The following is a 144,179-nucleotide window of genomic DNA, read 5'->3' on the forward strand; positions in this document are numbered from 1 at the left end:
TGTTTAAAGAGGTGGCTGTGTTAGATTGCTGTGTGTTGTGGGCACCAAAACTTGTTAGTTTAGTATTTAGTCCACCGTTCCCTTACTGTTTGCAAACAGATGAAGATAAAAAGCAGACTCAGTGGATTGAAAACAATTTAGGTTTGAAGTGGGAAGAAAAAGGAATACCTTATCGTTTTCTACCTTTAATGATGAATGCACATTTGTCAAGAGCGGATCTTGTTCTTTTAAAGGGTTGTGAAAAAAAAGAATGGTTGCGTGATTTTCTACCATCATCATGTGAAGTTATCGACATGCATGAATTGGGGTGCCCATCATTTAAAACTCTTCCGAAAGAGCATAGTAGAGAAACAACTAAACAGTCTTTACAACATGTATGCATGCTCTTTGATTGGTTGTGTCGCAGTGCATGCCGGGAAGTGAACAACATATGTAAAGTGCAGTGTCGAAATAACCTTTGTGTAAAAGAAACATTTGTAGAGTAAAGACATCATGTCATTTCTAACAGATACTAAGTGTAACGCAGTTGAAAAGGCGATCGTAAAGTTTTATGCATGCAAAAAGAAACTAAACACTTTTACTGAAGAAGAGTTAAATGCATTACCAAAGGCATTTTTGGTCAATGTAGCTGCGAATGCTGTAAAGAAGATTTGGGATAAGGCGCCTCGTGAGTGGACTCAAGATCCTGTTTTGTCAGAGCTTCAAACGTGTAGTTTACATCATGAACACGTGAGTTTAGCTAGAAGACCTTCTGTGAGACAGTGCTGTACATGTCAACTAATTAAACTGTATCACGGACCTAAAACTAACGAGTTGTCTTCGCTTATAAACACTTATCATGGCTGTGGAGAGAGTAAACAAGGAAAAGGTGAAGAAACGTGCTGGGAGAAAGATGAGGAAGCATGTTGGGCGTGGACTCATCAATAGAGTGATTGATCTTCTTTTCTTCGTGCTTCATCTCCCCTGCGGCCCTAGAACACATTCGCCTGATACGTAGTTACATGCTGCCTGCGTGTCGTGTAGCTGTTAAAATCTGCTTCGTAAAGTTATGCTGTGTGTGTATGTGTTATTACCTAGTGCTTTAGCTGCTCAGAAGAATATAGCAGCACTTGTCGTTGTTGGTGTAATAAAACGAAAACTGAGTGTCAAAGACCGTGACATAAACAAAGGATAAAAATGTATGTATATAGTCTAAAATAAATATGAATTGTCAAAACATATTACAGGTGTTGTTTAATCCTACAGCATGTCCTAGTGAATTAGAAGAAAGGAAACGTAGAGGATTAAAAGAAAACACACATAAGATTTAAAGTACATCCTCTTTATTAATCCATGAATTAAAGCTGTTATTAAAACCAAGCCATTTAACATACAGTTTATTACCACGACGTCGAATAACACGTTCAACTAAATAGTGATCAGGATATTTTGTTTTCTGCAGTTCTTCGATGTAGAATCCTCCTTCAATAGGCTGTCCTCTGAGATCGCGAAGTAAATACGTAACTGGATTAGTAAGCTTAACACTTCTGATTTGAAAAATTTCAGTGCTCCAGTTAGGTGTGTATCCTTTTGCAAAGATAGACTTGTGTTTGCTGATGCGAACGAAATCACCTTCTTTAAAGCGATGACGACGTGGATCAGCTGTTTTGATTACAAGATGAATAGCATCTAGACGAGGTGTATTCTTTGTAACAAGACGTGGCTTTGTTCCGATAGTGCGATGAGGTGTATCGTTGTAGGTAGATAAAAGTCTAGGTAGCAGATCAATCCAACGATATGAACCTTGCGCTGTAAATTCTCGCCACATCATTGTTTTGAGTGTACGATTAAAGCGTTCTACAACACTTGCCTTGAGATTACTGAACGTAGAGTAGTGTTGAATGCCAAGTAACTTGAGGTAAGAAGAAAAATCCTTGTTGTAAAACTCTTTACCTTGATCAGTTTGAAGAAGCCTTGGGCAGCGTTTCGATTCTTCAACAATATGTTTAAATGCTTCTTTAACTTGAGCTGCTGTTTTAGAACGCACGGGTTGTGCAAAAGCAAACTTTGAGTACACATCGATAACAGTAAGTAGATACTTATAGCCCTTATTACTAGAAGCATATGGAATCATTTCTACTAAGTCTGCTTGCCAGAGATCATCTTTTCCTCGTGTAATAACGCGTCTGCGACAGTAGGTGCGACGTGCTGGTTTATGTAACTCATGTGCGATGTTTACCTTTACAGGTGAGATCTTCTCTTGACGAGCCATTACAAAATAATACCGGCATAACGTAGTTCTCTTTCTATTTCTAGAATTTCTGATCCGTGACCAGTGTGACCAGCCTCTTGCGATGCTCTTAAAAGTTGTAATCGTTCAACGAGTAAGTTTGGGTCATTCCAGTATCTTACATCCACATACGGCAACAAAGGCTTGTAGATAACGTCTAGACTACGTGCAGTCGGAAACAGCTTAGAAATAAACTCACGATACTTGTAACTCTTATTCGCATTTACAGCTTCTGTTCTCTTGTAATTACGTCGTGTTGCATCGGTAGCAAAAAGTATTGCTTTATACTTTTTAAGATCATCTTGTAAAATTATATCCTTGTCAGGTATTCGTGAGAAAAGAAGTTCTAAGAGTCCTTTCGTAGGTTTATAGGTAACACCTTTTACAATGAGTTTGTTGCTATTAATCTTAACATTTGAATTTCCTATCCGGAAACAGTCATCTTCGTAGCGAATACCATAGGTAGTGTCAGTTTGTCCTGTAAAAAGTTTTTCTATATAAGGTGCAAAGAGAGATCCATAGGTATCTTGAATAAAAGTTCTAAACTGATTGCGATACTCTGGTGTAATCATAACCTCAGACAAAGATGGTAGATTTTGCGTCGATGTAGTAGGTGTTTCTGCAATAACATCTGTAGTTAAAAACTCAACACGCTTAGATGGTGATGCATCATTAAGTTCTTCTTCTTCTTCTTCCTTATCTTCCTCTTCTTGATCTACATCCTGCTTCTTCTCTTCCGTATCTTCTTCATGCTTTTCTTCTTCATGCTTCTCTTTATGATATTATGTTTGCATAGAAGCAAAACTTGAAGTAGGCTGTGGTAATGAAGTAGAATTAAAAATTTCTTTGAGTGGTGTACTTAGCTGTGTTTTTAAAAATAAATCCGTGTCTGCTTGAATACGTTTAAGCTCTTTAAATTTCCGTCGAATATTGTTTCGAGCTTGGATGATATGTTTTGTGATCTCCTTGCTAGATGTTAACATGATGGTGGTTTTTAATCAAGTAGTTACTGTAATTCTGTGTTAATGCATATAAAATGATCGAAACCCATGCGATATCGTCCATGCTGTACATCACTTTCTTTATCAATAACTAAAAAGCTGTAACGGTGTAATGACCAACATTTAGCACACATACGTTTAAAGTCATCGAATGTCATATCAGTGTTAACATGATCGTTATACACATGTCGCATGTTGCGCTCATCTTGCCGAAAAAGCACAATAACATTTGCGTTGTCGCGTATCAACTGCTTGGGCACACGAGAATAGGTTTGGCACAAATAGATGCAATCAACATATTTATGTCGACCCATACTAAAGAATGCACGAATAACGTTTTGCTGTTCTGTTGCGACATCATCAAAGATCATTAGAGAATTAGGAAGCACATCGTCTGGTGATGGTGCTTGCTCATGTGAATCAAAATTTAAAATATCTTATTCCATCTTTAACTAGATCGTGCATTACAGTTTGTAGAATAGTATATAGCGGCTGATAGAGTGACTTTGCGAAAACGTAAATATTCTCGAAGCGTACACCATTTACAGAAGTAATAAGTGTGAGTAAAAGATTTGTTTTACCGCATCCCGACGGACCTGATATAATACATCGAACAGTAAAAGGAAACAACGTTCCATGACGTTTTCTTGTAGTTGTACTAGAACTAGGTAAGAGATGTGGTACAATGTCGGTAACAGGTAGCGTGTCTTGCTGCTTTATAATCTTCATGATAACTGAATCATAAAGTACGTAATAGTAATATATATATATATTAAACGAAACAAGAGGCAACGGTTAGTTTATGATTTGCTCTTGACTAGTAAAGTCGTGTCCAGCATGGTGAAACAACGATATCCAAACGACATGAAGAAGAAGAAGAAAGTAAAAACTGTTGGATGGAAAGATGTTATAAAGGCTGCGCAAAAAGCTTTTCGAGGGGAATACAATCCTCGTGTAGCTATTACTAAGGCGTTACGCGCAGCAAGAGCGAGAATTTCTCCAAAGTGCAGAGCAATATTTAGTAAACGTGCGCGAATTATTCCTGTACCAAAACGAGGAGGATTTCTTCCTGCGCTGTTTGCTGGATTAGCAGCTTTAGGGTCATTGCTAGGTGGTGCTAGTGCTGTAGCGAGAACTGTCAAAGCTGTAGAAGAAGCGAAACAACAGTTGAAAGAGAGTGAACGTCATAACAAAACGATGGAGGCAATTGCGTTACGAGGCAAAGGTGTGAACATGAAGCTAGCGCCATACAAGAAAGGGCTTGGTATCTACATTTCTCCAAAAAACGTCTACTGAATGCACTGCCATATCGAGCTCTAACGCATGATGAAGTTTTTACGTTTGCTAAACAACTAGGAATTCATTATTTTCGAGGAGTGTATATGCGCGATCAACTACCAGCACGTCCACGTGAACGTGAAAGTGCCGTAATTAACTTGGACGACAGTCGTGGACCTGGAACTCATTACGTTGCTTATGTAAAACGTAAATCTAAAGTATGGTATTTTGATAGCTATGGAGATTTACCTCCTCCTTTTGAGCTCATACGTTATTTCGGAAGCAGTGCAGACATTGTTTACTATAAAAACCGTGTGCAAAACTTTAATACACGCATGTGCGGACGATTATGTCTTATGTTCTTATATCAAACCCAGACGGTAGAGAAAGTGTATTAGTATCTACGTGATGACGAACAGTGAAAGAACGTTTGCTGTACTTGGAGAAGGACCTGAAACAACCATCTATTTTAATCCGCCAATCGAACTTAGTTATCAGCCGCATAGTCTTGGACTAGTATCGTTTGAAAGCTACAATAAAATCTATAATGTGCGTGATGGTTTAAACAAGTTCTATTACGATGAGTATGTGCTAACACTACCCTCAGGTAGTTATACAGTAGATGATATTCACGACTATATTGAAAGTACGTTAATTGATCAGTTTGGGGAAGATAGTTTTAGTAATCATAATTACAAGTTCTCAATCACTATAAGCAACATTACGCATAAATGTGTTATTGAATCATCATTTAAGATTGACTTCAAATCACAACCTGATTCGATTGGCCCACTGCTTGGATTTTCATCGAGGGAGCTCCTACCGAACGTACGTTACGAGTCTGATCAACCTATAAAACTCTTCGATGATTATAATGTGAACATTACTTGTAATATTATTACAGACTTGAATAGTAATCTACAACCTTCGCACGTCCTGCACGACTTTATTGTTACAGAGGAACGTGGATATACTATTTGTGAGAAACCAGCAGTAGTTCTTTATCATCCTGTGTCTGTAAAACACATTAGCAACATTATTCTTAGACTTGTAAATAAACATAATCAGCTTATTCATTTAGATCAGCACGCGTACGTAGCTTACAAACTACATCTTAAACCAGTATGAAAACCATCTATAAAACACGGTGTACATTCCGAAGACATACTACATGTGTGCAGAGACTCATCGAGTTAACAGATACCCATAAGCAGATACTCCAAGATTTAGGATATACACTACTACAACAGAATGGAAGAAATGCTAGACATTACGAATACAGTAGAAAGTCGTGAAGGTATAGTACGAAGTGAGCTTCATTCCTATCAACCTTTTACGTTTGGATTAAATAACAATGATGAAATTCATTTTATTATTAATCAACAAGATGTTTACACCTTACCACACGAAAGCTACCTCTATATTGAAGGACGATTAGAAAAGTCTGATGGAAGTGGACCAAGCACTTCACAACTAAACAACCATGCTCTAGCTTTTCTCTTTTCTGAAGCGCGATATGAAGTAAATAATGTTGAAATAGATCGAACGAAGAATGTTGGTATTACAAGTGCAATGAAACTCTACCCTTCTTTCTGTGATGAAGAAAGTAATCTTTTGCGGATGGCTGGATGGTGTCCAAAAGCTAGTAACAACTGGATGATTAATGAGGATGGAACTTTTACGGGTATGTTATCACTGAAACATATTTTTGGATTCGCAGAAGACTTTACACGTATTATAATCAACGTAAAACAAGAGCTTATTCTAATCCGTGATCGAAGTGATTACAATTCTCTTAAAGCAGTAGAAACACCTGTAGAATCGAAAATAACACTGCATCGTATACTGTGGCGGATCCCACATGTAACCTTATCTGATCGTGAAAAACTTCGATTGCTCAAGATTGTAGAAAATGATACACCATTACCTATACGTTTTAGAAGTTGGGAGCTGCATGAATATCCTGTGTTACTACCTACAAACAAGCATAGCTGGGCTGTTAAAACATCACGTTTTACTGAGAAGCCCTTGTACATTATTTTTGGATTTCAAACTAATCGTAAATTCAATCACGAAAAAGATAGCTCACTGTTTGATCACTGCAAATTAAGACACGTTAGACTATATCTCAATGGAATTACGTATCCCTACGAAAACATCGACATTAACTTTGAGAAAAATAAGTTTGGGATGCTCTATGACATGTTTTGTAAATTTCAATCATCGTATTATCAGAAAGAAGATCGTCCGCTATTTACACCTCAAGAATTTAAAAATAAAGCACCGATTGTAGTTATAGACTGCTCTTATCACGAAGAATCTATAAAAGAATCTCCAGTTGATATTCGTTTAGAATTTGAAACATCTGAAAACATTCCTGCTAACACAGCAGCCTATTGTCTTATTATTCATATGAGTGATGTTACTTACCATCCGCTAACGAATATTGTTACGAGACTATAAATAAGAATAGATCTTTATCATTTTCATTAGTGTGTGCTTCGACATCGTACGCTATGGAACAAAACTGTAAATGTGCATGCTGTTTGCATGCTCATACGCAACATCTTATTTATGTTTCACGAGTGAGTGAGGCTATTAAAATGTTCTATAAACGTAGATCGTCGATGCCGAAACATCTTATTCAATACTTACCACCAGGATTTTTATATACGTACGCTGCCTCTTACGTACATAATTTTTGGGACATCCTTCCTCTACACAGTAAGATGTCAATCGAAGTAGCTTTATGCAGAACTTGTGAACGACATTACAAGCATCGAGGAGAAAATGGTGATGATGATTGGGATGGACCAAATCCGAGGATTGAACACTGTACACAGTGTATGAATGAACTTTCTCTAGTACCTCATGATGATGATGATGATGATGATTCCGAAAAGGAATAACAGCAAGGTAAGAAGTATATGATCTTCTCTGTAAAGCATAACATACTTAGTATAATATATTTCTAAATGCTTTGTTTAATTTGAATGTTGCAGGAGGCATTTCAGAAGCATACGTTGTTAAGAAGCACACCAACCTTGTCAGCAGTAAAAACGAACACTGTTGTAGTACATTTGTAAAAAAATATTTGATCGCATTCAAAAAATGTTGTACTTATTGCATTGCTTTACACCGAATTACTCTTAAGAAAAACGATCAGGTCTAAACATGCACAATGACGTCATCACAACAGCACGTGCTTACTCTAGCTTTCCCGATGCATGTTTAAACTTGTTCGAATTTACCGCTACCACATTCCTTTACACCGACTTACTCTTAAGAAAACGGACAAGTCTAAACATGCATGATGACGTCATCACTGCAGCACGTGCTTACTCTAGCTTGCCCGATGCGTGATTAAACTTGTTCGAATTAGCCGCCACCACATAGAGTGCAGCAGCGAGGTAAACGATGTAAGATGGCGGTAGCTAAAGATGGCAGCACTGTTCTCTCTGTTGATTAAAGATGGCTGCTTGTCAAAAAGATTTTTTCAAATTATCCGCACCACATAGAGTGCAGCACTGTTCTCTCTGGATTAAAGATGGCGGATGACAGCTTTGTTTCAAAGGTAAGTAGCTAAAGAGGGCAGCACTAAGGTTAGCAATGCAAGATGGTGGATGACAGCTGTGACGTAAAATATTACCCGCAAGATAGCACCACGATGCTCTTTTCATTAAAGATGGCAGCTAGAATATTTCAAATTAACCGCCTCAAAGGTAAGTAGCTAAAGAGGGCAGCACTGTTCTCTCTGGATTAAAGATGGCAGCTTGTCGAAAAGAATTTTTCAAATTAACCGCTTCAAAGGTAAGTAGCTAAAGAGGGCAGCACTGTTCTCTCTGGATTAAAGATGGCTGCTTGTCGAAAAGAATTTTTTCAAATTATCCGCCACCACAAAGAGGGCAGCACGGTGCTCTCTTGATTAAAGATGATGGATGACAGCTGAAGAGCGAGTAGAATTTGTTTCCACGTAGAATTTGCCGCCACCACATAGAGTGCAGCACTGTTCTCTCTAGATTAAAGATGGTGGATGACAGAAAAGCGCATAGGTTTGTAAAGCACGTGGAATTTGCCGCCACCGCATAGAGTGTAGCACTGTTCTCTCTAGATTAAAGATGGTGGATGACAGAAAAGCGCGTAGGTTTGTAAAGCACGTTGAATTTGCCGCCACCACATAGAGTGCAGCACTGTTCTCTCTAGATTAAAGATGGCGGATGACAGCTGTCAGAAAAGCACATGGGTTTGTAAAGCACGTGGAATTTACCACCACCACATAGAGTGCAGCACTGTTCTCTCTGGATTAAAGATGGCGGATGACAGCTGACGAAATTGCCCGCATGATAGCAGCACAGTGCTCTATTGATTAAAGATGGCGGATGACAGCTGTCAAAAAAGCACGTGGCTTTGTTTCCCAACAAGAGCATGTAGAAATTGCCGCCACCACATTTCAAAGGTATCTAGCTAAAGAGTACAGCACTGTGCTCTGTTGATTAAAGATGGCGGATGACGGCTGTCAAAAAAGCGCGTGAGTTTGTTTCCAAACAAGAGCATGTAGAATTTTTCAATTTGCCGCCACCAAATAGAGGGCAGCACGGTGCTCTCTTGATTAAAGATGACTGCTGTCATGTGGAATTGCCTGCCACCACATTTCAAAGGTAACTAGATAAAGAGTGTAGCACGGCGCTCAAAGATGGCTGCTGTCAAAAAAGCATTTTTTCAAATTATCCGCCACCACATTTCAAAGGTAAGTAGCTAAAGAGGGCAGCACTGTGCTCTATGGATTAAAGATGGCGGATGACAGCTGTCAAAAAGCACGTGGATTTGTTTATCTCGAGCTAGTGAGGTTAAGTTGGTAGCACTAAGGTTTAGGCCCGCCAAGATGGCAGCACTGCCGATGACAGGTGACGAAAGAGGGCAGCACAGCGCTCTGTAGTTTAAAGATGGCGGATGACAGCTGTCAAAAAGCACGTGGCTGTCAAAAAGCACGTGGCTTTGTTTATCTCGAGCTAGTTAGGTTAAGTTGGTACCACCGAGGTTTATTCCCGTCAAGATGGCAGTACTGAGGTTAGCGATGCGTAGTTGTCTGTCAAAAAGCACGTGGCTTTGTTTACAAATCTGTCAAAAAGCACGTGGCTGTCAAAAAACACGTGGCTTAGTTTACCTCATGCTAGTTAGGTTAAGTTGGCACTACTGGGGTTTAGGCCCGTCAAGATGGTAGTACTGAGGTTTGCGATGCGTTGTTGTCGATGACAGCTGTCAAAAAGCACGTGGCTTTGTTTACAAATCTGTCAAAAAGCACGTGGTTGTCAAAAAGCACGTGGCTTTGTTTACCTCGCGCTAGTTAGGTTAAGTTGGCACTACTAGGGTTTAGGCCCGTCAAGATGGTAGTACTGAGGTTTGCGATGCGTTGTTGTCTGTCAAAAAGCACGTGGTTGTCAAAAACACGTGGGTTTGTTTACCTCATGCTAGTTAGGTTAAGTTGGCACTAGTGAGGTTTAGGCACGTCAAGATGGCAGCAGTGAGGTTAGCGTTGCGTTGTTGTCGATGACAGCTGTCAAAAAGCACGTGGCTTTGTTTACAAATTCAAATCTCGCGCCAAAATTCAAATTTCCCGCCAAAATTCAAATTTCCCGCGGGCGGCGGCGGCGGAGGAGGCGGCGGGAGGAGGAGGAGGCGCCCGAACTCTCCCATTATACTACTCACTAAGACGAAGTAAGTAATTCACGAAACCTTTGCGATAAATTAAAACAAATATATGAGCAGCATTAATGTTCACAAAGACCACTTCATTTAATTTAAATTTATTGTGTGACGTACCGATACATAGATTTCCTAAATTGCAGAAAGATATCATAATTTCAGCACTTTGCGGTTCAGGGGTTTCGGAAATTTCCTTGGCCTGATTGTCCGGAATCGGCACTATAAACTTTGTATTATATTACCTAGTCTTTCATGTCGGCCGACAGACACAATACTCACAATAAATTGCACAAGAACAACACAGCACCATAATTATTCCGCACGTCACAATCTTAAAATCTGCCAAGAACAGAGCAGAAACCTGACATCTAACGACGAAGCCGTGATTTTTTCCGATTGTCTGCGATAAATTGGTAGCTCTATATCTTGGCCTTGAATATCTCGCAGGCAACGTTTCGTGTCGAAGAATTTCCTATTACATTTGAAACACTCGATGGTTTATATCACAAGTCATACTATCGACCATAATAATGCGTACACTTGGAATATCTTAAGTTCGCTTTCACAGTTATGATTTGTAGTTCCATCGCACTCGAATTTGCGTAGTCTCTCGAGCAGAGTTTAAGTAATTTGAGCAGAATCTTGGCGTGGGTCTTTTACACGTGTTATTCAAAATCCTAGAAACTGTCATAGCCCCATGTATATACGCTTACTTATTAAACTCCCTCCACCTAATACCACAATCCTAAGCAGGTTTCAGACCGCAGTATATTCCACACATGATCATGTGTTTCATATCTTGACATCTCTAACAAGAAAACGTGCAACCTTGATTAGCCTAGATGTATTAAAACCATATGATAAGTTCTGGATATCGGGAGTTATTTTCAAGCTTCGCCATTTGCCTCTTCCTATTACAATAATCCGTTTCCTTGCCAATTTCCTTCATTCATATTCCAGTCAAATTACGATTCAAAACACTCTATCATATCCCTTTCCTCCCACAGCGGGAGTAGCCCAAGGGAGTACTTTACCCCCATGTTGTATGTCATTTACTGTACAGATATTCCTCAACTATCCCCTCCCCTTAGACTATATCAATATGCCAATGATACAGCAATATTTGCCCTCAGAACTACTCTCAATCGATACGGTCTCACCTTCAATCCTATCTAGACGAGCTTGAAGAATGGCTTAAATATGTCATATAAAAATTAATGTAAGTAAAATACAATTTATTATATTCAAAACCCGTAAACGTAGATACCGAGCTACTAATCAATTTTACTTCACACTAAACAATCAGCCTCTCACGGAAACCTCTACGCTTACTTATCTTGGTATCACGTTTTAAAACAACCTAAAATGGAATGTACACTTGAACATAATTTACCAAAAGGCACGTCGCAGGTTTCACCTTCTGTGATAGTTGGTCAAACTTGGCGTTTAAAAGTACGCACATTATCAATACCTATAAAGCTTTTGGTCGACCTATAATAACCAAGGCGTCCCTTTCTTGGATTGTAGCCTATCCCCACCAATACCTCAAAAGTAGTAGAGCAATACCAGTTCCAAAACAATGGGTGATTCGTCAGCATTTTCCCACGAGGTCATTGACCCCTAGTAGTATGGGTAAAGGAGTTCTGATCCGAGGTCATTGACCCCTAGTTGAGTAGTATGACTATGGCGGTTCGCGTATTTTGCGTACAAGAGCAAGCCTAACCTCACAGTCGCCATTTTGGAGGGGTAACCTTACACACGCCATTTTTTGGAGGGGCTAGTTCTACGGTCAGATGCCCTTCCCTCCTCATATGTTCTAGTTTTACTGCTAGATGCCCTTCCCTCCCCGGTTCCAGTTTTACGGTTAGTCTCCCACTCATTAACATTACAATGGGTACTTGATTAATTCTGGAACACAAGCCTCAATAATTTCTGAGAGATTAATTGAAAGATTGAACGGGGAGGACGACATCTTATTGATACCGGTCGCACAAATTAAAGTTAAGGGGATAATACCGCACAGGCATATCAAATTTCAAGCTTTCATTGCATTTGACATTTAAGGTGTCCAGTTTGAACACATATTCTTAGTCATCTCGCCGATGAAATTCAACGTCATCCTAGGATCAGATTTCCTAGTCAAGTACGGAGGAATTATTGATTATCCTGCCAACGTTATACGATTTTTAACGTCAACTCTGTAGAGTTACAGCTGGTAGACTGTAATAGTTTGAAGTGGCAAGGTCTGGGTACCCCATTTATAGAAGCCGAAGGCAAATCGTGGGATCTTTCAATATGTCATGTATTCAGAATAGACACTGGGCTGTGATTAGTTTCAATCCGTGTACTACGCATTTCATCTGTGCATACATTGAACTATGAGTTAATGATAGACTGTGGAACGCTTATTTGAACTGTACATTCGCTATAGACAATGAGCAGTGCGTTAATGACTGACTATGGATATTTATTTGGGCCTTGCATTTATGGTAGACACTGAACTGTGTTAAGAGATGAAACAAGTAATTGAACCGTACACTCGTGGTAGGCATTGAACTGTGTTAAGAAGTGAATTACGAATTCGAACTTTACATTCATGGTAGACATTAGATTTGTTTAAGGTGTACATTTACCATGAAATTAAACTATTTATTCATGACTATCAATGAACTGTGCATTTAAACTGCGAGTTTTCAATAGACAGTTTTTTGTGTGATCTAACCACGGACTGTGGAAGAGTAAAACCCATTTCATTTAATTTCAAATCAATGAACCAAATTGGTTGACAAATGATACATTTTCTTTTTCCAATGATTGATTTAAAATTGCACGTAAACCTAAACAAATATTTCGTATGTGATAATTTCAAACCGCTTCAAGTACCACATTTTCTTTAGTCAATTTTATTGACATTTGGTTACGTTACACTACGAGTGATTCTTGTGTTCCTCATTCAAATCTGTTATTCAAGAAACTCTTTCCGTGTCCCAGGTGCTAATGTGTATAGTCATAAGTCATTCTCCGTGCAACCAAATCTCAATGTTCACATTACTACGTTATCTCGATCTTCTGGACGTCGTATGGATATTCCAGAACTTCCAGAATTTCCATCGCGGGAGAAATTGTGGTTCCATGGTGCCGAGAGGAGACTGATGGCAGTATTAGGAGAGCAACCAAATTTCGAGTACATCACCAGCCTGGATGAGAAATGAACCATTTCCTGCATATTTGCTGTATGAAGGTGATATGATTTTGAACTTTGTTAATAAATTCAGAATTTAAAAGAAGGACTTAAGAAACATTTCAAGACACCCCTCTTCCTCTAGGCACTTCAGTCAGAAACGGTAAACGCCCTGCGTGTAACTCATGCTCGTCAAAGTACTGTATTTACTGTTACAATATGTTGATCAGACTCGTAACGTACGTTCGGTGTGAGTTCTCTTGGTGAAAATCCAAGCAATGGTCCAACCAAACGGGGTTGTGATTAGAAGTTAGTCTTGAATGATGACTCAATAACACATTTATGTGTGATGTTGCTCACAGTAATTGAGAACTCTCTTCACTAAACTCTTCAATTAACGTACTTTCAATATAGTCATGAATATCTTCTACTGAATAACTGCCTGATGGTAGCATTAGCACATACTCATCGTAATACAACTTGTTTGCGCCATCACACACATTATAGAATTTATTGTAACCTTCAAACGATACAAGTCCAAGACTATGTGGCTGATGACCGAGTTCGATCGGTGGATTAAAGACGGTTGTTTCAGGTCCTTCTCCGCGTTCAGCAAACTTTCTTACACTGTTAGTCATCACGTGCACACTAATGTTCTTTGTCTACTGTCTGGCTTTGATATAAGAACATAAGACATAATCGCACGCACATGCGCGTATTGAAATTTTGCACACGATTTTTATTGTAAACAATGGCTGCACTGCTTCCGAAATTCACATTTATGTTTTAGGTAAGCAACGTAATGATTTCCAGGTCCGCGACTGTGGTCTAAGTTAATTACAGAACATTCACGTTCACGTGGGCATGCTGGCAGTTGATCACGCACATACACACCTCGAAAATAATGAATTCGTAATTGTTTAGCAAACGCAAAGCCTCTTCGTGGGTTAGAGATCGATGATGCAGTGCATTCACTAGATGTTTTTGGTGATATGAAGATGCCAAGCCCTTTTTGGTATGGCGATAGCTTCATGTGTACGCCTTTACCTCGTAATGCAATTGCCTCCATTGTCTTGTTGTGACGTTCACTCCCTTTCAACTGTTGATTCGCTTCTTCTACAGCCTTAACAGTTCATGCTACATCACAAGAACACCCAGCAAAGACCCTAAAGCTGCTAGTCCAGCAAACAGCGTAGAAAGGTATCCTCCTCCTTTTGGTACAGGAATCATTCCTACACGTTTATAAAACATTGCTCTGCACTTTGGAGAAATTCTCGCTCTTGTTGTGAGTAGTGCCTCACTAATAGCTACACGCGGATTGTATTCCCCTCGAGTAGATTTTCGTGCAGCCTTTACATCTACTTTCCATCCAACTGTTTTAGTTTTCTACTTCATAACCTTGTTTCACCGTTCTGTGCACGACGTTACTCGTCAAGAGCGCATTAAGAACTGACAGTTACTTGCTGTTTCCTTTGATATATGTATTACCATTGCCTGCTCTATTATTCAGTTACCATGAAGGTTATAAAGCAGCAAGACACACTACCTGTTAGTGACATAGTGCCACATCTCTTACCTAGTTCTGATACAACTGTAAAAAGACGACATGGGACGTTGTTTCCTATTACTGTTTGATGTATTATATCTGGCCCATCGAGATGTGGGAAGACAAATCGTTTACCCACACACATTACCTCTTTAAATGGCATAAGCTTCGAGAATATTTACGTTTTTACAAAGTCATCTATCAACCGCTATATACTCTTAACAAATTATAATGCACGATCTGGTCAAGATGGATTTAAATATTTTCAATGTAATGCACATGAGCAGGTACCATCACCGGATGATGTGCTTCCCGATTATCTTATGGTCTTTGACGATGTCGCAACAGAACAGCAAAACGTTATTCGTGCATACTTTAGTATGGAGCGACATAAATATGTAGACTGCATCTATTTATGTGAAACCTATTCTCGTGTGCCTAAGCAGTTGATACGCGACAACGCAAATATTATTGTGCTTTTTCGGCAAGATGAGCGGAACACGCGACATGTGTATGTTCTTCATGTTAACACTGATATGACATTGACTTTAAACGTATGTGTGGTACATACTGGTCATCATATCGTTACGGCTTTTTACTTATTGACAAAGAATGTGATGTTCAGTATGGACGATATCGCATGTGTTTTGATCATTTTTATATGCATCAACACAGTGTTACAGACAACACATGGTCAAAAACCACCATCATCTCAACGTCCTCCAAAGAGATTACGAAACGTATAATCATCCTCGAAACAATAGTGAACGAAAATTTAAAGAGCTTAAACGTATTCATGCAGACACTGATTTCTTTTTGAATACGAAAGTAGGTACAGCACTGAAAGAAATTTTTACTTCTACTTCAGTGCCCCAGTCTACTATGAGTTTTGTTTCCATTCAATAACTTATGATAAAGAGAAGCATGAACAAGAAAAGCATGAGGAAGGGAGAAGTAGAATAGGGATGAATAAGACGATGAGAAGAGAACTTAACCATCTAAGAGTGTTAAGTTTTTCACTACAGATGTTATTGCTAAAACACCTGCTACATCAACACAATATTTACCTTCTTTATCCGAGGTAATGATCACTCCAGAGTATCGTAATCAGTTTAAGACTTGTATTCGATATACCTATGGATCTCTCTTATCTACTTATGTAGAAAACTCTTTACAGGACAAACAGACACAACCTACGGTATTCGCTATGAAGACGACTGTTCCTGGATAGGTAATGCAAATGTTAAGGTTAATGGCAACAGACTTATCGTAAAAGGTGTTACCTATAAACCTACTAAAAGTCTCTTAGAACTTCTCTAATCACATATACCTGACAATGATATAATTTTACAAGGTGATCTTAAGAATATTAAACAACATATTTTGCTACTGACGCAACACGACATAATTACAATATGACAGAAGCTGTAAATGTAAATAAGAGTCACGAGTTGAGAGTTTGCTTCTAAGCTGTTTATGTCACATCAACCAACTGCACGTGGTCTTAATGTTATCTACAAGCCCTTATTGCTACATGTTGACGAAAGATACTGGAATGACCCTAACTTAATCGTTGAACGATTACAACTTCTACGAGCCACGCAAAACGCTGGTCACACAGGTCACGAATCAGAAATTCTAGATACAGAGACATGACTAAGACATGTGGGTATGTTTCAGTAATGGCTCGTCAAGATAAAACCTCACCTGTAAAGATAAGCATCGCACACGAGTTACATAAACCAACAAGTCTCACCTACTGTCGCAGACGCTTTATTACACGCGGAGAGGATGGAATCTGGCTAGCAGACTTAGCGGAAATGATTCCATATGCCTCTAGAAATATGGGGTATAAGTATCTACTTACGGTCATCGATGTGTACTCTAAGTTTCCTTTTGAACAACATGTGTGTTCTAAGAGAGCAGCTCAAGTCAAAGACGCATTTAAACATATCGTTGAGCAATCAAAACGCTGCCCAAGGCATATTCAAACCGATCAAGGTGAAAAGTCTTACAACGGATTTTTCTTCTTACCTCATGTTACTTGGCATTCATCACTACTCTACGTACAGCAATCTCAAGGCAAGTGTTGTAGAACCTTTTAATCATACACTCTAAGCAACGATGCGGCGAGAATTTACAGCTCAAGGTTCTAAGCGTTGAATTGAACTGCTACCTAGACTCATGTCTACCTAGAACCATACACCTCATGGCACTATCGGCACAAAGCCACCTCTTGTTACTAAGAATACACCACGCTTAGATTCTATTCATCTTGTAATCAAAACTGCTGATCCGCGCCGCCATCGCATTAAAAAAGGTGATTTCGTTCGCATCAGCAAATACAAGTCTATCTTTGCAAAAGGATACGTCCCTCACAGGAGCAAATACATCTAATCAGGAGTGTTAAGCTTATTAATACAGTTACATATTTACTTCGCGATCTCAGAAGAGAGCCTATTGAAGGAGGATTCCACATCGAAGAACTGCAGAAAACACATTATCCTGATCAATATTTAATCTCACGAGTATTCTTCTTTGTGGAAATAAACTTTATGTCAAATGGCTTGGTTCTAATACCAACTTCAATTCATGGATTAATAAAGAGGATGCACATTAAAACATGTGTTGTTCTATTCTCCTACTACTACTTCTTCCTTCTTCCGTGGCATAAGATAAGATTAAACTTGCAAGTCAACATTAATACTACTAGATAATTTTGGACATGCTGTAGAGTAGGAACAGTCTTAAAAATCAAACAACACCTGCAATATGTTTTACACATGGTATTTATTTTTTAATATATACATTTTTCTTTCTTTAAGTAAATCTGTTCTGTCCTCTCTTATATAAATTATTTCTACTGTTTTCGCTGTTTAATGCAACCACCCAGTGAATGTTTACCTTTTATTGCACCAGCAACGACAAGTGCTGCTATCTTCTCAGCAACTGTAGCATAAGGTGACGACACACGCTGCATTACTTTGTAATACATATTTTCATCAGCTACAGGTCTTAGTTCAGGATTATTTTGATGATAAGCAATATCATACTCTTTGCTGGCAGCATCTAACATATTAATTCCAGGATCACCACCTGCCAAGTGGACGTCAAGTCGAGTTCCAGGGCCACAGTACTGGTAATTAGGAAGGTGAAGCTCAAAAGGAAGAAGATCAATCACCTTGTGGATGAGTTCATGCCTAGCATGCTTGCTCACCTTTCCCCCAGCACGTTTCTTTACCTTTTTTGTGTGACAGCTTGCTTACTCTTTTCGCAGCCATGTTAAGTGTTTATAAGCGAAGACATCTCGTTAGTTTTAGGTCCGTGTTACAGTTTAATGAGTTGACATGTACGGCACTGTCTCACTGAAGGTCTCCTAGCTAACGTTACTTGTTCATGATGTAAACTACACGTTTGAAACTCTGACAAAACAGGATCTTGAGTCAACTCACGAGGCACCTTATCCCAGATCTTCTTTACGGCATTTGTAGCTACATTGACTAAAAAAATCCTTTGGTAATGCATTTAACTCTTCTTCAGTAAAAGTGTTTAGTTTCTTTTCGCAAGCGTAAAACTTTACGATTGCTTTCTCAACTGCGTTACACTCAGTATCAGATAGAAATGACACGGTGCCTTTACTCTACAAATGTTTCTACCACAATGGCGTAATTTCGACAGCGCAATTTACATATGTTGTTCACCTCCCGGCATGCACTGCAACACAACCAATCAAAGAGAATGCACACATGCTGTAAGGAATTTTTAATTGTTTCTCCATTATGCTCCTTGTGAAGAATTTTAAATGAGGGACATTCTAATTCATACATGTCGATAATTTCACATGCTGATGGTAGATACTCACGCAACCATTCCTTCTTTTCACAACCCTCTAAAAAACAAGATCTGCCCTTGATAATTGTGCGATCATGATCATAGCTAGAAGACGATAAGGTATTCCTTTTCCTTCCCACTGCAGACTAAAACTTTTTCTATCCACTTTGTCTGATTTTTGTCTTCATCTGTTTGCAAACAGTCATTGAATGTTGGGCTAAATACTAAAGTAAGGAGTTTTGGCGCCCGGAACACAGTGCAATCCAACACAGCCACCACTTTGAACACAAATTTGACCGTAAAACTGTGCCAAATGAGAAGGAGGTAAGGGCATCTGAGCATAAAACTGGGTCAAATCAGGAGGAGTACTATGGTGAGGAGGTAGGGGCATTTGACTGTAAAACTGGGCCAAATGAGGAGGAGGGAAGGGCATCTGACGGTAAAACTGGGTCAAATCAGGAGGAGTACGATGTTGAGGAGGGTAGGGTACCTAGCCATGAAACTAGGCCAAATGAGCAAGAAGTAAATGCATCTGACCGTAAAACTGGGCTGCTCCTCCAAACTGGCGTCTGTGAGGATAGCCCCTCCTAAATTGCGACTGGGGGTTAGGCCCCTCCAAAATAGCGTGTGTGAGGATAGGCTTGCGCTCGTATGCAAAATCGGAGAAAAACTAGGCCAGATGAGATGGGAAGGGCGTCTGACCATAAAACTGGGCCTTTCAGGTTAGGCCCCTCCAAGTACGTAAAATGCGCGAAGAGGGATGGGCATCTGACCGTAAAACTGGCCCCCTCCAAAAGCGGCGTTTGTAAGTTTGGGCCCCTCCAAACTGGCAACTGTGAAGTTAGGCTTGCTCTCGTATGCAAAATCCGCGAAGAGGGAAGGGCATCCGACTGTAAAACTGGGCCCAATGAGGGAAGGGCCTCTAGCCGTAAAACTAGGTCGTGAAGTGCATCTAGCCGTAATACTGGCGCCCCTCTAAAAATGGCGTCCGTGAGGTCAGGCCCCTCCAGGGTGGTGACTGTGAGGTTAGACCCCTGCGAAATGGCGTCTGTGAGGTTAGGTCCCTCGAAAATGGCGACTGTGAGGTTAGGCTTGCTCTCGTAGGCAAAATCCGCGAACTTCCGTAGCCATACTACTCAACTCGGGGTCAATATCCTTAGGTCAGAACCCCCTAGCCATACTACTAGGGGTCAATGACCTCGTGGGAAAATGCTGGCGAAGAACCCATTATTTTTATAACCGGTGTTGCTATACTACCCTCGAACTCCTTGGACTATACAGACATGCTACACGACTAGCGTACCGACTGCGACCAGAAACAAGAATCGAGATAATAAATGACCTCTACACTTTACCCATCTTCATTCTCTTCGACTTCACTATCTTGAAAGATTCCATAATCTTCCCCAGCCACTGGAAGCAATCATCCAACTCCCATGACCAAACACCTATTTCCTCCACCAACCTCTGTCCACCCACATTTATTGTTTTACTAGCTGATGTACCCGTGCATCGCTACGGAATTCTAGATTGTATACAGAATTCTAGGTTACGTAGTGTACACGCTGTGAGTAAGATTGTAATAAATTGCATAGCTCCACCTGTCTCTTTACATCCTCAGAAAGTCTACCTTCGTGGTTTTCCCAACTGAAATCCACATAAGTCATTGCAATGACGGCAGTAGGAATGTCGCGATTAAAAGCAATGCTATCATATGAAATACTCGGTCAAATGAAAAACCACACATTTTCTCACTTTTAACGAACAGTAGTACGCTGTCGATCTAACAGTCCCAACATCCAGAGCTGGAATGGCCACGCCTCAGACAGTCGCGAGCCGTGAGCACTCTTTTATTTTCGGGGGCCCAACGGGGGGGGGGGGCGAAGAATAGGGAGTCCCAGGGCAAAAACTATGCCCTTTTGCTCTCTATTTCCTAGGAGTACCCGATGAGTTGGATAATCTCAATTCACTACACTGGCGGGGAAAATCTATCTGACTTGGAGGTAATTTCCTCAAAGCCAGAGGAGAATTCCCTTCTTGGGTGCTAATTTGGAATAAAATGAATGTAGAATTTAATAAAAATGAAGAGGAAGAAGCTTTTCTTAAGAAATATCTCATTTCAGGTTTGAATATTGAGTTTCTTAGTGAATTGTGGAGCTATAATTTGGAATCAGCCTAAACTGCAATTCTAGACCAGGTCATAAGTTAGCCTTTGCTATTACTCCATTAATTGTGCACACTGATCAATCCAATCAGCGTGTCAGAGTAGGGGTGGAATAGCTGGAATACTATGATAAACCAGCGTGTTACGTACCAGCAGTATCAGAAAATATATGAACCAGAGGAATGGTATGCTAGAGACGGACGTTATCTAACTCCCCTGCCGTTTCCCGCCAGTATTCAGGCAGGCTGTAATACTCGGTACGCAGCAGTAATCCCCCTGTGGGTGGGGACTAAAAGGGTCTCCAAAGGCTCTAAACTTTGGAGCGTGGGTTGGCGACGACGGGGCCCTTAGCTGAGTCCTGGCATTGCTTCCACTTACTTGTGCCAGGCTCCTCACTTTCATCTATCCTATCCGACCTCCCTTGGTCAACTCGTGTTCTTTTCTGACCCCGAAGGTATTACATATGGAGGCCTAGGAAGTCTTCCATTGTCTTGCCCTTCGCGGCCCTTGTCTTCCTTTGGCCGAAACTTCATTTTTCGAAGTGTCGGACCACTTCTTTTATTTCTCTCTGATTAGTGTTATATAGAGGATGGTTGGCCAGTTGTACTTCCTCTTAAAACAATACTCACCACCACAATCACCACCACCACGCAGCAGTAATCCCATCCATCGGAGATGAGTGGCAGCATAAGACACAAAGAACATCACAACAAACAATGGTTAACGTAATGTTATTGTTGAAAAGTATTGTTGATCTAACAGTCCAGAGCTCTCGATGTTGTAGGCGTTCGCATTTAGCTTTCTTCCGACTCTCAAATATCACTCTTATCGTAGTCAGTACGGTAAAACTGTATAAAACATAAATGATCGGAAATTGTATTCTGTATAAATTGTGTTAGGTAGTACTTTTCAATAGGACAAATAACATAGGTATTTAGAAATAAATTTTAGGCGCCTTCCCTTAAACTAGAATTTCATCCAGGGTGAATACAATTACTTATAGCTTACACTGTAGTTTCTTATTCCCCGACTCTGTATACGATTTTCATTAAATTCTGCCTACCCATTTTCTCGTGGCTTGGAGTTGATATAGACTTAGCAACAAAAGTACGAATTCATGAATATCTCTGTTATCACTGCCGGTACCGTGAAAATGTATCATACGTAAATGATCAGAAACTTAATTCTACATAACTTTCGTTATGCAGTATTTATCGATAGGGCCAAGAATATCATAAATATTTGAGAATTAAATGTTAGACCTTCCCCTAAACTACCATTACCCTAAGCGAGAATAAAATGATTAATAGCTTAGATTGTAGTGGTTCATTCCCCGACTTTACATACCGATTTTCATTAAATTCACTTCAGCCGTTTTCTCGTGATGCGTGTACATACATACAGACAGACAGACAGACAAAAATTACGGAACAGTAAAAAGTGCATTTCCTTGTTACTGTGGACACGACCGATATAGAAATACCATTCTTTTAAAATTCTGAGCAATGTACAGACAATACTCTTATTTATTTATATATACAGTATAGATTAAAGATTAATAACCAATATGACAAGTAACTGCAGATAGCACATGCCTGGGCACGATTCTCAACTTAGTTTGCTGGCTGTTCGCGACGATACAGCTTACGGCGATACCACCGCCATCTCGTATTGCAGTTCCTAACTATGTACCACACGCTGTCGACATGGCTATACTTATGGACATTATTTTTGAAATTGTTTTACCTTCTTTTATGATGTCAACCGTTACAGAAGCATGAGTAATATAATAGTCTATTTTGTTAGATATAATACAGAAGGAGAATATCATTATTATTATTATTATTATTATTATTATTATTATTATTATTATTATTATTATTATTATTATTATTATTATTATTATTATTATTATTATTATTAGAACTTTAGCGTGTGTGTGTGTACTTTGTATGTGAAACAGTGCATTCTCCAAGACAATTTAAATTAGTAACATAAGAACTTTCATCCTCACAATGCAAAACGGGAGGAAAAATTATTTATCTATGTATTTCTATGTATTTCTATATTTCTTTACAAGTATGAAAATGTGTGACATATCATACAACATCCACAAAAATATAACAAATATAAATAAAACCAGGTATGAATTGCCTTAGAGTTCCTCGTAGAGCTGACGGCCCACTCCTGTAAAGGGAGAATGAAATAACAGTAAATTGATTGATTGATTGATTGATTGATTGATTGATTGATTGATTGATTGATTGATTGATTGATTGATTGATTGATTGATTGATTGATTGATTGATTGATTGATTGATTGATTGATTGATTGATTGATTGATTGATTGATTGATTGATTGATTGATTGATTGATTGATTGATTGATTGATTGATTGATTGATTGATTGATTGATTGATTGATTGATTGATTGATTGATTGATTGATTGATTTCTCGGCGTGTCCCGCGACAGGTTCCAACTGGGCGAACCATCAGTTGTTACTACTCACTACACTGGCTACTACTAGTAACCTGCTAGTAAAATGTTTTCATTCCCTTCCTGAGGGGGCAGGGGGCCTCTTAGACGGTGACGCCGTCTCTCAGGCCGGGAGATTTTTTACGATGAAGGAGATGCTCGGGGAAGGTGAGGGGGTTGGTGGCCGTGGCCTATACTGGGAACTATCCCGGCATTCGCCTTAGTGCAGGAGAATGGAAAAGCACGGAGAAATATTCTCAGGACAGCCGACAGTTGGGGCCACCTTTGAGGTCCAGCCCTGTACCGTCTCCCGAATACAGTGGCGTAGAGCCACGGTAGAGCAGTGGCCACCGTTCCACTGCCCGGTTGGCCGGTCAGAGCTGTCGGACCACGGACCAACCGCCACCCACTTTGCTTCTGGCCGAAGCGAGGCCTTTTATACCTGTCCAAGCCACATGTCATCTTCATGACCCGATTCCTTTAAAGTAAAATAACTTTTTATTCCTTTGAGGGATTTTCTTAAACTTCACGCCAGGAGACTTTTGAGATGTGGCGATCACAGTAAAGTAGTTTTAATTTTGCTACGATAAATATTACAAAATTGTTCATTTTTTCTTCTATGGACGGTTCTAGAATGTATGACGCAATTTAGCTTTGGCCATGATCCAACTTGTAGCGGCTGATACTCTCGGGGTAGAATAAGCAGCCCCTGTCAGACATAGAAACAGGCGCTGAGGCGATCCATAGTGAGATGTTCATTTGTTGCGTGTCTGACTTACATTTACCTCGAGAAATACTTGATGTACGCGTATTCCCGGTACAATATGTACATATATTGGTGGAGTACCGTAGTTATGGACGTGTAATGTACACGTGCGTTATCTGATTTCGTCCTGTACTAATGCCCGTAACAGCTTCCCTATTATCAGTCAACTTGTGACCTTGACGTGCCTGATCAAACCAGACGTCAGCAGAGGACACCAAGCCAAATCAAGGTAGATGCGGCAATGGGGATGACGGATATCGTCAAGCATTGACTGAGGTAACTAACAACAAAGTATGGATTACATAGAATTTGAGGGTCTTCACACAGCTCCACTTAGTGTCTAAGTAGGTTCTTTGACTGGGCTGAGTGGCTCAGACGGTTGAGACGCAGGCTTTCTGACCCCAAATTCGCAGGTTCAATCCTGAGTGATTCCGGTAGAATTTGAAGTTGCTCAAATACGCCGTCCTCGTGATGGTAGATTTACTGGCACGTAAAAGAACTCCTGCGGGACTAAATTGCGGCAGTTAGGCGTCTCCGAAAACCGTAAAAGTAGTTAGTGGGAGCTAAAGCCAACAACATTATTATTATTTTATTGTAAACTTGAGGTCAGTATGTATAAATATTGTTTTAATATTACTGTCTGTACATTAAGCCCAACTAATCATCATATACGAACAAAATAACTAAATATCACAACTTGTCTACCTTCAGTCCATACAGTTTGAAAGGCTTGTTATCATTCCCTCAGGAATACGGATGAAGGTGCGGGGCGAGGCTCATGTCCATATCCGTGAGAGCGGCGGGACGAGAGTTGAGAAGGGGAAGTTTCGTGACAAACACGACATCTTCGACGGCAGTGAAGTTTATCTGGACACGGAGCTCTACTTGTTTGGCCAGCCAAGTAAGTATTCTTACCTTCATAACCATGTACCTCTGTGGTGGGAGATTGTATAATATATACTCGGTATCGCCTGTCTTTCGTAAGAAGTGACTGAAAGTGGGATGGGAACATGGGTTGCTGACCAAGGTGTCTATAGCTGAGTCTGAGTATTGCTTCCACGTTCTTGTGCCAGGCTCCTTACTTCCATCCATCATTCCTGTCTGACCTCGCTTGGTCAACTCTTGTTCTCTTCCGACCCTACGGTAATAGGTTTGCGGGACGTAGGGAGCCTTTCATTTTTAAGTCCTACTTTACCCTTGTCTTTCTCTTGTCGATATCTTCATTTGTTGGACCTGTTACATTTTAACGTTGAAAACATTTCTCAACAGACAACGTAGAGGTCCTCATACTACGACAAACATGCAATGAAATAATCTCCTCAGTTGTGCCGAAAGCTGAAGGGATACAGAACCCGGAAAGGGTCCAAATTCTGAGCATTTGATAGCTCTATCAATCTAAAAAAGAAACACTTCAGAGCTTAGTATGTACCAAGCATCCTACCGGTTACCGAATTTCTGTCTCCCTTTTGGTTTACCTCTCCACCCACAACTCTGAATCACATTGACCGTGGGGAGTCATGCTTCTGTACCGCTGTTAGAGCCAGAGTATCTGATTGTCGAAACTCGAGCGGCAGTCAGATACTAGATAAGTTAAACCTTTGCCCGTTATCTGCTCGGAGAAAAGTAGCCGACCTTAGATCCCTATGTAACGCTATTAATTTTTTATTTTGTTCTCCTGAACCTGCAAAATTCTTCTCCCTACATGTCCCTACTCGCAAAACCAGGATAAATCCATCCCCTTCATATTCCGTATTCCTGCCTCCCTCTTGTTGGCAGAACTTTATTTATCCGCATTCCAACCCTCCTTAGCTCGTTATCTTCTGGCAGAAACTTGGATCCGTTTTCTTCGTATGCCCTCTTTAATCGATTGTTCCTTAACTCAACGTAGCTCATTTCCTTCATTTTCCTTTTTTCTCTCCTCACTGCTCTCCCCTCTATTGTATTATTATTCATTTCGAATCACCCATCTTTGTGCTCTTTTCTTCTCCCAATAGTTCTTTATTCTAACTGATCTCCTCCTCCTTTCCTCCTCTGATATCTGAATTGGTTTTCTGGTGTTGTTCTTAACTTGGAACCTCTTAGTTTTGTCTTTGGTCACGGTTTTGGATGTACCATTCTTTAACATGAGTTCAGTAATCTTAAGATCTCTCAAATCCTTTTCAACTTCCTTATATTGTATATATAGTTTTTATTTATAAGTTACTGTACTATACAGTTATTTACGAGTCATATATATTGTACCAGGAAAAATTGTTTTCAAAGAACATGAGATCTTTCTAAGGGGTGCTTAGTCCTTAGGAGTGGGTACAGAGAGGAAGGATCGCAAGGCGAAATAATAAATATCATAACTTTCTTCCATTTATTCAATCTATGAAAAGTTACCTTATTATATCGCTGAATTGTAGTGATCAAGGATGTTTATTGGAAAAAATGTTCTAATTCCTACAACAAAATATCGAAAAAATATGTTGATCGTATAAAAATCCAAACGAGAATGTTCTTTTCAACCAGTTATGTCCATCATGATTTCCTTGATGTAAAACAATAAAGCATGTTGAAAGTAAGTTAATATTCCACTTTAACAAAATCGTAAAGTCATTTCTATTATTATTATTATTTGTGATTTCAGAGTATGTTTACAACGTCAGTTAAACAAAGTAAATTTTATAATTCCTTATCGTGAAATTCTCAAACTATTTATACTCATATATAAAACACTTGAAACTAAATTCGATCTTCGTTTTGTCAGAAACAACTGTCATTCGAAGCACAGTTTATCATGACTAACTTTCACAGTTAAGAAATAAATAAATAGCTCTCTCTCGTAATATATCGTAATGATCCTTTTCACCGTCACATTTCCTTAAGTATTCGTGTACTAATCCTATAATTCACAATGTCACTGAATTACGAAGTATGAGTAATGTATTACGGCGTACTTACAGTTCATTAAACAGTCTATTCACACGAATTGGTTTCAGATGGTACAGTCTGTTATGAAAATTAGTAAATAGTCTTTATGCACAAGTTAAAGGGGTTTTAGACCTTCATATTATTCATAATAGTTAATGTGTTGCAAACCTACACTCACAATATTCTAAGTTGAAACAGTTCATGGTCATTAAAATTTAAAGTAGTCGTACTAGCTTCAAGTTTGTTAAAGTCATTCACACGGAATCGAGATATTTTATAAGTTTCCATATTGGCGAAATATTACAAGACATTAATTTCCGAAGTTCAAATGACCCTGACGAATTGTAAGTCCAACAATTCATAGGTTACTCCCTGGTGTTCATATGAACTAAGTGTCAACTTGCTGTCGAAAATTATAGAATTATTATGACGTTCCTGTAGAATAAACACTGAGTTAGATTTCACTTGTCGCGAGCAGCAGACTGACGAGCCGGTTGTGAGCGAAGAATCGGAACTGGTTTGCTTCGGCTGGGTGCTCGGCTTTTATTCCGTAAGGCCAAGGTTACTCGCCACGTCACGAGAAGGAATGTGGTTTTTTCTCGATTGTTATCTCTTGAACGCCTTGATGGAATTTGTTGAGATTTACATACGTCTGCCTTCAGAACACTAGCTACACTACGAGGTATGTCTCATTTATGTATCTTCATCGGTTAAGAAGTTAGTACATTTTTATTCTAGTACATTCGAGAGAAAGGCATAAAAAACGTGGCACTGACGTCACACGCTGGTTCATCGCTTGTGACGTGTCCTGCTTGCTACGAGAAACTTCGTATCGAGTTCACATAAGATGTCGGGCACATGAACACATGTTACTACCGTTCTTTCCCAAATATTCCGGCAACATTAAAATAATGTATTTGGCTAAAACAGTTCCTGGTACACTATATTTATCTTACTGTGCCTAGCTATAAGTTCCTCTCTTCTCTTCGTTTCCTTTTCAATCTTTAATTTTCCTCGTTCTCTTCATTTGCCTTCATGTTCTATTGTTAATTGGTGTGTTCTACAGTTGTTTCCTAGTTTTTAATTTTCTCCCACTAATTCTGTCATTAGATGATTTTTCTACATTACTCGTTCATTTACTTTTTTAATTAGCATTTCGCTACTCCATCTATATATATAAAATAAGAGTTTTGTCTGTGCATTGCTCAGAATTGGAAAAGAATGGTATTTCTGTATCGGTCATGCCACAGGAAAAAGGAAATGCACTTTTCTCCCGTAATTTCTGTCTCTCTGTCTGTCTGTCTGTCTGTCTGTCTGTCTGTCTGTCTGTCTGTCTGTCTGTCTGTCTGTCTGTCTGTCTGTCTGTCTGTATGTATGTATGTATGTATGTATGTATGTATGTATGTATGTATGTATGTATGTATGTATGTATGTATGTATGTGTGTATTGTGACCTTTCAGGTATTCTGATTTAGGGTTCAAAATCGTTGATGATATGCCTCAGCTGGTGTCATGCGGAGATGCAAGGAACTCCACTCAAGGGACGTGCAAGTTCGTAGAGTCTGGTCTAGACTATACTAAGGTACTAAACTTAACCTACTAATGAGAAATAGAAAAATAATTCGTTTCTTGCAAGGATGTTCCGTTTTAATAAAATCATACATACATACATACATACATACATACATACATACATACATTATCATTATAGACTGTTATGCCTTTCAGCGTTCAGTCTGCAAGCCTCTGTGAATTTACTAAACGTCGCCACAATCCTCGATTTGCAACTAGTGTTCTGGCCTCATTTAGTTCTATACCTCTTATCTTTAAATCGTTAGAAACCGAATCTAACCATCGTCGTCTTGGTCTACCTCTAGTTCTCTTACACTTCATAACAGAGTCTCCTAGGTAACCTATCCTCCTCCATTCGCCTCACATGACCCCACCACTGAAGCCGGTTTATGCGTACAGCATCATCCATCGAGTTCATTCCTAAATTAGCCTTTATCTCCTCATTCCGAGTACCCTCCTGACATTGTTCCCACCTGTTTGTACCAGCAATCATTCTCGCTACTTTCATGTCTGTTACTTCTAACTTATGAATAAGTTATCCTGAGTCCACCCAGCTTTCGCTCCCGTAAAGAAAAGTTGGTCGGAAAACAGACCGATGTAAAGATAGTTTAGTCTGGGAGCTGACTTCCTTCTTACAGAATACTGCTGATCGCAACTGCGAGCTCACTGCATTAGCTTTACGACACCTTGATTCAATCTCACTTACTATATTACCATCCTGGGAGAACACACAACCATACATACATACATACATACATTATCATTATAGACTGTTATGCCTTTCAGCGTTCAGTCTGCAAGCCTCTGAGAATTTACTAAACGTCGCCACAATCCTCGATTTGCAACTAGTGTTGTGGCCTCATTTAGTTCTATACCTCTTATCTTTAAATCGTTAGAAACAGAGTCTAACCATCGTCGTCTTGGTCTCCCTCTACTTCTCTTACCCTCCATAACAGAGTCCATTATTCTCCTAGGTAACCTATCCTCCTCCATTCGCCTCACATGACCCCACCACCGAAGCCGGTTTATGCGTACAGCTGAATCCATCGAGTTCAATCCTAAATTAGCCTTTATCTCCTCATTCCGAGTTCCCTCCTGCCATTGTTCCCACCTGTTTGTACCAGCAATCATTCTTGCTACTTTCATGTCTGTTACTTCTAACTTATGAATAAGATATCCTGAGTCCACCCAGCTTTCGCTCCCATAAAGCAAAGTTGGTCCGAAAACAGACCGATGTAAAGATAGTTTTGTCTGGGAGCTGACTTCCTTCTTACAGAATACTGCTGATCGCAACTGCGAGCTCACTGCATTAGCTTTACTACAACTTGATTCAATCTCACTTACTATATTACCATCCTGGGAAAACACAAAACCTAAATACTTGAAATTATCGACCTGTTCTAGCTTTGTATCACCAATCTGACATTCAATTCTGTTGGATTTCTTACCTACTGACATCAATTTAGTCTTCGAGAGGCTAATTTTCATACCAAACTCATTGCACCTATTTTCAAGTTCCAAGATGTTAGACTGCAGGCTTTCGGCACAGTCTGCCATTAAGACCAAGTCGTCAGCATAGGCCAGGCTGCTTACTACATTTCCACCTAACTGAATCCCTCCCTGCCATTTTATATCTTTCAGCATATGATCCATGTAAACTACAAACAGCAAAGGTGAAAGATTACAGCCTTGTCTAACTCCTGTAAGTACCCTGAACCAAGAACTCATTCTACCATCAATTCTCACTGAAGCCCAATTGTCAACATAAATGCCTTTGATTGATTTTAATAATCTACCTTTAATTCCATAGTCCCCCAGTATAGCGAACATCTTTTCCCTAGGTACCCTGTCATATGCTTTCTCTAGATCTACGAAACATAAACACAACTGCCTATTCCTCTCGTAGCATTTTTCAATTACCTGCCGCATACTGAAAATCTGACCCTGACAGCCTCTCTGTGGTCTGAAACCACACTGGTTTTCATCCAACTTCCTCTCAACGACTGATCGCACCCTCCCTTCCAAGATGCCTGTGAATACTTTGCCTGGTATACTAATCAATGAGATACCTCGATAGTTGTTGCAATCCTTCCTGTTCCCTTGCTTATAGATAGGTGCAATTACTGCTTTTGTCCAATCTGAAGGTACCTTACCAACACTCCACGCTAATTCGACTACTCTATGAAGCCATTTCATCCCTGCCTTCCCACTATACTTCACCATTTCAGGTCTAATTTCATCTATTCCTGCTGCCTTATGACAATGGAGTTTATTTACTATCCTTTCCACTTCCTCAAGCATAATTTCACCAACATCATTTTCCTCCTCCCCATGAGCTTGACTGTTTGCAACACCACCGTGATGATTTCCTTTTACATTGAGAAGATGTGCAAAATATTCCCTCCACCTCTCCAGTGATTCTCTGGGATCTGTTATAAGTTCACCTGAATTACTCAAAACACTGTTCATTTCCTTTTTCCTCCCTTCCTAAGATTCTTTATTACTGTCCAGAAAGGTTTCCCTGCTGCTTGACCTAGCCTTTCCAGGTTATTGCCAGAATCTTCCCACGACTTCTTTTTGGATTCAACAACTATTTGTTTCGCTCTGTTTCCTTCATCTACGTACAAATCCCTGTCTGCCTCAGCCCTTGTTTGGAGCGATTTCTGATAAGCCTTCTTTTTACGTTTACAGGCTGCTCTCACTTCTTCATTCCACCAAGATGTTCGCCTTTTCCCATCTTTACACACAGTTGTTCCTAGGCATCCCCTTGCTGTTTCTACTACAGCATCCCTGTATGCCACCCATTCACTTTCTATATCCTGAACCTGCTTACTGTCCACTGTTCGAAACTTCTCACTAATTATATCCATGTACTTCTGTCTAATTTCCTCATCCTGGAGATTTTCTACCCTTATTCGTTTGCAGACAGATTTCACTTTCTCTACCCTAGGCCTAGAGATACTTAGTTCACTACAGATCAGATAATGGTCTGTATCATCGAAAAATCCCCGCAAAACTCGTACATTCCTAAAAGATTTCCTGAATTCAAAGTCTGTTAAGATATAGTCTATTATGGATCTGGTACCCCTAGCCTCCCATGTGTAGCGGTGAATAGCCTTATGCTTGAAGAATGTATTTGTAACAGCTAAACCCATACTAGCACAGAAGTCCAGCAAACGCTTCCCATTCCCATTAGCTTCCATATCTTCCCCACATTTACCAATCACCCTTTCGTATCCTTCAGTTCTATTCCCAACTCTCGCATTGAAATCGCCCATTAGCACTATTCTATCCTTGTTGTTGACCGTGACCACGATGTCACTCAATGCTTCATAAAACTTGTCAACTTCATCCTCATCTGCACCCTCACATGGTGAATACACGGACACAATTCTTGTCCTAATTCCTCCCACTGACAAATCTACCCACATCATTCGCTCACTTACGTGCCTAACAGAAACTATGTTGCGTGCAATGGTATTCCTGATAAAGAGTCCTACCCCAGACTCTGCCCTTCCCTTTCTAACACCCGTCAAGTACACTTTATAATCTCCTATCTCTTCCTCCTTATCTCCCCTTACCCGAATATCACTTACTCCTAGCACATCCAGATGCATCCTCTTTGCTGACTCAGCAAGTTCTACCTTCTTTCTTCCATAAGCCCCATTAATATTGATAGCTCCCCATCGAATTCCATTTCGTTCGCCAAGTTGTTTCCAAGGAGTCCCTCGCCTGTCAAATGGGAGTGGGACTCCATTACTCCCATAGGTCCGAGGCTTGCTTAAAGTGTTCTGAGCTCGGTAAATTCATGAAGCAGGATGCTACCCTACTTGCACATAGTCCAAGTGAGGATCTCTCCTCTAACGGGTTATGGACCACCGGTGAATTGTGTAGTCCTGGCCGCCTGAGCACAAGGAGGGCCACGACTCAGAATATGTCCGAGATGCCCACTCCCATTCCATAGCAACTGGTATCCCGACTCTCAGGACCACTTACTAGGCCACTCAGCCGTTGCCCACGGTTCACGAACTAGGACGTGACTACAGTAACCCACAAACATGAACCACACACACAACCAAAATACTTGAAATTATCGACCTGTTCTAGCTTTGTATCACCAATCTGACATTCAATTCTGTTGAATTTCTTACCTACTGACATCAATTTAGTCTTCGAGAGGCTAATTATCATACCATACTCATTGCACCTATTTTCAAGTTCCAAGCTATTAGACTGCAGGCTTTCGGCACAGTCTGCCATTAAGACCAAGTCGTCAGCATAGGCCAAACTGCTTACTACATTTCCACCTAACTGAATCCCTCCCTGCCATTTTATACCTTTCGTCAGATGATCCATGTAAACTACGAACAGCAAAGGTGAAAGATTACAGCCTTGTCTAACTCCTGTAAATACCCTGAACCAAGAACTCATTCTACCATCAATTCTCACTGAAGCCCAATTGTCAACATAAATGCCTTTGATTGATTTTAATAATCTACCTTTAATTCCATAGTCCCCCAGTATAGTGAACATCTTTTCCGTCGGTACCCTGTCATATGCTTTCTCTATATCTACGAAACATAAACACAACTGCCTATTCCTCTCGTAGCATTTTTCAATTACCTGCCGCATACTGAAAATCTGACCCCTCTGTGGTCTGAAACAACAATGGTTTTCATCCGACTTCCTCTCAACAACTGATCGCACCCTCCCTCCCAACATGCCAGTGAATACTTTGCCTGGTATACTAATCAATGAGATACCTCGATAGTTGTTGCAATCCTTCCTGTTCCCTTGCTTATAGATAGGTGCAATTACTGCTTTTGTCCAATCTGAAGGTACCTTACCAACACTCCACGCTAATTTTACTACTCTATGGAGCCATTTCATCCCTGCCTTCCCACTATACTTCACCACTTCAGGTCTAATTTCATCTATTCCTGCTGCCTTATGACAATGGAGTTTATTTACTATCCTTTCCACTTCCTCAAGGATAATTTCACCAACATCATTTTCCTCCTCCCCATGAGCTCGGCTGTTTGCAACACCACCATGATGATTTCCTTTTACATTGAGAAGATGTTCAAAATATTCTCGCCACCTCTCCATTGATTCCCTGGGATCTACTATTAGTTCATCTGAATTACTCAAAACACTGTTCATTGAATTTTTCCCTCCCTTCTTAAGATTCTTTATTAATGTCCCGAAAGGTTTCCCTGCTGCTTGACCTAGCCTTTCCAGGTTATTACCAAAATCTTCCCAAGACTTCTTTTTGGATTCAACAACTATTTGTTTGGCTCTGTTTCTTTCATCTACGTACAAATCCCTGTCTGCCTCGGCCCGTGTTTGGAGCCATTTCTGATAAGCCTTCTTTTTACGTTTACAGGCTGCTCTCACTTCATCATTCCACCAAGATGTTCGCCTTTTCCCATCTTTACACACAGTTGTTCCTCGGCATTCCCTTGATGTTTCTACTACAGCATCCCTGTATGCCACCCATTCACTTTCTATATCCTGAACTTGCTTACTGTCTACTGTTCGAAACTTCTCACTAATCATATCCATGTACTTCTGTCTAATTTCCTCGTCCTGGAGATTTTCTACCCTTATTCGTTTGCAGACTGATTTCACTTTCTCTACCCTAGGCCTAGAGATACTTAGTTCACTACAGATCAGATAGTGGTTTGTATCATCGAAAAACTCGTACATTCCTAACAGATTTCCTGAATTCAAAATCTGTTAAGATATAGTCTATTATGGATCTGGTACCCCTAGCCTCCCATGTGTAGCGGTGAATAGTCTTATGCTTGAAGAATGTATTCGTAACAGCTAAACCCATACTAGCACAGAAGTCCAGCAAACGCTTCCCATTCCCATCAGCTTCCATATCTTCCCCACATTTACCAATCATCCTTTCATATCCTTCAGTTCTATTCCCAACTCTCGCATTGAAATCGCCCATTAGCACTATTCTAACCTTGTTGTTGACCCTGACCACGATGTCACTCAATGCTTCATAAAACTTGTCAACTTCATCCTCATCTGCACCCTCACATGGTGAATACACGGACACAATTCTTGTCTTAATTCCTCCAACTGACAAATCTACCCACATCATTCGCTCATTTACGTGCCTAACAGAAACTATGTTGCGTGCAATGGTATTCCTGATAAAGAGCCCTACCCCAGACTCTGCCCTTCCCTTTCTAACACCCGTCAAGTACACTTTATAATCTCCTATCTCTTCCTCGTTATCTCCCCTTACCCGAATATCACTTACTCCTAGCACATCCAGATGCATCCTCTTTGCTGACTCAGCCAGTTCTACCTTCTTTCTTCCATAAGCCCCATTAATATCGATAGCTCCCTATCGAATTCCATTTCGTTCGCCAAGTTGTTTCCAAGGAGTCCCTCGCCTGTCAAATGGGAATGGGACTCCATTACTCCCATAGGTCCGAGGCTTGCTTAAAGTTTTCTGAGCTCGGTAAATTCATGAAGCAGGATGCTACCCTACTTGCACATAGTCCAAGTGAGGATCTCTCCTCTAACGGGTTATGGACCACCGGTGAATTGTGTAGTCTTAGCCGCCTGAGCACAAGGAGGGCCACGACTCAGAATATGACCGAGGTGCCCACTCCCATTCCATAGCAACTGGTATCCCGACACTCAGGACCACTTACTAGGCCACTCAGCCGTTGCCCATGGTTCACGAACTAGGACGTGACTACAGTAAGCCACAAACATGAACCACTAATAAAATCATATCTTGGAAAAACATAACTACAGTGGAACGGAAAACAACATAAATGGATGTCTATTTTAACATAACTATCATGACTGAATATAATTGTTCAAAGTCCCTAAACGTTTATTTTCTATCACATGCCTTCACATTAAATTCCATTCACAAATAAAATTAAAACATGTTGGCTTTGCTATCAATCTCTAAATCTCAATGAAATAACAAAAATAAACCAACATTCTAGACGCTGAAGGCTTAATTCCATTGTAAATTCATTATACACAGAAATTTTCCTTAGGTTATTAAAATTAAATTAAAGAAATTGTATTCTTTAGCACTCGTATTCACTAACTCCAAAATTCGTGTCTTTCAGTATTCTGTTATCTTTAAAGTCATCGCCTATTTCAGAAAATCTAAATAGAAAAACAACTTGGATTCTCCAGTAATATGTTATCAATGTTGTTACTTGTACCAAAATGCGATTAATAAATAGGACTACATTATGATCCATTTAAACACTAAAGTTACGTAACAAGTTAGAAAAACAACCTCCTTCAAAATAATGCAACAGCTCCATCTGGATAACAACAACTTCCTGAAAATAACGACATCAGTAATGATAATAATTCCAACGTCCGATGACTGTAAAATCCCTGGTACTCCACGAACAGTCCTGAAAAATCTGCAGTCAATGCTCACTAGCAAATCCCTGATCTACCAAAAGAATATTATTAGGAGGAAAATCAAGCTATGCATAACTCGGAACAATATCTACACATCTCATATGCGAATTTTCATTTAAATGGTGTCATTTACTACTGAAGATTCTAGTTCATCCCTTCACATCCGTGTGTAATTCCTTCACATCAACTTTCAGGTTATCGCGTTTTTGACGACTATCACATAATCAATTCTAGTATTCTTCGAAAACCCTATCATAAAATTGCATTCATGCTTAAGTACACAAAGTTTTATTACCACCATTAAATTCACACGCATGACGAACTACAATTCACCTCAATAAACATATCATCGGGTTATTTCGAAGACTGCATCACACTATTTAATGCACAACCCCAATGAATTTCTATACAACAAACAACAAATTAACTATTTACTTTATCTCGACGATCCTATACAAAACCCTTCTTACTTATATGCATATCATGCTCAATAAATTTTCAATTCATTCTCCGAATACTCAAACACGTTATTCTCGAAGATTACCTTATTCAAGCATATTCCGAATTCATCATTTAATGTAATAACACCGTCATCTTATCCGCAAAAATCACCTATATGACGTAAAACCTCTATTGGATGACTCTAGCTTACGCGCAAATCACTTATATTATGATCACCTCCAAATTAAACATTTCAACATAATAAATCACAGACCGTAATTCGTTTATAATGATCTCATCTTATCGAGAAAATCCAGCAATCATGATTAAAAATCTCCTGCATTATGCCTACAATTAACCTCCTGAACTTAAATACATAACAGACGAAATATTATAATTTCCGTGGACTATTCACGATGAACACACAACATTTCCTGTTCGTTATGGGATAATGATCGACGATTATACGGTATCATTCAAGTCGTTTTGCCTTTTACATGTCACATTTTTGACACCGTAAAATTAATTCTACACTACATTAAGCATCTACATAAAAGAATAGGCGACATTCATTTATATTTGGGTACTTATCGAACTGGTGGCTTCGGGAAGATGACGTCTCCCATCTCTCGGATCTTAGCTTTCATTATTTGGCATCCATGACAACATTTTCCGGCCCTTTTGGGACCGCTTATTTTCTTAGTGCCTCATTATTTTATAGTGGGATGTCATTGAATCAATACTCTTCATACATGTTGACATCGTAGTACCTGAAGCTTGAAATAAACAATTAGTACAATGTCATACACGCAAATGATATTTCCAATATACTGAATTAACACTCGCTTTATTTTTTAGAGAATAGATATATCTTTTCCCTTTTACTATTAACAATTCGTGTTGTTCGTATTATAATTCTTTACAGTTAAAAATTGACTACGATCTTGCTTCTTTCCAGTCGTGTGCGATACGTATGATTACCCTTTTAGAAGAATTTATTGTCCCTATTGTTTTCTCAAAACAAAATACACCTCTACAACACAATAATAAAAGTTGGTTTGCATTTAGTACATCTTCCGAATGCTTCGGCCTGTAATCTGGCTTCCAGATAATTTTGACATTTACTGCATAACTTCCTTGACACATGACGCTCTTGAAATCGTTCATCTTGGCAAAGGAACATATTTCACAATCCGTCGCCTTCATGACTTGATGTACTAATCGACTATCTCAACATGTGTCTCGATTCTCGAATTATATCGTAACAGATAGACAATGTATGACCACTGTATACGAATTTAGTTTGGCCCGTTTGATTCAACACATTCCATGACCTCCGTTATACATTTCTGTCATTAAGGTTCCATGCTATCTATTGACGTCTGTTTATCTTCCGCTGAAAAAATACAATACTTAATCAATATTATCTCGTCCTTCTAGGACATTTTATTACCGACGGTCACCTAATAAAGTACCATAGTGTTCTAAGCATGAATTCGCCGGCACCTACTATTTGCAATCTATTATTTGTTACGCTGAGCGAGTTATTCCCTCTACTGTCGTACTTGGACGTCTGATGACTGGACGTACAACGACTGGGCGTATGATTTCATTAATTTTGCGTTATCATAAGCTTCCAGTGTTCTCCTAACTTTAATCCACAGTAATTGGAATGTTTTATTCCCCCTTACTCAAAAATGAAATTTCGTATGACAGGAGAAATTTCATATGTGTGCATAACTCCATCGCAACATTTTCCTCTTATTAATGAAATTATTCTTTATAAAATATCACTATTTTTCAAATAACTCACGATCGATTATAAGCATAATTTTCATAATCCTTCGCATAGTTATTTAAAATATAGCATCATTCCTTATTCTTCCGACCTTCTCTGAACTACTCATGTTATTCATCACATTATTGGTCCCTCGACGCATATTTATCCCATTCCTCATTAGCTTCTTCGTCGTTCCGTATGACGTTGATCTCTTCTTCTTCATTGACGATAGGAATGTGATACCATTTCAGATTGGAGGCGTTAAAAATGGAAAACATTATTAGAATCTAAGCTCTGTATTTTATATGCGTTATTATCCAATACTACAATAATCCTGAATGGTCAAGTGCGTACATGGGCGAACTTAGAGTAGAATTTCGCAGTGGGATTTGATATAGCCGGTTTCCTTACAAGAAATAAAGCTCCAACTTCCAAAGGTTTTCGGAATCTTTTGTGCCTTAATTTATTAAGTCGTCTCATTGCTTACTTCTTCATGCATGCCTGGGCTTGCTTTACATTTTCCTCCGCGTCAGGTCTCTTTTCAACTGGCCTACTTATGATGTTGTAACTGTTCCACATCGTCAAAACACTTGGGGAGATGAAAGTTATTATCTTGGGACACATGAATATTAAATAAACTATTTGTGGCTTGCCCGCAAATTGCCACGCAAATAGAAACAATTAACATTCCATGGTTCCCCATTTCTCTATGTAATGTTTGGGCGCCATGGTTACAGTTTTAAACAAAACTGTAAACCAAAATTTATATTTACTAGCATAGAGACTTATACTGAAATCACAGGGGTAGGATTTTAAATAATTAACCATTAAGTATCGCTTAAGAAAGAAAATTAACGCAATATAAAATACAAATTAATTTATTATACAAAAAAATGAGATGAATCGGAAAAGTTTCCTTAAAGCGTGGAGGAATTTAGAATTTAATTTACTGAATTTACTATTGCTTGCTTTATCTAATTGAAGCTCACCAATTGCAGCTTCCGTTGAAGTCATCTGGTTTCCGTGGTTACTCGTTCTCTCCTTCTCGATGTAGACTTTGCTCCATGGACATCCTTCCTTCCTTCTCTGATATGGTACGGGCTATCTGGACTAGCACTCCCTATTTGCCTAGTCTTTAAATTAGACATTGGCCCTACACTTATAAAAACTGATCAGCGTTGATCGTATGAGGAGAAAATTCAGAGATATGAATTTTTCCATATTAGTAGAAATCTCAATCCAACTGAGCTATACTATTTATACGGTACAGACATGTACCCAATTTCCGTAGACTCGAACTAAACATAGTTCTTCGTCCAGAATATTTACTGAATATAACACAAGCCGTAAGCTTGTTTCGTCTCACGCAGATCCGATAACATTACCGCAACTAAGTACTGTATCGAAGTGATAATACATTGTACAAAAATAAGTATGTCGCGGAGCGACCACACACTGTATCAAAAAATCAAATCACGTCGTACAAAGCAGATGCTCACAGTAGAAGTACTAGTGATGGAGTACACGTAGTTAGGTTGTAAGGTTGTAAGGTCGTAAGGTCCCGTTCTCGTGTTGAGAATCAGTATATATCCGGGCTCACCCCCACACTTGGTAACAGTTCAATCTCAAAACTCATATATAACGAAGTATCTGATTCGATAGATCGAAGCATCAACTCCCCTTCTCTTATTCCTCGACAAGTCCAGAAGGCGTGGCGATGATATAGCTGACCAGCTTGCAAGCCTCGCGCACGGGTCGCTGTTTACTAGCCTTGGTCATAAAATAAACCCATGACTCACGCAAAATCCCAAGCTTCAAGAATTACCCTCCGTATACACAAACATGAGATGAAATGAAAACAACTATGTCTCAACATATTGACCGTATTTACAACATAATGAATTCTTATCCTACATAATATAATAATTTAAATAATAAAACGATGTTATCATATATACAATATGATTCCAAAAAGCCTTGATTACAAATGATTGACGTTGAATAAATATGTTATTACAAATAATTGCCGATGGCAGATAAACTTGATATCAAATGATATCGCGTAAAATGATATTATATTAAATTAGTAGGGCTGGAGAAGCTGGACGGTTACATACGCCCTCCTGTTATTTACAGATGTAACATATATGAAAATAACACACTACACCAAAACGGCTGATATACACATCATTACATCTGACAAACACTTAATAAAAAACATACATAATCAAATCTTGTATCTCACTGTAGAGTGTCTGTTTCAACGATACCAGATAACATTAGTAATAATTCCTGCCAATTTCCTTGCGAAAGTTTGTCAGCAACACTCATAATATTTACAACAGGTAAATAACACTATTTTTGCACTTCACCATCAAAGTGTTCGGCAGTTCCAGGTTATATTATATACACTGACTGGCAGAGCAAATGCAACACCAAGAAGGAGTGGTCAGAACTTTATGCCAATTGCAGGGTAGACTGACGTCACTGAGGTATGCTCATGATGTGAAATGCGACGCTGTGCTGCGCACGTAGCGAACGATAAATCGGACACGGCGTTGGCGAATGGCCCACTTCGTACCGTGATTTCTCAGCCGACAGTTATTGTAGAACGTGTTGTCGTGTGCCACAGGACACGTGTATAGCTAAGAATGCCAGGCCGCCGTCAACGGAGGCATTTCCAGCAGACAGACGACTTTACGAGGGGTATGGTGATCGGGCTGAGAAGGGCAGGTTGGTCGCTTCGTCAAATCGCAGCCGATACCCATAGGGATGTGTCCACGGTGCAGCGCCTGTGGCGAAGATTTTTGGCGCAGGGACATGTGGCACGTGCGAGGGGTTCAGGCGCAGCCCGAGTGACGTCAGCACGCGAGGATCGGCGCATCCGCCGCCAAGCGGTGGCAGCCCCGCACGCCACGTCAACCGCCATTCTTCAGCATGTGCAAGACACCCTGGCTCTTCCAATATCGACCAGAACAATTTCCCGTCGATTGGTTGAAGGAGGCCTGCACTCCCGTCGTCCGCTCAGAAGACTACAATTTACTGCACAGCATAGGCGTGCACGCCTGGCATGGTGCCGGGCTAGAGCGACTTGGATGAGGGAATGGCGGAACGTCGTGTTCTCCGATGAGTCACGCTTCTGTTCTGTCAGTGATAGTCACCGCAGACGAGTTTGGCGTCGGCGTGGAGAAAGGTCAAATCCGGCAGTAACTGTGGAGCGCCCTACCGCTAGACAACGCGGCATCATGGTTTGGGGCGCTATTGCGTATGATTCCACGTCACCTCTAGTGCGTATTCAAGGCACGTTAAATGCGCACCGCTACGTGCAGCATGTGCTGCGGCCGGTGGCACTCCCGTACCTTCAGGGGCTGCCCAATGCTCTGTTTCAGCAGGATAATGCCCGCCCACACACTGCTCGCATCTCCCAACCGGCTCTACGAGGTGTACAGATGCTTCCGTGGCCAGCGTACTCTCCGGATCTCTCACCAATCGAACACGTGTGGGATATCATTGGACGCCGTTTGCAAACTCTGCCCCAGCCTCGTACGGACGACCAACTGTGGCAAATGGTTGACAGAGAATGTAGAACCATCCCTCAGGACACCATCCGCACTCTTATTGACTCTGTACCTCGACGTGTTTCTGCGTGCATCGCCGCTCGCGGTGGTCCTACATCCTACTGAGTCGATGCCGTGCGCATTGTGTAACCTGCATATCGGTTTGAAATAAACATCAATTATTCATCCGTGCCGTCTCTGTTTTTTCCCCAACTTTCATCCCTTTCGAACCACTCCTCCTTGGTGTTGCATTGTCACTGTCAGTCAGTGTATATACACCACACACACACGTAATCACACGTGGATTACCTCTCTTAGATGGCCGCAAGCAATTTCTTGTTTTCATTGCAAAAAAAAATGTATACACTTAGAAAATTATTGCATTAATTTCCTTCTGCAGTTTCAAAACAAAATCATAACTTACTCATGGCTTCTACAATGGTGTCAGGTCTAGGTTCACAACCTATACATGAATTCACGTTTTCTAACTCACGTACATTGAATGTTGTCAAAACAACATCTGGGAGACATTACACTTAATTCGCAGAAATATATCGTCTCAGAGAGCGAATATTATACGTGTCCAACATGACACGATTACCATCTTTCAATCTGTATGTACAAGGACCAACCCGACAATGAATCTGGAATGGGCCCTGATACAACAAAAAGAATTTCTTCGTCACCTTCTCTTCACTGGACGAGAGCATGGGAACACGTAACAGAACAGAATCTCCTACCTGAAATTCGTCTAACACCTGAAGTTTCTTCTGTTTGCTACGCTTCTCAGCCGCTTTAATCAAATTCTCTCCCGCTAATCTGACATATATCTGAGAGTCCCGCTGAGGTTCCTGTGTAATACCTAATACTTTTGCCAGCTCATTCCTTGGATTGCTGCCAAAATGAACCTCTAATGGAGTGAACTTCGTACTATCATGCTGAACCATGTTAATTCATTTCTCAATCAACGTTAAAGAACCAACCCACGCAGTGTGTTTGTCATGAAATAAAGATCGAAACATACTACCTAATTCCAGAACATACCTGTCACTAATAATCTTACTGCAACTAAGACCTGTCGCTTTTCTCAATAAAAGATTGACACACTGACTACTCGAAACTTCAATAATACCATCCTCTAACATAGCTTCAATTTGATTGTCTACCGCTTTAGCATATTTATGTGGTATCGGATATCATGGTCCAGCGAATATACTTTTATCCAGCAATGAAAATGAGTGTTCATACACATGTGTTTTGCCAGGTTTCGATGAAAATACTTCCTTGTGTTCTCTCAACACATACAACAATCGGTCCCTCTGACCTTCTTCCAAATTGCTACTATCTACCGCTTCTCTCAAAGAATCATCGTTGTTCTCCTCTAACCACACTTCACACAACTTAAAATCCGCTCTCTCTTCTTCATCTTTTGAAACCTCATTAACACACCACATGTTACAAACGTCCACTTTCGTCTGAACTTCAGCATCCCACCTGACTTTAACATTCTCATTATCCCACCTTAAATATACTATCGCCTCATTGTAATCTAGCCGAGCTGAGTATAAACTTAGGCAGTCAGATCCCAAGATAACATCAAATATAAGATTCGGAATAACAAGACAGATCTGAATTTTCGACTTCCCGTTAATACAAATAGGTATGGCAACTTGTTTCATATTTGCTTGGATCGTTTACCTACAGCAGTGACGACATATGTGGATTTCACAGGCATTTCTTCAATTTCAATATTTTCCTTCTTTTTGTCCTCATACCACTTCAAACTTACACATGATCTTTGACTGCCTGAATCCAATAAAGCCTGATACTGCGCCCTCCATACAACGATCGTAACAACGGGGTTCTCACTTTTACTACCAACTTCGACTTGATTCACTTCAACTTCCCGTAATAACTCATCTCTAACATCGAGATCATAATCCATGTGCGTCATTACACAATTTCTCGCAACATGTTCTGAAGACTGATAATCTGATCTCTCATTACCGTCTACTATCAGTTTAAATTACTGTGTCTCCTTGTATCCTGATTTCGGCTTGTACTTTCCTCTACATTGCGTTCCCTCTGAACATTCCTATTTTGCTGGTGTGACTGATTACCTACAGGTTGTTGTCTCAGTTGAAACTGACCACGGTGATTGTGTTCTTGTCTTCTAGGTGGTGTCTGATAGTTTGTGTGCTCTCGTGTACTATTACTATTTCCTAACGCATCGAAACTTGCTAGCAATCTTTCCATTCCCTGAATAGACTCTATCTGTTGCATACAGCTAGCTTCGCGGATTTTGTTGGGAAAATGCCTGAGTAATAACTTCACAATATCTCTCTCCGCTGACATCCCATCTACGTTTTTACAAATCATAACGTGGGCCAGAAAATATTCGGTCATAGAAACTCCTTCGTGTGGCCTAAATTTCCGAAAGACAATGCGTTCTCTTTCCCTGCTTTGTATAGCTTCACTCCAAAAATTTTCCGTGAAATATTTCTGGAATTCCACCATACTGGTCATGCTGCTCTTATACACCGCAAACCATGATTTCGTTTCTCCAACAAAAGCTTTACCAATTATTTCTAACGCTTCTTCCCATTCAATGATTCCTTCTTCGATTCTCTTTTCAAACCGTTTCTTAACAGTGTTTCAAAATCTAAAGGGTTTGTCTGCCTCCCACTAAATTTAGGTAGTTCAGTTTCATATATGAAATTTGTACCATGGCACTGACTTCCTATATTACCTTGCTTTTCTCTGATTTCTTTACGTATTTGTGCCTCCGACCTAGCAATACGTTCATTAATTCTTTTCTCTCTAGTTTCTAAGTCATTCACCAACATTTCCTTACATATCTTAGCATTAGTCTCTACTTTACCACACAGATCATCGTATTGTTGTTGTACTTGTTCTCTAACTTTAGTAACTTCTCCTACTTGTTCCTGAATTTTACGGTTAATTCCTGTGATCTGCTGGTCTACTTCGCTCCTAACTTTACAATTTTCTTTCTTTACCAACTCCATGACTTCGCTTCTATGTTCAGTTAACTTTCTTTCTACCACCTTCTCATGTTGACTACGTCTCATCTCCTGTTCCGCTAACTGATTCTCAAAAAGTTTCTGTTGCTCTAGTGCCTCATCTAATCTATGATCTAAAGCATCCATCCTAGCATTAACTTCTCTGCTAATTTCGGTTTTCGTCTGTTCTATTTCTCTGCTAATTTCGGTTTTCGTTCTCTCCACTTCCTTCTTAATTTCATCTATCCCTTTCGTTTCCTTCCTAATCTCATCTATCCCTTTCGTTTGCTCTAATACCCCTTGCATCATTAAAAACAGTTGTCGAATATTCATTTCACTATTCGTATTACCTTTCTCGCCCTCCATCCTAGCTACATCAGCTTCTGTGCTATTTTCCATGCTCCCACCACTCTCTACCGTTTTATCTACTTCAATGCTTTCATCTAAAACATTCGTAGAATTCAGCGTCTTTACTAAGTTTCCGCTGCGTAATTTCATGTCCTTTTCACCTTGTGCAGCCATGATTCCCCCAAAATCACACATACAAATTATATGGACACTCACTTAACCCCCACAAACACAGACTCCACTTTACTGCTTTCCTTCCACGAATACTTAATGGTTTTCGAGCTCCACGTTGGTGCGACAAACGTAACTGTTCCACCTCGTCAAAACACTTGGGTAGATGAAAGTTATTATCTTGGGACACATGAATATTAAATAAACTATTTGTGGCTTGCCCGAAAATTACCACGCAAATAGAAACAATTAACATTCCATGGTTCCCCATTTCTCTATGTAATGTTTGGGCGCCATGAACCAAAATTTATATTTGCTAGCATAGAGACTTGTACTGAAATCACAGGGGTAGGATTTTAAATAATTAACCATTAAGTATCGCTTAAGAAAGAAAATTAACGCAATATAAAATACAAATGAATTTATTATACAAAAAATGAGATGAATCGGAAAAGTTTCCTTAAAGCGTGGAGGAATTTAGAATTTAATTTACTGAATTTACTATTGCTTGCTTTATCTAATTGAAGCTCACCAATTGCAGCTTCCGTTGAAGTCATCTGGTTTCCGTGGTTACTCGTTCTCTCCTTCTCGATGTAGACTTTGCTCCATGGACATCCTTCCTTCCTTCTCTGATATGGTACGGGCTATCTGGACTAGCACTCCCTATTTGCCTAGTCTTTAAATTAGACATTGGCCCTACACTTATAAAAACTGATCAGCGTTGATCGTATGAGGAGAAAATTCAGAGATATGAATTTTTCCATATTAGTAGAAATCTCAATCCAACTGAGCTATACTATTTATACGGTACAGACTTGTACCCAATTTCCGTAGACTCGAACTAAACATAGTTCTTCGTCCAGAATATTTACTGAATATAACACAAGCCGTAAGCTTGTTTCGTCTCACGCAGATCCGATAATATTACCGCAACTAAGTACTGTATCGAAGCGATAATACATTGTACAAAAATAACTATGTCGCGGAGCGACCACACACTGTATCAAAAATCAAATCACGTCGTACAAAGCAGATGCTCATAGTAGAAGTACTAGTGATGGAGTACACGTAGTTAGGTTGTAAGGTTGTAAGGTCGTAAGGTCCCGTTCTCGTGTTGAGAATCAGTATATATCCGGGCTCACCCCCACACTTGGTAACAGTTCAATTTCAAAACTCATATAAAACGAAGTATCTGATTCGATAGATCGAAGCATCAACTCCCCTTCTCTTATTCCTCGACAAGTCCAGAAGGCGTGGCGATGATATAGCTGACCAGCTTGCAAGCCTCGCGCACGGGTCGCTGTTTACTAGCCTTGGTCATAAAATAAACCCATGACTCACGCAAAATCCCAAGCTTCAAGAATTACCCTCCGTATACACAAACATGAGATGAAATGAAAACAACTATGTCTCAACATATTGACCGTATTTACAACATAATGAATTCTTATCCTACATAATATAATAATTTAAATAATAAAACGATGTTATCATATATACAATATGATTCCAAAAAGCCTTGATTACAAATGATTGACGTTGAATAAATATGTTATTACAAATAATTGCCGATGGCAGATAAACTTGATATCAAATGATATCGCGTAAAATGATATTATATTAAATTAGTAGGGCTGGAGAAGCCTGGACGGTTACAATGTCAACCCATGGGCGCTTTGGGTATTCGTTCATCTGAACGACACTGGGAATATTACCGATAGACTCGTGCCATGTACAGTTCATGCAGTCAGCAATAGCCGGTAAGAATGAAATCCACGTCCACTGACGCTCATGACAGAAATTTCGACAGTATTTCGCTATTTCATTCATGACCCTCTCAGCTGCATTGGATTATGGGTGTCTTATAAAACTAAACCGATGTTGAATATTCATTCTCTTCAATGCCTCCGAGAATTCAACTGACGTAAACTGCGTTCCGTGATCTGTCAATACGCACTCCAGTTTACCCATTTTCGGTATTACTTCTCTCCCTAGACTCCTAGTTATTGCCTTAGAGTTTGCCTTCCTAATGAGCTGAAGTGACACAAACTTCGTCAAGGACGACTAACACAAATCGGTTTCCACGCTTCCCAACGGGTAATCCTCCGTACAGGTCCATTGCGTATACTTATTTTGGCTGACGTGTTGGTTGATACAGCAAGACAGAATTGTGCTTCGCCCTCTGACATGTATCGTAAGTATTGACGATTATACTTATAGTCCTTCGAAGTCCGACCCATGTGAATGTTTCTCCAATTGCGGCAACTAACTTATCTAATCCACCATGACCAATTATTCGATGAATATACCAGATAAGTCCGCATCTTAGCTTATATGGTACTACTACCCTCAGTTTCTTTTCATCTTTATCGACATATTGGTATAAGATACTAGCTGATGTACCCGTGCTTCGCTACGGGATTCTCAGAAAGACAGACTTTGTGGTTTTCCTAACCTGAAATCAACATAGGTCATTACAAAAACGTAAGTATGTACGTAGTGATTAAAAGCAATGCTATCATATAAAATACTCGATCAAATGGAAAGCCGCACGTTTTATCACTTTTAACGAACAGTGCTGTGGTTAGATTGCGGTGCCAATCTAATAGTCCAAAGTTCCAGAGCTGGGGTACCCAGGACGCAGATTGCCATGAACACTTGTCTGCCATTATTCCGCTAAATATCCACACTGATCATTCCAATCAGTGCCTCAGAGTAGGGATTGAATAGCTCGAACGCTATGATGATCCAGTGTGTTACGTACCAGTACTATCAGAAAATTTATAAACCAGGGGAATGGCATGCTAAAGAAGAAAGTTATCTAACTCCCCAGCTACGTCCCATCAATATTCAGGCAGGCTGTTACACTCTGTACGACTGGGCGAGTTGACCGTGTGGTTAGCGGTGCGCAGCTGTGAGCTTGCATCCGAGAGATAGTGGATTCGAACCCCATTGCTGGCAGCGCAGAAGATGGTATTCCGTGGTTTCCCACTTTCACACCAGTTAAATGCTGGGCCTGTGCCTTAATTAAGGCCTAAGGCACTCCCAACCCTTTCCTATCCCATCGTCGCCATAAAACCTATCTATGTCGGTGCAACGTAAATCAAATAAAAAATACTCTGTACGCAGCAGTAATCCTATCTACCGGAGATGAGGGGCAACTGAAGACACAAAGCACATCACGACAAACAATGGTCAATGTAATGTTATTGTTGAGCAATGTTATGAACTTTCTATATTGTAGGCCTTCACATTTAGTTTTCTTTCAACTCTGTGATTTGTAAAATATTTTATACCATAAACTGTAGTTTCTTATTCTCCGACTTTACATACCGATTTCCATTAAATACTGTTTACCCATTTTCTCGTTAGTCGGCGCTGATATGTACTTTGTAACAAAAATACAAATTCATGAATATCTCTGTGATCATAACCAGTACGGTAACAATGTATAAGACATGAATAATAGGAAATTTAATGCTATATAACCTTCGTTATGTAGCATTCATCGATTACACCTCTAATAAGAAATATTTGAGAATTACATATTAGGCCTTCCCCTGAACTACCATTTCACTCAGCGTGAATAAAATAATTTACAGCCTAGACTATAGCGACTTATTTCCTGAATTTGCATACCGATTTTCATCAAGATAGGACTACTAATAACAATATTTTAGAATTAAATTTTAGGCCTTCCCCATAACTACCATTTTTCTCAGCGTGAATACAATTATTGATAGCCTAGATTGTAGCAACTTATTCCCCAACTTTGCATACCCATTTTCTTAAAAATACGACCACTAATAACATAAATAGTTGAGAATTCAATTTTAGGCCTTCCCCTAAACTACCATTTCACTCAGCGTAAGTAAAATGATTTATAGCCTAGATTGTAGAGGCTCATCCCCAGACTTCACATACCGATTTTCATTAGACCACTAATAACATAAATAGTTGAGAATTCAATTTTAGGCCTTCCCGTAAACTACCATTTCACTCAGCGTGAGTAAAATGATTTATAGCCTAGATTGTAGAGGCTTATCCCCCGACTTCACATACCGATTTTCATTAAATTCTCTTCAACCGTTTTCTCGTGATGCGTGTACAGACAGACAGACAGACAGACAGACAGACAGACAGACAGACAGACAGACAGACAGACAGACAGACAGAAATTACGGAAAAGTAAAAAGTGCATTTTCTTGTTACTATGGACATGACCGATACAGAAATACCATTATTTTCAAATTCTGAGCAATGTACAGACAAAACTCTTATTTTATATATATAGATTATTTTCAAATACTTAATCATCCATAGATTCGTTCACCATCTGAGTTCCAGGGTCAGTATTCTCTGATCTCCTCTGACAATACTCAATGATAGTCCTTAACGATTGATCTTCCAATTGTAGTTCCGGTAGACGTTTCACATTTTCCAGGCACTCTTCCTTCATCTTCCTGAGTTATCTCTATTACACCAATCTCTCGAATTTCATCTGTTCGATTCCGACTTAAGCTGTCTGCCAATATTTTATTTTTACCTGGACAGAATTCGTTTTGCAAGTTGGATTGCTGTGCATAGAGGGCCCATCGTAATACTCTCTCACTAGATAACGTTGTTTTTAGCACGAACGTTAATTCTTTATGGTCGATTCTAATAATTTCTGGATAACCATATATAATTTTCCTCCACTGCTGTAGTACGTAAATTATCGCTAACATTTCAACTTCGATGTAGTATACTTGAGCTCATGAGATCTTAATTTTCTACTCACAAATGCTAGATAAGTTCTATCATTCTCCACATGCTCGTTCTTCTGGTACAGAAGCGCTCCTCTTCCAACTGATGAAGCATCCGTTTGGATAATGAATTTAAGATCGATGTCTGGATATCCAAGTTTAACATTGTTAGCCAGTAAACTCTTCGCGTTACGGAAAGCCTGGTCGTGACAATCACTCCAATGCCATCGATTATAAGTCTTTAGCAGATCCTGTAAAGGAGCTACCACCTCTGTATATATTGGACAATGATTAGCTAAGTACTGTGTTATACCCAGGAATTGTCGAATGTGCTTCATTCTTCTTGGCTTTGGGAAATTACATATAGCCTGAATCTTAATGGGATTGGGTTTTATACAAGTTCCGTCAATCAAAAGTCCAACGAACAAAATCTCTGGTTGGCAGAATTTCGATTTAGATCGATTAATTTTGAAGCCAGCTTCATCTAAATTAGCTAATAGTTACTCTAGCTTAATCATATGCTAACTCTATGTCGTCAACAAATTCCTTGACTTCGGGTCTCAAATTCCTACCACAGCTCGAATAAGCGCGGCACCTGAGTTCGAAATTACAAAGGGAAGCCTCTGAAAAACGTATGTTTGATTATCGAACAAGAAACCAGTAAACAGCTTGGATTTGCTTTCTAAGATGATGTGGTAATATGAAGAAGTCAGATCCAATATCGTAAAGAATGTTATGTTCTTGAATCTCCTAATTATTTATTTTATCACCGGTGCTTCATCATACTCCGGTATCAGTTTTGCGTTCAACTGCCGTGCATATAAACATACGCGTATTGAGCCGTAACGTTTCTTTACTACTACTAATGGACTTATGTAAGGAGGATGTGCCTTCGAAATTATGCCGTTATCGATCATTTCTTGTATCACCTTCCTAGTTTCAGACATAAATTTGTCCGGGGTTGGGTATGGCTTCATCTTAAATGGTCTCCAATCTTTTACAAATACCAGTAGTTTGTATTCAAAATTCTTTATCGCTGCAGGTTGATTTTTAAATGCATTATCATATTTCTTCAACAGATTCTCAATCATTTCTTGTTGTACAAAACTACCTCATATTCCTTTATTGACGGTACGTTCATACATAGCATCTTCTGGATCAAAAGTTTCCATTATTTCTTCAGCAAGATTCGCTACCTCATCTATTAAAATGTTCATTGTTTTATGCAACTCTTTCGTTCCTTTATTTTCTGCCCTCGCTGTTACATCCTGTGTTTCTCCATCGTTGCGTCTGATTCTAATTTCCTTTTTATTTAAGTAAATAATAATACTATTTTCTCTGATGAAATCAGACCCAATAATTAAATTATATTGGATTTTATCCATCACGACAAATAGATGTTGTGTGGTAATCTCTCCATTTTCAGTAGATAAGTACGTCTGTATCTTACATTTCGTAATTCTGTCAGCAATTATGCCTCTAATCTTCATGTTGGCCACTGGAATTATAGGGATATGAATTTTCTCCTGCAATTCCGAAAACAGTATTTTAGAAACGACACTAATGCTCCCACCGGTATTCAACAATTATAATACTCGCACGCCAAATATTACTACCGAGATGGTAGGTAATCCTCTCTTTAATTTCATTCCACTAGGTTGACAATCTTCACTTACTAAATTTTCGGGCTCAAATTCCCAGGATTCAATTCCAGCTATCGTCCATTCATGTTGCTCATGTTTCCATTCCAATCTATTAAATCTACCTTCTACTGCTGATTCCAAAATTAAGTTTTTTCACCCCGTCATTATTCTGAGCGAATGGTTCAGCTCCGGGATTCAATACCTTATCTGCATTTTCCTTCCTTTGCTGCTGCTAATACAATAGGCTTGTTGCTCCCTTTACTTTGCTTCCTGTTGTTTCCATAATTCATTGAGGTACCTTTCTTTCCCTTTGTTTATTTCTCCTTCCTGTCGGGTATCCGAATGTCTTGGATTTCCTCGATATCTATTTTTACGGTACGGCCACGTCTCCTATCCTCGTCGTGAAAGGATACCCATCCATGGTATTGTCGATTTTCTTTCCCGTTTTGGTCTCTTCCTCCTCGATGATCTCTGGTTGGTGATTGTCTCTCTCCTTGGATATACCGATCATGTTTATCACTCTTTGCCACTTCTTCATTTCCCGACGTTCACAGTTTGGTCGAGATGTCTTACAATTCGGCTAGTAGCATGTGACGTTGTACCATCGATTTGTCTTAGTATCGATTCTGCATATACTGCATATTGTTATTTATTTAATCCGTTTACCCTCCAGAATTGGTCTTTCTCCTCAGACTCAGCCAGTGAACCCACCTCTACCACCTCAAGGGCAGTGTCCTGGAGCGTGAGACATTGGGTCGGTGATACCACTGTGGAGGACGACCAGTACCTCGCCCAGGAGGCCTCACCTGCTATGCTGAACAGGGCCCTTGTGAGAGATGGGAAGATTGGAAGGGATAGGCAAAGAAGAGGGAAGGAATCAGCTGTGACCTTAAGTTAGGTATCATTCCGGCATTTGCATGGCGAAGAAGTGTGCAACCACGGATAACCACTTCGAGGATGGCTGAGTGGACCGCGTTCCTGTACTCGTACGACTTTTTAAATTTCGTGGCAGAACCAGTAATCGAACTCGGGCCTCCGCTGATGGCAGCTACTCACTCAGATAGTTTATAATATTTATTTTCTCAAAACCTTGTTTCAGCAGACTAAAGAACCTAACTGAGTGGAAACTGGAGAGAAATTGCTTTAATATCACACCTTCCGCGGGAAGGAAATGAAGAGCTAGCTGTACTTTCTACAGTCTGGAAGAAAAGAGTGATGGCGGAGTGAAGTCAGACAGTACGGAACGATACATGGAAGCAATATCACAGTCAGAGAGGTGCCCCCAAGTTGTGAGTTTCTGATGGTTTGTTCTATCAGCGATTGTTGGTACTTAGCGTGCTGGATACGCGGCGTGAGTTGTGTAGCTGTTAGTATGCACAAATACTCCAATATGACAATACCGGACAGCTTGCTGTTTTCAGCGAGAAAGTCGATAGTGTTGCTACCTACATATCTTGGTGTGACCAACTTTTCAATAACATATTGCCATCTGTATGATTCTTGGCGCACTGCCGTGTTGTTTATAATGTATCAGTGTTTGTCACTAAATAATCTTACATTGGAGTTACATTCCAAGAAAAGTGTTATGCGCTGAACAAATTACCCAGCAAGATAATGGCATGGGAACTGATAAGGACCGCAAGTATTAAAAAAGTAATGACCTCGCATCTGTATTGAGGTTACATTCTATGCCCCTTATATTAAGAAAATCAAACAAATACTCTACTGAACGTAAAACCAATAATATTAACAAATATGGAACTCTAGTATACTCAAACTTGAGGGTCCAACATTGTTTCGAATCCAGTCACCTTTTTTAATTGTAAGATATTAATAATAATTTTCTTTACGTCCCACTAAGTACTTTTACAGTTTTCGGAGACGCCGAGGTGCCGGAATATAATCCCGCAGGAATTCTTGTACATGCCAGTAAATCTACCTACACGAGGCTGACGTATTTGAGCACCTTCAAATACCACCGGACTGAGCAAGGATCGAACCTGCCAAATTTGGACCAGAAGGCCATCGGATCAACCGTCTGGGCCACTCAGCCCGGCGTAAGAAAATTATTTCACTGTATTATTGGCATAGGAGTGAGCACTAGTCCAAGTAATTTAATACGTGTGTATGGTAATTCTTCATGCATAAATTTGTGAAAGAGACTTTAGGAAATTCTGAACACTTCTTCCTTGTCAGGAACATCGTAGTTCATTCACGTAACCCCAATATGTGTTATATATATATTTTATGTATTTCTGTCTTCAGAGGTGAAACAGAAAATTCAAAGTACAGTAAAAGCGAGATAGCAGCGTGAGGTGAGTTCCCCTGTAGAGTTCGGGAAGATCGGCCGTACCGAAGGGGAAGAAGTCAAAATAATGGACCAAAACACCTGCTCCTTAATTACAGCTTCTCCTTCCCAAAATCTTAATAAATCATGGATGTTGTTAAGTTATCTGCCCCCTCTAGCGCTTTGGATGAATAGTTAGCTCTTCGTGCCCCCGCCCCCTTTTATGATACCTTCATTCTTTGGAGTGTTGGACCTCTTCCATTTCTCTTCTGATTAGTGTTAATAGAAGATGGCTGGCCAATTGTACTTCCTCTTAAAATAATCACCACCACGGAATGGTCAGCGTACTGGCCTTCGGTTCAGAGGGCCCTGGTACGATTCCCGGATGAGTCAGAGATTTTAATCGCGTCTGTTAATTCCTGTAGATCGAAGGCTACGGGTTTGTGTTCGCATTCATAGGCACCTTCAAGTATATACAACACATCATACGAAAAACAACTACAGAAACACGCAGTAGTGAGTACGGAATATAACCCTACACATATAATTGCTGTTACGAAAGGCATCCGGCCGGAAAACTAGGCTAAGTCCATACAAAATCCTGCGTTAGGTAATTGAGAAAAGGCTGAAAAGAAGAGGAGAGAGTTAGTGTTAAATATTTACCCCAGAGGCTGGGTGGATCCTCAAACAAATTCTGCTTTATAATTTTTAAGTCATAGCGAAAGGCGCGGCTAACTTAATGCTCATTTGGAGGTTTATGAAGGAGGCACTTCATATTTTAAAATTTCATTCTTAATTATTATGATTACTCAATTATTGTAACAAAATATTTCGAATGAGTTTAGTGCATTCCTCTCAACTGTAGCATACACAAGTATGCAGTTCACACCAACACGCTAGATGTCGCCACCGTCGCTGTTCGCACTCCACTCAATGCTGTTGAGATGGAGCTCTCCGTTATTGGTGTATTAAAGTATTTGGTATGCATTCGGCAGACAGCGGGTTTGAACTCTATTGTCGGCAGCCTGATGGTGGAATTACGTGGCTCCCCATTTTTACACCAGGCAAATGTTAGAGCTGTAACGTACATAAGTCCACGGTCGCATTCTACCCAGTTCTACCTCATCGTCACAATACGATCTTCCTGAGTCGGTGCGACGTAAAGTATATGGCAAAAAGTAGAAGAAAAGCCCGCGAGTTCTCAAAATGGATTATATAGCGGTCAACCAGAGGCATCGAAGTGGTACAATTCTGATATCCCCAAAACGCTGTGTTGGTAAGCCGAGCGAATTGGACGTGCGGTCAGGGTCGCGAAGTTCCGATCCCACTGTCGGCATCCCTGAGATGATTTTCCGTGGTTTTTTATTTTCACAGCATGCAAATGCTGGGGCTGTATCTTAATTAAAGCCATGGTCGGTACCTTCCCAATCCTAGCCCTTTCCCATTCTTCCGTCGCCAAAAACCTTCCATGTGTTAACGCGACATTAAACAAGTAACAAAACATTCTGCAGCGGTAATGCTCTCATTGTTCCCCTGACAGGCCGTCCCTCAGGCCAGCAGATTGTAACGTAGAAGGAGAGTGGGTTGGCAGGTCTATACTAGGAACTGTCCCGGCATTCACCTTAATGCAGGAGAAACCATGAAAAGCCATTCTCAGGACAGCCGATGGTGGGGACCAGCTCCTCTCCGTCTCCCTGATACAGAGGTGTAGAGTCACGGTAGAGCCGTGGCCACCTTCCTCTGCTCGGATGGTCGGTCGAAGTGCAGAGCTGTTGGACCGTAGACCAACCGTTGCCACTTGTGGGCCGAGATCCTCTCTACACCTGCCGGCTTTCTGTGGCAGTAATTGGTAAAGCTTCACGCAATACATATTCTGTATTTCTGTGTATTACTTATAAGTGTTATCACTTACCGAATTTTGTGTGCGCTAGGCCATTAAAACTACAATATCCTTGCTACAACAAATGAACTGGATAGGGTAAAGGGAAGTATAGTCCTCAGTTAGGGATAAATCTTTGAATAAGTAACATGGGTCCACTATAGCGATGAAGACCAATACAAGTAGCTAGAGACATCTGCTGAGAACTTAGGGAACTAGTAGAATTGTAATCACGGCTGACTTGATGCTCACTCTAGCAAGCTCCTTCTGGCCATGACAGTCGGGTCCACGCACTGTAACCGGAGTAGTTTCATAGCGCGACACGTGGCGCTGCCGGCCTAAGGTTGTGCGGTAGAATGGATACTCCTTCTTGGAAAAGCTGTTGACTTTGCCGATTTATCTTAGTTTAGAGATATGGAGTATGTTACAAGGGTTAATACTGTTAAAGTGATTAATCATAACGGCTACATTCGTTGATATTTGCCAAAATGATATCGTGAAATGGAGCAGCGGAGATGGAGTAGTCCAGCTGGCGTTTATTAACTGTGAGGAATAATAGTAGATAATCCATAGTATTTAGTTGCATAGTAGACCTTACGACTAGCATATTGCTCAGTACGTTTGTCTTCTGATGTTAATCTTGAGATTAAGCTTTATTGTACTGTTAGAGTTACAAAATTCTTCAAGTACTGCTGCGGTGTGGTCGAAACATAAAACAATTTTGCTTATTTTCTTACTTAAATATTCGGTGTATGACTAACAGGAATATTTTGACTCAAACATATGTAAATTTTAATTTCAATATACAGTTTCAGATTACATTTCATTCATACTTTGTACTGGAATTTTACATAAAAATTCACTGGGAATATTTTGACTAAATACTTGATAAACTATTCATAACACAGGTAACACTTAGCTTCACACCTTGGCCTTAATCATAATAGTAATGTTTCCTTCTTAGCCTTATTCTACCGGTTTTTCCACATCGGTGGGTGCGAATTGTGCAGCACATGCGAATTTGGTCCTGTTTAACGGCCCGATGCCCTCCCTGACGCCAACGCTACAAGGAGGGATGTAATCACTATTGCGTGTTTCTGTGGTAGTTGATAGTATGGCGTGTTGTCTGAATATGAAGAGAAAGGTGCTGGGATAAACGCAAACATCCAGTCCCCGGTCCAGAAGAATTAATTAGATGCGATTAAAATCCCCGACGTGGCCGGCAATCAAACCTGAGACCCTCTGAACCGAGGGTGTCAACGCTTACCAATCATCCTTTGAATCGGAGAGTAATGGTTCGTACTTGTCTGCGTATAAATATTGAAGTTCAGGATATCTTGGATAAAAAAAGTCTTGTGTTGCGGTCATGTGGCAAATATGTCTCTGCCTAACTGTTCAATAAAAGAAATTTAGGAGTAGTAAATACCCGAAAATAGAAACGGAAAACTTAGATAAAAGTGGCAATTTAAGGGTGGTAGTAGCGGTAGTAGGGAGCTATAATACAAAATTAGGTGTTTCAAATATCCTTGTGCTCGTGATGTGATTTCTGCTTCAGACATATTTTTACTTTGTTCTGCTTGTTCTACAGTGAAACTGACATTTGAAAATTAATTTGTAAGTAAATCTCAACAATATCAGAGTTCATCAGATTATGTTTTCATAGATTTTAACTCAGTGGTCTCACTTATGTGTCAGCTTCTTAGCTATAGTGGGAGGCAATTAAAAATGATTTCTGAAAAATGCAAAAGCTTGCAGTATTTTCCTGAAATGTTACACATTTTACCACCTAATACCGTTATTTCACAAACCAATTGTACCAGGAAAGCATAGGCCCTGGCACATACGAGTTATAAATCTTTATTCATGAGAGAACGGCTAAGTTACGACGCACAAACAGCTGTGCGAGAGAAGGTTCTCGTTCTCACTGCACTGCGTGAGGGAGACCGCATGAGTGGAGCAAGGTCAAGTGACGTCAGCACTGCCTGTAGCTTGCCTCCCCGTATAATTCTCTCTAAACCATTTTTAAGCTTCTCAACGACTATAAACGGTTATAAATAGGTCGACGAACCGAGCGTATAGCCAGTGTATGTGTGTACCTTGAACTCTACGATTATGACAGAACGACAGTATGCTCCGTCGCGCTCCGCGAAGACGTAGAAGTTACACTCGCGCACTTTGAAATTGTGCGAAGGCGTCGCAAGTAAAGTTTCTACCGCGTCGTGACGAATGAAATGTTATGAAATTTTCTCCAACTAAATCGTCATTGTATAACATTTAGGAGTGTGTTAACCGAGTAAAGTGACAATAGAAATTGTGAATTGAAATGTAATTAGGGATTCGAGTATTTCGTTTACCAGTTGACGGTATTGTGGACTTTGTCATTTTCTCATAATTTTGAACTTTGTCGTTGACTGTGACAGTATTAAGAGACATTGCGTGTGATAAACTAAACGTCTAATTTATGACCATTTAAATGAATCTGAGACTTATTTTTCCTATACTAGTAGAATTTTGAACTGTGTGAGATACTATTCCACTAAACATTCAACAAATAACAGGGCTAAATGTGACTATCTTTTTGTGTAGTTTCTCAAATTTCGTTACCACCACGAGAAACTAACAGAATGTTAAGGAAATTTTATTGCAATATTAGGTCGTACGGACTCGTGTTATGCAAATTCAGTCATAAAATCTTCTTAATCTATGAACATTATTATTCCAGAGACTGTTGTAGGGGTGTTATTAATGACATTTCTTCGAGTGTTTCATGGATTGTGATGATTATTCTACGGTCTAACCTAAGACATAATCAGTGACTATTATGAACTGTGACAGTGTTCAATCCTTGTGTGTGTGAAAAACTGTGTTTTCGTTTCGAAAACGAATGTAGGTCATTACTCCATTAACTTGACTTACGAATCATACTGTAGTGTAGACTGTGATATTCTAGGTCACGTATTCAACATCGTAAAACAAAAGTTAGAATACGAACTGTGCATTGAGACTTGTGTCAGTGTATAATACCAATCTAAATGATAATTGAGAGCTCTATAGTCCATTATTTTGTGCCAATTGAACTTTCCGTGTTCAGACATTACCTTTAAGAGAAAATCGGAAATCTTGGCAAAGTGTCGTGAGATTCTGCTGCGTAGAACGTCATTTCTAGCGTGGGATTAACGTGGTTTCTTCGATCATGGTACCCAACGAGGGACGTCGACGAGGGATAATAACGTGGTATCTTCATTGAACGGACTTGTCACGCTGCTGGTGCTGAGTTCGAGCCTTGGCCAAGCCGCAGGACAGTATTTCACCAACCCTTATAAGCAAATTCCAGGTAATTTTCTTATATTTTGAGTGATTAATTCCACTTAGACACTGACTGACTTTTAACAAAGCACTCAGTTAATCGTAGTGCTCCATCAAACAACAGAAAAGTGCTTCGTGTGAATTTCAGCTTGCTATTCCTAATAATTCAAGAAGGCTTCATGTCTTGCTTTTGAACTGTGAATTCCTCTTTAAAATCTTTTATAACTTGAAGTAATTTCACGTAGATGAGCTCTAGGGTTTGCCATAAAGCAAGTGAACTATTTTTATTCTTATAAAATCAACTTAGATGAACTGTAGGAGTATACAGCAAGTGATTGAAAACTTGTATTTGAACTACCATATTATTAATGGAAGTGTGTGTTAATATTATGTTTAAAAATCTTAGAAAAACTCTAGGTTTGCATCACAAGTGATGGACTTAAATTTTACGCAACCTAGAAATTTGGTTAAATGAGATTGTATGTGCAAAGTGTTATTTTGGTATTTAAAGAAATCTTAGATGAACTGCAGGCTGTTTACGATCTCTAAAAGAAGTTATATTTATTTTGGACATTTTTAATAAAGTGGATGTCTCAGAATACAAGAGCATCGGTATTTTACTTTTGCATTTTTGAAAATATTGGCTGAAAATTTAATTTTGAAGATTCAACTACATTAATATTTTTAATAAATATTGTCAAAATATTTTACCATCTATTATTCGACCTGCGGAACTATCCATCTCTGTGCCTGCTCCAATAAGTAACCGAACACTACCTGAGATCCCTCCCATGCTCTGGCTCCATAATCATTTCCTGGTACACAACGAACACAGAAAAGAAGGAATTCTTCCTTTCTATTAAGGATATTCGAAGCATTCCTCTGTACAAGCACATTTCTAAAGCCTCAATCCGCCTCTCCTGCGAAGACCTGAAGGTCCAGCCTTCAAAGACATACAGAACGTCAGGGGAAACCTAGCATTGCAGCATCCGAACTCGGAGCTGAACGTTGAGATATCTACTCAACAACATTCACCACAGATCTACATTCAGGCCAGTTGCCCAGGTGGCAGATTCTCTGTCTGTTGTTTACCAAGTCTTTTCTTAAGTAACTGCAAAGAATTTAGAAACGTATTGAACAACTCCCTTGGTAAATTATTCCAATCCCTAACTCCTCTTCCTATAAACAAACATTTATCCCAATTTGTCCTCTTGAATTCCAACTTTATCTTCATATTGTGATCTTTCCTTCTTTTAAAAATACCACTTTAACTTATTCGACTACTGTCATTCAACGCTCTCTCCCCACTAACAGCTCGGAACACACAACTTAGTAGAGCAGATAGTCTCCTTTCTCCTAAATAATCCCAGTCCAAACTTTGCAACATTTTTATACTACTTTTTTGTCGGAAATCACACAGAAAAATTTAGCTGCTTTTCCTTGGATCTTTCCCAGTTCCTGAATCAAGTAATCCTGGTGAGGGTCCCATACACTGGAACTATACTCTTGTTGGGGTCTTACCATAGACTTATATGCCCTATCTTTATGTTCTTACTAATTCTTTTCGTTTTTCTAGCGCTTTTCCCACATATGTGGGGTCGTGGGTGCGAACTCTGCCTCACATGTGGATTTGGCCCGGTTTTAAGGCCGGATGCCCTTCCTGATGTCAACCCTATATGGAAGGATGTAATCATTATGGCGTGTTTCTGTGGTGGTTGGTAGTGTGGTGTTTTTATGAGTATGAAGAGGAAAGTGTTGGGATAAACAAAAACACCAAGTCCCCAGGTCAAAATAATTAATCAGATGCGATTAAAATCTCCGACCAGACAGCGAATCGAACCCGAGACCCTCTGAACCGAAGGCCTCAATGCTGACCATTCAGACAATGAGTTGGACTTTTACATTCTTACTAGAACCCCTAAATACCCTCATAACCACGTCCAGAGATCTGTACCCATTAATTACAATACTGTTTATGCGATTACCCCAATTAAGGTATTTAATTATGTTAACACCCATGTACTTATAATGATACCCATAAGGAAATTTCACCCCATCAACACAGTAATTATAACTTAAAGGACTTTTTCTATTAGTGAATATCACATCCTGACTTCACCCCGTTTAACATCATACTATTTCCAGCTGTCCGTCTCACAACATTGCCGAGGTATTTTTGCAGATGCTCACAATCGTGTAATTATTTATTACTACAGCCCGGATTTTTATACATTAATAGGTTAGGATGCAAACTTCCTGAAGCGAGTAACGAGTATAGTCTACATTCACAACGACTATGCTACGGCGTTTGCATAAACATTAGGGGTACGGCCCATCAGAACCCCTATAATTTATGCTCTTGCTACATTATGGATGAGCGGGTGGCCGACACTTCCTACTAACCAAATTAGTTTGCAATCTAACCTGTTACTGCATAAAAATCCGGGCCTGATTTATTACTCCATATAGTATAACATCATTCACAAAAATTCTTACCTCTGATTCCAGTTCTCTACTCCTATCATATATATATATATATATATATATATAATTATAACAAAACATAAAGGTCCAACAATGTTGCCTTGAGGAATTCCTTTCTTAATTGTTACAGGATAGATAATGCTTCACCTACTCTAATTCTCTGAGTTCTCTCGTCTAGAAAATCAGCCACCCATTCAGTCAATCTTTTGTCTCGTCCAATTGCACTCATTTTTGCCAGTAGTCTCCCATGATCTTCAAATGCCTTAGACAGATCAATCGCGACACAGTCCATTTGACCTCCCGAATCTAGGAAATCTGCCATATCTTGCTAGAATTCTACAAGTTGAGCTTTAGTGGAATAACCTTTCCTAAACCCGAATTGCCTTCTATCGAACCAATTATTAATTTCGCAAACATGTCTAATACAATCAGAAAGAATGCCTTCCCAATGCTTATATGTAACACAAGTTAAACTGACTGTCCTGTAATTTTTTCCTTTGTACACCGAGGCTACTATACCAACTCTCCATTCATATGGTAGAGTTCCTTCATGCAAAAAATAATCAAATTAATTATTGGTGAATAGGGCCCTCATACTGTTGAACAAAATTTTGGCTTGCCCAATCTTGGATAAGATTCCATTCTTGGGATGGCAATATTCAGTCACTGTAGTCCCAAGATATTTGAACGATGACACTTGCTAAACAATTGTGTTGTTGATGTGCATGGAGGCCTGCTTAGCTGTTTTCAAACATATCCGACACTGTGGGCTTAGCAATTTGTACGTACATCAGTGTAGTTTTACTTTGTTTGGTAATTATTTTGTGCTCGATTTTCAAAGTATCAGAGCCCAGAAATCACGAAAGACCGAGTGAATTTAAGAGATTTATCGGTACATATACTTTCAGATAATGTCAATTCCGATCTTATGTTCCAGCGGGTGAGGTAATTGTTCCCGAAGGTGATTCTTCCTACCCCTTTTCGGTGCCGTTACCACAGAACTTACCGCCGTCATTTGAGGGGGAATATGGTTCAGTTCGGTACTACCTGGCTGCGACCATGGATGTGGCGTGGCAGCTGGACCCAGAGAACACCGTGCAGTTCTCAGTCGTGTCTCTGTTGGACCTCAACGAGGACCAAGTTGCCAAGGTAAGCTCATGGCTCAATGCAACGAGTAGCCCCATTTTTGAGGTGAGTTACCAACGAGAAGGAAAGGTGTGTTGGAAATTTAAGTTGGTATCACTGTGTAGTTCTGGTCAGTTTACTTCGATTATCTCATCGCCAGTCTGTTAGCTGACGTAACTTATTAACATAGGTGGTAGCTACTGCTGTTGGTCGGTGGTAGAGAGTCGACTTTCGATCTCAAGGCAGAGCCTTCAAAGGTTGTCGAATCTGGCGTGTATGGTCACCAACAAAAATTAGCGAAATTTTTGTGCATGCTCCTCGCATTTAATATTTTATCAGACTTCATTTTATTATAAAAGTATCATTCCCCTCCCACGTAGGTGCAATCCGTGTGGATACCCACAACAAACTTTATACAAGGCGTGATCAAAAAGTTTCCGGTTGAGGGAGTTCCTGTAGCGGACAAGCAACGTAGCGCGACTCCCATGCGGGTATCTAAGCACGGACATGTAGAAAAAGGGATTACTTTGGCAGTCTTGTCGTGCCGAGGTGCGTGCGTTTAATGCCGGCACCTGAATTATGGCGACGTTATTATCAAACGCGTCCAAAAAGACCAACGTGCTGTTATTCTGTTTTGGGTTGCCGAAGGGCAAACACCAGTAGACATCCATCGGAGAATGAAGACTGTGTATGGTGCAGCATGTCTGTCGAAAACCACCGTTGTGGAATGGTGCACATAGTTCTCCATGCGGTTCGCGTTTCGACAAAACACTCCGGTCGATCTGGGGTGGCAGCCTCATCCATTACGGACAACAACAGTCGGGCGGTAAATGTGAGCCCTATAGTCCTGAACTTCCCCTATGCGAATATCACATCTTCTGTCCCCTCAAAAAGGCCTTGAAAAATCCGCGCTTCCTGTCCGACCAATGCTCAATGCCTCGGTGCTCAGGACGATTTTGCCTGATTGGTATCCCGATTCAGGACTGTGGGCTGTCGAACGGAAACTTCTTGATCGTCCCTTATATCTACAGGTTGAATTGTTTCTGGGAAAAGTATATCTGCAAGTAACTTATCCTTTAATATAGGTCACCCGACAGAGGTCCAGTTTATCCATTTCCTCAGCCATCAGGTAGCGAAAAACGGAAGGTCCATTTTTTTACGCTAATGGTTTAAAGTTGCACAATATACATCGGACGCGAGGATGGGAAATGGCTAGGATTGGGAAGGAAGTGGCCTTGGACTTGGTTAAAGTACAGCCCCAACATTTCCCTGGTGTGAAAATTGGAAACGCGGAAAACCATATTCAGGACTGTCAATGGTGGGATTCGAACCCACTATCTCCCCAATGCACGCACACAGCTGCGCGACCCTAACTACACGGCCAACTCGCTCCTTGAAACGTTCATATGTGACATGCACAGATGTTAAACAGCCCACAGTAGCTGAGAGTATAGGATAAATTAATAACAATAATGTCTGTTTGTTAGATCATCAGCCCAGAGGCCTGTTGGAGCCTTAAATAGCACCACAAATGGTTATGCAGTTATAAGGAAACTGCAGAAACCCATGGAAGCTCCAAAACGCGGCGTACTAGGCAAGATGCGGAGTGGGGTAGTTTGCCACTGCAGCACGACTCACCCTATCTGCAACACCTTTCATAACACTCAAACCTACTAGTCGTGCTCTGAATGCCATTACTCACCACCACCCATACCCCAGCAGCTTCTACGCCAGGCGGCTCGCGGCTGCCCTAATTTCCACTTATACACTGACTGACGGAGCAAATGCAACACCAAGAAGGAGTGGTTCGAAAGGGATGAAAGTTGGGGAAAAAACAGAGACGGCACGGACGAATAATTGATGTTTATTTCAAACCGATATGCAGGTTACACAATGCGCACGGCATCGACTCAGTAGGATGTAGGACCACCGCGAGCGGCGATGCACGCAGGAACACGTCGAGGTACACAGTCAATAAGAGTGCGGATGGTGTCCTGAGGGATGGTTCTCCATTCTCTGTCAACCATTTGCCACAGTTGGTCGTCCGTACGAGGCTGGGGCAGAGTTTGCAAACGGCGTCCAATGAGATACCACACGTGTTCGATTGGTGAGAGATTCGGAGAGTACGCTGGCCACTGAAGCATCTGTACACCTCGTAGAGTCTGTTGGGAGATGCGAGCAGTGTGTGGGCGGGCATTATCCTGCTGAAACAGAGCATTGGGCAGCCCCTGAAGGTACGGGAGTGCCACCGGCCGCAGCACATGCTGCACGTAGCGGTGGGCATTTAACGTGCCTTGAATACGCACTAGAGGTGACGTGGAATCATACGCAATAGCGCCCCAAACCATGATGCCGCGTTGTCTAGCGGTAGGGCACTCCACAGTTACTGCCGGATCTGACCTCTCTCCACGCCGACGCCACACTCGTCTGCGGTGACTATCACTGACAGAACAGAAGCGTGACTCATCGGAGAACACGACGTCCCGCCATTCCCTCATCCAAGTCGCTCTAGCCCGGCACCATGCCATGCGTGCACGTCTATGCTGTGGAGTCAATGGTAGTCTTCTGAGCGGGCACCGGGAGTGCAGGCCTCCTTCAACCAATCGACGGGAAATTGTTCTGGTCGATATTGGAACAGCCAGGGTGTCTTGCACATGCTGAAGAATGACGGTTGACGTGGCGTGCGGGGCTGCCACCGCTTGGCGGCGGATGCGCCGATCCTCGCGTGCTGACGTCACTCGGGCTGTGCCTGGACCCCTCGCACGTGCCACATGTCCCTGCGCCAACCATCTTCGCCACAGGCGCTGCACCGTGGACACATCCCTATGGGTATCGGTTGCGATTTGAAGAAGCGACCAACCTGCCCTTCTCAGCCCGATCACCATACCCCTCGTAAAGTCGTCTGCCTGCTGGAAATGCCTCCGTTGACGGCGGCCTGGCATTCTTAGCTATACACGTATCCTGTGGCACACGACAACACGTTCTACAATGACTGTCGGCTGAGAAAGCACGGTACGAAGTGGGCCATTCGCCAACGCCGTGTCCCATTTATCGTTCGCTACGTGCGCAGCACAGCGGCGCATTTCACATCATGAGCATACCTCAGTGACGTCAGTCTACCCTGCAATTGGCATAAAGTTCTGACCACTCCTTCTTGGTGTTGCATTTGCTCTGTCAGTCAGTGTAATTGTCCCACATGCTACAACGTACTGTATTGTGGATTATTCGCAACAAACAGTAGTCATATTACTGCACAAGTTCCATAATAGTGTGCATTTGTAAATACGACAAAAGTGCAGAAAAGAAAATGTAATAACTTATTAATTTATACACGTTTAGACATTCCACTCTATAAGAGAGATGTTTGTATGAAACAGAAACTAATACTGTTCGGCGAAATACGTATGTAGAAGGTGGACGTCTGTTTGGACCTTCGGCTGCATTTTCACCAGATTATAAACAGATTAAATTGATGTGTGTGTATTTGCCGTTGGTAAACACACTAGCCATTGCCAGTATGCAGACAGGAAATGTAGTGCTGCTGTACCACACACCAGCCTAGTACTATGCGGTCGTAAACGAGCTTTACTTATCCAAAGGGTTGCATTAGACGGGTAGCGCTGAGGAGAATATTGCGAGCGACTGTCCGGTTTTTATCTCTTCATATTCTGACGTAACCTGCCTTCTAGCAGTAATGCCCCTTTGAAAATAAGTTAGAGGACATCCCATTCACAATTTGCTCATGCGGGACATTTAAAGTAGAAAGTAAGGCACTCGAGAGCCGCCTGGTACAGTCACAGCCATGGATAGGACTCGGACTTCAGTGAAAGCTGCACTTTGCTCTGGTCTGTGCCAAGAGGTGAAATGACAATCATAATAATAAGAAGAAGAATGAACAGCTTACGAAATGTGATGTTACAAAAGCATGAAGATGAGTTGCGAAGATCAAATCACGAATGAAGAAATAACTGCATCGAATTGGTGAGAGCGGAAGGATTTAGCGAAAAGTTATAAGAAGAAGAGTAGAATGACAGGACACATCTAAAGACACCCTAAGCTTGGTCAGCTACTGCCATTTTTAGTGGAAGAGTAGGCAGTAAGAGGGTAGGAATGTACCACGGAATGGATGTGATAAACAGAATTGAGTAGATATGGCTGTAGTAGTAACGTAGAAATGAAAACACTTGGATAGGATAGCATGGAGCAATGCATCAAACGAGGTTACGGACTGATAACCTAAACAACAACGGCATCTTCTCAATATCTCAAACCTATCCTCTGTTTGGGCCTCAGCAATCATTTCAACGTCTCCAATCAGGTTGGAACTCCTTGCGGCAAAATCACGGCAAGCAAAGGTTCAAAGAGTACTGGGTCGGAATTCAGCATCTAAATGAATGATGTCAGAAGGACAGCTCCTTCCTTGCCGCGTGGAAGATTTAGACGATTTTGGTATCAGTCAGTGGATTGCTTTCAAGTATCACGAGATGCAAGACAAACCTCAAATGTTAGGCTTCAGAGTTGATTCCACAATGTGTGAATGTAGTACATGCCCTTCCATTTGAAGACCTGCTCAAGGCAACAACGAAGGCACTTGAAATGGTCATGGTTTGGTCCACAAAATTTAATTCTCTGGCCACATAGTGGTATGCATTCTTTGTATGTATCCGTTCTTAATGCCCCACATTTCGTTTATGACACAACAAATAAATGAATAGATAAACAACCAGCCAATTTTTCAAAAGAACGTGTAAATTCTCGTGAGTAGAGGAAGATGTTTAACGCAGAAAATCTGACTGAAGATATTTTCTGGAGTTTGAAAGTGGAAAGCTCAAACATCAGAGCATGGCCAGCAAGAAATTAAATTAATAATTCTCATTTTTGTTTACTTTACTTTTCAGAAATCCCTACAAGTAACTCGGGAGAAGTATCTTTGTTGCTGTGCCTGCCGCAGAGGACCCATCACCATGGTCATCAGCTTACCTTCTCGCGGCTATGTCCCTGGTCAGGACATACCACTCACAGTTGAGGTGGATAACACTACGAGTCAACCTATCGTTAACATCATCTGCCAGCTGTTCCAGGTAGACTGTTGTGCTCATACAGGAGTTGCATTTAAATATTTAAACCATATTTCGTATAGAGAGACCACCAGATTCCTTTTACTACCATAATTCTTTGTAAGTTTATTGTTTGGTGAAAATAGTACACTGTAGTCGACTTCACATCTCTCATAAAAATAAACTCAAATCCTGTAGAATCTTGTCGTCATCGTGCATTGAAATCTAGATATATGCCAATTGGTGTCATATTGCTTATAAAATATTTTGAGGCCTCACTTGACATTCAGCGAACAGATATTAGACTTTGTCTCCATATCCTATGTTGCCAGGAGGTTAAATTCTACGCAACTAGACCGCAGTCCAAAACGAAGACGTCCAGTGTCAAGATCTTTCAGCATAAATTCCCTGGCGTCGATGGAAACAATTCTTCAACACTGGTTCAGAAGCTACGAGTTCCAGCTGTTCCACCCTCCTACCTCAAGCATTGCTCTATCATAGATGTGTCGTATATACTTACGGTAGGTAGAAAAGGCAGAAATGATGTATATTTTCCTTGGTTTATCGCGCACTTACAATACTGAATGCTAGAAGTTGGAGCTGTAATATGGACTGATGCATTACCAAGGCGGTAGTTTTTATAAGATTATCTGAGTGCCTCTGTAACTTTCCTTTCATTTTCTGGAAACGGATAACTTTCATATTTAATTAATTATTTTATTGCGTCCTAATGGCCAAACAAGGAAAAGGTACATAATCACAAATAACGGACTAAGAAAGTTGAATTAATTATTACATGCAGTAGTCAACAAGAGATCTTTCTTCTTTCCTGTAAGTCGTTATATGGTATTTCTCACTACAGTTCTTGCTTCTAGCTTCGTAGAACATTTAATTATATATATATATATACTGAGCGACCAAAAGTCACGGGAAGGGGTGTCCCATTAAAAAGTGTGCTGTGTATGAGCCCTGAACGTTGCGGCTTGCTACGGTGTAACTGAGCAGTCTTTTATAGACACCAGTGTCGTGACGATGGCAATACGTCGCAAGTTAACCGACTTCGAACATAGGATGATCACCGGTGCACGGCGCACGGGTCATAGCATTGCGGAGATTACACGCGAATTCGAGTTTCGGAGGTCAGCATTGTCGAAGGTGGATCTTCAATATCGCAGCGAGAAAGTTACCACCCGCGCAAACCACCGCACGGGAAGACCATAGATTTTAAACAAACGGACATCACGTCGCCTCCGCAGAACCATACGGGGCACTCGAGGGGCTACTGTGAGGCACATCACCGCCCAGTTGAATGTTGGGAGTCAGAAACCCATTTCTATCAGGACTGTCAGGAGGTAAATGCGACCCATAGGCTTCACCAGCCGACGACCAACTCGTGTTCCTTCGCTAACACCTCGACACAGCGTGGGGCCGCGAACATTGCAATGGAACAATAGCGGCATATGGTATGGTCCGGTTATATCGAGCGGATGGGTGCGTGGGAGTTTGGCGTATGCCCCATGATGCTATGGATCATGCGTTTCAACAAGATTCTGTGCAGGTAGGAGGTGGCTCAGTTCTGGTCTGAGCGGTGTTCTCATGGTCGCGATTAGGCCCCATTGACCGGCTGCTGGGAGCGCTGACAGGTGCACGTTATGTGGGCATTCTTTCAGACCGTCTGCCTCCCTTTCTGGCCCTAGAGTACCCTGATGGTGATACCATACTTCAACAGAGCAATGCGCCATGTCACCGCTCTGTGGTGGCATGCAGGTGGTTGGAGGAGCACTCCAACTAAGTTACGACCATGGATTGGCCGTCCAGATCCCCCGTTCTTAATCCAATCGAGCATTTACGGGATGCTGTCGATGCTGGTATACGTCCTATGAACCCCGCACCAACTACACAAGACCAAATGTTGGTAACAGTGCAAGATGCGTGGGTCCAGATCCCTCCAGAACGTTGCCAATACCTTGTGGAGTGGATGCCTTGTGTTGCTGCCGTTTTGAGGGCTCGCGGAGGAGCAACTCGTTATTAACATCACATTCAGTGTTTTCTCATGACATTTAGCCACTCAGTGTATCTTGTGACGAAGACCGTGCACGGTGAGTTACGTCAATTCATGGTTCTCACTTGCTCACCTCCTGTCGATCATTATACCTGTGGTGCATAAGTTACTGGATATTTCTGTGCGTTTCTGTGTTCTCCTTTTTATCACTTTCCCTGCTTGTTTCGTATTAGGTACTGAAAGTTTAAGTCTACAATGTAAAATGGTTCCCTCGTCAACTCGTTCACCATTCTGGATCGAGATGATTTTGATACTTCTTTTATATTTATCTTTTCATCAAAATTGTAGTTAAACGTGACTTTTGATAATTATGTATTAGCAAAGGGACCTACAATTTATGTAAAATTAGCTACGTGACTTTCATTTAAGGAAAATTAATAAGTTTTAATGTTATTGTCTCTACGTCCAGCTAACAACATTTGACGGGTTTCGGATACGCCGAAGTGCCGGAGTTTTGTACCGCAGGAGGACATTTACGTGCCGTTAAATCTAACGACACGAGTCTGACGTATTTAAACACCCTTCAAATACCATCGGACTGAACCAGAATCGAACTTGCAAGGTTGGGGTCAGAAGGTCACCGCCTAAACCGTCTGAGCCACTCAGCCCGGCCATCTCAGAAATCTCATGTGCTTTGCCGTAGTTCGAAATGTGGCCGCCGTTGTAAGAAATTAAGGACGCTGTCACTCAGGTATCATTGCCACCTCATAGAGTAATTATCATCATCAAATCATCATTACCATAAGAGAAAAATCATTCTGTGATTGTAACAAGGAACAGTGCATAGAACATAGGCCTAAGCTAAATTCGCTTCTCAGTCAAAGAGTTCACTCTTCGTTTTTCTTATTTTCTTCTTTTTTTGCTACTTGCTACTAGCTTTCAATCAACTGGAATTGTCCTTTTTCCTTTCGATATTTTTAACTTTTTTTGGAACTCACTTCTGTGTGCCTAAATAACTACAATACATTTGGTCATATCTGTATCTGCAAAAGACACTAAATTAGACTTTTAGTGTTAATATCCGAAATTCCTCAACTGTTTGCCGACAAAAAATTAATTCTCTAATACTCTGATGTCGATTTTAACAATATCTGACTCGGTACTTGTAATGACTCGTAATACAGGGACATTGTTTTGAACTCTTGAGAGGATTGTCGCTCCTCCGGTTACCCGCACTGGGAGCCTGTCTCCCGCCAAGCACTTTGCCGTGATGCGCTTCTTGGCGCCACAAGTTCTCCTTCTTTGTGGTCTGCTGAGAGCTTTACCAGCGTAAGGTTCAGTTTAGTCAAGTGTTCACGTGTTTAGTGCTGTGTGTTGTTCCTATGCTATTTTCATTACGTTAGCTTGTGGATATACATAATACCTTCATAAAGTACAGGAAATCTTGTTAGAAAACACTCTATGACTCAGTGCCGGCTAATCGCTGGCCGCATTACTGCAAAGTGCTTGGCGGGAGATAGGCTCGCAGCGCAGGCGACCGGGCGAGCAGCAATTCCTTGAATAGATAAAAACATGTTCCTGTATTTCCTCTTCATTATGAGAACGACTTGATCGCACCATTATTGTTTACGAGACACGATGCTTGAGATTAATCGGAAACATAGCCATACAGATACAGAAATAATACATTCACGTATCGTTCAAAACTACCAACATATTGCATATTCAAGGCACTTCGCACATTGTTATCTTCTACATTCAATAGAGCAGTGCGCTAAGATACACTGTTCACAGCTTATATGTGTCATAAATAACATTCGGATGTTAAGGAAAAGTCAAATTTTATTCCTGATCTCATTTTACCCCAAACCTGAAAAATAACTGAGAATGACGGATTCCTGGTGTCGTTTAAAGCAATGTTATGTTATAAGTACATATTTCTGCATTATTTATTGATTTGGTCATATTTTGCTTATGTTTTAATTATATAAGGTCATATTTGGTTATACTTTCAGCATTTTTGTTTAAATTGAGGCGTGATACATGCTATCTGCGTCGGTTTTCAAACACAGTATTTCAAAATACTTTACTACAGAGGTGTGAAAATTATTACACTCAAAGGAGAAGTTAAATTGGCTTAGTTTTAGTTTTTGCCTTCACTTGTCTTTCTAATTGGTTCGATGGAACCCCGTATGTTTTCGAGGTGTTTAGTTTCAATTTTCGTTCTTGTAGTGTGAATGTTAAAAGTCGTAGCATTTTACTTATTTCCCTCTTTGAATCCGCAATTAATGAAATGTCATAGGCAAACATAGGATTTCTGGTCCATTAATTTTAATTCCTTTGGTTTTTGCTTAAGTTTTGATATGGCTTCCTCAATGAACATGTTGAACAAAAATGGAAATAGCGCAAAACATTGTCTCACTCCCCTTCTAATTGATGCTGTCTTAACATTACCATTGATCTGTATTGTTTTTCTTTGATTTTTGTTTAGAAGTAAAATGAGTTTTCTGTCCCTCCACTCCAGTCCTATATTCTTCATGCTCCTGAATAGCTTTTTTCCAGTTTACTTCGTTAAAGGATTTTCCTATATCCACAAATGCAATGGATGTTTTCTTGTTAACACTCAATCTTCTTTCTAGAATAATCCTTAATGCTAGAAGAGCTTCTCTTGTTCCACTCCCTGTTGTAAAACTAAACTGATCCTGCGTTGTATATTGTTCAATATTCTTTTTAATCCTGCTCTTAATTACATTAAGCAGTGTTTTTGATGCGTGCGATAGCATTGTTAGTGTTCGATAGATGGTGCAATGAGTAGCATTTTCTTTCTTTGGTAAGGTAACTGTCATACTTTTAGTAAAGTCTCCAGGAATTTCGCCATTGCAATAGCACCTTGCAATGGTTTTATAAAGTTGTTGTTTCATTCTTTCTCCTATTCCCTTTTCACACCAGGTAAATGCTGGGGCTGTACCTTAATTAAGGCCACGGCTGCTTCCTTCCAACTCCTAGCCTTTTCCTATCACATCGTCGCCATAAGACCCATCTGTGTCGGTGCGACGTAAAACAAATTGTAAAAAAAGACCTGATTAGTGAGTGTATGTGTCCAACAAGGTAATACCCCATAGTTATTTGTGTTTGATCTTTCACCCTTTCTTTTGAATATCGGGCACATTTTTCCTTCTTGACAACAACTTGGATTTTTTCTGTCATCAAAGATTTTGTTAAATATTTTAGTTACTATTTCTAGCATCTGGTTGTTTCCAGAATCCACACGTAATTACACTGACAGCACGGGATTTTCCTCCCTTCCCTTTATTCAATGTGTCTAATACCTCATCTGTGGTTATTATATCATCTAGTACAAGCTTACAAACTTACTCAATACTGCTTTTATATTCTTTACATATTGTACTAATTATTTTCCATACTTTATTAGTTTCATTTTCTGTATTATACTTATTTCGTCCCTCCTATGCCAAAACCATGAATGTGACAAGGCACTTCCAGTCCATTATTTCCCCTAAGACTGGTCACGCCTCCCAGCCACATACTGATGTACAGTCCATCAGAACAAATTTTGTGTAAAGGAAAATGGACCTCACTGTACCGTACCGTAGGAACGTGTGTTGTAGAGTAGATGCCTCGCTGTATTGCTGCCCTTTTGCGGGCTCGCAGAGGAACAACTCTTCATTAGCATCACATTCAGTGTCTTCTTATGACTTTTGGCGCTATGTGTATTCTAGAAGTGTTTATAGAAATCTCATACATGGGGATAACGGAGGCTTATCATGTGTAATAATATTCTCTCTTATGGAATCTGCTTTAGTTAATAAATTCACCTGTCGGGCAAGTTTTCGGATGCAGTGAAGAGTGAGTTTGTTGGTTGCAAGTAAAACCCAGCAAAGCAAGTCATCTCCGTACTGACCACGAAGGACCTTGGAGGGGTGGAAGGTAAAGGGTGGCGTTGTCCTTAAACTCTGAAGCTGGTGGAGTACAGTGGTTAGCTCTACGCCCGGCCACCTTTGCTCTCAAGAATTAACCTGGTACTTTGAGTGAACCTCAGGGCCATATGCACGTCCGGAAGGGAAAATCTAATTTCTTAAATCTTTTGACTCCCTGACGGGGAATCGAACCCACGTCCATCCGGGTGAACCGAGCACCAGGCAGTCCCTTGCTTACAAGTACAGCGTGAATATTCTTTCTAATGGGATGTTTTGGTGTTAACATTCAGGTACTGGACTATGATAGTATTTGTTAAACGAAAGTGAACAACGATCTTCGGAGAAATGGTTCACACCCCCTGTGGGTGGGGGCGGTACAATAACTCCCCTGCCTATCGTAGGGGCCCCAGGAACTCTCAACTTGGGAGCGTGGGTCGGCGACCACGGGCCCCTTAGCTGAGTCTTGGCGTTTCTTCCTCTTACTTGTGCCAGACTCCTCACTTTCACCTATCCGATCCGACCTCCCTTGGTCAACTCTTGTTGTTTTCCGACCCCGACGCTATTAGAGCATTTGAGGGCCGACATCTTCATTTTTTCTCTCTGAATAGTGTTATACAGAGAATAGTTGCCTAGCTGTACTTCCTCTTGAAACAATTATCACCACCACCACCACCGGAGAATTTTTTTTCTAAGATCTAATTAGTTCCATATTAGCTTGCCATTCAGGTACAGAAAATTACCAGCCTTAAGTCGTTGGATGCAGGGTAGGTCTCGCCCACAAGTCCGTGTTCCACCAACTCTGCACTCCGACCGGCCAACCGAACAGAGGAATGGTATAAAAATAGTTGGGTATAAGCCCCTCGGACAAAAAAGAGCTTACATCTGTAGACTAGATCATTTTCTTAAATATGCTAATATTTCATTCCTAAGGTGTAATATTATGTCCAAATAATTTACTTTGTATTAGCCAGGTGTGCTTGGGCAAAATGAACTTTTCATTGATTTTCCTGGTTTAGTTCCTACCAGACATATCTAGAAATAGTTTGCTATCACGGAGATACTCTGTTTGTATAGGTGCAGGCGGACATCAAGGGTCCACACTTGAACTTGTACGCAGACGCCGATCTGGTGATAGGAACTATTCCCCTGCTGTCGAGCTGTCCCAACGCCAACGACAGACAAGCGATAGGCTGGACAACTGGACCGCAGGAGGACCCACGTCCAGCTTGGCACTCGCCTCAGCCGTGGGATCCCACACTCTACCCCAATATCCGTAAGTAGCAAGTACGAGAATACCTCAAGAGTTTGGCACCATCCGGATTGCTGAAGCATTAGGTTGATTACGATCCAACAGAATGTATGGGGGGAAGATAGCGATAGAGAGATAATGTTTTATCCTGGCAAAGTTAGGGGCAGCTTTGCCTGTTTTACATTTAACAAGTGTCAAATTTAGGTTGATAACTAACTAATTACATATTATTAAAAAGTAACATCATAAACCTTTCCTATTGAGCCCTGTGGGTGGGGGACGCAGACGAAGAATACACCCACAGTATCCCATGCCTGTCGTAAGAGGCGATAAAAATGCGTGGCCAAGGGATGATTGAATTAGAACCATGAGACTACTTGTAATTAGTACCATCACATGAGGAACACCATGGGTCGCCTTTACTTGCGAGTAGTACCACTATGTTGGGTACACAATAGGCTTGTGATTAGTAGCAAAAGAGGGTGAATCAGTATGGGTTTTACAGTATCCGTGATTATTACCACTATATGAGGGACACCGTGGGTCTTCGTTGCCTGTTATTAGTACCCACTATGCGAGGAACCCCACGGGATAGTACGAGTCACTGTGATTAGTACAACTATGTGAGAAACACCATGGGTTTGCGTTGCCTACGAGTGGCGCCGTAATGTGAGAAACACCATAGGTATTGCATATTACATTACCTGTCCGGCTCCATGGCTAAATGGTTAGCGTGATGGCCTTCGGTCACAGGAGTCCTGGGTTCGATTTCCGGCGGGGTCGGGAATTTTAACCATAATTGGTTAATTTCGCTGACACGGGGGCTGGGTATATGTGTCGTCTTAATCATCATTTCATCCTCATCACGACGTGTGTAGGTCACCTAAGGGAGTCAAATCAAAAGACCTGCATCTGGCGAGCCGAACTTGTCCTCGGACACTTCCGGCACGAAAAGCCATACGCCATTTCATTTCATTACATTACATTAACCAGTATCAAATTTAGGTTGATAACTAACTAATTACATATTGTTAAAAGTAACCTACGATAAATCTAACCTATTGATCCCCTGTGGGATGGGAACGCAGACAAAGAATACATCCACAGTATCCCATGCCTGTCATAAGAGGCGATGAAAAAGGGCGGCCAGGGAATGCTTGAATTAGAACCATGGGACTACTTGTGAGTAGTACCACAATGTGTGGTCTACCACTACATGAGAAATACCATGGTTCTTACTTTCCTAGCGATAAGTACTATTATGAGGGGATGTTGACTTGGATTTTGGACGCTTTAGACAACAAGAATCATCGATTCAGGATTGTGTTTTGGAAGCAGTCCCTTGGTCGGTATATACTGTTGTTCTAAGATATTTTCCGAGAAGGTGGGGAATTGCGAGTCAAATACACTGATTGATTTAAGTTCATAATCATTGGTCATCGTCTTTTTAAAAATTCTAGTCAGTGGATTAATTTTGGAATTATTTTTAACTTTCAATATTCTGAGCTGTATCCGCTAATTATTTTAAATTCGTACTCATCCATTCATTCTTCAACATCACTTTTTGAATTCTGGCGTGTTTTGGACTTACAATTATCATTACATTTTGTCTCATTTAGTATTAGGGGCCGATGACCTAGATGTTACGCCCCTTTAGACAACAAGCATCATTGTCATCATCATCATCATAGAACTATTGAAATAAACTCTAGCTAACAGTCACTACTTGTACATTAAAATTACAAAAGTCAAGGTTAAAGAGCATAATAATACAGAAAAGGTGTACAGTTTTTAACCACAGCACTTAACGCCCTTGAAAGGGTCTTGGCCTGCCCAGCGACCCCTGCTCGGCCCGAAGGCCTGCAGATTACGAGGGGTCGTGTAGTCTGCACGACGCATCCTCTCCGCCGTTATTCTGGGCTTTCGAGACCGGGGCCGCCATCTCACCGTCAGATAGCTCCTCAATTCTAATCACGTAGGCTGAGTGCACCTCGAGCCAGCCTTCAGGTCGAGAGAAAAACCCTGACCTGGCCGGGAATCGAACCCGGGACCTCAGGCCGAGAGGCAGGCACGCTACTCCTACACCACGGGGGGCCGGCGTACAATTTTTAAGGTATACATAAACAATAAAATTATAATAATAATTTCGTGTGGCTATTTCTAGCCGCGTGCAGCCCTTCTAAGGCAGACCCTCCATGAGGGTGGGCGGCATCTGCCATGGGGAGTTAACTGCGTGTTATTGTGGTGGAGGATAGTGTTATGTGTGGTGTGCGAGTTGCAGGGATGTTGGGGACAGCACATACACCCAGCCCCCGAGCTATTGGAATTAACCAATGAAGGTTAAAATCCCCGACCCGGCCGGGAATCGAACCCGGGACCCTCTGAACCGAAGGCCAGTACGCTGACCATTCAGCCAACGAGTCGGACAATAAAGTTATAAAAACAAAGAAAAAAGCGAATTACCGAACAAAATATAATTATCTGTGAAATACAACTCTTGTCCTGTGAGTTTCCACCTAAGTTGAGAAAGGTACAGGGGAATGATAAAGTAGACGACTGGAAGATGATTTAAAAGGAAAGAGGTGTAGGAAGTAGGAAAGTGATTAAGTCTTGCTGCCTTGCTCTTTGTATCTTTCCATCAGATATTTTGCGCACGCACTTTTAAATTTGTTGAACACTGATATCTCTCTGACGTCCTGAGGCAGGTTTTCCATTCACGAATTGCGGTAACTGAGAAGGAATTGCCATATGGTGAGGACTTGTGACTGGGTAAAGATTTATATGTTTGTGATCTTGTGTTTTATCGTGGTGTAATGAGAGATTACAGAACATTTCTTTAATATAAGGAGGAAAATTGACATTTAAAGTTCGTTACAGTGAGGTTAGACAGTGAAGATTACGTCTGTCTTGTCGACGGAGCCAGACGAGTTTCGTTTAGGACGATGTCACATGGTCTGTGTGTTGAAGGTTGCGTGCGCTGTAACTTCTAGAGTAATTCATCTGTGCAGTCGATATAAACTATATCACAGTAATCAGACATTGGCATAAGTAACGTTTCAATTAAAATATTTTTGGGTTTAAAGGGTAATATACTCGTTCTGTAACGAATAACATGATTCCTCTGAAGAATATATAAACCTACGAAAAACACGACTCATTATTGGTCCATATGGTTCCACCATCCAAGTTGGAAATCATGGTCTTTGTTTTATGGTGTTACCTCACCCCGTGTTTTGAGGCATGCTGTCCACCTGGAGGTTAAACCTATCTTGCTTCACTATGTCCCACCGTTCGACAGCAGCCCTCAAGGACAGGAGGGCTCCTTCGTCTTCATATCGCCTGTTTCAGCTAATTCTAGGCATGTCCCACCGAATTAATGCCAGCAAACATCGCAGAAAATTCTAACCAATTGATATTATCATCACAGAAGCTGAATCCGCGCTCATAGCTGTGTTGCAGAATGGCCCCGTCTCCCAGGTGTATTAGTACTATTTTTTTTACCACGATTCAGTTCATAAATACGGAAGGTCTAGAGAAAAAGTGTGAGCCCCCATGTACATAAAAAACGTTCCCGAGACCTATATAAGATGAGATATTATTTACAATATTGACATATTTACAAAATACTAAATAGTACCGAGCAATGGGATGAAAGGTTTCGGCCACGTCAAAAAGAATGGGACAAGAAAGATGACCAAGAAGAGCTGTGAAATGGACAGAATCTGGAATAAGGCCAATTGGAAAACCACGAACAAGATGGAGCATAACGTAAATCGGAGACGAATACATTGGGAGACAGTGATGAACGATAGACCGTGGGAAAAAAGAGAAGATTGGAAGAGGCTCCGTGAACGACCTGCATAGAAACGTATCAGGCAGAAGCAGTACTGTGTAAGGTACAAATATATACTTAACATTTTACTACTCGTTCATTCTGTCTATCCACTGTTAAGCACTCATTTATTCAATCATTCCTGTTCTCGCATAATTCCTTTCACTCTACCAATCATTCACTCATTCACCCACACACTCACAGACACATGCAGCAGTTCCATTAAATTATATTTTTCTTTATATACATCTACAACTTTGGAAAAGGCACGTTCTTGACATCCTCTGACAGCGAGCTCCATAGCTTTGCGAGCGCCAACAGAAACCCTTCTGAAGGGCAGAGTTACGGGCGAAAGGTGGTCAAAGGGTAACTCATTCGCATCTCTAAGCTCAGTGGTACATAGCCGATAGACTTTGGAAGGAATCAATTTCTTCAGAGGCAGGCAGGGATTTACGGAGGAAAATCACGTCAGTTTGTTCGGCTCTTGTGTGAATGGAAGGTATGGCCGGGCAATGGGAGTAAGGATTCACTCCTGATACTGTACACTTGCCACAGCGTCTTCACTTACGATGACCAACATCCGACTTCCATACATACTCCTTATTCGTTTTTCCCTTTGGCTGAGACGTCATGACTGTCATAATTCAGTTATCTAGCTGATGAACCATACTCCGCCATTCCTGTCTAATCAAAGCCGTCAGTGTGGTTACTCGGAGAGAACTCTGTAAGGAGTCATTCTTCACGTCGATCTGAAGTGTTCTACTCGTGATATGATGACTCCACCCTCAACAATCAACCTTTGAAGATTACCCTCTCAGCACATTATATGACCACCTAGCTGATGTACCCGTCTTCGCTACGGAATAATACACATTGTATACAGCATTGTTGTAAGTAAGACTGTATTAAATTGCATAGCTCTTAACGTTACCCCAGAAACGCGACGGGGAACTTACCATACGTCTTTTCTCATGAGAACACTGCATTAAGGAATTTTCATTGTAATGGCGGGCCCTCTTGCCTACTATCAGTCACAATCAGGTTGGGAGTTTTCATTATAATGACAGACACTCACGCTCCACCTGCCTTTTTACATCCTCAGAAAGATTGTATTTGTGGTTTTCCCAACTGCAATCACCATATATCATTACAATGAAGTCAGAAGGAATGTTACTATTGAAAGCAATGCTATCGATCAAATAAAAAAATTGTACATTTTATCACTTTTAACGAACAGTACTACGCTGTCGATCTCAAACTTCCAGTGCTGGAAAGACCAGGCCGCAGACAGCCGTGAACACTCCTCTGCCGTTATTCCGTTAAGTGTGAACACTGATCCTTCCAATAAGCACCTCAGAGTAGGGATCGAATAGCTGGAATACTATGATAAACGAGTGTGTAACGTAGCAGCAGTATCAGAAAATTTATTAACCAGAGGAATGGCATGGTAAAGAAGAAGCTAATTCCCACCAATATTCAGGCAGGCTGCCATACTCGGAACAACAACAGCAATCCCATCTATCGGAGATGAGTGGTAGCAAAAGAGACAAAGCATTCCACAGAAAAAAATAATGGCCAGCATAATGTTATAGTTGATAAATTTTATGAGCTTTCGATATTGTAGGCCTTCATTTAGTTTCCTTCCGACTGTGTGATATTCGGGCTTATAATCTAAAGGCAGACCTTTCTTTCATGCCTCCCTCTTGTCTTATTCTTCAAGCGATCGTTCCTAACGATGTATTTTTTTTTTAATTTTACAATCATCTTCACAATTTTCTTTGTCGAGTGGACCAATGACAATACGTTTTTCACACCTTTAAACAATCATGACAAACACCATAGCCAGTCAACGCAAATGAACAGTATATCCATGATAGCAAGGCTCGACGTTGATAAGGACGCAACAACAGTCTAAATTCATCACAATAATCACCACCTCCGCAACCACTACTCTTGTCACAGTCGGTACGGTAAAACTGAATAAGACATAAATGATCGGAAATTGTTTTCTCTATAATTTTTGTTATGTAGTACTTTTCGATAGGATCAATAATGTAGGTATTTCAAATTAAATTTTAGGCAAATTTCCCTAATCTAAGCCTCCGTGGTTCAGGCGGCAGGGCGCCGGCATCTCACTGCTGGATAACGTGGTTCAAATCCCAGTCACTCCATGAGAGATTTGTACTGGACAAAGCGGAGGCGGGAGAGGTTTTCTCCGGACACTCCGGTTTTCGCTGTCATCTTTCATTCCAGCAACACTCTGGAATATCGATTCATTTCATTTGTCGGTGATTAATCATTGCCCCAGAAGAGTGCGACAGGCCTCGGCAGCCGGCACAATTCATATCCTCGCCGCAAGTTGGGGGCTTCATTCATCCCATCCCTGACCCGGTCACTTTCTGGAAAACAGGTTGTAGGTCTTCATTTCCCCTAAACTACCGCTTCATCTAGGATGAATGAAATTATTTATAGCCTAGAATATAGTTCGTTATTCCCCTACCAATTTTCATTAAATTCTGTTTACCCAGAATTTTCCTCGCTTCTTATTCTTCTTGTTTCCGAATTTGGCCGCCTATGGACCGCATTGAACTTAAGGCTTTTTCTTCTTCTTCTTCTTCTTCTCCTCCCAGAACCTCTTCATCCTTTCACTTCTGATATTTCTTTCTTTCTCAGGTATGACCAGTTTGGGTCTACATTTTGGTGGTTTCTCCTGGAATGATTTGATGCTGTCCACTCGGCTTCTAAATTCTTTTCTGTTGTGAATCATATCCATTGTAAGTCCACTTTCTATTACATCTCTTTTTACCTCTTCTACCCACTTCGTCGAAGCTTTCAGTCCAGTGATGTACTTGAATATTTTCTTAGTCGTTTCTCATCCATTGTTTCTAGATGCCCATAGAGTTTTAGCCTTCGCTTTCGCATGGTGACAGTGAGTTTTTTCGGTGTGTTTGTAGAGATCATCATTTTTTCTATTCCTTCACTCCCCATCAGCATTTTTCTGTGATCCCAAAATTTTCCTTAATATTCTCCTCTCCTGTTTTCGAGATCTTGAAGCTCACCTTTTTTATTCATTATCAGGCTCTCTCTGGCTTTACCACTGTGCTTCATTTTAAGTTTATTTTACATTAGATTTTCAATTTCTAATTATATTATTTTTTCGCAGGTGGGAGGCATAAAGTACACGTTTTTAATTGTCTTTCAACCATGCGTCAATTTTAAGACATTGTTACTCAAAAACCGTCATCTGATCTAATCCAACTTTCAACAAAATATACATTGGGATGTTGCAGAATTGTATGTTTACAAAAACATGACATGACCTGTTCTTCTTCTTCAGACACACCCAGGTGACGATTCCATGTTGACTTTCCCTATACTTTCTGTACATATAACCATAGTAATGTGCACAATGATGGCTGAATGTAACAGTCTATACATTTCGCGCGCGAGGGAAAAATATTGTTTTTGAAGCAAGTGAGCAGGAGCCCAGGCAGGTTTGCGGAGGTATCCCGAGATTAAGCTAATGAGGCCCACCCCCTGCTGCATTGACCGCAAATCTCCTGTGACTGCTGTGGAATTTCTGTGAGTGGCCACACGTGTATATCTCAGTAACTGAAAATGAACGCTATTTTATGGTGACCGTAAAAGCCCGGACACCGAACTAAAGATGCCCAGCTCGGAAGTCAGTGGAGGTGGGTGTCATTATTGTTTTAAGATGAAGTACAACCACGAAGTCATTCTCTTTAACACTAATTCGGTCGATGAATTCCACCTCTCCATGCAGCGAGAACGTACATCCTGATAAAGTATTCAAATTTGTACCTCACACAGTAGCCTTGTGAAGTCTTTGACCGTCTCCCATTGTTCCCGGTGCTATACGCAACTGCCAGGGAAGGTGATCTTCTATGTTACGAGTGAGTATCGTAAACTGGTCACGGTCTTCTTCTTCTTCTTCTTCTTCTTCTTCTTGTTACTTTCTCCAAGGGGATCTTAGTTCCTTATCAGCGTCGACTTCTAAGATCTTTTGCTACCATGTTTTTCCTTCATTCCCACCTAGATATATCTGCTCCCTTCACAAAGCTGCAGGTTGTTCTTATTGGGTCTACTTGGACTTTTTCTCTCTCTTCACCTGGTAGTCTCAGAGTGGAGAGTCTGATTCTACCCAGCGCCTCACATTCGAAAAGTATGTGGTCAGCTGATTACTCTGCTTTATGGCATTTCCTACATATATTGTCTCTTATTACTCCAATTCTATGTAAGTGGTGGTTTTTTTTTTTTTTTTTTTTTTTTTTTTTTTTTTTTTTTTTTTTGATGGCAGTGTCATGTCAATAGTCCTACTACCCATCTTATATTTTCTCTGCTGAGTTTCAACAGTTCGTTAGTATGCTTCTTCTTTGGTCCTTTACTTTGCAAGCCTGCATGCTGGAGTATTTTTCCAGTTCTCCATTTGTTTCTTTAACTTGTCACTTCAGTGCCTGTTGTGTACAATATTTTATTTCGTACTGTAGTGAATTTAGTTACTTAATCCGTTTACCCTCGACGGTTGGTTTTCATCCGGACTCGGATCCCATCTCTAACCAGTGTGCTGGAACACGAGACATTTCGTCGAGGATACGGCTGGGAAAGAGGACCAGCACCTTACCGAGGTGGCCTCGCCTGCTATGCTAAATAGGGGTCTTATGGGGGATAGAAGGATAGGAAGGGATCGGCAAAAAAGAGGGAAGGAAGCGGCCGTGGCCTTAAGTTAGGTACAGTCCTGGCATTTGCCTGGAGGGGAAGTGGGAAACCACTTAGAGGATGGCTGAGGTGGGAATCGACACCCCTCCCCCCCAACCTCTACTATGATGACCTCCCGAGGTAGAGTGGATCCCATTCCAGCCCTCGTAACACTTTTCAAATTTAGTGGCAGAGTCGGGAATCGAACCCGGGCCTCCGAAGGTAGCAGCTAATCATACTCACCACTACATCACAGAGGCGGACATTTTAAATTAAATGAATCAAGTTATGACTGTCCCCACGCAAATCGTCTATGTTTGTTTTGTTGTCCAAGTCTTGCTATGAAAGTTATATTGTAATAAAACAAAAAAATCGTTAATGCTATTTGAAGCAGCGAACAATCCACTAAGCTACCAGATTCGTAAACTTGGTCGTCTGCTCCTGGATTAATGAAGGTAATACGAATGTTATGATGTACTGTGATATATGTGATATTTATCTGTTCGAAATGGATTAATCGATGCATTGGTCATTATTGTGATGGCGGCAGATTACTTGAGCTTGGAATACAGGGACGCCATTTTTATGTGTGTACGGAACCACGGTGCTGCAATCTGGTGGAGAAAGAATTCAAGAAGGTAAAGTTTGGTGTTCCTTGATTCATGTTCTCTCTGACAATCCGTGTTTACATCCCTGTAATGCAGAGATCAACCAGTAATAGACGTTTTGTAATAATACTGTAAGGTGTCATTACCCGTACACTGTTGAGTACGGGAAGGAAACAGTTAAGTCGTAGTATGAAATACGATAGAGGTCGTCATTTGCTCTGGATTACCATGGGGTGACTGGCACCGGATTGCTCCCCCTGTGGGTGGGGGTGATAGAATAACACCCACGGTATCCCCTGCCTGTCGTAAGAGGCGACTAAAAGGGGCCCCAGGGGCTCTGAACTTTGGAGCGTGGGTTGGCGACCACGGAGCCCTGAGCGAGTCATGGCATTGCTCCCACTTACTTGTGCCAGGCTCCTCACCTTCATCTATTCTTGGTCAACTCTTGTTCTTTTCGTAACCCGACGCTGTTAGGTTTGCGAGGGATAGGGAGTCTTTCATTTTCACGCCCTTCGTGGTCCTTGTCTTCCTTTGGCCGATATCTTCATTTTTCGAAGTGTCGGATCCCTTCCATTTTTCCCTCTGATTAGTGTTATATAGAGGAGAGCTCAAGTAATCTGACTATCGTGTAGGTGGGTTAATCGATTTCCAACAGATAAATATCACATATATCACAGTGTATTATAAAGTTCGTATATGTTCAGATATGAAATTTTGATTCTGGACGGTGAAATCTCATTCAAATTGAAAAATGCTCTGCGTTCTATTTTTCGGTCTAGGGGCAACGTGCCTCCCTCTTACTCGGAGGCTGAGGGTTCGGTTCCTTGCCAGGTCAGAGATTTTTACCTGGATTTGAGGGCTTGCTTGAGGTCCACTCAGTCTATGTGATTACAATTGGGAAACTAACTGGTGGTGACGTGGCGACCCCGGTGTATCCGGGAGAATGTGGGTTCGAAGCCCAAGGTTGGCAGCCCTGAAGATGGTTTTACGTGGTTTTCCCATTTTCACACCAGGCAAAAGCTGGGCCTGTGCCTTAATTAAGGCCACGGCCGCTTCCTTCCAACTCCTAGTCCCTTCCTATCCCATCGTCGCCATAACACCTATCTATCTCGATGCGACGTAAAGCCACTAACAAAAAAATAAAAACAGGTGTATACACATTATAAAAGTATGACACTGACACAAGCATGGAATAAAACATCTGGTGATGAGGAACGTTCGAATTTGGAAAACACCGAAACGAGGTAACAATATTGGAGGGACACGGAAGGGAACTACCTACGTAAATTCTTAACGGCTGGCAACCACGTGTTACTTAATTGATAGCCAGTGTTCCTCTTGAAATTGTTAGGATTTCTAAGTATTTCCACAGTTTCCCGTATAACCCTGGCCCTGTAGTGTCTAGTGTGGGTATGAGCTCGAGCATCTTGGAACACGACATCATGACCCGACGATAAGGCGTTCTCAGCTATTGGTGACTTGTCTGACTGGTTCAGACGAATATCTCGTTTGTATTTGGCTCACAGCCTTAGTAAAACCAAGGACAAATTGTCCCCACTTTTACATCCTGGGGCTTACAAAATTTCCTGTACTTGCGGCAAGGTATACTTTGGCCAAACTTTACATTTTTAACACAGCTTAAGCCCAAAAATCCTATATCATGTCTGTAAATACTAGCCGTGAAAGCATCTTGTTTGTTTGTTTCTTTTTACTTCGTTTTCTATCATGGTTTTTAAAAGATGTCGCTGCTCATGTGCTTTCCTGATTTTTGCTATTATATTGCTGTTCAAGTGCATTGCATGACGGAGACTCCTTTCTATTCCAGCACCGCCGACGTATGAAGCCTACAGCGTAGGGAGCGCCACCAAGGGGAGAGAACAAGAAGACGTGTGCACATTTACACCATACTACCCAATATTCTCCTTGCCAAACTAAATAGCTTCAGTATGACAATTACTTCATGTGAATGTTTGTGGTAACGAATTATCACGACACTGTGATCTGTGGCATATTTTGACAACTATCACTGAAAGTGATCCGAAATGAAGTTCTGATTCTGGGCAGTGAAATCTTATTCAAATTGTAAATGTCGTGAGTAGAATCAGACGAAAATTTTAAAGTAAACTTCTATTCTATTATTTAATGTAATTATTCGTGACGTTATGAATTTTACCGTCAACTGATACGTCAATTAAAAGGTAAAGCACTATACTGCATTTCTTGTAAACTGGTCTATTTCTAAAAATAAGGGAAGTCCATGTAATTTGGACACTTAACTTTGAACATCCATAACGCTATTGACCATAATTAAAATTTCTCAAATTTTGCACATGATAATTAGTGCAATTTACCAAAATTACTATTTGATAAAATAAATGTTAATATTATATTCAGGATTTGTTTAAAAGTAATATTTATTATAAAATATGTTATCGTGTAATTTAGACCGATAGCGTGTAACATGGACCAGGTGATCGTGTAATTTCGACCTATCGCGTGTAACATGGACCAGGTGATCGTGTAATTTGGACCTATCACATGTAACATGGACCAGGTGATCGTGTAATTGGGACCTATCGCGTGTAACTTGGACCAGGTGATCGTGTAATTTGGACATATCGCGTGTAACATGGACCAGGTGATCGTGTAATTTGGACCTATCGCGTGTAACATGGACCAGGTGATCGTGTAATTTGGACATATCGCGTGTAACATGGACCAGGTGATCGTGTAATTTGGACATATCGCGTGTAACATGGACCAGGTGATCGTGTAATCTGGACCTATCGCGTGTTAGGTGGACCAGGTGATCGTGTAATTTGGACCTACCGCGTGTAACATGGGCCAGGTGATCGTGTAATTAGGACCTATCGGGTGTAACATGGACCAGGTGATCGTCTAATTTGGACCTATCGCGTGTAACATGGACCAGATGATCGTGTAATTTGGACCTATCGCGTGTAACATGGACCAGATGATCGTGTAATTTGGACCTATCGCGTGTAACATGGACCAGGTGATCGTGTAATTTGGACCTATCGCGTGTAACATGGACCAGATGAACGTGTAATTTAGAACGATAGCGTGTAACATGGACCAGGTGATCGTGTAATTTGGACCTATCGCGTGTAACATGGACCAGATGATCGTGTAATTTAGAACGATAGCGTGTAACTTGGACTAGGTAATCGTGTAATTTGGACTGATACAAACACAAGTTACTTAATGTATTTCTTATGAAATACTAAGCAATAATATACAACACTATGAATTGTGGTCCTCGCTTTTGGCATGTAGGAAAATGATAAAATAAATCATCCTGAATTTTAGGCAGTTTCCATGAATCAAAGTTTTGCAACCATTGCACAGTATTCATTCGTCATCATAATACTTCTCACACACTGTACAATGCAAATCGTTGCTGATTTTTTATTAAGTCTGTAGTGAACAGTTACTCGATCATTGCTCATCCCGAAGGCTTGCAAATTACGAGGTGTTGCGTGGTCAGCACGACGAATCCTCGCAGCCGTTTTCTTATACGCTGACAAGTAAGTGTACTGTGAAGTAGTTATTTCATCCAAGAGGGTGTATAGCTTTTACAAGTACTGGCATTGTAGACAGGGGCCGCCATTTTACCGACGGATAGCACCTGAATTATATTCGCGTAGGCTGAGTGTACCTCGAACCAGTCCCCAGATCTAGCTAAAAATCCCTAACCTGGGCGAAAATCGAATCCAGGGCCGTCAGGTAAGACGCAGGCATGCTACCCCTACACCGCAGGGCTGGCCTGAAATTATAAATCAAGTTATTTTAGATTAACCGGCAAATCTACGAAGAAACGTAATTATTGCAATTGTTTCAGCGGTCCAAATTACAAACCCTTGTGCAGTCCAAATTACATACCCTTGTGCAGTCCAAATTACATACCCTCGTGCAGTCCAAATTACACGACGTGCAAGAATCTATTAAACACTAAATAATATGCAAAGTACTTAAAATGTATTAATGAAACAAAGTTAAAACTTATCTAAGATATTTCTTCAGTACTTGTAAAAGCTAAACATCCTCTTGCCTGAAATAATTACCTCACAGTACACTTACTTGTCACCGTATAAGTTTTACAACGAATGTGAGTATTAAGATTGTTTTCCTCTTCCCATTTCAACCTATAGTCATTAGCAAAACAGCTTCCAGGAAGAAAGCTATCCTCAGCCGTCTTTTAGAACTTGCCTCACACAGGGAATGAGCAAACTTGCCAATACCAAGAATATTTCCGGTCCAAAATAAACGGACTCCTCCTAGTTCTAAATAAAATTGCAAAGTAAGCGTTCTTGATTTATTTACTTATTTCTTTCCTTCTTTCTTTCTTTCGTGACTAGTCATTACTGGTTTATAAATGAAACCAAATTAAAACATACATGAAATAAAATACTCAATCGTCGGACTATGTACTCACACATAGTACTTACCTGATTATTTACACATATAATTGTAGTTGGGCGCCAGCTACAAATAAATTTAATGATAATAGAATGAGGGTCTTGAATATCTCTAGTGTGTGAGGTAATAGGCTTACTTTGACAGCATGACATATAATGTTCTGAGAAAAGGACATTAAAGTTTCGTTTCCCCACTAAAATTTGAGTTATCTAATCTACTATTGAAATAAAACAATAAATTGTATTTTATACTAAACAAAATATATTCTTTAAACGCTGACTTTAACGGGTGAAACTTTCTGTGATAATTCAAAAGGTAATATAAAAATCTGACATAATAACTGAAAGAAACTCTAGGCATTAAATTTGAAATCCTCTTGACCGGACATTCAAAAGTTGTACAAGAAATGTATCCCCCACTGCTTCACTTGACTGTATCTTAAACACTTTTAGTGTTATTACGACGTATTCCTTTAAATTGGTATCAGCTGTAGGTATCTCAAACCTAATTTGGTGATGTATCCTTTTAGTTTCACAAACGAGATATAGCATGGCTCGAAATTACATTCACACTTCACAATCAGTTTTACAAGTAATTCATTGATAACTGTTAGTCTGCATTGCGACGACTCAATATTCGGCTGCCTCCGAACTGACTCTTTCCGGTCTAACTGCGAGCTGAGCATAGCTCGCAGCGGCCGAAATTACGTTCAGGCCGCGCTGGGTTCATAGCCCGTAGTAAGGTTTGACAATTCACTAAAAATCGAGAACGAGCTATGCACGCATTCTGGTGGTTACATCGTGTTTCTTCGTGTATTAGTTACGAGAGTATTTAAGCAGATGGCAGTATTATATGTCTAAGTCAGAGAATTTATAATATTTTCGATCAGCATGCATCGGTAGATGTTGTCACTCAGTTAGCTCTAAGACATGGCTTCTCGAGGCAAACATGCGCTTGACGAAAGTGATATTTTCAACATTTTATGGTATATTATACGTTTCTGCGCAAATGAACATATTATTGACCCATGAATTCGAAACGACTTCTTACATTTCATTATGATTGGAGTTCGTGTTACGGCCTAGAGCATGTTCCCGTGTATTTCATATTTGCGTGAATACGTAAGATTGTTTACATATTAGTAAAGTTTTTTGTTTAGAAGACTGTATTTTCCCTTTCTCAGAAGTCTTTTGTAGTAAATGGAACAATAATATTACATTTGAGTAACTTTTGACAAAATTTATCAATGAAAATAAAATTTCATAAGAGCTCCCATTTTCATTATTGTAATTATTACTATTATTATTGAAAAATTATTTTTATATCGTGCTCATTATTGTTGTTGTTTTGTAATTGCAATGCACATTTTGTATTAGCAAAATAGGGTAAATATAACAGTATTTAAGAAAACTGTACTTGCTTAGTTATCCGTCAGACCTTTCCTGCATTCGCAAAACATGGTATAATATTTAAACAATTTTAAAATCTCATGATATAGTTGACAGGATACAAACAGCGTTTTTCAAAATTGGATGCTCAAACAAGCACAAAGATAAAAGAATCGTGAAATATCTCTTACAGGTACAAAGATATAATGTTTTAAAAATCCTTAGAAATGCCCAGACTGGAATGGGTTAAATTCTTTTAGTGTTATTACGACGTATTCCTTTGAATTGGTATCAGCTGTAGGTATCTCAAACCTAATTTGGTGATGTATCATTTTAGTTTCACAAACGAGATATAGCATGACTCGAAATTACATTCACACTTCACAATCAGTTTTACAAGTAATTTACATATAATTAATTACGAAATTAAACTTATATAAATGAAAGATGAATTTCTGAGTGTTACTATAATGAAATATTACATTATATACTAATCTTTTAAGTCTATGTATAATTTACAACATCTCTTTTTTAAATATATTTCTACTATGTATGTCTCCACTTATAGTCGGAAGGGAATTCCAGGAGCGTATGGTTGCAGGTATGAATGAGTTGACGTAACTTGCCGTGCAATAAATTGGGAAGCTCACCAGGGAAAAGCTTTATGACCTTGCAGGTAAACCACAGACAATTATACACAGTCGCGAAGCTAGGCTCCATTTCTTTATCCATGCGACTGCAGCGCTCCACGTGGCAATTGAGAAAAATCGTGGCGGCAGTGGTCACCTGCAGTAGTGTGATTATAAAGTTAAAACCTAATTATCCAACAACAACAACAACAAATAAATCCATGGAAAAAAGTATTACAAGAAGTACTACTAGTTTAATATTTTAAATCCATCAACATCATATACAAATTCACACAAAATTTAAGTATTTCCAGTGCCTAACACTACGGCTTACAGTACTATAGTGTGCCGTATCAGAGCCATGAATTAGCGATCCAGGCACAAAAATTAGAAATTTAATTCAACATGTTCTGTATTTGGCGGCGGGGATATGAGAGAGGGCACTTGAGGCCTGATGCCATGGAAATTTCCACTCAAGGAGCGAGTGTGATGAAGATAATTGTGCGACGGAAACAGAAAAGAGCAGGTCTCGAGCGCGAACCACGTGATAATGCCGTGGGGTAAAAATCGCAGGGTGTCCAGCACCCCGCACAGATATTTTACATGGATAACCAGACTAGCGGGGCGAAAAAGTGAAGTTAGATTTAATTTGCATCTCGGTTTATGCTGTAATTAGGACAACAACTTACACTATACGCCTCTTCAGAATTTAGAAGACCGGGCGAGTTGGCCATGTTATTAGAGGCGTGCGACTGTGAGCTTACATCCAGGAGATAGTGGGGTCGAATCACACTGTCGGCAGCCCTGAAGATGGTTTTCCATGGTTTCCCATTTTCACACCAGAAAAATGCTCGGGCTGTACCTTAGTTAAGGCCACGGCCGATTCTTTCCAACTCCTAGGCCTCTCCTATCCCATGGTCGCCATAAGACCTATGTGTGTCGGTGCGACGTAAAGCCACCAGCAAAAAAGAATTTAGAAGAAAATTTGGCTGGAAGGGATGTGCTATATATTCCCGAGTAATGTAAATTACGCAGATGTGGTACTATCACATAAAGAAGCGTCCTCACGTGATACAATGCACACATGGCCATCTACGGAAATTCCCCCGATTGCTTCAAATGCAGGGTTGATGTTTTGGGCGATTGTATGAAGTTTACGATCGAATTCATTTCTGCATGCAATCAGGACTCGTGAGATCACCTTAGCTAATTCTCGAACACACTGCTTCACTGATATTCGTGATATAAATAGAATAGATTGATATCCTCCCTGGGAGTTTTCTAGGGTCATCCATCTTGTGCCAGTCTTAAATAAATAGGGCAGACAAAACTCGCACCCAAACCAGTCTGGGGATAGTTACAGGGCACGCTCCACGTGACTAGTCGCGAATATCAGTCTCTTTTTGCGGTGATAATCTGAGGCAGTAAGCAGAAATACTGTGCTTAGATATATAAAATCTTATTAGAAACAGTTTATGATGTATTTGTTTGATAGTACCCAAATTTAGAATAATGCCTTTGACATTTAGAGAGAAACTTGTGATTATTATTATTATTATTATTATTATTATTATTATTATTATTATTATTATTATTATTATTATTGTATAATCGGGCTTAAATTCAGTACGGGACGATAGCCTTGATATTATTGTAGAGTGTGACGTGAATGTGTGGCTAATCTGTGTTGATGTAACAGATTTCTTCAGTGAAGAACGAGATTCAAACCATGGAGCTGTAAACAGCGACTCAGTTTTGGACTCATGATGTTCCAAGGACGATCTTCGATGTAATGGGATTATAAGTCTTCTCAGCATGGGCCTTCCCGAGGTTAGAATAAAAAGCACAATGCAGTAATCATAGAAGTGCATAATCCCATTATAAGTAATTATGAATGCCTAGCTTGTAAATAATTCGTTATTTGATTAGGATGTCTATTCATTCCATTTAGGGATTTAGTATAGGAAGCTTTTGTGTGAGTTTATTTAGCAAGAAATCATGAAGGGATCTTTGGAATTACTCATATCCGCTTTCAAAGAAAGAAATGTATCTTCCCTTACATTTCCGAAAACAATAATTTCAGTCTTCGTGGTAAAGTCCGAAGAATCTCATTCACGCCAACAAGTGAAGAAACCGCGAAGTCAGAGCAAGTAGGCCAATCCACATGGCGATAAGTGCCACACAAATTATTATTTTATTCGCACCACGAAGATGACTTTCAAATAAACGTACCTGTGAAAGGATACGCCTTTGCTCTTTTTGAACCTCCCTGTGGAGTCGTAAGCTGCCCAGGAGGCTGCTGTTTTCCTTACGAGAAGTATAAGGCTTCAATTTATCGAGAAACTCCAGTAGTGATAGTGCCAAACAATCCAACTTCTGCCAAACAGCGCCCTCGTTCAACTTCGCACGCACTGCAGCGCCAGTGCTACCTCTAGTGTATTATTTATGAACACTATGACTCCGCACGGCTTGGCAAGACCGAGTGGGAACCAAGCCTGAAGCGCCAGCACTGGCGGCATTCGTATTGTTACAAATAAAACTTCATCTGTTTCACTACTCTAATATATTTCAGGATCACCCAATAAATACACACACAATTCTAATCAGCTAAGAATGGCCACACGTACTAATTGTTGTCTGTTTACAATCCCTCTATCTTACGGCACAATGGGATGGACAGCCTGCGGATGTTTAATTTTTACTTTCACTTCCCCAAGTCCAGTCACCTCATACAGCAGCTGTGTGTAGACCAAATACAGTAGAGACAATACGCGACACTTCCGGATTTAGCCTTGTTAAAATGGGAGACAATTCGACGGTGGCGCTCCTAGTGACTTGAAATGAAAAGTAGCGCTAAAATCAAATATCAATGGAAATGCATAAATGAAAATGGAATATTAAATTACGTCTAGAAAGAAATTGTTATTGAGATATTAACTTCGAAGTTGCTAAAGCAATTCTGGATAAATGAATGAAGAATTATTTAAAAGGTTATTATTCAAAGACTGAAATTAGGCATATAAACAAGATGTGAAATGGACTGCTGTGAAATGGCTTGATCTTTCATTTATGCATTACTTCTTTGCTTTAGCATTCCTGCCTGAACGTTTACGGTTAGATTTGTCTTTTTTCTCATTTAAAAATATTTTATCGTCACATTAAGAAACTTGTCAATAAAAATTTCGGCACATTCCTTACACACATGATGGAATGAATTAACATTTAAAAGCTGGACAATTTTCCTCTTAACATGAAGCCTACTAACAGAAAGAAAATCTATAAAATTAGCCTCAAAAACATTCAAAACTGCCCTATAAGCAATACTTGCTATTATATTAGGGTAAAGCAAATTTGCATCATCATATTGCTTCAACAAAATGTGTACATTTCTTAAGTCACCCATATTTTGTTCAGTGCTTGACAACGCATTACGGCATTCCAACCAATTCAACCAGCCACACTCATATGCATATGTATTTTCCTGAATTTAATCAAACCCACAGATCACACCTACAATAACACATCGGTATTGAAGGTTAACTGCTGCACTACACAACAAAATATGGGTAATATATTTTAAGCCAGTTAAAATATGGGTCGGGCAGGTCAGAAGATTATGAAGTACTATAAAAATCCCTTTGTCACTGGAAGAATAAATGTGCAAACACAATATTACTTACATTTTCTTGTCACGAGTGTAACGGAAGAAAGACCGCGCATTCTTCTCTACTTCATAGATACTGCAGCCAAACACAGCACATTACTTTCCCCTCATGTTGAGAGGAGATATCAAGGAATGACACACGCTAATATTTAATTATGTAAACTCACTGAAAACGCATAAATAACACCAAATATTTCGCACACAAATACATGTGCTATTATGACAGAATCAGTAGTTCTCAGGTCAATCCGCTAGAGAGAGCTCTAATAGCTGTCCTTCGATATCTCGCCGAGTGTCGCGTATTGTCTCTACTGTATTTGTGTAGATCGCTGGATCTGAACACAAAGCTACGCGCCACTCAACACACAACGACGGTTCGCTGGTTCGACTGCACATACAGTACAGTCATTCACATGGCCACATGCAGTGAACAACTAAACAGTTCAGCAGTATTCCACAGCAGGACAATACTCACAACAATAAACATTAACACAGGTTCATTTACCCTCACACTCACGATAGCGGCTTCCCTAGCTGACTCACGCAGAAATACACGAACACACACCACAGTCTTCCGTTCCGTCGTCTCCAGCCCACCCACTCACTGGTCTCTCCGACACCATAACCCCGGCTCCTAGCTCATACCTCGGTGGGACACTAACGATAGCCTACAACTCTGTCGCCCTCAACCCAGCCACCGAACCGCAGCACACTGAGTCTCACACTGACTCCACCACGGAGTCCAACACTAACCCCGAGTCCAGCACCAACACTGACTATAGCTCCACCACGGATCCCAACTCTTACTGTGACACCACCACAGACCCAGTGACTGTCCGCGGCTAGCCTCCCTTTGTATAGCTCGGCTGATCTGAGCCAGATTTTCGTGAGGTGGCTAGAGGCAGAATATTCCCATCGAATCTCCAAGAAACTCACTGATACACGGAAAAGCCGGCCCCATTCCACAAGCCGGCTGGGAGATCCCAGGTCGTCTGAGCCACTAGCCCATTCCTGGAAGTACCGAAAGGCGCTACCACGGGGCTGGCACATAACAGTATACTGAGTGTTGCACTGTACTGAGTGAGAGATTTTCCCGACGTCTTTCTTGGAATCTGATAGTTTACACTATCGGAAGTGTAATTATTACATCCGTGTGCTAAGTGTTAGTAAGTGCTAAAAACAAAATTGTTCCTAGCGAAGGAAGGGAAAACAACTAAACGAGCTTAAGCGGGAACAGGAAAACCCTAGTTGGGCCAAGTTTTTCTTTTGTAATACGCTGGACCATTATATTTTACCTAAACCAAACCAACCCCATGTCACTACAGTCCTTGAAGAGCCTTGGACTACCAAGCGACCGCTGCTCAGCCCGAAGGCCCGCAGATTATGAGGTGTCGCGTGGTCAGCACGACAAATCCTCTCGGCCGTTATTCTTGGCTTTCTAGACCGGGGCCGCCATCTCACCATCAGATAGCAACTCAATTCTAATCACGTAGGCTGAGTGGACGTCGAACCAGCCCTCAGGTCCAGGTAAAAATCCCTGACCTGGCCGATAATCGAACCCGGGACCTCCGGGTAAGATGCAGGCACGCTACCCCTAACACGGAGCCGGCATTTACATTTTACCTATATGGTTTTAATTACATTTCTTGCATAAGTATTAGTTCTTTATTAAGTGAATTAAGTAACAAATATCGTACAATAAGAAACAAATACATAATTTAAGTACATATTTTTAACTAGCTGATGTACCCATGCTTCGCTACGGAATTCTACATTGTATACAGAATTCTACGTTAGGGAGTGTACACATTGTGAGCAAGATTGTATTAAATTGCAAAGCTCTTAACGTTACTCTAGAAACGCGACGGGGAAGTCACCAAACGTCTCTTCTCATATGAAGAATGGGTTAGGAAATTTTCATTGTAACGGAAGGCCCGCTTGCCTACTATCAATCACAATCAATTTGGGGAGTTTTCATTATAATTTGTAGGCACTCAATCTCCACTTGCCGTTTTACATCCTCAGAAAGACTTTCTTCATAGTTTTCCCAACTGAAATGAACATAGGTCATTACAATGACGTCAGTAGGAATGGCACGATTAAAAGCAATACTTTCATATGAAATACTCGATCAAATGGAAAACCACAAATTTTCTCACTTTTAACGAACAGTGCTACGCTGCTGATCTAACAGTCCAAAGTTCCAGAGCTGGAATGACCAAGCCGCAGACAGCCCTGATCCGTGAAATCTCTTCGTCTGTTTTGGCCGCGAAGGGCGGGGGGGGGGGGGGGGCGTTCGATTAGTGGAGAGTCCCAAGGCAAAAACTATGCTGTTTTCTAAAGAAGAAGGTTATCTGACTCCCAATTACTTCCCGCCAATATTCAAGCAGGCTGTTAAATTCGGTACGACCAGGCGAGTTGGCCGCGTGGGTAGAGGCGCGCAGCTGAGAGCTTGCGTCCAGGAAATAATGGATTCGAACCCCACTGTCAGCAGCCCTGAAAATGCTATTCCGTGAATTCCCATTTTCACACCAGGTAAATGCTTTGGCTGACCTTAATTAAGGCCAAGGCCACTTCCTTCATACTCCTAGCCCTTTCCTACCCCATCGTCTCCATAAGACCTATCTGTGTCGGTGCAATGTAAGGTAAATTTTAAAAAATATTCGGTAAGCAGCAGTAGTCCTATCTATCGGAGTTGAGTGGCAACAGAAGACACAAAGCACATCACAACAAACAATGGTCAATGTAATGTTATTGTTGATCAATTTTATGAGCTTTCTATATTGTAGGCCTTCACATTTAGTTTTCTTTCGACTTTGTGATATTGGCATCTTATAAAATTATTTATAACATAGACTAGTTATTTATTCTCCGACTTTACATACCGATTTTCATTAAATTCTGTTCGCCCATTTTCTTGTGACTTGCCGCTGATATGGGCTTGGTGAGAAAAATCCAAATTCACGAATATCTCTGTGATAATAGCCGGTATGGTAACAATGTATAAGACGTACATGATCGGAAATTGAATACTATATAACTTTGGCTATGTAGTATTTATATCGATACAACTACTAATAACATGAATAATTGAGAATTAAATGTTAGGCCTTCCTCTAAAATACCATTTTACTCAGCATGAATAAAATTATTTATGGCCTAGATTATAGTGACTTGTTCCCCAAGTCTGTATACTGGTTGTTTTTAAGATAGGACCACTAATAACATCAATATTTCAGAACTAAATTTTGGGCCTTCCCCTAAACTACCACTTTTCTCAGCCTGAATACAATTATTTATAACCTAAATTGTAGCGAGTTATTCCCCGACTTCGCCACCCGACTTCCGATAAGATACGACCACTAATAACAAATATTTGAGAATTAAATTTTAGGCTTTCCGCTAAACTACCATTTCACTCAGCGTGAATACAATTATTTATCGCTTGGATATACTGACGCATTTCCCGACTACGAATACCGATTTACATTAAGATACGACCACCAATAACATAAATATTTGGCAATAACATGTTAGGGCTTCCCCTAAACTACCATTTCACTCAGCGTGAATACAATTATCATTTATACCATGGATTAAAGCGACTTATTCACCAACTTTGCATACCAGTTTTCATTAAGATACGACCACTAATAACATAAATATTTGAGAATTAAATTTTAGGCCTTACCCTAAACTACCATTTCACTCAGCGTGATTAAAATTATTTATAGCCTAGATTGTAGCGACTTATTCCCCGAATTTGCATACCGATTTTTATTCAATTCTCTTCAGCCGTTTTCTTGTGATGCGTGTACAGACGGACAGACAGACAGACAGATAGACAGACAGACAGACAGACAGGCAGACAGACAGACAGACAGACAGACAGACAGACAGACAGACAGACAGAAATTACGGAAAAGAAAAAATTGCATTTCCTTGTTACTATGGACATGACCGATACAGAAATACCATTCTTTTCAAATTCTGAGCAATGTACAGACAAAACTGTTATTTTATACATATAGATTAATTTATGAAGGTTAATACTTGAACAAATTCTTACACATCATTCACATCATCATTCAGATTCATCCACCTCACTCACACGTAAATAGCATTTTTTTTCTTTTGACTGTGTTTTCCCACAAACATACAAGTTGCATTTTTCCACAAAAATGGTCATTTTTGCTCATTTGTTTATTCACTCTTGGTGCGACACTCTGTGCTACATGTATGGCACCTCCCTTTCCCTGATGGATGCTGCTGATTCTGCGCTGCTTTGGTGATTTTCTTCCTAAGAATGGCTTCCATTGACTTGATTATATTGTTCTGCAATCTAATTATGTTTGTAGCACGATGTTGCACGTTTGGTTGTAATATACTTTTATAACTTCAATTTTGTTTTAAATATGTTACAAGTTGGACCAAGGGATGGCTATTTTGTGGCCACTTCGAAATGTTGTCCGTACAATTAGGTTTTTAACAAAAAATGTACTTCATTGTCTTTATTGAATCGTTAGATTTATACTATTTCTGACACATAATGAGAACACCATGGTCTGAGTACGTTCTATACTATAATAGTATTAGTTCTAAAAAAATGTGGAATTAAATTGACCCTCTCTTGGTCCATGTAGGGTTAAGGAAGGTAAGGAAACTTTAAGAACATTAAGATCTACGCTCCGCGATGACGTGGATTACAAGGGGAGTCGCAAACATCTGAGGCAAGTGTTGCATTTGATAGATTTAAATTTAATAAGTGTCAGACCAAAAGGAAAATACTAAAGGAAAGAAACGATGTTGTGTTAAAGAGGTCGATGTACCTGCGAACTTTACAAGAGAATGACAAACTGCGTGACAAGAAATGTGTTTGTGCAGTAAGTTGTTCTCGTCGTGTTTAACAGCTGACTACGGCTTCGTGCTTCGCTACGTCACCAACAGCGCGTTCTCTTACTCGCCATCCTCTCTGTGTCACTCGAGCTGACGGAACTAGCACTCACATCGCTTGGATTCCAGGTTCTTGCTTTAACTTGTCGTGCTATATCATCTGATTAGCTTCGACGTCACCTACCTCGTGCTTGGTGATCTGGAACTTCGTGTTGACAAGTGTTGTGCTGACTGGTAAGTACTAGGGGTCGAAAGACGAGACCCAACATAATATGTACATTCTGGATCATTGTAGGCGGGTTTTATTAGTCCTTTTTAGCGACATACCGGGGATAAAATTCAATATTTTGGTCATTTTGGAGATTTTTTAATGACTGAAATTGAAAAGATTGAGTTTCTTGACGTTCACGAAGTTATTCCGCTGAAGTCAAACAATTTATCACTGTAATAGTGCTTCGTTTGTTAATTCTAATTTTATATTTAAATCCTATTTTTCTCCCATAATATTCTGCTAAATGTAACAAAATTTATATGACGTATGTATCACAGCTATGTTAAGAAACCTGCGTAGTCTTAGTGGCTGGTTGAATATCATTATTATTTTGTCGCTCGATCTGATCATCTATTTTGGGGTATCTTTCGAACCCGAGGCTGTTGGGCTGCGAGCATCGGAGGGTAAGTAATGAGTTTAAGTTGTATGTGTATGTTGAGTGAAGGGTAAATGTTTGTGGTATAAATGGGCGTGTAATTGGGTAAGAATTATGCTTCTGTGTGTGTTGTTTACATGTGCCGGGCTCGTATTTCTGGGGCCTAGGGGCCTGTTGAAAGCCATTCCAATTTCGCAATTTGTATATTATTGCACATTACTTTTGGTAACAGACGTTCTGTTCTCTTGTAATGAATGTACGAGGCCAATACACACTGACTTAGCAAATGTCATGGGATAGACACCTAATAGCGTGTGGGGCCTCCTCTGGCCCTGCGAACTGCAGTAAGACGCCGTGGAAGTGAGTCGACAAGTCCCTGGTAGTCCTCTGGACGCAGCTGACACCAAATCGTTTGCAGAGCGGCCGCCAATGCTGGTCTGTTCGTGGGTGCAGGATCCATGCCACGGAGCCTGCGTTCCAGGACATCCCAGATATGCTCGATAGGGTTCATATCGGAGCTCCTGGGTGGCCATGACAGTCGTTGGACCTCCGCTGCATGTTCCTGGAACCATTCCCGGACGACGTGGGAGCGATGTGGTGGCGCGTTATCATCTTGAAAAACCGCAGAACTGTCAGGGCGCTGGAAGGCCAAAAATTGGTGGAGATGGTCTCCGAGCAGCTCAACATACCACGTACCATTCAAAGCCTCTTCCAGAACAACTAAGGGGCCCATTCCATACCAGGAAAATGCACCCCAGACTATAACAGAGACACCAGCGCCCTGGACCACGCCTTCGAGGTAGGTGGGATCCATCGCTTCATGTGGTCTGCGCCATACAGGGTGCCTCCCATCGGCATGGTGCAGTTGAAATCGTGATTTGTCCGACCATATCACGTTTCGCCATTGTCCCAGTGTCCATCCCCGGTGACTGGCGACAAATTCGCGTCGTTGTGCCCTATGACGTTGGGTTAACAGTGGCACCCATGTGCGGTGACGGCTCCCAGACCCCATAGAACCCATGTTCCTACGGATTGTCCACTGGGAGATGTGTCTAGCAAGGCCTGTGTTGAATTGAGCCGTGATTTGTTGCACGGTTGCTCGTCTGTCACTATTGATAATCGTCTCAGATGTCGCCGGTCACGGTCATCGAGGGTGGCTGGACAGCCGGTCGTTCGTCTGTTGTGGACGGTGACACCCGCATTCAACCATTCACGATACACCCTGGACACGGTTGATCGTGTGAAGCCGAATTCCCGCACCACTTCCGAAATCGCACTTCTCATCGGTCGGGCACCGACCACCATACCCCGTTCGAACGGTGTCAGCTCACGACGACGTTCCATGTTACACGTGTCACATGCACAGCCACTGCTCACAAGGTCTTCTATACAACTGCCGCTGGCACAGGGGGCGTGTGGTGCGCAGACAACACACCTGCGCATCAGTGCTCCGCTATCCCATGACATTTGCTCAGTCAGTGTAGGTTTGTTGGTTTATTGTTGTAAGGTGCTTCAGTTATGTTTTTGTAAATATTTTGCTACCTTAGAATAAAGGAACATGAGATTACGGTTGGAAAACTCCCTCGGTTCTCCTCGCTTCCCTCTGGGTATGTTCCTTTCTCCTGTGCCCTAATGCTAGCACCTTCTCTGATATTCCTCTTTGTAAACACTCGCATCACAATTTTCGCCTTTCAATATTTCACTTATCTTGTACATAATTTGTTACCCGTGAATTTTTTCATCCACCAGTTTCATTTGTTAATTCATTTCATTTCCTCCTTTTCGAAATATGGTTTAAAAGAATCTATTAATTACAGAAGAACTGTTTAAGAGTTGATAGACGAACTCATGATGATTCGAATTGAGAATGGGCAGGAAAGGAGGCGAAGTTGCGAAAACGCCCTTAAGGCGTTTTTACCTAATGCATGGATTTTCACGAAACTTTGTGGGAATGTCACCTTAATTTTGTTTTTGTTTTTGCTAGTTGCTTTAAATCGCACCGACACAGATAGGTTTTATGGCGACAATGGGACAGGAAAGGCCTAGGAATGGGAAGGAAGCGGCCGTGGCCTTAATTTAGGTACAGCCCCAGCATTTGCCTGGTGTGAAAATGGGAAATAACGTAAAACCATCTTCAGGGCTGCCGACAGTGGGGTTCGAACCCACTTTTTCCCGGATGCGAGCTCACAGCTGCGCGCTCCTAACCGCACGGCCAACTCGCCCGCTGTACCTTAATTAAGGCCACGGCCATTTCCTCCCCACTCCTAACCCTTTCCTATCCCATCGTCGCCATAAGACCTATCTGTATCGGTACGATCTAAATCCACTAGCAAACAGAACTCTCCACCCTCTCCTTGCGCGATGGGCCTAGAATTTAGGGCTGCTTCAAACATGATAAGAGTAGTATTTCGATTTTCTTCTGATACTCTAGACCTTTCTAATACCTGCCTTCAGCACTGCTTTGTCGTGCCCACTATCTTTTCTCGCCAACCTCCCCACCAGGCAACCCTGGGAGCAATGAACTTCCAAGAGATCCCATACTCCGCCAGGTGTTGATGGATCTTCTAGGCAATGGGTGAGGTCCACTGTTCTGTCAACTCCTAATTGGTGGCGTGAAATATGTTTGCATTCCCCATGTAAATAGTACGTGGTATTCCTCGTCTTCCTACAAACAGTTGCAGGGCAGATAGGTAGTCATGGTGGAGTCTACATGGACAGTGCGGGTTGTAGCACAAGTAAAAAAGTGCGAAATAGCACCATAATATACAGGGGCCCTCGAGTTTATGCCGGTAACCTCAAAGGTCTTTGACCGAGCTCGATAGCTGCAGTCGCTTAAGTGCGGCCAGTATCAAGTATTCGGGAGACAGTAGGTTCGAACCCCACAGTCGGCAGCCCTGAAGATGGTTTTCCGTGGTTCCCATTTTACGACCATTAAGGCCACGGCCGCTTCCTTCCCATTCCTATACATTTCCTGTCCCATCCTTGCTATAAGACCTGTCTGTGTCAGTTCGACGTAAAGGAAATAGCAAAGGTCTTTGATGGTTTTCCCCTGTCGTGAGGAAGTAGAACATCAGGGGCTTGCCCATGAGTAATTTTAACCATTTTTCAGGGAAGACAAATTACGCAGTACCTTCCTGAACGATTAGCGTGCACGAAGTATCCAAAATTCTTCCCGAAGTTGTGAAAGAACAATGCGAAAGTCGATATTATGAACTCGAATGTGAGTGTTCCGAAATATAAGTTGAACGAAGCAGTGTTATCCGTGTAATATAACAGGATCACGTTGAGATCTCGAATTGGCTAATTATAAGCATCTACCAAGATGAATCAGTCCGTCTTTCAGGAAAGGATTAAATCAATAAATTTCGGAGTTTCTTGGTAGTGACAAACTATTCCGGAGAGCATGCATTTTAGTTCTGAAGGATTTCAGTTGAACCACTTAGATCCAATATAATCGTGCTGCGGTGAGCTCGGACGCTGATAGTTCTCCAAAAGAATTTTGTGCTGAACTTAAGTTCTGAACGAAACGTAGGATCGATACTGTCACACGCTGGAGTTTGAAGTATGAGCTGTATCTTGAAGCAATGATGGGAGTTTCCACAATATCAATTACCGATACTTGGTGTTCTGTCTTTCATCAACCAATCGGTACGAGGAGAATCCGGTTAAATCCCTGTCACATTGGTCGAGGACAAGCTGCAATTAAGCTTGGCTGACTTATCCAATGACTGCTACTGGGTGCAGCCTAAATCTAAGTAGAATTGATAGGGACTCTACAAGAAGGTTCGGTTCCATCTTCAGAGCGTCGTTAAGCGAAGGCGAATTTCTTTCGTGTGAAGACTCAACGAAAACAGTTCTCCACTTAACATTCCCGTTCTTTTTCTTTTTTACCAGATGGTGTGCTTGATAGGAACACGCGTTTGGGTTTTGTGCTGGTCCTGGCACTTCTGCATGGCCTTTCCTTATGTAGTCAAGCGTCACTGAAAAGTAGATGTTCCTCAGATCTTTATTCCTTTTGAGTCCTTTCTGAAGGGAAATAAATCGATTGTTTTATCCTTTAATAAAACCCATTTAGAATGAAGACTGTGTCCTATTAGATGATTACATATGCTATGCAGTATGGTTGCCTTGATGTATCGACGTACAGAAAAATTACTTACGTTCCCTTCATCACAGTACAACAACACAGGTAACAACATGTGTATTGTACTTTTCAGCTGTGTAAGATTGTGGATTCAAATTCTGTGTATGAGATATATACTATCTTCAATGACTCTGTTTATTGCTCCTCTTCCTAATCTTATTTTTCGCCTGGTTGTTCTCTTCACTTGCCAGAATGTGACGATAAATGTGATGGTCAGTTGGAAAAGATATAAGCCACTGCAGTCTCTGACAATCATGGTCTTGGAAGAGGAGTAGTTAAAAGATTTTCCTGAGGTCCAGTACCAGTTACTTCCCATAAAATATCACCGACTTTGAAATGTCTGTGGCATACCTGTAAAATAATGTATCACCATGAACGAAATTCGTGCATTTACAGAATGAATCGGCCTACACCAGCAGCTCTTGTAGGTGGTATGTTTTAATGCGTATAATAATAATAAAAATAATGATACCGTTGAAATAATGCATCCCATGCTTGTGAGCTAACATAACCTTATATCATTGAAGAGTAGGTAAATATGTCTTTGTTGCGTGTAGTTAAATACGTCATAGGCCTATACTCATTATGATTGTGTGAGAATGTAATAATAATAGTTACTCACCATTGAGTTATTAGTAAATCTGTAGTCTTGCCTTGGAATTGCACGTAAACATATCTGCCGCATAACCTCGTCTTTTGGAAACTTGAATGCATGCACTTCGTTATCACTGTCGCAATTCTCCTTACAGTTGAGTACGCAACACATCAGTACCATTACGTGCAACGGTATTAGCAGTTGGCACCATTAAACGAATTAAAACTCTTCTAATTTGAGCGTTACATGGCCAAACTCATTGCTGTGTTATTACTGACAAGATTCAAGCTTGCCTCCCTATGCTGACGTCACTGTATAGGATTCCCGGAACGGTTGTGAGGCCTTATATCTAGGAGGTGTTGACTCTATTACGTAGTCCGTGCCTCAAGGAAGGTCTAGAGTAACCAACTGAGCTTACAATGTGTCATAGTGATACGTGACTCCATTGTGGAGTCAAGGACGCCAAATACAATATAGACAATAATGGGCACTTTCGTATACTCCCGTACTAAACTGAGAGTCATGTTGACAGTGGCGCACCAGGCGGCAAGATTGAAACTACAAAAAGTTGCATGTTACAATATTGATAGAATTAATTAAACTAAATGATGATATTTGCTTTGTTTTACTGCGAAAGTTGAATGTTAATTCTCACAGAAATAATCAAATTCAATAATGATTTCGTTTTGTCCAAATCCTTACCTGAATGGGCATCGTTGAGGACTTAGGTTCAGAAGGCCCCAGATTCGATTCCTGGCCAGATAGGGGATTTAAATCACGTCTAATTAATTCTTCTGGCTCGGGGACCGGGTGTTTGTGTTTATTCCAACAAGTTTCTCTTCGTATACAGACAAAACACTACACTTCCAACCATCACCGAAACATGCAATACCTCGGATTTGTAGCTGCTTAAATGTTATTATGCTGCCTAAATTAGACTCTCAAATAGGTTCTAAAATATTTCTAGGCAGCTTAAATTTTACGTATTTTAATAGTCATCAATTAAAATACCATGATTATTTCGTTAAATAGATAATAACTCGTTAGGGGAAAACACAAATTTCACTCACTTCTTTGCTGCAAACGTTACCATTCTATGTGAAATGGGGAAACTTCTGTAACGACTCTCTAATTAAAGATGACATGGAACCTGACACCTGTAGGCATAATTCATAGTGTATAGTATACCCCTACACTCAGTTTCAAGGCCGTCCCACTAGGTGCGCTGACAATCAATGTCTTGCGATATCTCGCAAAGTGGCACGTATTCTCTGCAGTATATTTGGTGTAATAACCAAAACGCGTGCATGTGGTGGATATCTCCTGCTACTCAAACTAGTACATAATTTCTTTCTACGTGAATATTGAACATTAATGGATGTGCAGTTGTATAGGAAAACATTGATAGGCAAAATTAAACTGCTTACAACAACTGCTATCTTCTGGTATGATTTGCTAGAAGGTAGTGATGTGATGCACAACATATGTCCTCTTGCTGCAAACGTTGGTGCACCTGGAACGTTATCTTCATCAAGGAGGACAGTCAACAATAAGATATTCACACAAACGAATTATCTCCCGGGTTTCGGCACCAGATGTTAGAGAATTGCGTACAAGAACAGTTTAACACTCGATTTTGTTTAATACGGTTTATTGTTGTTTGCATAAAAGAAACTACATAACATATCCTAAATACAAGGAGTATCTACAGCAGCAAAGAACATAAGAATAAATGTGGTGGGGCCCAATTGAATAACAAATATATGAGTTAATACTCTGCAGTCGTATACATCTTGACTAATGTTCTCTGGTAAATTGCAGTAATTGTTTTGGGTGTTCACAAGCCAATTCACAGGTCCGTATCTCAGTTTGTTGTACTGGATTTAGTTCTTGATGATACGCGTCAGCGTTCTCTGCTTTTTAGAATGTTAATTATTGTATGTACAGAGCAAACGTCCAGAGAGACTTTAAATCGAACCAGTGGTGTGCTGGAAGAAACACCAAATCGCATCAAAATGTCAGCCCTTATCTAAGATAAGAATTTGAAGCTATAACCATATATCCAAACAAACCTACGCAGAATGTGAAGAGAAATTTCAGATCAATGTCGTAAATATTATAAATTGAGAAGTTTATATTAATGGTGGTCAACTGAAAAGAAAATAACTCAAGTTCTTCAAAAACATTCGAACCAAATGGCACGCTCTGTAATAGTTTAAAGACTACACTCTTAAGGTTCCCAATCTGAACTGGGACAGTGTGGCAGGCTGCAGTTACAGCAATCAAATTGAAAGATAAAACTATGATGCTCCAGAGACCATATACAAATTCGCGCGAAGATTGAAAACGAAGAAAATGCGACGCGAATTCCAGGTGTAACATGAAAACCTTAGCCAACATCAATGAAATAACAAACCAGAACATTGATTTCACTGTCCAGAGCATTTCACAGAGAATCACATAAACTGATCTAAGGGAACTTACATGAAAAGCAAGATCATTACTTTCCCCACGAACTTGGATTATTGTATGGAAATCTGCGCCAAGGGATAAGTTCCCCGTAGAATTAAATAATAAATGTGATGTTCTCCTTTCTTCTATGCTTTTAAGAGTTTTGTTGAGACTTACTAACTTTTGCCAGATTAGGACAATTGTGTTTAGAAACTGGATAACTACTATATTACAGAATATACCAAGGATACATTCAATTATCACGCTATATTTAGCTAAGCTTACACGAATATATTCAACTCTCAGCAACACCAAAATACTAAGACCCTTCGGTACAAGTAGTAACAGGATTATAGTAAAATTCCTCATTTTCCTGTAGAACTGATCAGTGTTAACCGCCAGGAGACGGTCAACTAGAGCCACTTGCCGCAACAAATGTGCGAACCTCGCTGCATTTACTGTGGCATTAAGGATTATTCCTGACACTACGGTGAGGAAATCTAAACATGCGAATGCTGTTCTGATGAATATCTGAGTTGTTGATATTATGGGGTAGTAAGATACGTAGTCAACATACAAATGTCCAATTGTAGCTGTTATAGCTACCAAACAGAATAGACCTGGTATTAACTGTCCCCAAGCAGACTTTATAAGTCTGTCCTGGCAGTCAATATGGTAGGGTGCAAGTCCTACGAGTTCAGACAATAGAAGCAATGGCCTACAGGCCCAGAGGTAATCACGGGAAGTCATATCTGCAGCAGTTCAAGGAACAATTTTCAATTGCGCAAAATATAATTCGTTCACAAATGCAAAAGAGCGCATAGATACCTTGAAAGAAATTTGTAAATGAATATAAAATGCGCGACTTCTCGAAGATGGTTTCAGACGTGACGAACACTTCTTCACGTTGGATGGCGAATATTACAAGCTAGGTAACATTCACAGGTTACGAAAATTTTCACACGATTTCAAGGTCTTCGTTCGTTCCTCTACCTTCAGTCCATGATCCTGAATGGATAAAGAACAAATTATGGTATTTAAGACAACTAATAGAGTACACTATATTTTTTGTTTAGTCTCAAACTGCCTTAGAAGTAAATTTGTTAGTGGAATGATTCACAGAATGAGTATTTCAAATCAGTTGAACTTTCCTTGTAGATTGCCTTCGAGGTATTCTTTTGAAAACCAAATTATTCGTTACCAAAATTAAATTGAAACCATTTTCCAGATACGAGCCAAGACACGTTTGCACACGTCAGTGCATGGCATCATTTTTATGACTGACATGTACTGATGCTAATTTTGCTCCATGGATTCCTTATGTTATCAGTGCATCCTCATCAGCATGTCTATTACAGGACGTGGGTGCATTTAGCGATTATAATCTCGGATAGTTAGAAAGCGGGGAACTTAGAGATATTAGTCTTAATGAGAGTAACGTGCGATAGGCGAAGACAGAAATATTTATTATAAACTGAATGTGCTAATCATCGTTTAATACCTTCGAATAATCCTCGTGGCTTGTCACAGTGCTTTCCGATGGTAATGTGATACGGATGACATACAGTGACACTATCTCTTGTCATCGCCAGACATAATTTAGCCTGCGTATTACGACTCTGAAAGATATAATTCTTGTTAGAAACGGGGAAAAACTGTTGAAATTAATGGCATTTTAATGAGTGCATTGCGATGAATTATTTTACTGTGTTTTGTGACAACATGACGGACGAATTCTGTAGTATGTTTATAGTTTCTCCAGATCATCCTTAGCCGCTTTAATAGAGTATTTGACATTAACAATAATAGGCTCGATTCTAGAAAGACCCCAAGTACTTTACTGTCTATATCCATGATATGTAAAGCAGAAGTATTACAGTTTAATTAGTATATAAGACGTTTTGAAAATGGGTCCTCATATTTGTATAATGTCGCGCAAGACTTGGCGCTTCTTGCTTGATGTAAATCCGTAAGAAAACACCTACAGCTTTTTTTAATTTTGGAGTTGTAGCACGTTTTGAAAGTTGTCCTCGCATTAAACCATGAGACGAATTAGTGAATTAATGAACTTACTCTATCATTCAGAAGAACAAAATTTTTATTTACATGATACTTCAATTAATACATATTATATTTCAACAAATCTGCAACCATCCAGTACAGTGAGTAATGTTCTCACCCTGAAAGTGTTAAATGTAGTGGACAATCCAATTTTTGTTGCTATTGTTGTAACTTCTTCTTCTTCTTTTATGACCACATAGGATCACTTTAGTCAGTCCATCGTTCAGGTCACTTTGAAGGGATTGTTAGGGCTTTGCGGTCCTCCCAGTACTTCTTCAGACACTCCGATCTTCGTGCCTTTTCCTGAGTTGAAAATATGCGTCTTGTTGGTTTGTTTTTTGTAAGGGTAAGACGGAGGTTTGTATTGTATTCAATTTTATCTTATTTGTGGTGTCTTCTGTTGTAAGACCTATTTCCTTCATATCCTCTCTTACTTCTCTGATCCATTTACATCCTGTTGTGGTATTTTTTGAGACCAGATTGTGTTGTACTAGTTGCTTCAGAAGTCTCGAATCCTGCATCCTCATGATATGTCCAAAGAATCCCAGTCTCCTCTTACGCATAGTATCTGTAATGGGTTCCAGCTCTTTGTACACGACTTTGTTAGGTATTAACCGCCACTGTCCATCTTCCCGGTATGTTTTGTTGATGCAGGTTCTTCCGATCCTCCTTTCAATTTTCTGAAGTCTGTCAGTCTTTGATTGTTTATTCAGGTAAAAAAGTGTCTCTGTTGCATATGTAGCTTCTGGTTTTATAACTGTGTTGTAGTATTTTATTTTTGTATTTATTGATAGAAATTTCTTTTTGTAGATATCCCATGTTACTTTCTGTGCTTTAGCTAATCTATTTTTATTGTTTGGACTGAGACTTTTTTTTCATTTAGGTTATGTGTTATTACTTCTCCAAGATATTTACATTGAGTTACTATTTTGATTCTATTACCATTTATGCCTCCTCTGCGAACCATGTGACCTTGCCGTGGTGGGGAGGCTTGCGGGTCCCAATGATGCAGATAGCCGAGCCGCAGGTGCAACCATATCGGATGGGTATCTGTTGAGAGACCAGACTAACGAATGGTTCATCGAAAGGGGGGTAGCAGTCTTTCGGTAGTTGCAAGGGCGGCAGTCTAGATGATTGACTGATACGGCCTTGTAATAATACTCAACATGGCTTAGCTGTGTTGATACTGCTACACGGCTGAAAGCAACGGGAAACTACAGCCGTAACTACCTCCCGAGGGCATGCAGCTCTCTCTGTATGAAGGATGTACTGATGATGGCTTCCTCCCTGGTAAAATATGCCGGAGGTAAACTAGTTCCCCATTCGGATCTCCGGGTGGGGACTACACTTGAGGGGGCGATCATCAGGAAGATGGATACTGACATTCTGCGAGTCGGAGCGTGGAATGTTAGAAATTTGAATCGTTGTGGTAGGTTAGAGAATCTGAAAAGGGAGATGGATAGGCTAAAGTTAGATGTAGTTGGTATAAGTGAAGTACGTTGGCAGGAAGAACAGGATTTTTGGTCAGGCGACTACCGAATTATCAACACGAAATCAAACAGGGGAAAGGCAGGAGTTGGTTTAATAATGAATAAGAAAATAGGGCAGCGGATAAGCTACTACGACCAGCATAGTGAAAGAATTATTGTCGCCAAGATAGACAGCAAACCAATGCCCACCACAATAGTGCAGGTCTATATGCCTACTAGTTCAGCGGATGATGAAGAAATTGAAAGAATATATGAGGAGATAGAAGATTTAATACAATATGTCAAAGGTGACGAGAATCTAATTGTGATGGGAGACTGGAATGCAGTGGTAGGCCAAGGAAGAGAAGGTAGCACAGTAGGAGAATTTGGATTGGGACAAAGGAACGAAAGAGGAAGTCGGCTGGTTGAATTCTGCACTGATAATAATTTAGTCCTTGCCAATACTTTGTTCAAACACCACAAACGACGGCTGTATACGTGGACGAGACCTGGAGACACTGGAAGGTATCAAATAGACATCAATATGATTAGGCAGAGATTCAGAAACCAGGTGTTGGATTGCAAATCTTTCCCAGGAGCAGACGTGGACTCTGACCAAAACTTGTTGGTCATGAAACTGAAGTTGAAGAAATTGAAGAAAGGAAAAAATGCAAAAAGATGAGATCTAGACAAGTTGAAAGAAAAGAGTGTTAGAGATTGTTTCAAGGAACATGTTGCGCAAGGACTAAATGAAAAGGCCGAAGGAAACACAGTAGAGGAAGAGTGGAGAGTCATGAAAAATGAAGTCAGTAGGGCTGCTGAAGAAATGTTAGGAAGGAAGAAAAGATCAACTAAGAATTAGTGGATAACTCAGGAGATACTAGACCTGACTGATGAACGACGAAAATACAAGAATGCTAGAAATGAAGAGGGCAGAAAAGAATACAGGCGATTAAAGAATGAAGTGGATAGAAAATGCAAGGTAGCTAAGGAAGAATGGCTGAAGGAGAAGTGCAAGGATGTCGAAGGCTGTATGGTCCTGGGAAAGGTAGATGCTGCATACAGGAAAATCAAGGAAACCTTTGGAGAAAGGAAATCTAGGTGCATGAATATTAAGAGCTCAGATGGAAAGCCACTTCTAGGGAAAGAAGACAAAGCAGAAAGATGGCAGGAGCATATCCAACAGTTGTATCAAGGTAACGATGTAGATAATTTGGTTCTGGAACATGAAGAGGCTGTTGATGCTGATGAAATGGGAGACCCAATTTTGAGGTCAGAGTTTGACAGAGCTGTGAGTGACCTAAATAGGAACAAGGCACCTGGAATTGATGATATTCCCTCTGAATTACTGACTGCCTTGGGAGAAACCAGCATGGTAAGGTTATTTTATTTAGTGTGCAAGATGTTCGAGACAGGAGAAGTCCCATCCGATTTTCGGCAGAATGTTGTTATACCTATTCCCAAGAAAGGTGGTGCTGACAGGTGTGAAAACTACCGCACCATTAGTTTAGTATCTCATGCCTGCAAAATTTTAACACGTATTATTTACAGAAGAATGGAAAAACAAGTTGAAGCTGAGTTGGGGGAAGATCAATTTTTCTTCAGAAGAAATGTAGGAACACGTGAAGCAATCCTGACTTTACGTCTGATCTTAAGGATCGAACCAAGAAGGACAAACCCACGTACATGGCATTCGTAGATCTAGAAAAGGCATTCGATAATGTTGATTGGACCAGGCTATTTATGATTCTGAAGATGATAGGGATCAGATACCGGGAACGAAGAATTATCTACAACCTGTATAAAAATCAGTCTGCAGTGATAAGAATCAAGGGCTTTGAAAAAGAAGCAGCAATCCTGAAAGGAGTGAGGCAAGGCTGCAGTTTGTCCCCCCTCCTTTTCAATGTTTTCATAGAACAGGCAGTAAAGGAAATCAAAGAGAAATTTGGAAAGAGATTCACAGTCCAAGGAGAGGAAATCAAAACCTTGAGATTTGCCGATGATATTGTTATTTTATCTGAGACTGCAGAAGATCTCGAGAAGTTGCTGAATGGTATGGATGAAGTCTTAGGTAAGGAGAACAAGATGAAAATAAATAAAGCAAAACAAAAGTAATGGAGTGCAGTCGAACGAAGTCAGGTGATGCAGGAAATATTAAATTATAAATTGTAGTCTTAAAAGAAGTAGATGATTATTGTTACTTGGGTAGTAAAATAACTAACGATGGCAGAAGTAAGGAGGACATAACATGCAGACTAGCACAAGAAAAGAAATCCTTTCTTAAGAAAAGAAATTTGTTCACTTCGAACATTGATATAGGAATTAGAAAGATATTTTTGAAGACTTACGTGTGGAGCGTGGCATTGTATGGAAGTGAAACATGGACGATAACTAGCTCAGAAAGAAAGAAAATAGAAGCTTTTGAAATGTGGTGTTACAGAAGAATGCTGAAGGTGAGATGGATAGATCGAATCACGAATGAAGAGATACTGAATCGAATTGGTGAGAGGAGATCGATTTGGCTAAATTTGACGAGAAGAAGAGATAGAATGATACGACACATCTTAAGACACCCAGGACTTGTTCAGTTGGTTTTTGAAGGAAGTGTAGGTGGCAAGAACGGTAGGGGTAGACCAAGGTATGAATATGACAAACAGATTAGAGCAGATGTAGGATGCAATAGTTACGTAGAAATGAAAAGATTAGCACAGGATAGGGTGGCATGGAGAGCTGCATCAAACCAGTCTATGGACTGATGACTCAAACACAACATACCATTTATGGTAACTTCTTTTAGTTGTGTTAGTTTTTGAGGCATAATTCCTGTTTTTTCAAATGATATTTGGAGGCCAATTTTATTTGCAATATTTTGAAGTTCTGATATCTGGGTTTTTGCTTCTTTTATGTCCACTGCTAGTAATTCTAAATCGTCAGCGAAACCTAGGCAGTTCCTTTTGATTTTTCGGCCAATCTTTATTTTTGGGGGGACATTCCTAAACCATTCCCTCATTACCATTTCTATATCACAATTAAATAATAGTGGTGGGAGCCTATCTCCCTGCCGTAGTCCAGTTTTAATTTCAAATGTCTCTGATGTTTCACCCCTAAACTTCACTTTTGATTTGGTGTTGGTGAGAGTCAATTTTATCATATTTATTAATTTAGGGTGTAGTCCAAGGTGTCTTAAAATTTTAAACAGAGCTCCTCTATGGATGCAACCATAAGCTTTCTTGAAATCTACAAATGTTATCACCATATCTCTGTTTCTTCTCCTGTTATACTTCATTATCAACTTAAGACTCATGATCTGATCAGGACAGCTAGTCCAGTGTCTGAAACCTCCTTGATATTCTCCTAGTTCTTTCTCAAGTTGTAAACTTATGCTATTAAGAACGATTATTGAAAATATATTGTATGTTATGTCTAGGAGCGAGATTCCTCTGTAGTTATTAGGGTCGGTTTTGTCTCTTTTTGTGTGCAGTTGGTGAATGAGGGCTGTTGTCCAGTGTTCTGGTAGTTCCTCTTTAATCCAGATAGAGACAAGTTGTTGATGGAGGGCAACTTTTACTGATGTTCCTGCATATTTCCAGATTTCCGCAAAGGTCTGATCTTCTCGTGGCGCTTTGTAGATTTTTAACTTATTCGGAACTTGGTAGACTTCCTTTATTGTGCGGGGGCGGGATTGATGTTCTCTGGTGGCTTTTTATCGGGGTGTTGGTGTCCAAATGAATGAGTTCTGTAGGTTTCTCACAATTTAAAAGCTTGTTGAAATATTTTGCCAGAATTTCTGCATTGGCTTCATTGTTATGAGCCAGCTTACCATTATACCATACATATTTTCTCAACACAGCCTAGGGCACAAATGCACTCTCGTTAAGGCTAACCCACTTAAAAAGCTACTTTCCTTCTCAGGATCTGCCTTTCCGTGGCGATAAAGAAGTCCTTCGTTCACCCGGAAGTACGTGGATTCGAATCCCCATCAGAAAGACGAAAAAAATGTTGAAACGAATTTTCCACATACGGAGGTGCGCATGATCCTCAGGTAAGCTCAGCAAACTCCACACATAGCTATATGTCAGAAACACATGTCTTGTCGAACGCAGGTCCTTGTAGACCTGCGTGACAACTGCTAAAATTCCCGGTCAGACTGCTGATAAGTTTGTGCGGACTATTGACCACATGGAGTATGTAAACAGCAATGGCGGACACCATATGGAGCATGTAGTTAAGCAAACTTTGCTTTTTGGTACAGTTACATTTTCTTAACGTTGAAAACATTTCTAAGCACACAAAGTAGGGTCTTAATTGACACGGTAGTGGGAGAAGGTTTACCACACCTGCCATAGCTATTTGAAAAAATTCCAAGTCTTCGATCTCCAATTTTCACTATGTCTTTCCCTTGTGTTTCTCCTCTTGATATCGCAATGGTCTTGGGTGCTCTCGGCGCTTATTTTCATACCATACTTTTCAATTTCCTTGTTCAGTGCACTAACTTGTTCCTGTTGTTGTTTGTTCCCCAGACCACAATTTCATATTTCATACTTCCGTTGTCTCCTTTACAAATTCGCCCATAACCATTAGAAACAAAACAGGTGGCCGTACACTCCCTTGTCTTAGCCCAATTTAGTTAGGAATTATGAGTCGCAAATGCTTATGGACTCAATCCACATCATTGCTTAAGAACCAATAAGATAAGAACATACTGCAGTTGTAGGGCAATGTATGTTCTAAAACATCGTGTCAGCATTTCTTGTGCTGAGTCAGCACCGGAGGTCATTGACCCTAGTAATGTACCTATTAGGGTGCTGACCCTGAGGTCATTCACCCTTAGCATAGTAGTAGTGCAATACGGATTCGCGTCACAGTCGCCAACTTGGAGGGGCCTAACTTCAGTTTTACGGTAAGATGCCCTTACCGACGTCATATTTTGCATAAGAGAGCTAGCCTAACCTCACAGTCGCCATCTTGGAAGGGGCCTAGCTCCACTTTTATGGCCAGATGCCCTTCCTAACGTATCTTGGAGGGGCCTAGTTTTACAGCTCCTCGGTCCTCTCAACGCAGAGTAGCAGCGTATTTATTAACAGGCTCGCGTTCTCACTATCACGCCCTTCGTGGGTGGCCTTTCATTCGCGAGCCCGGGCGTGGAAAATTCTTCCCGCGTGGTACATGTTAAGTACCTAAAATTTCATCATGATTGCAACTATAGACGTGCTGCACATCAAAATTTGCAGAAAAATGTCCTGATTGCGGTACTGATATCCAATCCTATGTAGTTGTCTTGTACCCGAAGATATAAAAGAATCCTTTCCCTCCAATGTAAAATGCCCGCGGGATTCCACGAAGCGTTGTGCGTCAGACGCTATCCTTGAAAAGGCTTCGCTTGGATAATAAATTCTTTATTATGAGTCTCTAGAAACTTCATCTCGTTTTTCATGCCACGTTCCCACGAAGAACTGCGCATTCTAAGATACTCTTACATAAAGAATGCTATACACAGCTCTTTCTGGGTGGTCTCGTGCAATTCCCATTATTGATGATAAAATCAATATTTTTCGACCATGAACAGAATGGTTCATAGTCCTGCGTGAATGACAAAATAAAATTTTGTCAAAAATTTTACTTTCTACAATTATGAAACCACACTACTGTCATGCAACTATATTGCTATTGTGTCAAGTTTCCTGGGATCTGGTTCTCTTTGATAACAGGCAACAAGGCTTCCCTTTCCTTTGTAGCTTAGTAATATGCATCCAACAGAGCTAGAAATTTCCTCTGATTACTCTCGTAACCTATGCAGTCGATTTCTCCTCGCTGATCAACTTTCTGTGGTTTACTGTCATCTAGAGTGATCGCATTTATTTCTTCTTCTCCTTCCTCGCCGTCGTGTGTGTCTGGGAGTTCTTCTCGGTCGTCCAGCCCATCTTCATCAGGTATGAAAAGATCGTCTCCTGCGTTTTCCACTGCTTCTTCCTCTTCAAGTTCTTCTTCTTCTTCTTCCCCGTTGTTCAGGTGATATTGGCCTGGGCTGTAAAATGGTTTAAGGTTTGATGAATTAAAAACCTTCGTTAAGTCGTGTACAGAATGGTGAAACAGCGATATCCAAATATTATGAAGAAGAAAACTAAAACAGTTTGATGGAAAGAAGTTGTAAAGGCTGCACGAAAGGCCACATGAAGGGAATACAATCCGCGTGTAGCTATTATTAAGGCATTACGTGCAGCAAGAGCGAGAAATTCCCCAAAGTAAAGAAGAATATTTCGTAAACGTGCATGAATTATTTCTGTACCAAAACGAGGAGGATTTTTTCCTGAGCCGTTTTCTGGAGTAGCAGCTTTCGGGTCTTTGCTGGGTGGTGCTAGTGCTGTAGTGGAACTGTTCAGGCTGTATAAGAAGCGAAGCAACAATCGAAAGAGAGTGAACGTCATAACAAGACTATGGAGGCAATTGCATTACGAGAAAATGCGTACACATGAAGCTTGCGCCATACAAAAAATGGACTTGGCATCTACATATCTCCAAAAATGTCTACTGAATGCACTTCCACATCGGGCTCTAACCCTCGATGAGAGTTTTACGTTAGCTAAACAACTAGGAATTCATTATTTTCGTGGTGTGTATATGCGCGATCAACTACCAGCACGCCCACGTGAACGTGAGAGTGCTGTAATTAACTTAGACAACAGTTGCGGACATGGATCTCATTACGTTGCCTACGTAAAACGTAAATCTATGATATAGTATTTCGATAGCTATGGAGACTTACCTCCTCCATTTGAGCTCATAGTAATTTTGGAAGCAGTGGAGACATTGTTTACAATAAAAACCGTGTGCAAAAGTTCAATACACGCATGTGCGGGCTATTAAGTCTTATGATCTTATATCAAACACAGACAGTAGACAGAAAGGCAACAGTATACACGTGATGACCAACGGCTGAAGAACGTTCGCTGTACACGGAAAAGGACCTGAAACAACCGTTACTTTAATCCACCGATCGAACTCGGTTATCAGCCACATAGTCTTAGACTTGTGTCGTTTGAAAGCTACAATAAAATTTATAATGTGCGTGATGGCGTAAACAAGTTTATTACGATGAGTATGTGCTTACGCTACCACCAGGCAGTTATTGAGTAGACGATATTCATGACTATCTTGAACGTACTTTAATTGAACAGTTTAGATAAGAGAGTTTTTGTAATCATAATTACAAGTTCTCCATTACTGTGAGCAACATCACACATAAATGCGTTATTGAGTCATCATTCAAGATTGACTTCATATCACAACCTGATTCGATTGGACCATTGCTTGGATTTTCACCAAGGGAGCTCATACCGAACGTCCGTTACGAGTCTGTTCAACCTATAACACTCTTCGATAATCATCATGTAAACATTAATGTATTATCATTACAGACTTGAATAGTAATCAACAACCTTCACACGTCCTGCACGACTTTATCATTACAGAGGAAACTGATTATACCATTCGTGAGAAAACGTAAGTAATAATTTATCATCGTGCTTTTGTAAAACACATTAGTAACATCACTCTTAGGCTTGTGAATAAACATAATCTGCTTATTAATTTAGATCGACACACGTATATAGCTTACAAACTTCATATTAAACCAGTATGAAAAATCTATAAAACACGGTGTACATTCCGGAGACATACTACATGTTTGCGAAGACTCAACGAGTTAACAGATGCCCATAACCAGATTCTCCAAGATTTAGGTAACACGCTACTACAACGAAATGGAAGAAATGATAGATATTATGAACACAGTAGAAACACATGTAGGTGTTGTACGAACAGAGCTTCATTCTTATCAATCTCTTACGTTTGGATTTAATAACAATGATGAAATTCACTTTATCATTAATCAGCAATATGTACACGCCCTACCACATGAAAGCTACCTCTATATTGATGGACGCATAAGTAAGGTAAGGTCTAGCATTTATCTTTTCTGAAGGGCGTTGTGAAGTAAATAATGTGGAAATAGATAGGTCGAAGGATGTTGGTATTACAAGTGCAATGAAATTCTACCCTTCTTATACTGATGAATAAACTAATACTTAAAGGTTAGCAGGATGGTGTCCGAAATATAATAACAACAGGGTGTTTAATGAGGACGGTACTTTTTCTGTTATGTTACCATTAAAGCATATTCTCTGCTTTGCAGATGATTTTAGACGTTTTATAATCATCGCAAAACAAGACCTACTTCTAATGCGTGATCGAAATGAATGCAAATCTCTTAAAGCAGCAGGAAATCTAGTAGACTCTAAAATTACACTTCATCGTATATTGTGGAGGATACCACATGTAACATTATCTGATCGAGAAAACTTCCATTGCTCAAGATTATAGAAAATGATACACCATTACCTATACGTTATCGAAGTTGGGAGCTGCATGAATATCCTATATTACCACCTACAAACAAGCGTAGCTGGGCTGTTAAAACGTCACGTTTTACTGATAAGGTATTGTAAATTTTTGGTGCATTTCAAACACATCGTAAATTCAACCATGAAAAAGGTAGCTCACAGTTTGATCATTGTAAATTAAGAAACATTAGACTATATTTCAACGGAATTACGTATCCCTACGAAAAAATGTGCATTCATTTTGAGAGAAATATATTTGGGTTCCTCTATGACATGCTTTGTAAATTGCAATCATCGTATTATCTTCGCCAGAATAATTTAAAAATGAAGCACCGATTTTAATTATAGACTGCTCTTATCATGAAGAACCTATAAAAGATTCTCCTGTCGATATTCGTTTAGAATTTTAATCGCCTGAAAACATTCCTACTAACACAACACCCTACTGTCTTATTATTCATATGAGTGATGTCACTTACCATTCGCTAACGAATATTGTTACAGTTTTATAAGTATGGATAGGCCTTTTCATGAACATTAGTGTATGCTTCTACATCGTACACTATGGGACAGAAAGAATAAAAAGACTACACGCCTATAGACAACCGTCTTTTTAACAAACAAAACTGTGAATGTGCATCCATTTCGCCTACCAGTGTAACTAATACGCAACATCTTATTTATCTTACACAAGTAAGTGAGGTTATAAGGTGTTCTATAAACACAGAACCTTATATCAGATGCGAAAATATCTTATTCAATGTTTATCACCAGGATGTTTATCTACGTACGCTGTTCTTTTCGTAGATGCTTTTTAGGACACCCTTCCTCTCCACAGGAAGACGTCTATCGATGTAGCTTTATGCAGACCCTGTCGACGTCATTACAAGCACCGAGGTAAAAATGGTTCGGATGATTGGGATGGACCTAATCCGAAGTTCGTAAGCTGTACACAGTGTATGGATGAACTTTTCTCCCTTCATTACAGTACCGTATAATAATTCAGAAAGGAACAAAGCACATGAATAACAACAAGGTAAGAACTGCCTAACTTATTTGTAAAGCATAACATACACAGTATAATATATTTCAAAAACCTAATTTCATGAACATTAAATATTTTGTGTAATTTTAATTTTGCAGGATTACAATTTTGGAAGCATGCTACCACTTCGCAGTAAGCTGTTAAGGAGTACTGCAACACTTGCCGACAGCATAACCAAGACTGTTGTTTTTTTTAATTTTGTAAATAATTATACAATAAATATTTCATTTAATTTAAAATGTTCTACTTATTTCATTCCCTTTGCCTCTTTACAATTTTCGAAAATATTCACATTATACCAACTATAAAGGCTTTATTTTACTAGAGGGTAACCTTGATAATGAACAAGTCTAACCATGTCGACGTAATCGCTGCATGTTAAAACATACGTACTCAGTCCCGTCTGGCACGGGTAGTCAACTAAGTAGAAATGCGTTCTAGGACTAGGAGGAGGAAAAAGAGGGTCGAGGCAAAAATTTGTGACGGAAAGGCGAGCGTCTCAACCGTCTGTGCCATTCAACCTAGCAGGGTAAGGTAGGTCGTAGTGTACAATTTCTAATTATTAGATCGTGTTCCCAAACAAGCCTTCTAATCCTCTCCGCAATGAAGGCATATAACGCTGTTACTTTTGGCTATTTGTCCGTCGGATGGTGACGTAAAGCCTTGAGCAGACCTCAGATGCTATTCGACACTAGAAGGATATGTGCCAATACCAGGCTTTACCCTCTCTTCGTATATCATGACATTCATTTCATCTTCCACGGCGTTAGGAAGGGCATCCCCGATAATCGGACTTAACAGATTTAACTCATTACAAGAAAAGACACCGTAGAGAAACGAGACAGTGAATGGTCTCACGACATGCACCCTTAGCCATCAGTCCGCATTTCAAATCACTCACGCTGTGACGTTACAGCCCTGTCAGAATAAAGCCTGCGCGTTCGGTTGTGTGCGTTTTAAATCGCCCACGTTTATTACATCACAGCTCTGTCACTACTCCAAGGGTGAACTAGGCCAGATAAGGAGGAGGGAAGATCATCTGACCGTTAAACTGGGCCAAGATGGCGACTGTGTAGTTAGGCCCTCAAAAATTGGCCTGTGAGGAAGGAAGGACATCTATCCGTAACATTGGGTTCATGGTGGCGACTGTGTTGTTAATCCCCTCCAAAATGACGTATGTGAGGAGAAAAGGGCATCTGATCGTAAAACTGAGCCCACGATGGCGACTGTGTAGTTAGGCCCCTCCAAAATGTTCACGAGAAGGTCATCTGCCCATAAAACTGATCCGAAGATGGCGACTGTGGAGTTAGGCCCCTCCAAAATGACGATGGATGATGGCGATTGCATAGTTAAGCCCCTCAAAATTGGCGACGAGAAAGGCATCTGACCGTAAAACTGGGCGAAAATGGTGACGGTATTGATAAGACCCTCCAAAATGTTGACGGGAAGGACATCTGACCGTAAAAGTAGGTCAAGACGGCAACGGTGTAGTTAGGCCCCTCCAAATTTGCGTTTGAAAGGGCATCTGGTCATAAAATGTGGTTAGGCCATATGTAGCCCCTCTTGTGGGAGGATCAAAATGGCGATGGGAGGTCATCTGACCGTAAAACTGGGACCATGTGTAGTTAGACCCCTACAAAATTGCGTCTGAAACGGCATCTGACCGTAGAAACAGGGACCCTGTGTCGTTAGGTAATGTGACCATATTTTTTCAAGCTGAAAACGGGACACTTATCAAATGACTTTTAAAAAGTATTATTTGGTCTATAAGTTAAAGCAAATAGAAAACTATAAGCCTGTTTATCTATTTATTACAAACATAAGGCAAAATTATTACAATAGGCCTAATGAATAGAGAACATTCAAAGCATTACAATTACTACAAAAATCGCATATATTTTACAGCATGTTATACAGTTAGCCTAGAGGACATATTTTTCTGAAGAATGGATTTTCTTCAGAAGTTTCTCATTTTGCTTCAAGTAATTGAAAAAATCAAAACAACTGTATTTTAGATTGACTTTGGTAAGCAACAATACTTCCAGCGTTCCAACTTTTAATTGGTTTTTTTTCTGATGTCCATATATTTGTTCATAATTGCAAAAACTCTCTCTACAGGTGCATTAGTACCTGGCAAGGATAACCCAAATTCTACAACCTTAGAAAAAGTACTGAATGATAGTTTTTGAGAAGAGAAATACTGAAACATATCTAGCCATTTCAGATGGGCTCCTTTACCTACATTATTCCATTGAGTGATTTTGTCTGCAGTAGCAAATTGCTTAACATAAACAAATTCACTGAAAATAGCATTATCATCAACATTTGATTCTCCAGATACAATTTTAATCGTATATTTCAATATCATTCCATTTCAGGACATTGTTAAGCAAGATCCATTCAAATTTCTTATATACTTCAAATCTGTCAGTCCAGACTTTTAAGTACTGATACAAGAATCATAGAAACTATTAGCAATTTTGTGGAAATCTTCTACTTTCTTCTTATCCTCATCTTGTAGTTCATGCAAACCACATTTTACAACATCTGGGATAAAATTGTTTTCCTTTTTGTGAGTCATATTTACTTTCAACATAGAAAGTGTCATGGCTACTTCAACTCCTGTTATTAATTCACCTTCTACCGGGAGAACTGCCTCGTGGAAAGTTGTAGCTTGGTTGTGCAGAAAAAAGAAGAACAATTTTTGCCAATGGGTTTTCAAAAATCTTTCATTATCATTGGACATTTTTCCTGACTCAGAAAATATGATCTCAGTCCTTCAAAAATTGCATGAACTCTTCCACTAACCACCTGGTGTTACTATAATCTAACAATGTCCTGTACTCAATCTCAGCAAAATTGCAGAAATCCTTTAGTGATTGTACTCTAATAGTGTATGAGTGAAAATAGTAATATATTTTGTGAATAACAAGTTCTGCATCGATAGGTAAACAATCAGCAGCAGTCTTAATTGTGTTGCGCACTATATGCGCTGCACATCCAACGTCCAGGATTTCACGATGTAATAACATCGTAAGTTTATGGAAAATATTTCTGGATCCCTTACGTGCTGCCCCACCAAAATTATTATTAGTATTGTCACCACAGAATGCAATTATCTTGTTGTTAAGATTCTTTTTGCAAACACTTCAATCAGATAATCGGTAACAATATTTGCTGTTTCGCCAGGACGTTCATCAATTTCCAAAATTCGAACACGGACACACTGTAGTGGTAAAAAGTATCCAACCACAACAGGAAAAATATTTTTCTCCCCACGATTAGAAGCATCTGTAAACACTGTAACAAACCTGACTTCATTCAATTCCTTCTGCAATATTTCATAAGAATGAGGTGCAAGTACGTTCACAACAATGGCTTCACACTTTGTACGGCCGCAAGAGAATTTATATTCAAACCAATTTCTTATTAGTTTCGAAGCACAGTCATTTGAGCGAAAGCTATGATTTTCCTCAACCATGTGGTAAGTCCAGGCTCCTTCATTTGCAGCCAAGTGCAGTTCACTACCTGTTGATGAAGTTGGCCTAAGAAATGAAGTTACACTTTTGGATGACAATGCTGCAATTTCTGCGTTTTTATACTTCCTTGACTTTAGATGTTGTTCAATTTAGCTTTTCCCTCCATGGGAAACAGAGCAATTCGGTTTTAAACATCACAATTACAATCGGTCAGTGTTTTCTTTATGAACGTGTACCTACGATAGAAAATAAGTAATTGTTGATCTATACATAATTACTGGGAGTTGAATAGGGAACTTGCATGATCCGGGGTTTTAATTAAAAATAGGGTAATCTGATTCAAAATTTCATGCAGAATTCAAAAATGTGATCATAATGTACAAATAATAACTCCAAACATGATAAAATTCTAAATTGAAGTACGAAAATGTCACGTGACGCAAGTACGCGATCTCATTGGTCTGGCGTCATCGTACAGGTTGACTGAATTGATGCTTGGTGTTTTAACGGGCCTAACATCGAAGGTCATCGGCCCAGATGACTGAATTAGCAGACGAAATAACACATAGTGTTCTGTGAGAAGCAGGATACACTTTGCGTATTTCTACTGTATGTTAGTGTCTGGTATAGTTAAATTCGAGGTCTATACATTGGATATTAATCTGAATGGTATATTTTAAACTTAAAATGAATCCTGCGCAGACAGTGAGGCAGAAAACTTATAAATGGTGTATAGCCTCCTCAGTCCGTATGTAGCATATGCTCTACATGTGGTTTTGTCTACTTACAATAAAACAAAATAATTTAAGGAAAAAAGTAATAATGGTAGGAAAGTCAACTCTGAGTCCTGATGTAGCATATATGCTACGCGAATAAAACAACTTAGTGAAACACACTGATTTTCTATGGTGAATTTTTAAAAATTATTTGAGCAAAATATAACGCATTGAATGCATCAACAGGCTCGGGACTGAAGAGGATAGCTCCGATGTCCAATAGCACATCGCATACCATCCCAAACAAATTGTTTTTAAATGTTCCAAAGACGCTAAAACTAGAGAAAAATGGATTTTGGCGAGCCGGAGAAATGCTGGTGATATATCGGAAAAGTCTACAGTTTATTTTTTGAAGATCATTTTAACGTAAGTTCAATTTGTTTGAATTTTCAATCACTTTTCCATGTCAGCTCTTCTAGTGGTAAATTTTAATGTATGATGCTTTTATTAAATGCTTCAATTACATCTTGTAATATGAAAGTAATAAACAGTGCATTAATTAATCCTGATTATTAAAGTATTCTCCAAACCCAACCTAAGTTTTGGGTGATCCATGTCTAGCTAATAAACCAAAGGGGTTATGAACCATATTGACAACTCTAATTATACCAATTTATCTTGGCATGCGACAGTTATTTATGTCTTTATTGAAGAGCTTACAATTGTAAAAAATTTCGGCTATAGCTACATACTCTATAATATAAGAAAAAATAGGCGTGTACGTCATGAAAGAAAACAACGTGAATTTAACAAATGTATATCTCTACACAAAACCAATGCTTGTCTGTTGGGGTCTTATAAGTTAACAATGCTCAATTATAATATTAATGAAATAAATAACATAATTGCACACAGGTGAAAATAGTGATGTTGGTGTTTAAAATATTATCCAACTTAGCCTAAGTTTTAGGTTATACAAGCCAAGTCAATAAACCGAAGGGTAAAAATACCGGGCGAGTTGGCCGTGCGGTTAGGAGCGCGCAGCTGTGAGCTCGCATCCGGGAGATAGTGGGTTCTAACCCAACTGTCGGCAGCCCTGTAGATGGTTTCCCGTGGTTTCCCATTTTCACACCAGGCAAATGCTGGGATTGTACGTTAATTAGGGCGACGGCCGCTTCCTTCCCATTCCTAGGCCTTTCCTGTCTTATCGTCGCCATAAGACCTACTGTATCTGTGTCGGTGCGACGTAAAGAAAAAAGTTAAAAGTCACAGCACCCAAAGACATTCCTGTATTGAACGACTAAAATGTCACCAAGAGACTTTTCTTGGGTGATATGCTCAGCTTGCTAAAAGCCAAATGTAATTAATGTTATTGGCTTTACGCCCTACTAAATACTTCTACGGTTTTCGGAGACGCCGATGTGCAGGAATTTAGTCCTGCAGGAGTTCTTTTACGTGCCAGTAAATCTACCGACACGAAGCTGACGTATTTGAGCACCTTCAACTACCACCGGACTGAACCAGGATCAAACCTACCAAGTTAGGGTCAGAAGGCCAGCACCTCAACCGTCTGAACCACTCAGCCCGACTTGTGAAAACTAGATGAAGTCATATTTACCTTTATCTTTATCATGTTTGACTTTTTCCCTCCACCAAGATATTTAATGTTTCTCTTCCATAGGCCCCGGAAGTGGGTAGGCCAGTTGCCCCAACCATAAATATATATTTTGTCGGGAATGATAGATTATAGACCTATAGTACTATGATATTTCTTTCTTTCTTTCCTTCCTTCTTTCTTTCTTTCTTTCTTTCTTTCTTAATCAGTTTATCCTTCAGGGTTAGTTTTCCCTCGGACTCAGCGACAGATTTGACCTCTACCACTTCAAGGGCAGTGTCCTGGAGCATGAGATTTTGGGTATGGTGATACAACTGGTGAGGAGGGCCATTACCTCACCCAGGTGGCCTCACCTGCTATGCTCAACAGGGGCCTTGTTGGAGGATGGGAAGATCGGAAGGGATAGACAAGGAAGAGGGAAGGAAACGGCCGTGGCCTTAGGTGCCTGGAGGAGAAGTGGAAAAATACGAAAAACCACTCGAGGATGGCTGAGGTGGGATTCGAAACCCCTCTATTCAGTTGACCTCCCGAGGCTGAGTAGACCCCGTTCCACCCTTCGTACTATTTGTTTTCAACTTTCATGGCAGAGCCGGGAATCGAAACCAGGCCTCGGGGAGTGGCAGCTAATCACATTAAGCACTACACCACATAGGCGGACTAGTACTATAATGCTACCTATATGTTTCTATTAGTGCTGAAATCCGATTTCTTACTTTACTAATGCTGAAAGCCCGAAAATGTAATGTTATTCTTTAATATGGGAATCAGTCTAGAAGGAAAAGTTGAAAGTGATGTGATTTCTATCCAGGTTCGTTGTTATCCTAATACTATGAGTTACAGTACATTGCGCGTATATAAAAGATGCCACTTACAAACTTGCTTTTATCCGCGAATATCTGCGGCCACAAAAGTCACCATTTTTCAAGAATGATGACATCTACACATGGTAGATTGTCTGACTGTGCTGTTTTGAACCTTTCTTCTGTCATTTTGAAGTTATTCACGATCACGAATAATAAACAAACGGCTTTTAGTAACGGCTGATGAGCAATGGCTGGTAGAGCTGCATGCGGTACTGGATCGTGACGTCACAGCGCGCCGCTTACGATAGAGGCCGTTTCACTCGCGTTGCGGAAAGGGACTTTTAAATATATTTTTAATGGTAGAAAACAAGGCAACTTACCACAATGTAATACGTTTACGTACTATTTCATTGGTGTACTTTTCAAAAAAAAATTTTTTTGAAAGTTATGCATGTTCCCTATTGCATTAAATTCGCTATAAATTCTAAGTTAATAAGGCACTTACCTTTCTTGCAACGCAGTATTGAACATACATTTTCGTATCGGCATCTTTAATCCTGCATCATACGACACTCCAACTGCTGTTGTTGAGAGAATTAACGAGGGACTCGCTTCAAGCAAGGAAAACAAACGCAGGCAGAGTAGCACGGTTGCCATATTTGTTGTTGCTCGTAACGAATATTGTCATAGCCTCCTATATTACCTTCTTAGTCTTAGCTAGCTTAGATGTTATGGACATGAAAACAGTTACCTTGCCATACACGAATTTCAGTATCTATAATAATTTAAAATATTACGTTGACGAAAATGGAGACTAAAATTAAAATTAATTTTCTAACAAAACGGGACAAAGAGGCGTCCCGACAAAATCTGTCGCGACACCGGCACAACAGGTTGAAAAACGGTACTGTCAATGGCCTCGGGTGCTGACTCAGCACAAAAAACGCTGACACAGTGTTTTAGAACATACATTGCCCTACAACTTCTTGCACATTTTACACCAGAAAGTAAAACTAAAAAAATGTAAAAATGATTCATAAATCTTAGGTATTGTTCTTATAAAGAAGAAGCTCAAGTAATTTTTAGGTAGAGAAACAAACTTCATTTCAGCACGTAAACTTTAATGTTACTTATGGGATATTGAACCGCTGTAACTGGCTGTATTCCGTGAGTTATGCGGTGTTCTTCCTTAAGTGGTAGTATGCTCACAGGCGGTATCGTCCGTTATCAAATGTTTGCCAGTACAATGTTGTCTGGATCGGAGAAATAGAACGTACTCTAAACCAGTGCTTGGAGGACTCTGTTCGACACTTTACATTACACTACACTGGTAAATGAGTGAACTTCAGTAGAGCTTTGAAAAGTAGAAATGATCATTGTGTAATGTTATCTTTCCTTCCGCCACCAATATACCATGGCGCATGTTTCTAAGCTTACGTTCTTCCCCGGATTTCTACACTTCTGCATACGCTAAACGCGTCTTCAACTATTATATTCTTGAACTTTCCAGTCTCTTCCCCTCTCGCCCCTACCGTAATGTCTGTTTACGTTACACTCTGCCGACTATAAATTCTCGGTCATCATTTCACTCTTCGTCAGTTAACATCGGATCAGCTCGGAACTGGAACCTATTTCAACTCTGTCTGTATGACGGCTCTTTTCTTCATTTCACCTGAAGTTTCATCAGTGACCCAGGTAGGGGAAGAGACCTTTCGACTTTCTGGGTAAGCTGGTTCTTCCGAGTTGTCTTATCTTATAAAGTTTTAATCTACATTGATCCCTTTTCTGAAGTGGTAGATGATCCTGGGGGCTAATCCATAATAGATTACTGAATTTTTCTCCACTCCTTTCCTGTCATTACACCCTTCCCTCACTTTTTAAAATCTTCGATTTGTGCCATCGACATAAGCCATAGTATAGAACTATGGACTTTGCCTGTCGTGCCGATGCGCTGAACGTAGTGAGCTCCGTTATTCTTCTTTTTTTGAACAGTTCGAAAACCTGCATTCCTGTGGTAAATTTGGCTGTACTGTGATGTGTCATGGCTACTCATGTAAACAGTGCGTCATCTTCATTTTAATATGTTCATATCTTACTATATTTCCCCAATTGTGCATTGTCTATATACTGCGAGTATTTGTCAAAATCTTTCTAATGTTTGAAGAAGGAATGGTTGCTCCTCTACTTATCGATGTTCTGTATGTTCAGGTTCCTACCGTTGTTATTCTGTTCTCGTTAAACATCTATTTTGAAATGTATTTTAAAGATATATTAGTTTTTATCATAGCTCGTTATAAGCTACTGTTTAAATTACATTTATCCTCCCGGTAAGGTTATTTTATCTTGCCTAACTTCTTAATCTTGTGTTGTTATCTCTTGTTGAAAAAATTCTAGTTACATCTTAAACACACACTCATGACTGTCATTAATTAAATTTAATACTCGTTAAAACATTTCTTTCATTCACCAGTACGTCCATTGAACCCTCAAATTTAGTCATATGCTTCCACCCCTCATTTATGAACATTCCTGGATCCATTTATTCTGTTGTATACTTATCTTTGTATCACATATAAGTATATGTCATTCATAAAACGTCAATAGTATGAAGATAAAGTTGGAATTCTGAAGACAAACTGGGGCATATATTCATTTATAGAAGGATGAGTTAGGGAATGGAATATTTTATGAAGGTAAATGTTCCATAACTTTCCATGCTCGACATCATTTAAGTAAAGTCTAGGCAAACAATTTATTGGGAATCTGCCACCTGGATGACCTTCGTAAATGCAGATCAATGATGACAGATTAGAAATTAAAGAAACTATGCCAGTCACTAAAAATATGCGGGAATAACTGCTAGTGACCTCACAAGTACTCCCCGATCTGATAAATACCAGGCTGGATCGTAAGTCCTGGCAAATATATATTTATCGAACGATTGTGAGTTCTACCAGACACACGGAGATACACAAATGGGGTTGAGGAACGTAAGGTGCTGTAGAATATTATGATTATCACCGAGAAAGTTTTTCAGATGAAATGTGAGGAAACCTGAGCGTACTTCTGCTGTTATATATTGTACTCGACAAGGGACCTGAAACCTAGGACTATAAGGACTCGAACAGAGTATACATTTCATCCTCCTTACGAGCGAGTTCCCAGGAGCGCCAAGAATTAAACCAAGGTGTGTCTCTAGCTTCCCAAGAAACGGATAGGGAGGGAATCCCAGAAGAACAAGAGGGATGTGGCCATATCTAGCGCCATACATCGGCAGCGGGAGAGAGCGTAACAGTTTTCGAATCGCAAACCCGACTCCATCTTTTTAACAGATTAGCCAAACTTGATATCGTGGAAATTAAAAGATTTATGAATAAGGCACTTAACAGGCATCTAAACGGGGGAGTTATTACTAGTTGATATGGGTCTATAACACCGTTTACAACGGTCAATCTCTGAAGAAAGAGGAGGAGACTACTTATATCGAACCGAAATTTCTGTGTGTCAGATGGTTTATGTCAGTAGCCGACATCACATAGGGGAAGACCCGCGCTTGGATAAGAAACAAGAAGTCAGCTTTTTAATCATTATTTCTTTATCTTGCGAGTGGATATCGTTCGGAAGAATCATTAGCAAATTCTGAGAGTAGTGGTCACCTTTTCAGCGCACTATTCAGCCTCTTATACCCGTCGGAAAAGCGTATACGAGATTGAGGTGGGAGAATTTCCTCAGTTGATATTCATATGCGGGAAGCGTCGCGCTATCATTCTTCGCTTTTTATCTCGTACGGGACAGACGTGTGAGATCCCGAGTGTCAGTTCAATTTATGGGTGAACCTCTTAAACTGGATAAATGGGAGAAAGGATCTAACGCAAGTGATGTAGGAATATAACTAAGAACGGGGGTTTATTTGAGTGCGCGGTCGAATTATTTTGACTATATTTGAACAGCGAGATTGAACCAATACAATTATTATTACCTCCGTCGACCGAGACCAGTGGGAGGGGGGCAGACGGGGAATAGTATAAGCATCACTATAATGAACAGTGATGCAGAGGTTAATTCGGAGTCGTACTGTCAATAAGCTGTATGGATACGATTAAATATACCCTGTATTAATGTATTTGATTCCCGGACATTGAATCAGAATTAATCAATCAATACTGATCTGCATTTAGGACAGTCGCCCAAATGGCAGATTCATTATCTGTTGTTTCCTAGCCTTTCCTTCAATGATTTCAAAGAAATTGAAAATTTATTGAACATCACCATTGGTAAGATATTCCAATCCGTAACTCCTCTTCCTATTGTACCCTTTTCGTGGTATCAGTACATCAATAGATCAGAATAGTCCCGCAACATGACGTTGAAATGGAAAACCTTGGATGAGACCTCCGACAAAGCCCGGCGTCGAAGACCCATCGCCCCTACTAGCGTAATAAGGCGCTAGCTAAGTCAATAGAACATACGGGTCGTAGTCTGTCCTTACTGGGCAGTAATATAATAATTTATGCTAGGGGAATCTTAATAATGAAAAAATACGATCAGACTATGCAATGAGAAGAATGAATTGATTTTTTACAATGACAATTTAATTACTAATAAAGCACATGTTTAAATCTTTGTACAGATATGCCACTGCATCAACACACAAATAACAAACACTAATATTTCTTGATGTTAAGATGTCTATATAGTCTTATTTCTATAACCGCATCTGCACAGAAGTAGGGGCCTATGCAAAAACTTGAGAAGGCGTCCCTTCTCGGACCAATGAATTATTTAAACACTTATCACTTCATACGCATCCCCATATACACAAATAATTTGACGGAGGCATACCGTGTGTGTTTTGCGTAGCTCAGGCTATTAATTTACATGACCAAATGACAAGCAGCATCTTTAGGCTGTTAAGTTAAATGAGGTTTTGGTCAAGTTATTTGTGAGTTCACTCTCAAGTATGAGAAAGTCGTCTCGTCCTATTCATTTTTAAAAGCCCTATACACCTATATCATATGTGAATAAATATATACAAAATGCCAATTCCATCGGGATGTTACTTCACTCTACTTTACAATTGACATCCAAACGACGTTGTTCCCTGTAACGATGCATTTTAATGAACCAAGGACACTTAGATTATATGAAAAATTTCCTGTAAAGTAAATGACAAATGAATAAACACTTGACATTCATATAACAGTTGGTGGACAGTGTAGTCTGTTTAGAGTAGGTAGCAGTGGGTATGACTTTCACTGCTACTGCTTGGCAGCGATCCAGGTTCTTCTGACAGTGTGGGTGTGAACATCTCAGCTGAAAACCCTGAGCGGTACGATTTATGCAAAGAGTGGTGGGAATTCTCTCATCTAAGATAACTGCAGGTCTACTTCAAGGTCGTTATTCTACAAGTTATTACAAGTAAAGCTGTCTTGGAGAAAGAATGCGAACTTGAACGAACCCTTTAAAACGCAGCAGCGGTATTTTCTTTCTTTCTTTCAGGCATTCAGCCTTGTCATGACTGGCCTTGGAGGTTAACGACCTGTCTGCCAGAATACAAACACTCCCCTTCGAGTAACGGGTTTTTCCCGGCCTGTCTTACGATCAATATTTTCGCTGCCCATTCACTCTTATTTATTTTCCAATGCACTAACATCATTAATGCAAATCGGCTCTAATCTAGAACTATTTATATTCACCATGCGGATTTACCCATCGCTTGTACCATTTAAATCGCTGAGGAATATTCACATCTTCTTAAATCACAGGCACATCACAATCTTCTACACAGAGTTTCGCCTCTTACTCTCTCGACACAGCCATTCATTTAAATTACAGAAGAAGCTGTTCTATCGACTCGGGACAAATATACATCGACACTCGCGATCTAAGTATAACACATAGTCACACCCACTGCCATATCGTCTTCATGATGCTCATATATTATCCTTCATTTACATAGGTGGATATCTCACTGATGTGAAGCAAAAATAGAAATTCAGAATGTTTCTGAAGACTCACACAGAATATAGCTGATGGTAAACTGGAGTGAATTTTACATGAATCTCAAATCCCTTTACTCAATTACCCTGCTTCACATTTTATTTAACTAAGGGGCCTTAATCATAACATGCAATTATATCCCGTGCAAGTGGACTAAAAGACGGTCATACAACCGTGAAGAAAATATATGTAGTTCTAATAGGTAACAATTTCATCCCTCTGAAATTGCAAATCCTAATCTACAGTCTACATCATTTGCATGCAATTTATATATTTACGTTTAACTGAAACTGCGACTCTCTAATACTTCAGAATGGTACTCAACACTTTTCTGGTTCACTCCAACATCTCTCCTCCAGCAGGCACGGCATAGATCCTTAGTGGGACATCACGGTAGTGTCAACAGCATGGAGTCCGTAGTTTGATCGTAGATGGGTTGTTCCCATGATGACTTGGATGACGTTCGTGCTGAGGCGGTCTCGAATTTCTACGATGCGCCGAATAGGTGACCACCTGTGAACGTGAATATGCTCCTAAGGATGACGACGTTGCTGGTACATAACACAAATGAGGGGATTTTACTTAGTATAACTGTGTTAATTTGTGACACATTATACGGCTATGCGATCAGATCTAACTCATGGACACGAGTTCCCTGATCAAACGATGGTATTTTTCATGCAGCCCGTCGCTCTCCCCCATTCGTCTCTCGAATCCACTATCAACAATTACGCCCTACGTCACAGACGATCTGAATTTCACTTCACTGGTTACCTGGCAATGTCATGACAAGTACGATTTCAACTCGGCCTATTTCATACTAGTTTCTATGGGATACGGAGTTAACTACTGCACTAGGGTTTTCTTAGCTGATAACGCCCTTTCCAAATTCACAATTCGCTTGTTCGTCTCTCAATTTACCATTTAATATTATACAGCTAACCAAGCTCCTCCGCGATTTTACTGACATTGCTAAACTCGAATATTGGGTCCTACTGAGGTGCCGCCTACTAGTGTTTAAGTTACACATTAATCGCTCCCATGTAGTTTATTCTGTGGCTTCACACATCACATGAATATTCACCGTCACGTCCTCAGAAAGTATGAATAATTCCACAAATTTACGCACAATTATATCAATGTTAATATTATGATTATTATCATTAGTATGAAGCTTGTAGACACCAACAAATAGTTACTGAATTTATCACACTTATAATAAAGACTTGTTGAAGAGTCACTCACAACATTCACAACGTCACACTGCAATTAGAAATATCGAAGTAATCTAGCTTGTTCTGAATCGGTCTTCTTAAATAGAGAAACCGTGTTAGATCTAGTGGAGAGGGCATACTCCACCCCCTTACGAAAATTCACTCCGCTAACCGGCACTTTCCACCATTATTTGTGATATCAAAATTAAGCTCGTTCACTCCAGTTTTCAGTGATCGATTCTCATTACTGTCGCGCCGTGCGTTTTGACGTAATCTCCATAGCGTCCTTTGGTGGCTTTGTGTGGGAGTGGCTTGAACTTAGGAAGCTTGCGAATTTGCTCCCGCCATCCGTTTTCACCATCCGGCAAACACACGTTAGAGTATTTGTTTGTTGCGTACTTGGTTACGTTTCCATTACACATAACATTTCTTGGTGTGATAAATCTGCATATATTTAGCCGATTATTATGAGCTTTGACTCTTGAAAATCCGTCAAGTATTAAATCATTTCTGCAATTAATTCTTCTGTAACAGTTGAAGTCTTGTGGATTGTTAGTGGCGTTTCCGCGAGAAAAGAGTGAAGAAGTGATATTTTTCCAGAGTTGAGTGCAGTGTATGTGACCTACTTAGCGGCTTGGGCAGTTTCTTCTCTCGCGCGCCTGACAGAGCGCTTTCGCCCGCAGGCCAAAAAATGACACGGTATAGCATCTACGCGCAACTAGAGTTTGACCCATGGAACGAATTGCGCGCGACTCATAACCCGGGAAGGGTAAACGTACGCTACCTTGGCCGCTAATTAATGTAGAAGAGCAGCAAAAACGGCATATTTGAACTGTAGAACGCCATAATATATCTCTGAGATATGATGAACGGTCACACAATAAAAGAATATCTGCCCCAATTTGTCAGCTTGAATTCCAAATTTATCTTCATATTGTGATCCTATCTACTTTTAAAGACACCACTCAAAATTATTCGCCTACTAACGTCATTCCACGCCATCTCTCGACTGACAGCTCGGAACATACCACTTAGTCGAGCACGTTTTCATTCTCCCAAGTCTTCCCAGCCCAAATTTTGCAATGTTTTTAACGCTATCTTTCTATCGGAAATCACCCAGAACAAATCGAGCTGTTTTTCTTTGGATTTTTTCCAGTTCATAAATCAAGTAATCCTAGTGAAGATCCAATACACTGGAACAATACTCTACTTGAGGTCTTACCAGAGACTTTTATGCCGTCCCCGTTACATCTTTTTTACAACCCCTATACACCCTCATAACCATGTACAGGGATCTGTACCCTTTATTTACAGTTCCAATTATGTGATTACCCCAATGAAGATCTATCTTTATATTAACACCTAGATACTCACAATGATCTCCAAAAGGAACTTTCACCCCATCAACGCAGTAACTGAATCAGAAAGAACTTCCCCTATTTGTGAAACTCACAACCTGACTTTTAACCCCATACCATTGCCTGCTGTCATCTCACAACATTATCGAGGTCATTTTACCGATGCTCACAATCTTGTAACTTATTTATTACTCTATACAGAACAATATCATCCAGAAAAAGCCTTACCTCTGATTCTACTTACTCATATAATTTATGTATATAAGAAAAAATAAAGGTCCAATAATACTGCCTTGAGGAATTCCCCTCTTAATTATTACAGATAAAGCCTCACCTAATGTAATTCTCTGAGATCTATTTTCTAGAAATATAGCATCCCTTTCAATCACCCTTTTGTCTAGTCCAATTGCAATCATTTTTGCCAGTAGTCTCCCATGATCCACCCTATCAAATGCTTTAGACAGTCAATCGTGATACAGTCCATTTGATATCCTGAATCCAAGTTATCTGCTATATCTTGATGGAATCCTACAAGTTGAGCTTCAGTGAAATAACCTTTCCTAAACCCGAACTCACTTCTATCGAACCACTTACTAATTTCACAAACAAGTCTAATATAATCAGAAAGAATGTCTTCCCAATGCTTACATGCAATGCATGTCAAACTTACTGACCTTACTTACTAATTTCGCGAACGCGTCTAATAAAATCAGAAAGAATGCATTCCCAAAGCTTACATGCAATGAATGTCAAGCTTACTGGCCTGTTATTTTCAGTTTTATGTCAATCACCCTTTCCTTTATACACAGAGGCTACTATAGCAACTCACCATTCATCTGGTATAGCCACCTCATGCAAACAATAATCATATAAGTAGTAGTAGTAGTAGTAGTATTTATTCATTCATCATGTCGTTTACATATTTACAGGACTCTGTTTTATATATACATAACTCTTTTAATAACATTATTACTTGAGAAATATTAATCTTGTAACTAAACCACATATATTACATAAGTAGTAGTATTATTATTAACATATTAATACTTAAAATAAATTGAACTTGTAACTATCTCTTGCACATATTAAGTAAATTATTATTATTATTATTATTATTATTATTATTATTATTATTATTATTATTATTATTTTATTATTATTATTATTATTATTATTATTATTATTATTATTATTATTATTATTATTATTATTATTATTGTTACGGAGATATCCGTGGTAGTTATGCGTGAAAGAAGGTGCGGGGTGGTGAACGGGTCTCAAGCTACTAAAGTAAAATTAATTAAAATTTAACCAGGTTATATTTTCTTTTCAAAAACAAAGAAATAACAAGCATGGCAGGTACAAAGTAGCAAGTTCAAAAGGGGAGTTACAATATTTACAGGATTTGGGCTTCGCGCCCTGAAAACACAATTCTTGAGCAACTAGCCCAACTTTACGATATACAAATTTCAACAACGGGGCAGAAGACCCCAATCGAACCCTGGAGCACTTGCTCCAAATTGCACAGTAAAGCCTCCTCGAGGCATACAACACTCAGTTCTCAAAAGAGCCACTCGCTCTCAAATTTAAGCCTCTCCCAGGCCACACCAAACTCCACCTTCAAGCTGTCCTCAACGGACATAAACACAGGGGTAAAATACCCAATCTACTGAGGTCTATTAAATGAAAAGCAGGTTAATTAAACGACCTCTAAAATAACAATTTGAGAGGAGGCGAACTTGCACTCCTAATACACTTTGATTAAGACCTACTTGGCACTAGGCCGTTAATACAAGGGCTAATCCCATGCTAAAGAGGTGACTTAAGAAAAGAACAATTTGTTTTACGTTATCGAAGAATAGGTTGAGAAAAATAAGTTCACCTCAAAACAATATGAGTGGGAGCTCGAGAGGGTTAGCACTCTCTATCCCAGTATGTAGCCTTAAAAGAGAATATATGAAAAGAGTAGTTACATTTAGGAAAAGGTTACATGGTGGAACGCTTAGAACCCGCCCCGAGAGTTAAACTGCTGAGCAAGCAAAGAAAGAAGTTATTAATCGGCCATTACCTTGTTGTTGACCGCTGCCGAGGAAAGAGGCGCTTCCCGCCTCCTGCAATGTACTAAATACACTGAAAGATGGAACAGAAGTGGCCCGGAGACCCTAAAATCAGCAGTTTATATCCTCTCGCAGAAGTTTCTAGGCATTAGGGGAATGAAAACACCCTCCCGCACATTCTTTATTGGCTAGGGTACAGAAACATATCCAAGTAGGGGGAAGATACATCGGATTGGTCGAGGAAAAACTCAAAGAAATTCGGGATTGGATAAATCTAAAACAAGGGGAAAAAGAGGGGTATACAGCCAACTTAAACAATAACAGAAGGAAATTTAGCAAAGAACAAACATTTGAAATAAAAATTTCTCCAACAAAATAGTTCTTTGACTCCGCACTAGGTTGCACTATTGTTGATCTTCAGTAGTGTCCTCTAGAAGAGAAAGTTCACACTGCTTACTTCAAGCGAAACAAAACCACATCAAAAATGACACAGTTCAAAAACTCAAAATTTTCCATGTGGTGACATCTTCAGAGAAAGTAGAGAATTAATAGCGTAGATAAAGTTCAGACTTCCTCCAGCAGAGGAGTTTCAACTGGCGCAAATTTTAAATTAGCGGAGTGGAGGTGTACCGCCCGGTACAATTATTATTATTATTATTATTATTATTATTATTATTATTATTATTATTATTATTATTATTATTATTATTATTATTATTATTATTATTATTATTATTATTATTATTATTATACAAAATCACACCAACCTCAACAGAGTCGAGTAGATATCAGTAAAATACCACGTAAGGTGAAACCTTGTGTGTGGTAATTTAGAATATTAATTATATAGAGAGCAATATATATTAAAATGATGCCTGAAGTACGAGTATGGGTATGAGTGAATGACGGATATGATATGGTACTCTATCCCAACACAATGTCTTAAGTATATCCCCAGAAATCGTATCAATTCCAGCCGCGTTTATAGTTTTCAACTTTTGTATCCTATTGTAAATATCATTGTAATCATTTGTAAATTTTAGTACTTCTTTAGTATTAGGCACCTCCTCTATCTGGACATTATCCTTGTTACCAACAATCTTTACATACTGCTGACTGAATACTTCTGCCTTTTGTAGATCCTCACATACACACTCCCCTTGTTCATTAATTATTCCAGGAATGTATTTCTTGGAACCTGTCTCTGCCTTAAAGTACCTATACATACACTTCCATTTTTCACTAAAATTTATATAGCTGCAAATTTTGCTCGCCAATTATCCTTAGCTGACTTCTTTGCTAGATTAAATTTTCTAGTCAGTTCCTTTAATTTCTCCTTACTTCCACAGCCATTTCTAACGCTATTTCTTTCCAGTCTGCACCTTCTCCTTAGACTCTTTATTTCTCTATTGTAATAAGGTCGGTCTTTACCATCCCTTACCACCTTTAAAGGTACAAACCTATGTTCATATTCCTCAACAATTGCCTTAAACGCAGCGCAGAGAATGTTATTTACGGTTTTCCACCGATCATAGTACCTTTTTAAAAACTCTCTCATGCCTGCTTAATCAGCCATATGGTACTGCCTAATAGTCCTACTTTTAAGGCCTTCCCTTCTATCACATTTGTCTTGAGCTACGACAAAAACAGCTTCATGATCAATAATACAATCTATTACTACGGTTTCTTTATAGATCTCATCTGGTTTTATTGGCACCACGGCCAGGATATTCTTCCCTCTAGTTGGTTTCATCACTTTCTGAATCAGCTGTCCTTCCCATATTAGCTTATTTGCCATTTGTTGGCCATGCTTCCTTCCCAATTGACATTCGGTAAATTCAGATCTCCCCGTACAACCGCATTATTTTCCATGTCGTTTCCCACATAGCTGATTATCTTATCAAATAATTCTGAATCAGCGTCAGCGCTACCTTTTCCCGATCTGTACACGCCAAAGATCAAGTTTCCTATTATCTTTAGAAATGATCCTTACACCTAGAATTTCACGTTTGTCGTTTTTAACTTTTTCGTAGCTTACAAATTCTTCTTTCACCAGAATAAATACTCCCCCTTCCTCCTATCTCTACAATCCTCAATCCAGTTCCGTGAGATCCCACTGTCGGCAGCCCTGAAGATGGTTTTCCGTGGTTTCCCATTTTCACACCAAGCAAATGCTGGGGCTGTACCTTAATTAAGGCCACGGCCGCTTCCTTCCCAGTCCTAGCCCTTTCCTGTCCCATCGTCGCCATAAGAGCTACCTGTGTCGGTGCGACGTAAAGCCAATAGCAAAAAAAAAAAAGTTCCGTGAGAAAATATCTGTATCCATTACACCATTTCTCAGCCTTGAATCAACAATATCTGGTAAATATATGTGTACATACATTAAATTATTTCTATTCCTTTCTTTACAATACTTCTACAATTCAACACTAACATTTTTGTGTCATCCCTACTTGACTTCGAGATCACTGTAACCTTATTACCGCTCCCTATACCACCCCGCTTCCCTAAATATACCTCCCTATCACCCTTCCGAACAAATTTCCTGCGGTTTAAATGAAGGTCATCTGAGCGCAAGTCCCTATCTCCTACCCACCCATTAGGATCTAGAAATCTCACTCCCAGTTTCCCACATACCCATTCCATAGTGTCGTTTAAATCCCCAATCAGTCTCCAGTCAGTATCTCTCCTACAGAGTATTCCACTAATAACAATCTCCGCTTCCTTAAACTACACCCGTGCTACATCTACCAGATCTCACACATCCCCAGCTATGTTGGTACTTATACCAGCTTGCCTTACGTAGTTGGTACCAACGTGAAACTCTACCACCTTCTCCTTCCTCTCCTCCTTCTCTTCTACTTTCCTCAACATCTGCCTCAAACTAATTCCCGGATAACACTCTACCCTTTCGTCCACACACTTTCCCCACATATCTAACAATGGAACCCCCATGACCAGAGCCTCCCCTCCTAGTCATCCCTATCTTTCCTTACAGCTGCAGAAGCTACTTCGTCCTCCCTTTTCTTCCTCACATGACCTTGTTCAACCTGTCTTTTCCTATGTTCTACTCTACATTTCCCTTTCCTCCTACTTCCACACATCTCAGCAACAGTTCCCTGTTCCTCATCTTCCATGTTTCAATAGTACCTATTTCTCACAGACACCTGTCCTGAATTCTGATCCTGAATAGAGCCCTTAGCCTGCAATATCCTTCCCCTTAGAACACTAGACCACCTGTCTTCTTCAATACCCCCTTTCTTTCCCATCCCCCTTTTACACCTACGGTATCCTGTACATTGTTTGAGGACGGCGTACCTTCCATCCTGTCTGCTGAGAGAATCCTAATAATCTCCCGCAAACTCTCCAACTCCACGCTCATACTCTTCAATGCTTCGCCACACCCACAGTTCCTACACTTGCACTCCTTAGCAATTCTTTATGGAAAAATGAAAATAAAAGTAAGATAGCATGACGTATTATGTGCAAAAAAGAAAGGAAAATATAGTCTAGGATAGTACACCACGATCACACAACAATAAGGTAATTAATATACTAGTTCACTACAATACTCTACTTAGTCGTACTCTATTCTTATCCTACAATATCACAACAGGATAAAAACTGCCGTTAATTACTGACTGCCAAAAGGAATACGCAAGAATTACACAATTCTAAACTGCAATTAAACCCATCCTAATTACAACTACAGAATTTTCGTAACGGAATTTCTACAGAAACCCCTACTATACTACCCAAATGTTGTACAATAATACAATAAGCACACTCATTTGTAATAAGATATTACTCGTATACTACTGTACAGTGCACTACAATAATTTGTAAACTACGTTCAACTGTATCCTCATTACAATAACGTATGTTACTACTAAGCACAAACAGATATGAAAATTTGCAAGATCTACTCAAAAATTACCACCAAAGCTAAATACTTAGTCCAATTATTATTAGTATTATGGTCTAATAGTAACACACGAAAGATATACACACGAAGAAACACACGAATATAGCAGGCAAGTTACGGTACTATGTAAATATACCGTACCTACACTACAATTCTCAGCTGAAATGTGGTTATGTGATTTTTACCACTGTTGGATTATTATTTTCCCTCTACTCGGGAAGGATAATAATCGTGTCCTTAAATGCTGAAAAGTAAGAGGTTGTCTACAATAATTTCTGTCGAAACTACGCCGGGGGCTTGAATTGCAACATTATTGGGATATTGAAATTTCATTTAGAACTTTTACTCGATGAATAAACGAATATGCAAGTACAAAGTATGGCGGAAACTTAGGCTACAAATTATCGGAATAAAGTAATCAGCTGATTTATGTATTTGTTTACACAACTACCACGTGCATGTACTCTTTGATCTCGTCGGAATGCAGCAATAATCATCAACAATCCAAAGACTGTTGAGTACCGTAATTATCCAGTGAAATAAGGTGTATACAATTTACCTTTCTTAAATCGAAGTTTATAGTCATATCCTGACATTTAATTTAATAAATTATTACTTTCGTGATAGTTTGAGAGGATGTCTATACGGAATACCGGTACCGGAAAAGTTGCGGGAGATACAACTCCTTATGATAATCTGCCTTTGTAAGTATTATACTAACGAACCTACAGATTTTTAAAAATACATTTTTTACTTTAATATTATTTAATAAAGTATTTCCTAAACCTAAATTCGAAACAAGGTACACCTAGCTATCCTGCTTAACTTAGAAACCGTAATCTAATGAACACCAACTGAACTGCTTGTTATAAATTTGACATATTCCCTATTTCTACCAACAACCACCAAACACCAATATTAAATAGCACTAAATGGATCAGACACGCAAAAATTAAACGATTTTTCAACATGTTTTAACTACTTTATCACTACAATAATGTAAGAGCAGTCTCAACAGCCGACCATTCACAAGCGCATCCAACAATCGGATCGGTTAGTGCGCGGTGGCGCACATAGAACGGGTATAACTGTGTGTGTATCTGTGTCATTAATACTGAAGATTTCCCGTGCCTAGGTGCAGTAGCAATCGCAGCCAGCAGATAGAGTCTACAGCTATCAACATGGACATGAGTTAACACTAAATCCAGGATGGACGTCCCGCAGCTGATCAAGGTGTCATGGAGGAACAATAAGGCTGAGTAATACCATTCTATTTTGCATGACGTGCAGTGTATAGATAATTCATTTTAAAATACTGTAGCTAGTAATTCATAGGCATTCCTAGCTTCTTAAATTGTACATATGCAAGCTATGGCACAGAGTTCATTTTAGTAACAAGTCTGAGTGACTTAATCTGTAGATATTGGAAGATTTATTTTTAGGAAGGTTTTCCTTCCTCATTGTATTTGGGGAAGACCGCGTGTATCCGGTTGGTATTACTTTCCTTTGTAGTTTGATTTGGATATAATGGTGAGTATCATTAGGTCTTAGGATCGGTTATGTAAGAGTGCTGGCACTCAACAGGCTGAGCTATCATGGATGCCAAATAATTTTAGTGTAGGTTTTCATGTGTCGAAGAATAAATGTTGCAGTGAGCCGCTCAGAGAGCCGAAACGGCGATATCCAGTGATATATGGCCCCATTTCTTTTGAATTTTGAATTATTATAACGTTTGTTCTCGATAGCAGTATGATACTAAATATTATATTTTGAGTTGTGTGGAGTTACATGTGTGCTTGCTTGTAATTAACGTGTGAATTTCCCTCGTCATGAAGCAGGTGTAAAGTAAGGAATTCGTGAACATGTAAGCCACGTAGGACCATTAGGTAGATGTTAGGCCCATTTTTAAAAACTAATAATAATATAAGTTGCTGTTTTATTATTTAGGTTTTCTGTGTGTGCTGGGTAACTCCGATCCAGTTGTGTGAAAGATGTTGTGCTGAAGAATGCGTCAGGCGACGATGCCAGAAAGGAATTGAATTCAGGACTCATGGTGCGAATTTTGGAAGTCAGGTTGTGGGTGGACACGTATGAACGATTATTGAATTAAGATATAAGAAATGAATTATGATTACCTCGCTGAAATGAGTGTTATTATGAGAAGTGAATTGACGGTTGAAAGTGAAATTTAAAGGGACGAAATCGGTCTTCCATTGACAGCGTTAAATTATTGATTCTGTTCCTTCTCATAGTCTCAGTAATCTTTCCACCTCTGAGTCAGAAGTCTATTCTTTACTTTCCTCCCTGCCAGAAAATAAACGTAATTGGTCCGGATGATCTCAGTCCTATCTTCCTTAAGAATACCGCTATGACTCTTGCCCATCCCATTGCTGTTATATTTAACCGTTGCTTCTTAGCCGGCTACTTTCCTGACGACTGGAAAATCGCTAACATCACTCCGGTTTTTAAAAGTGGAAAGAGGTCTGATGGCAGAAACTATCGTCCGATTTCTATATTACCCATCCTGTCACACATCTGTGAAAAGATTATCCACCAGCGTCTTCTTTCTTTCACATTTCCTTATATATCATCCCAGCAGCATGGTTTTCTTCCTGGTAGTTCCTGCTTAACTAATCTGGCTGTTCTTCTCCATCGTGCAACATCTGCTCTTAATGCCGATTCTTGATATTGCAAAGGCTTTTGATACCATAGACCACGCACTTCTTTCCTATAAACTCTCAAAACGTTTTAATAGCCATGGTCGCTTCCTAACGCTCCTGCAGAGCTTCCTCAAAACCAGAACTCAGCGTGTGGTTCTTGATGGGGTCAGTTCGTCTCTTGTTATGGTACATTCTGGCGTCCCACAGGGCAG

At 40.2% G+C, this 144,179-nt stretch overlaps 1 protein-coding gene across 1 annotated transcript; it reads left to right on the plus strand.

The window, feature by feature from the left end:
- The first annotated feature begins 24,973 nt into the window (after positions 1-24,973).
- LOC136866974 (arrestin domain-containing protein 2) lies at positions 24,974-86,529 on the plus strand. The gene is made up of 4 exons (XM_067144066.2): positions 24,974-25,118; positions 62,726-62,937; positions 74,985-75,183; positions 86,141-86,529. Exons 1-4 carry the CDS (start codon positions 24,974-24,976, stop codon positions 86,248-86,250), a joined length of 666 nt encoding a protein of 221 aa, XP_067000167.2. The 3' UTR covers positions 86,251-86,529.
- Positions 86,530-144,179: the final 57,650 nt, after the last annotated feature.

This window comes from Anabrus simplex, chromosome 3 (genome assembly GCF_040414725.1).
Source record: "Anabrus simplex isolate iqAnaSimp1 chromosome 3, ASM4041472v1, whole genome shotgun sequence".
Classification (NCBI taxonomy): domain Eukaryota; kingdom Metazoa; phylum Arthropoda; class Insecta; order Orthoptera; family Tettigoniidae; genus Anabrus; species Anabrus simplex.

What these genes read in the sequence shown, in the direction of transcription:
- LOC136866974 (XM_067144066.2), top strand. Translation starts at nt 24,974, where the DNA reads ATGAAGGTGCGGGGCGAGGCTCATGTCCATATCCGTGAGAGCGGCGGG. An exon ending in CTACTTGTTTGGCCAGCCAA is followed by an intron (nt 25,119 to 62,725) that starts GTAAGTATTCTT and finishes CTTATGTTCCAG; the next exon opens with CGGGTGAGGTAATTGTTCCC. An exon ending in ACGAGGACCAAGTTGCCAAG is followed by an intron (nt 62,938 to 74,984) that starts GTAAGCTCATGG and finishes CTGTTTGTATAG; the next exon opens with GTGCAGGCGGACATCAAGGG.